This window comes from Cnephaeus nilssonii (genome assembly GCF_951640355.1).
Source record: "Cnephaeus nilssonii genome assembly, chromosome: 12".
Lineage (NCBI taxonomy): Eukaryota > Metazoa > Chordata > Mammalia > Chiroptera > Vespertilionidae > Cnephaeus > Cnephaeus nilssonii.
This window is the reverse complement of record NC_137083.1, coordinates 20,422,173-20,544,068: the sequence shown is the minus strand read 5'-3', so window position 1 is coordinate 20,544,068 and position 121,896 is coordinate 20,422,173. Positions and strand designations below refer to the sequence as shown.

The following is a 121,896-nucleotide window of genomic DNA, read 5'->3' as shown; positions in this document are numbered from 1 at the left end:
CTCCTTGTGCATCTGTGAAGAGCATTTCTGGAGTGGAACTTTAGGGCACAAAGTATGTGGCTGCAGTTTTCACTTACTGCTGCCTGATTGCTCTCCAAATGGCCACATCATGTTAGAGCTGCCCCTCTTGCATTATTACATGAGATTTCTCATGTACTCACCTCCTTACCAGCCTTTGATGTTATCTTTATAATTTATAACAATATGATGGCTATAGAATAGTGTAACAAAACCAATGGAGTCATAGCAGGTAGTGGTTAGGTGCACGGACTCAAAGCCATTCCACCTGGGTTCAGATTCCAGTTCTATCACTTAATACTTGTATAACTTTTTGCTGCCTAACTTGTAAAATGAGATAATAATACTACATAGTTTATAGACTTTCTAAGAAGATCAGAACAATTATATTTTAAAAGTACTTGCTGCCCAGTTGGTGTGGCTCAGTGGTTGAGCATCGACCTATGAACCAAGACGTCGCAGTTCGATTCCTGGTCAGGGCACATGCCCAAATTGCTGGCTCGATCCTCAGTAGCGGGTGTGCAGGAGGCAGCCAATCAATGATTTTTTCTTATCATTGCTGTTATCCCTTTCTCCCTCTCCCTTCCTTTCTGAAACAAATAAAAATACTTTTTAAAAAAAGTGCTATAGTGCCGAACCATAGAAAGCACTCAAATACTGTTTATGTAGCTCATCCAATTAAGAGTGAGGCCTAAATCAATGAGCACTCTTCATATATTTTAGTGGCCAGATTACTCCATATGTTTACATTACTTTTCCATAAAGTTCCTTGACTTTATTTTGGCTGCATCCTTTTTGTTTCTATATATTCCTAATATTCTTAGTTATTTACAGAAAGTGAAAAGATTTTCACAGTCTACCATCATCATATAATTTTGTCTTTTTTGTCCTGTTTTGAGGCCACATCTTTAGTTGAATGTAGTCAAAGTGATAAAATTTTCCTTTATATTTCATGATATTTTGGGTATTGTTTAAGAAATCATTTTTTTACTCAGAAATCAAATACACATACAATTTTTAGTATTTACATTTTTTTGAATTTGCATCTCATTTTATAATACATTCTAACCATTTAATAATCTTGTTTGACTTTCTTATCCTATTAGTTTGTTAGGAGATTTCTTAGCCTTTTTATTCTCTGACTAGAGGCCCGGTGCACGAAATGCATGCACTGGGGGTGGGGGGTGTCCCTCAGCCCAGCCTGCACCCTCTCCAATATGGGACCCCTCGGGGGATGTCCAGCTGCCGGTTTAGGACCAATCCCTGGGCAGTCAGATATCCCTCTCACAATCTGGAACTGCTGGTTCCCAACCACACGCCTGCCTGCCTGCCTGCCTGCCTGATTGCCCCTAACTGCTTCTGCCTGCCAGCCTGATCACCCCCTAACCACTCCCCTGCCAGCCTGATCAATGCCTAACTGCTCCCCTCCTGGCTCAATCACCCCCAACTGCCCTCCCCTGCCGGCCATCTTGTGACCAGATGGGGGCGGCCATCTTGTGCGAGGGCATGACAGTCAATTTGCATATTACCTATTTATTGCATAAGATTACTATCTGCAGTTAATGAGTTTTTATTTTTTCCTAGTAATTACTAATATCTTTTATTATTTTTTCTGACCTTATTGTATTATCCAAGACTTTCAGTACCCTGTTGAACAGTAATGAGATATTGGGCCTCCTATTATTTTTTCCTATATTTTTCCAATCAGATAAAATTCTTCTAAATCAAGCATGTCAAACTCAAAGGCTAACATGGGCCAAATAAACAAGGCATGCGGCCCACAGGCCTCAAGTTTGACATGCTTGTTCTAAATGTTTTTTATTTGATATGTTATTGCTATCATTTATTATTGTGCCATTAGATAAAGAAGTGTTCTTTTTTTCTTAGTGTTGTCAGATGCAGAATATAGATTTCTCTGAAATAAATAAAATAAAATATTTTCAACAATCCTTTTGATAAATTTGAATAGTCCATAGAAACCTATTATTTCAGGGAAGTCTCAAAATATCAAGATAAGGGGAAGCTAAGAGTGAAAGGAATGCCAGTCAAGTTGCTTAATTTAAACTCATATTAAGAGATGTTAAATCAAGAAGAGAATTAGTTGAAGGAAGTGATTTCTGGTCAGTGGGAAGGAAATCTTGACTTTTTAAAACAATCTGCTATTTTTGGTTTAGGTGAACTAATGAACTTTATTTTTTTAAGTACCTGCACAACAAAATGATGATTTGATCATGTCTATGCTAAGTAATTGTTGAAATATTTCCTGAAAATATGAAGTTATTTCTCACAAGCTGGTAAACTCAGGGCTACAAACAAAATTGAATAACATGTTAACTGTAATTATTAATAAATAGACACATTTATAAAAATCAGAGCAACAAAAGCTGTTATAATCTCAAGCAGCTTTAGCTCAATTTTATATTTTAAAACCACAATTATCTTCAGATCTCTACTGACATAAATATAAGCTTAAAGCAAAAATTATCATTTGAAAATCATAAATCTTCACGAGACCTTGGATTCTCAACCTTTCTTTTAGTCTTAAGCATTCTGTAATATGTAATCTCCTAAATTGATGATGATGTCCTCTCTCAATAATCTTACAGGGGTTAGCTATTTCCTATATAATAATAATAATAACAATAATAATAACAAATGGTTTTATATATAATAAAAACATAAGAAGAAAGTGCTGAATTTACCTACTATAGTAAGCAGGCTTACAAAATATAGATTATTAATCAAAACGGCAGACATTGAAGGCTAATAAAACTTTCACCTTAGTACTTACTGAGGCATGACTGTGCCTGTATAGTTATAGCATGTGTAATTTTTAAATAACTAATTATTGAAAGGGCAAGTCCTAGATCCTGATTAATGCTTTTTTTTTTTTTTTTAGAAAAAAGGTGAATTAAAAAATAAGTTTTAGTTTGTCTAGTATTGAGAGGAGGGATGAAATACCCTTCCTTAGAGTATATTTTCACTTTAATCATAACATATCTTTGATAAGTACTGGGGCTAAGATCCCTGCTGATTATCAATTAACCTTATGTGTATTGACTGTGTTCTCAGGGCTTTGCCATACATGATCTCTTTAAATCCTCAAAGCACTCAAGTTTTCTAACTCTAGTTTCTATGCTTAAACTCTCAAATAATTTGGTAAATCAAACATAAGTTACTAACAGCAGAATGTAGGAGCTAAAAAAATAATAATACTTTTCCTTCTACTTTCTAAGCTCTTTAGCTGGGCTAATAATCAAACTAATAGAGACAGACTAACAGGAGAAAATCCAATTTGTAATATGTATGCACAGAATATTCATAAAAGCATGAAAATTCCAAAGACAGTGAGGCAAAATTGGGTATATATGACATTTTGGACATAGGAGAGAAGGGAGGGATGTAGTCTTAGATTTTAGAAGTGAAAATGAGCAATTTGCAGGTAATTGAGGGAGAGCCTGTAAGTAAATTTTTGCTAGGCAACCCCAAAACAATGAGATGTGTGTTGGGGGTAGATGAGGGGGGGTAACTTAGTAAACATGCCCTTGCTAGATGTCCCCCCACCCACCACACTCAATTCAAATTAGACTAAGGTGAATATGCTAAGATTTCTTTCCCGGTTTTTCTAACAAGTCTCTTGGGCAGAAAAGGGGGGAGGGTCAAACATTCTTTCTGAGACTTATGTTTCTTAATAACCAGCTTAAAATCAATATCCCAAAAGGCACAGATTTGGGGGTGGCAAAACTTTGGTTCCCTTTCAGGACTACCAGTAAAAGAAATCTATTATCAATTATATTATTTTGTTATTTGTAATAAAAGGAAAGCAAATAAATAGCACTCTGGAAGCATTTTTTTCTCCTTGGACAAAAGTCCACTTCCTGTCTTTGGCATATATTTAATTTCAACAACTCTGTGGTCACAATGCAGTGATGGAAATAAAATAAGAGCTTTTCAACTTGGGGAATGAAGATTATTTGAAGCCAACTAGTTTTGTGTGTGTGTGTGTGTGTGTGTGTGTGTGTGTGTGTGTGTTTAACAACTCATCTCAATGAATTGCATGCACAATGAATCAATTATACTATTTAACTTAGTTATTTATTTCCAGGATTAAACTATGCAACATTTCTCCTTAGTCATTAACATTCTAGAAGATCACCTACCATGAATTCAACCACAAGCTGACACTTCAAACCTCCTGACTCACAGTAAAACACTTACTCACCTTGGCTGTTTCTAAGTAGACTGAGAGAAGATTGATAACTTGATTTTTTAATGTAATTTAATCCAAAATCAACTATTCAATGACATCTTTTCAGCAGGTATTACTGTTACTGTCATAACTAGCTAGGTTATTAATATTAGTAATAGGAAGAGAGCAAAGGGGAGGCTAGACATTATAAGCATAGTCATCTGGGCAGCTTCACCTGGAGGCTACAACTTCACTCCCCAGGGAACCACACTGGTCCATCCTCTGCAGATCACTGGGGGAAGGGATTGAACGAAGGGGGAGGTGGGCACACTGGCAGTGAAGAAGGGAATCAGAAGACGGAAGTCAGAGAAATAACAAGAGAGTGGGCAGCTGGGAAAAGTTCTGGACACCCTACATGGAGATAAAATGAGGGTGCTGAGTCAAAATGAAATCATGTTGTTAATGAAATTAGGAAGAATAGGAGAAGCATGTTTGGATGGAATGATAAGATTGAAGCATGCTGAACTTGACCTTGAAGGATCAATTAGGTAGCTGTTGCAAGTTTGAATCCAGAGATTGCCTAGCCAGGTCGGAGCTAGCGTGATGGGAGTGAGCACTTGCCTCAGGTACAAAATTTAAGGGAGGTGACAAAAAAAAATCAGTAATTAAGATCAATAATATTTTAATGCAATACTAGTATGTTTTAAAATATCAAAATGAATGCCAAAATGATGAACCAAATATCAAAAGTTTAAGTAAAGGGAGATCAGTATTTTCTTTAAGGCCTCAGCTTTCAACATGGTCTCATGAAGCACTATTCACAATACTGCCTTTATTTGAAAATTTGGTATTTTTATCATGATTTTTCACATTAATTTAAAATTTTTAAAATACTACCTCAAAATAGTATTGATCTTGATTACTAAACTTTTTTGGTGCATTCTAGGCATTTGCCTCAGACCTGGTCTAAGTGAAAGGGAATTTCACTTATCTATACCAAAGTTTTCTTTTTATTCACTAAAAGGAAAGGAATTATCACTAAAACTGAAATTGAACTAAATTAATAACTCTATCTTAAATCCAGACCTCCAGTTCTCATAATTTTTTTTTTTCCCCTGGAGAAAGCAAGGAAAAAAAAAAAGATTTCTACTTTACAGGTAAGGAACTCAAGTCATACAATGAATGACTCAGAACAAAGTTTGAACTTCTTGGTGTTGCATTAGACACTCTAGATCAGAAGCCTCTCTAGGAACAAGCTGGAAGAAAATAAAAATATCACGTATACTTACGTGAACAAACCTTGGCCAAATAATTTGGATTGAAAGAGTAAGTTTTTGCAAGCAGTATGTGCTTTTGCATTAGACACAGAGAGCTTGAATTCTTCTTTGGCTACCCACCAGCTGAGTGACCTCCAACAAGTTCCTAAGCCTCAGTTTCCTCATCTGTAAAATGAACCTGACACACCTGCCTTTCATTGTCCGGATTAGGAGGGGAAAAGAGAATGTAGCTAGTGATATTTATCAACCGGGATCTCAACCTATAACAGATAACACACACAAAACAGGAAAATTCCAGATTTTTTTAAAGTGGCAGGTGAAATAGAGGTAAACATTATTATACATCGTGCACTTTTGATTTTTTTTTTTACTGTGGTCATAATAGCTATTAAAAACTACTAAGGAAATAAGTGAATTATACATTGTTAGTGACTTTCAGAGACTTGCAATTTGGGAAATAATGACAGGAAATGTGCATGCATAAAAATCATCTTTCTTACTCTTTACATGGCGAGCGATTTGCTTTTTTAATAACAGTAAGTAAACTCCCTTGCCATTTCAGCTTCAGTGAAATGATTGCAAAATACATAGTAAACTTCCATCTATATTTTACAGTGCTTCGCCTGTGCTGGAGAAGCAAAAACTGTAGGGGGGAAAATGAGAACATTTTTGAAGACAGATAACATAACTGGCAAGTCAGGCCAAGCACAATGTCACAGCCACACACAGCTCGCCTGAGAGCGCCCCAGGGGCACGGCACCTCTTATTTTCAGCAACTTTCTTGACCAAAGGAGTCAGCTCCTGAACCCCCGGGGATTACAGAGCTCTTACCCTGGGGTAAGACCTCCAGCCTCCCAGGTTTTCATCCGGCCTAAACCTGTCGTGCTGGTTTTCAAGGCATATTCCAACTGGAAAGATCAGGACGGAGCAACTTCAGCCATCAAGCATGGAGCGAGTGACCAAGGAAAAGAGGGCGTTGATTGTTAGGATGATTGTTACCTGGACAGCCACTCTTTCCAAAACGATGCGCCATCTAGTTTTTATTGTTAATCTCCTCCATCCGTTGCCTGGCTCAGAGGAGGCATTTCTATAACTTCCCTTTGGATTTCAAAATTCCTGAGACTCCCCATTTCCCTCCTGCCCCAGGAAGGGGCCTTGGGGTTCTGGAGAAGGCGCTGCGCTCCTTCTGGGAAGAGATCCTCTGCTTTGGACACTGAGCCCCTCCCGTTTCGGGCCCCGCCTCCCCGCAGGGCGAACCCTATAAAGTCGTGGTGAACTGGGTCCCTCCAGCCGCTCTCTCGGTTCAGTCCAACGTCAAGGTCAACAGGTCCCCGGGGGGGGCCCCTCTCCGGAGAGGAGCACGCCGGTCATGGCCCAGGAGCTGTACCACCCGGAGTTCGCCCGGGCGGGCAAGAAGGCGGGGCTGCAGGTCTGGAGGATCGAGAAGCTGGAGCTGGTGCCGGTGCCCCGGAGCGCTTACGGCGACTTCTACGTCGGGGATGCGTACCTGGTGCTGCACACGAGCAAGGCGTGCCGCGGCTTCACCTACCGCCTGCACTTCTGGCTGGGTAAGGGTCGCGGGCGCCCGACCCGGACGCCCCAGGTTCGGGAGGGGCGAGGCCGCGGGGAGCTGAGATTCCCCTGCTGCGGGGAAGGAGGGTGCCAACGGCACGACCTGGGGACCTGGCTTCAGTTGCGCCCCCGCGGGGCCGCGCCTTTGGGGCTGGCCGCCTTCTCCCAGCTGCGGACCCTGGGCTCAGCCAAGTCGGGAGCACCCTGATCCCACTGACTTTGACCTTGGCCGGGTCCATCTCCCGGGTTTGAGGCCGGTGGCTCTGGTTCCGCCCTCTTTCACCTTCCAGCTCCTAACGCCACTCCCTGGCGGAGCCGCTGCTGGGCACACCCACCTGGGCGCTAGCCAAGTCCTGCTCACCTGCGGACAAGTTCAGTCCTGGTTCCCCTTCTCGGGGAGGAGATGAAGTCAAACAACTCTGTGGGCATCCCCCGCAGCTGGCGAGAGGTCTTATTTTGTTTGTTTGTTAATTAATTATCTCCCCCCCCCCCCCCCGCCCACCCTCACCCCCCTTGCGTACCAGCTTGTATTTCTCTATTAATTGCGGTGATGAATGTCTGGCTGCTTTAAGTCAGGATCCTCACCTCCACCACGCGGCTGGCAAAGTGTGGCTAACATTCCTGTTTATGATGCTGGCCAACTTGGATAGAAGCAGGAAACAAATAATGAAACAAGGAAAGCAGATATTGTCCTACACATAAATCGCTTCATATGGCCTATTTATGTATCTACAGGAGCTTCTTTATTATAATTATTTTAAAATTTATTATTTATCTACGTGAACAAGGACACTCTGGCACAAATCGGCTCCTTCGGCCGTAATTATTTTGGGCTGCGCTCACGCCAGACGCTCCGGACACTGGGCCTTGTGTGTTCTACTTTTTCCACCTTCTACTTTTACTCGTAAACATCCTGAATGTCCTGCCTCTCCCCGTGAGCGCTGCGCCAGTGGGCACACCCCATCTACTAGTAACAACGTGCCGATTATCTGAGCCTCACTGGCTTCTTGTAAAACTAGCTTGCCCCCCGGGGACTTGTGTTTCTTATTTTTAGTTTTATTCCTGAGCTCCTGGGAAAACCACACACACATACACGTTCTGAAGCTCTGAGAGCCATTACTTTTACTTCTAACATTTGAAAGTTTTAAGGAAGAAAATGGTAGAAAACATTAAGAAGTGATGTTCTCAATGTTAGTCAACACGTGGAGCGGATACACAAACGTCTATGGGAGAAAGGACTGTTTTCATTATAGCATTTGATATTAAAAGGTGGTGCTTGCTTGAGGATGCTGAAGCTGGGTCCCAAACTCATTTTGATTTCCCATGGTAATGTTACTATTCCTCATAGACAGTGGTCTATTTTATGTTTTGTACAAAAACAAAAACAAAAAAACAACAGCACTGAAACCCTAATATATAACCATGTTCATGAGTGAATAATGCCCATAGAATAATAATGTCCTCACCTTGGTCTTTCTATCCAGAACTTGTATTTGGAATGAAGAAAAGTGTCTGAAATGCTACATTTGACACATTGGTGAATTGAAATGTGAAATAACTTCATTTCTTGCTATAAATAACAGTTAACTTTAACTTTGTTAGAGGGTTGCAAGAGCTCTTTGAATACAGGGTTTTTTTTAATTCTATAGGTTCCTTCTTATCCATATAAGGTTTTCAAGTACTATATCTTCTAAGGTTTACACAGAATGACTATTAATTATTAACCGTTAATTACCCACTTAGTGCTCACCAAGTTTAAAAAATGTAATAGAAAATGCTTTGGGCAGAAACATTTTTATGATCTTAAAGATCTGCTGAAACTGAAGTTAATAGTGTGTTAATTAATAAGTTAATTTCTTCAGTAATTATTTATTTATGGTGCCCCGCATTACATAAGACTTTTTGCATATGAATTATTTTTGAAACTTCCCTGAAAATGTAAAATCTCAAAGGTGCAATAAGACAAAACATGATATAAGACAGGAAACGTGTGATAAGCACTGTGAAAGACACACTCAGTGTCTGTGGTGAGGGGGAAGCAGAAAAGCCTTTGCAGAAAATGAGGGTAACTAGGAGGGATCTTGTGTCAAGAGAAGATCATGGGGAACATGGAAAAGTTTAGAGTAAAAGAGCCGACAGGCCTTTAAATGGATTTGTTCATCAGCTCTTCCTACTTCTGTTCTCTAAAGCAAGCTGGATTTCATCCGGAATATTTCCCTCTAAGACCTAAATTCGGATGAATTCACGAGGATTAATAAAACAGATTGAGAGTAAGTTCTGAAAGGAAGCACTGAAAGCTCAAGGAAAAAGAAAGTTTGACTAAAGGAAATCAGTTGCAAGGCAGGTGAAAGAGAGTGAGATTAAAATCAGACCGGGGCGGGAAAAGGTGCACAGGGTAGAAATGAAGAAACAGGCCAAGTGAGAGGGGAAAGGGGGAGAAGGGAGAAGTGGGACCTCAAATAGGAGAATGGAGTCATCTTGCCTGGTCTCTCCCTCAGTGTCTTCCTGTAACACCCTTGCCTGTCTCAGATGATTTCATTTTATTGTTTTTGTTTACAAAGTGTAAGAATCTGTGCGTGTGACTGAAAGTGTTGCATTGGTCCTTCCTACGCATTTCAGCTTTGTACCCAGTGGTTTACATGCACCACCTTCTGCTTCTGGTCACTTACAGCATCAGGTCTATGAACAGGGCTAGATGATCAAGCTACTGTCTGTCACATCCAGCTCTATGCTACCAACACCCACCCTCGCCATTTCTCCTTGCCAGTTTTAAACTTTACATACATATAGTTGGGAGCAATAAACATTTGTGGTGTACTTAGTCTGTGCTGTGCTCTATGCAAAACACTGGGGAGCCAAAGAAGTGGATTACAATATACAACTACAAGTAATTTACTTACACAAGAGCCAGCAAGGATGTGAGAAACTGGTTTTTTCTCTATTGCTTGGGGGAGGGTGGCCCGCTGTGGGAGATTGGCTGTGGGAGTGCACTGACCACCAGGGGGCAGATCCTGCGTTGCGTGTCTATCCCCTGGTGATCAGTGCGTGTCATAGAGACTGGTCGACTGATTGTTTGGTCGACCGGTCGTAACAGTCACTTAGGCTTTTGTATATATAGATTATTCATGAAGGAAAATGATATATCCCTATTACCATAAAATTGTACTGCTAATGAGAGTCTAAGTATTAAAAAAATCTAGTAGTGTAGTTTCTAAGAGTCTGTGCTTCAGAATCACAGAAAATGGGCTCTGGGTGCTATTCTACCAAAGGTCAACTTTATGACCTCAGGGAAGGCACTTGGTGTTTCTAGGCAGGTCATAGTTTCTGCTGCATGGGGTTGCTTAGAGAGTAAATGAGATCATCCATGTAAAACACTCACATGGTGTCCGGCCCATAGCCACCATATTATAAATGTATAGAAGTTAGTTATTACTATATCTACAATCACTTATGACTTTCACACAGCTCAGATGTAGTTAAGGCTTTTAGGAAACTTGAGTTCCCCTCAGGACTGCCCTGGCTCTGATTTTCATGTACATGAGGACGCTGCTTCTTAAGAATTGGTATTTCTACCTCAGTGAAGTTGCCTGGATGGGATCTGTATTACAGTTGTAAAAATTAAATGTGTTGCCCTAACCGGTTTGGCTCAGCGGATAGAGCATTGGCCGCGGACTGAAGGGTCCCAGGTTCAATTCTGGTCAAGGGCATGTACCTTGGTTGCAGGCACATCCCCAGTTGCAGGCAGCTGATCGATGTTTCTAACTCTCTATCCCTCTCCCTTCCTCTCTGTAAAAAATCAATAAAATATATTTTTAAAAAATTAAATGTGTTGTGTGTTAAATTCCTGGGATGGTAATATAGACATTGGCATTCAATAGGTGTTAGCATGCTAGCTCCTTTACTCTCCCTTCTTCAGAGGATATTATACCATTAAGATAGTGAAGTGGGGACAATGGGACTAAAAAACAAGGATAAGGCCAAGCTATGCTCATTTCCCATTCTAACCACTTTCTTTTCTGACGCTGTTTAGCTCTGGCCTGTGATGTGCACATTCCTTACAAATACAATTACATTGACATGTTAGATGCCTAAAGGATGGATGCTAATAAAGGCTAAAATAATTGCAAAATATTTTCGAAGCCTGATTTTATTGATCAAATGAATCTGAATCCTACTAGAATATATGGATATGCCTTCCTGAGCATATTCAGACAGTGGTGTTTTGTTTTTTAATTTTAAAAAGAATTGGAAAGCAGAAACAAAGCATTCTTTTATTAACAACATAATATTTTTAAATATTGTTCTGTTGAAGATGATTTGTTGTATTGATATTCAAAGAAAATTTCTGAGAGTTGTTTTTTTTTTTTAATATCAGAAACTCTGCCATAATCCTTTCCCTTGCTTGGTAAGTGAGGCCCTATCATTTGCCATTTCAGGAAGGGAGTGTTCTCAGGATGAAAGCACCGCAGCTGCCATCTTTACTGTGCAGATGGATGACTATTTGGGTGGCAAACCAGTGCAGAATAGAGAACTTCAAGGCTATGAGTCTACTGATTTTGTTGGCTATTTCAAAGGCGGTCTGAAATATAAGGTAAGCTGCTCTCTCAAACAGTTTCTGTAAATGACCTCCTTTCTCTTCCTATTCATGCACACCTCTTGTCTTCATAGAATGAAAGCACACTGAGGGCAGACTTTCATGTTTCGTTTTTGTTTTAATCTGTTTTGTTCACTGATAGATCACCCGTACCTGATGGACACATAGTAAGTGCTCAATAAATGCTTGTGGAATGTCTAGGGCAGTATGTTAACTACTCTGATTTGATTTGATTTTTCATAAAGTTAAGAGCTTTCAGTTACGTTGTCACAAGGAATTATTGAAATGAAAATTACTTCAATAAATAAATATTGGTAAATTGGGTATTAACAGTTTTTGTTTTAGATATTCTGAAGCATCTCTGAATTTGCTGCAAATAACCTATGATCTGGGAATTTCAGTTGTTCTAGAATATCTTAATATAGTATAACAATTATAACTTAATACAAAAAAGTATACATACATTTTCTACATAGTGTGGTTTGACCTTGGAAATGAAATAAATGAAACCACTGAGTTGAACATGTGTGGTTCCAGTCCACAAATTCAAATGCATACACTGACACATACACACATGTACACACAGTTTATGTGTGTGGGCCTGAAAATCATCAAATGGCTTTATTTTTTAGAACAAACAAACAATAAAACCTGTTAAGTACGTCTGTCTCTATAAGGCCATTCTCAGTAAAAGATAGCTTTTGGGGGGAAATCTCCCAGTGACCTTTCTTTGTAGACTGGCCATCCTTCACCATCCCCCCAGCCCTAGGAGTGTTCAGACAAAGTGTGAGGTATACCCTCCCTAGACAAACATTATAGAAAGAGTCCTTTTCAAAATCAAACATGCTCCAATAGGTGTTCTGCAGACCCCTCAACTGCTCTCAAGCATATTAGCCTCGTGAAGACCTAGACCTCAGAGATAAACTAGGATCCTGAATATATACTAAACTTGCCTACTGCGATGCCAGGGTTTCTTTTTGCTCTTACCTAATCAGACACTTAGTTAAATATTTTGTGATGTCATTTAGATCAGGACAAAACACAAGTTCCCATATCTCTCTTGAAATCATTTTTTCTACCCTAAGATATCAGCCACCCTAAACATGGAACTATTACCTCTTATTTTATTTAGTTCACATGAATTCCTAGTTTATGTCAAATGATCCTGAAACCTTTCCTTATGTGAGTGAACCCAACATTTTGAAAAAGCTGTTTCTTATAGTTACTAAAAGCATGCTGTGCCATTAAACTGGTCATGAACACATTTCTGCCATATATTACTGGTCTGTCTCAGGGCAAGTATGTAAGCTTTCTGGGCTCAGTTTTCTCATATGTGCAATGGGTATCACAACAGCTTTCACTGTAAGTGTTGTGAGGATTAAGGATTTAATTCATAATACAATACCTATATGGTACATACACAATCAGTAGGAACTTAACTTATTAGTAATTTTTCTGGCTATTTGCAGGACTTCTGAAATCAAACTTCTGGATACATATTTAAAAGTGGACATGATAAAAGTAACTTTACAGTTATTGGATAATTATATTCTAATTGTCAGCATTAAAATCACTACAAATCAGCATTTTCTTAGAAAAAGGGTATTTGCAAATGGAGGTCAAATTTATCAGCAAAAAGAAATTAGTTCACTGTCTTATCAGAAGTGACACTGAGCAGATGATGTGTTGCAGTTGTAACAATACTTGATAGGAAATGTAGAAGCAGAGATAATTTACTACCCAGAATAGCAAAGACTATTACGCTATACTTAATTTTCATGGATATTATCTCATTTAATTTAAATAACAGCCCTGTGGTGCAGTTCTATCATTATCACACTATTACAATAAGTAAACGGAAGCTTAGAGAGACTATGTAACTTGCCGAGGCCTAATAGCTAGTATGTGAGTGGGTGACCATTTGACTCCATTGCCCAAGCTGGTAATCATTCTGGGATGCTCTCAACATTCAGCTAGAAAATATGAAGACCATCTTCTCTTGTTATTTCATTGACTTGAGGTTTTTCCTCTGTGAGGCGTTTTATGGGGTTGGAAGGGGTTATAGAAGACTATTACCACCACTCCCTCATATTAAATCTCCCATAAATCACACCTTTCCCAAGAAGACCCAGCCCTTAGCCATAATTGTGAATAGCAACCATCTGACATCTGTCAGCCAGGAAAAGTGTATTTATGGCACCACATATATAGAGGACTTTGTTGAATGAAAACATCCACTTTGTTTTCATTCTGTGGAATAAGTAGAAAGAGGCAGGGAGTTTATAGGGTTGATTTAAACAATATTCACAGAACTACTTGCTGTCTGATACAGACATATGTAAAACTTAGTTTTTCTTTTGTGCATTTTTGACATTAAATAGTAGAGATAAAATTAGTTTTAAAATACTGTTAAATGTTCATAGACTATATATCATTCTGATGATTCATCATATGACATTAGCCTAAATGTTGTTATATGTATCCTCAGTCTAATCTATATATTTTTTAAGTTTATCTTTATTGTTGAAAGTATTATAGATGTCTCCTTTCCCCCCCCCCAGTGACCCGCTCCACACCCGCTCCCAGGCCTTCATCACACTATTGTCTGTATCCATGGGTTATGCATATAAGTTCTTTGGTTAATCTCTTCCCTTCCCCCCTGTCCCTCTGAGATCCATCAGTCTGTTCCATGCTTCTATGTCTCTGAATCTATTTTGTTCATCAGTTTATTTTGTTCATTAGATTCCACATGTGAGTGAGATCATGTGATACTTGTCTTTCGCTGACTGGCTTATTTTCTTTAGCATAATGCTCTCCAGGTCCCTCCATGCTGTCTCAAAGGGCAAGCGATTTTTCTTCTTTATAGCTGCATAATATTCCATTGTGTAAATGTACCACAGCTTTTTTATCCACTCATCTACTCAAGGACACTTGGACTGTTTTCAGATCTTAGCTATTGTAAATAGCAGTTCTCTGAACATCAGGGTGCATATATCCTTTCTGACTGGTGTTTCTGGCGTCTTAGGATACATTCCTAGAAATGGGATCACTGGATCAAGTGGCAGTTTCATTTTTAATTTTTTGAGAAAACTGCATACTGTTTTCCATTTTATAACTTTTTTTCAGATCACTGTGTTTTTATACTATTTTTTAGTGGATCATAACATACTTATTGAAAAAAATAGGAGCAGCCCATAGCTGGCCAGCACTTAACTCCCCTTCTCTCTCCTAACACTGTGACAGTCAGCACTTCGGGGGTGCCACACTCTCTGGGTGCTCCTCATCTGTACTTGCGACCTCTGACTCTCCTCCACCCTCCTGTTGCTTTTTTCCTTGAAATCCTTATCTACCTTCTCACTCCATGACTTGGGAATAATTAGTTTCCAAAGGACAAGAGCTACAGCTTCTTCTTCTTTTTTTTTTTTTTTTCCTTTAGCAGGTTTTACACTCTGAAGTTCCTCAGAAAATATCTGCAATGTTGATATAGGAAGGACAGAGCCTAACTTTTAAAAAAAAATTGTTGATTTGCTAAGGAATTCTCTTCTTCCTATTTAATTGTTCACAGGCTCCGAGGTGGCTATTTTCTCTTGGCGTGGTAGGCTGTTTTGGCACAAGCTCCTGTGGTTTCATACATGACTGTGTCTAGTTCGAAGCCTCACCTGTTTTGTTTTGTTTTCTGCCCCCTCCCACTGATCAGGCTGGCGGTGTGGCATCTGGACTAAATCACGTTCTCACCAACGACCTGACCGCCCAGCGGCTCCTGCACGTGAAGGGTCGGAGAGTGGTCAGGGCCACGGAAGTTCCCCTGAGCTGGCACAGTTTCAACCAGGGTGACTGCTTCATCATTGACCTTGGCACTGTAAGTTTCATGTGCACCTGTTGACATCAAAAGTAAAGTAAATTGCCTTCAGATCAAAGCCGATGTGCGTGTCACGAAACAGAATCACTTTTTCTATCCCCTGAAAAGAGGTCATGTTTATGTGAGATGCAATGGTATCCTATGAGTAACTGGCTAGTATTTAAATGACACAGAGTGGGACTTCACAGTTTTCATTTTCTTTGATAGGTTTAGAATGGCATAGTGATTTAGTTCTTCCTACCATAGAACAGAAATTGAATAATTTTTTAATACATTTTCCCTTCTCTCTGAACAGAACTTCCTCTAATTATTTTTGTCCTTAATTGTTTATAGGAAAACATTGCTTGAGGGGAAGAGTGATTCCCCCAGAGAGCAAAGGTTCTAGAGTTTTAAATAGACACAGTCTGAGTCTAAGCAGTGTGCCTGAAGAGTTTTGGGCAATGTCCCTTAAACACACACACATGCACACATGCACCATACTACTTCACACTTTAAAAAATATATATATATATTTTAAGTTATTTCAGAGAGGAAGGGAGAGGGATGAAAGAGAATCATTGATTGATTGCCTCCTGCATGTCCCACACTGGGGAATTTAGCCCAGGGCTTGTGCTCTGACTGGGAATCCAACCATGACCTCTTGGTTCATAGGTCGACCCTCAACCATTGAACCAACCTGGCTGGGCTACTTCACGCTTTTTAATTATCTTAGGATTATTAGAAGAACAGGCATAGGTACAAATATCAAGTGTCATCTTATTTACTCTTTGACCTTGAGCAAGTCATTAACCTCTCTGAGCCTTAACTTCCTTATTTATATTTTCATCTTGACTCTGGTTTCCAATGTCATTTTTAACCTTAGTTGGCTATGATTCAGTCTCATCTGACACACAGTCACATCTGGAAATGGTAGTTATTATCCCAGTTTCACAAGAAGAAAATCAGCCTTGGAGGGTGTGAGAAAGTCACTTGGATTGATACAGGATTGAGTGGTGACCTGGAATAGTATCTGTTTTTTGTTTGTTTGTTTGTTTTTTAATCCTAGTGCACATCCTTTCCACTATGCTAAGTGAACTTGGTAGTCTATAAAATGGTATGGCTCTATAAAGTATTATCTTGTGCCTTGGCCGGTTTGAATCAGTGAATAGAACATTGGTCCATGGACCGAAGGGTCCCAAGTTTGATTCTGGACAAGGGCATATACCTCAGTTGCAGGCTTGATCCCCAGGGTGCATGTGGGAGGTAACCAATTGCTGTGTCTCTCCCACATCAATGTTTCTCTCTCCCTTCGTCTCCCCCTCCCTTTCACTCTCTTAAAAAAAAAAAATCTTGTAACAGTTTCAGAATCTACTGAATTCAGAATTGAATTTGTCTAATCTGGCTTAGGATTCACTGAAAGTAGTACTATTGGTGAAATCATTCATTTTGTTGAACGAGTATGAATTGAGTTTCCACAATGGGCTAATAGTTGGGTGTGGTGGTAGACTGGCATTCTAATAACATATACTCTCTTCCCCTAGGTCAGGCCTTCCCTTGGGAGTCTGACCCACAAATCCAGGCTCATAAAAAAGGGACAAAGTCTCTAGTATAAAGTTCAAGGCACTTCATCTGTTTAATAGTAAACCATCTTTATTTTATATAGTTAATTATCCTTAATAACTGGAGTTGCCACCTACGCTCATTCCTGGTTAGAGGCATTTGGAATTAATGTGTTGCAGAGATACTTGAGTTTGATTATCCCTTCTGTGTGGAAGTTTCCTACACCCTAAAGGGATACCCCAGTAGGAATCGAGCTCTGGATCCCTAAGTACATTGGAACAAATACCTACATGATCTATGTTTATGTTAACTAACCTTTAATCAGTTGGTATGTGGCCAAAAATTATTAAATGGTGATAAGATCTTGGAGTTGCCTTAGTGACTTTATTTTTGGGTGTGTCAGAGTAAACCAAGAAGGTATGGAGTCACATCTTTCTCTACCATAATGTTATAATTTGAGTTAATTATTTTGTGACCACTTTCGGCATTGACAACACAAAAGGAAGCCAGTATAGTTTCTTCACATTTGTTCGATTACCCAGGTGTGAAAGGGTAGGCTAGACATCTAAAGCTGTCTCCCAACAAAAGCCAGCTGGCCAACACTAAGGTTATGATATAACCTAAATCCTGTATCTTGACTGAGTTTGAGGGAATTCGTTTTTTTTTAATAAATAATCACTATTATTAATATGATATGCCATATGCCTTAAAGACATTTACTATGTTAGGATTTTAGACTATAGAAAATACCCTCTAGACATGACAATGTAACCTCCTCAACCTAAAGCATGAGATTTTAAAATTATCCATTTAATCACTTTGAAAATTAATGCTGTGGCCCGTTTGGTTCAGTGGATAGAGTGTCGGCCTGCAGACTGAAGGGTGCCAGGTTTGATTCTGGTCAAGGGCACATATCTGTGTTGCGGGCTTGATCCACAGTAGGGGGCGTGCAGGAGGCAGCCAATTAATTCTCTCCATCATTGATGTTTCTATTTCTCTCTCCATCTCCCTTTCTCTCTGAAATCAATAAAAATATATTAAAGTAAAATAAAATGCATTATTTTTTTAAAAGGAAATGGTCAACATTTTAGAGGATGATTTTGATAAATTGTTTTATATTTAGTGTGTTTTCAGAAAACAATATGGGACATGGTTAGATCTCAGCAATTTGGAATTTACTGAATCTTTGGAAAATGCTTTTGAACCATATATTTTTATGTTGGTGAATGCATATATCATTATTTTCCCACTATTGTTAAAGATATGGGGTATTTGTAGACATTAAATAATAAAATCGCATGTAAGTATATTGCAACAAAACATCCATAACTATAGCATGTGAATGAATAATAATGAAAAAGCCCATATTCTCAAAGTTTGGCATCTGGAGTTAACTCCTAGCCATGAATGGAGAATTAGATTTCACAGAGCGGTGAGTTCTGTTTCCTTGTTAACTTGTTTGGTCAGGTGTGCAGCTTTGCCCTACTCCCCATGCTATTTATACTCTATCACCCCTCATTGTTCAGTCATGCTGCTCTGGAAAAGCAGTCTACACTTCCTCATTCACCAGCCGGTCTTCAACCCACGTTTCCTGACTTTCCCTCCCACTCTTTCTTTGAAACTGTTCTTCCTGCAGGGATAATGCCTTCTGGTAAATCCCGTGGACATTTTGATCATTATCCACTTGCAGCAACTAACACACTTGATTACTCCCTTCTGCACCAGCCTCACTCTTCCCACCTTCCCCGTCCTTTCAAGCCACTCTTTCTCATTCTTCTGGATGTGGTCTGCCTACCCGCTCAAGTTGTTTTGCTTGTTTACGTGTTTTTTTTAAGGCCTCCACTTTAAATCCTTGCCTATTTATACATGCTTCCTGAGCAAACTTATCTTCACCCAAAGCTTCAGCTACTCACCCACAGGTAAATCTCAAATGTATAGTCTGTGAAGACCTCTGGCCTGAGCTCTATGTCAGTATTGCTAACTGCCTCCCAGATGTGTTAGCTTGTGTGCATCATGAGAACCTCAATCACGGCTTGTCTAAGGTGACCAGACAACATTGGTAAAGCGGGACACCATTGACCGGGGTGGGGTGGGGGTTGGGGTTCTTGATTAAAAATTTGGTCTATATGGAGCAACAATAATTTTCATAGAATGCAAAAATAGTATTGTAATATATTTTTTTAAATTTCAACATAAGTACAATTTACAAATATAATAAATCAAAAATTATGTATAGTATTATTTTATTCTTTGGCATATTTCTCATTTGAGTGAATTTTTTTTAGTAGATTGCTGTCGTTGTTTAAAAGGTCATGAATTTGCTGTAACGTAAGTCGTAAGTGTCACTTTCAAGGCCAGCACTAGACGTTTTGCCACCACTATAAAATATAAATAATACGAGTACTGTCTGCTAAATTCAAGAAAATTTATGTATTTATGAAATAAATAAATAAATTACTTACCTAAATTATCTGAATAGCTGGTTTGTAATGACATCACTTGTTTAAGTACTAGCACGCAGTACGATGTGTATCGTCTGAGAGACAGTTACAAAATGTTTTCGTCGTTGCCAATCCCAAAAAATGCCATTGTTCATTAAGTCCAAACAATGGTGGTCGAATTCTAACAACTGATCAACAATGCGAACTTTGATAAGCAGTTCTCGATAATCAGTTCTCAACAATTATTTGTTATTATTAAAGTTTAACATTATAAAATTAACAAAAATAATATAAAACTCATATCCTGGCTAAATAGCCACATGGCCGCCGAAAACCGTATATTCCCTTCCCGTTCTCCCACCATTCCCTAGCTTGTTCTGCATTCTTTCCAAAAATCGGGACTTTTTTAAAACGCCGTGGGAGACGGGACAAATTGTTAAAAATCGGGACTGTCCTGCCAAAAGCGGGACGTCTGGTCACCTTAGACTTGTCTAAACATGAAACTCATCAACTTCACTCTCATTCCCAAACCACTTCTCCTTCTTGTCCTTGTCTTGTGAGTAGTGCCACCACTCAGTCACACCCTCAACCCCCAAATCCAGGAGTTATCCTGACAACTTCTCCCAAATGCTGCGCGTGCAGTCAATCACTATGCCTGGTCTGTGCCACCTCCTAACCGTTTCCTCAGTCCCTCCTGTCCACTTCCTCACCATGATACCCTGCGCATGGCACTCTCCCTCACATTGTCATGCTTCTGCTTTTGTGCACATTGTTCCTTTGCCTGGAATACTCTCCTCGTCAGCATCACCTTTCTCCAGCAAGCATCAAATGTCATCTCATCCTTAACTTTTCAATTCAGATATTGCCTTCTTTATAATGTGTTCCCTGACCTCTGCCTCTTCTCCTTCCACTGTCCCATGTCACACCCCTGGAGAGTTCTTCGGCACACCTTATCTTAACTTTCCTATCACTCGGCGACTTGCCGATAGTACTTTCCACATTGCCTGTCCCTTCACTTATTAACCTCACTTACTCACTTTGTTTCTAGTATATGGCCCAGAACTTAAAACCACTCAACAAGAGTTTCAACAGATGGATAGCTGTCCGATATAAAGCACACAGTCTCATGCAGTCCTGTGTACAAGGGTGTCATTTTTTTCATCTATAACTCAACCTAACTATATTGTCAAGCTTCAAATTCCAAGGATTACAGTAAAACAATCTTGCCTTATTAAGGTGAAGTTTGTTTACTATTAAAGCAATGCAAACTTATCCCACCCATTTCCTTTCTACCCCTAAGGGTGGAATGCATGTGCAGTATTATGATTTGGGCATAGGGGTTGGGTTGAGAATGGAAATGTGAGTCTGGTTTGCAGTCTTCAGGCCTCATTCCTCTCTAACTTTCATTATGGCCTAGCCATTTCATTCATTCCCGAGCTTTGGGCTTTGGCCTCTGTCCAAAGACATTTGTTGGAAAATACCCAGGGCCTCACTTTGGTCTTCTGATCTGCCCACATATCCACCACAAGATCCCTTCTGATTCTGTCAGCAACCTCCCTCCTGCCGCCCACTCCCAGCTCAGAAACTCTACCTTGCTTTTCCCATGCCACACTGGACTTGTGGGGACACTGTAGCCACATCGCTTTTCCCATGGCACACTGGACTTGTGGGGACACTGTACCACATTACCTTTCCCATGCCACGCAGGAATTGTGGTGACACTGTAGCCACATCGCTTTTCCCATGGCTCACTGGGCTTTTGTGGGGACACTTGTAGCCACATTGCTCCAACTGCCTAGACACTGCCCACAGTCATTTCTGTTCTTATGCTCAGGATCATGGATGAATATAAGACAAATATGTAGAAGGGAAAGTGTACCAAGCTCTTTTCAAAGATTCACTGCACCTTATCAAATTCTCTAGTTATCTTGTAATCTCCTACTGTTCTATTCTTGGGCCTGACAAACTAGTCTTACACCATTTTTCAGTCACCTACTTCATGGTTTCTACAATACACTCTAGGCCCTAAGGCTAAGACTAGTTCTTAATATGCAAAACTAGACTGAAAACGCTCTCTTCCCCAAAAATCTTTAACAAAATCAAGGTTCTTTTCAATTAAAACAATGTTGGCTTTCAGGCCTTAATCTCTGCTATGACTTAAAAATTCTAATTTTAAAACTAAAAAACTGAGCAAAATCTTCTTTGTTATGGATAAATTCATCCTTACCTCAAAGTAATGCATTCCACTAGATTTGTGAGGGGAGAGCCTTTAGGCAACAAGAAAAGATAAAGAGAAAGATAAACCTAATATTAAATCTGTAAAATTTATGGTCAATGAGAGTAGGGGCCAATGGCATTTGCTGTGTGCTTAGGGTATGAGTATAAGGTTGAACCCCAGGTAGCCTTTGACAGCCATAGGTGCTGTCAAATGATGAGAGGCCACACAGACACAAGACAGAGTATTTCACATTAGCATCATTTGGAAGAGGTTTTAAAAAAATCTATACCTGTGATTTGATCTTTAGAATTCTGATTTTAAAGTTTTGGGGTGGGACTTTGGTATAAGTACTTATTAAGCCCCACTTCAATATGGGAAATGTCTGAAGTTGCTGGAACATTAAGGAATTATATGTTTGGTGAACCAATGAGTCAATTAAACATAGTTATGTCAACTTATGTGGCTGGCAGAATTGGTTTTTGATAAGCTGATGATAAAACTTCTTTGGTGTGTCAAATACTTTGACTTGTAGAGAGAACATGATTTCATCTACTCTCACTGTCACTATAAAAAGAACCCTCCAAAGTTGTCCCCCGTCCCAATAGGTGGCATCACTACCAGCAACTAAACTAGAATTGTCCAAATCATCTCCCCCTTTCCCTGTCCTCCAGTACATGTCCAAAGGGCATGGTTGACCAGTTCTCCAAGGTTTAGCCTACTAAATATCTCTGGATTCTTCTCTTCTCTCCATCACCACTGCTCTGCCCTAGTTCACATACAGTTGATTCCCTTCTGGTCGTCAAGCCATCTGTGGTCCTGCATACTCACTCCATTCATCTTCTATCCTTTAGTCAGAGGCATTTATAAAACACACATATATGCCATTGATGGGGACTGAGTTGGCTTAGCTTTGAACAACAATAGAGTAGAATATATATTGTCTATCCAAAAACAAAAACCAGGTTTTAAAGTTTTTAAATTAAAAAAAAAAAGGTAGATTGGAAGCATAGCACAAGTCATCATTATATTTTAAGCTATGTTTAGAGAACTTCCAGCCTAGCAGGCTATCTAAATGCATTTCTGTATTTGTTTAACTAGGTCTAAGGGAAAACAACACAGTAAAAAATAAAGCCAATAGAAACAAGGAAGAGGGCAAGGTATGGTCCCCTTTTATAAAATTTTAGATGTCTTTAGATTAAGTAACTTCGAAAGAATGAAAGGGTAGCTAGTCTGTGCTGAATTCTTTGCACATGTTATGAGTCAACATCACATTGGCTGTCTGGGGTGTTCCTTAAAGTCAGCTTCTGAAATCTTGCTTCCCTTCAAGGGTATCGCTGAGCATTGTTTTTTTTTTTTCTGCTCTTATTTCCTGTCCCCCAAATGAGGTTTGTCTGCACTTTGGTGTTTTACTAGTTAACCCTGACTACGTAGTTTACAGGAAATTTTAGAAACTTCTAATTTACCCCCAATATGGTTGTTTCTATAAATATCACTCACTTGCTTCTTTTTTTTGCTTACTAGTGGGCCAAATTAATTGCCAGTAACAGATATTGTCTTTACTCTCTATTTCTTCCTTTTCTAGTAATCCAGAGTAATTTTGTTTCCATTAAGAGTTTGTATATTAAGAGTTAACTATATAGTTCAATAAACTTCTACTAGATAGTGTTCATGAGCTAAATGTACATCAACAAATTTTGGCCAGAATTTAAGTGAACTTCATTCTGAATTGAGTGGATATTTCATGTTTACAGGAAGTTTATATGTCACTTACCCAAAGAAATATAACATTTAATGTTGAGTTGTTGAAGTCTTTAGGATCTTAGAAGGTAAATAGTTGCCTCTAAAACCATGTTTGCATTACATTTTCTCAGGTCTAGTACACTTAAATCAGGTTTATGAAAAAGGCATTTCTTCTAAATCCCAGCCAAATACTATAAATAAAACAATTTAAGTTATAATGAAAACATTTTTGTAATAATACAGATCCACCTATCTCATCAGTTTAGACAGTTCTTAGCTCTATGCAGAATTTTTTTTTTCTTTTTGCAGCCCACTCCTGGAATTATAAAAAGAAAATTCTTCAAGCACGGTGCCAGTTGAGTACAAAGCTTCCTTGTACACAGTGGTGAAGTAGTCTTAACCAACTACCTCTAAATAGAGTAGTGTTGAGCGGTACGGTTTATTAATAGTACTACACATGTATTTCAGCACAGTAGAGCTCTGTTAAAATGAAATGTACTAAACACATTATCCACACATAGTGGAATATAAATTACTGAGTTGCTAAAATTCTGTTTAAGATTTTAAAGCACATTTATAGGTGCTGCTGCCATAATCGAATGAACTATATTTGCATAAAAATTAATTAGCATTGAATGAAAAGGGTGTTTTAATTAATATGACTGTTTAACCAGTTCCAGCTTTTAGCAGTATATAATTAGAATCCATTGAAAATTAAGTCTAGTAAATAAGATGTCACATTTATAAAAATAGAAGCACAGAGTAAGGTGTAAGCATAATAGAACACATTCATTTTTGTGCTCAATAGGAAATGTTCTATAACACTTTTTTTAATGATTCAGTCATCTTTGAGCTAAAGAGAAAATGTCACTCTTAAAGTTTTATTATTTTTATGGGTATTTCATAGGTCTGTTTTTACTTTTTTAAAGGTCAAAACTGTAGTCTCGCCCTAACTGGTTTGGCTCAGTGGATAGAGCGTCAGCTGCGCCACGTGAGCCGCAAGTGGCTCGCGGGCCAGGGGAGGGACCGGGAGGTGCTCCATGCACCTCCTGGTGACCAGTCATTTAGTCGTTACGGCGTTACGGCCACTGGCTTTTTATATATATATAGATTTGCCCTTTTAAAAATTGCAAACATAAAGTCACATAGCCCATAAGTGGCCACCAAGGTCTGTCTCCTTCACACTTATGGCTATGCTAACCCCCTCTCCAAGACTGACTAGATGAAATATGTGTGGAAACTTTTGAAAACCAAAAGTCGGTCCCAGGTTCAATTCCAGTCAAGGGCATGTACCTTGTTTGCTGGCACATCCCCAGTAGGGGGTGTGCAGGAGGCGGCGGATCAATGGTTCTCTCTCATCGATGTTTCTAACTCTCTATTTCTCTCACTTCCTCTCTGTAAAAAATCAAAATATATTTTAAAACAACAACAACAACAACAAAACTGTAGTCTCTAAGAAATGATGAGGAATATTTACTACAACTAAATTTATCTGTGAATCAATACTGCACATAAAAACTCCCAACCCAAAGTAATACAATACAAAATATTTTGCGATCCATAGGATGTTGTAAAATTCAACATTAAATGGTAATTATGTTTGTAAAATTATCATTATTTACAATTCACTTTTAAACACATTTACCAAGCTTCCATAATGCTTTGCAGTTGCTCATAAAATTTTGTATGATTTTATATAATCTCTTTGAAGTAGGGGAGAGGTCATGATACAACGAAGGTAGGGAGCACAAACATCTGTTAAATGATTGTATAAACACAAAGCAACTCAGTAATGAAAGTTGCTAGTAAGTCTGAGAAATTCAAAAGCTAACTTCTGACCTACCTGCTGAATTTCACTGTAGTGTGAATATTAGAAGTTTGCTTTCCCAGGCCTACTGAGAAGAGAATCATTTGCAGAATCACATGGAATGAGGCAGCCAAGGAATCAGAGCTAAGAGCCTGTACTCAGAAGAGGAGCTGGCGTGGCTGCATTAGATAATTAGATGTTACAGGTTCCCTGTAATTTGTGCTCGGTGCAAGGTGCTCAGGGTGACCAGTAGGAGCTCTCAGCCCTGGGTGAATGCTAGAATCACTTGGGGAGGGTTCAATAAACACACTTGAGATTACCTAAGGGTAGGGCTCGGGTATCTGTATTTTCAAAAATCATCTTCCTTCCTAGCCACAGCAATCAGACCAATAAATAAATAAAAGGCACAAATAGAAAAGGAAGACGCAAAACTGGCATTATTTGCAAATGAAATGATACTATATAGAGACAATTCCAAAGATTCCATCAAGAAAACTATTAGAACTGATAAATAAATTCAGTAAAGTAGCAGGATACAAAATAAATATTCAGGAATTGGACCCACTTTTATACACGAATAAAAAACTAACAGAGGCTGTCGCAGCCAGGTGTCTCAATCGGAGCATCATCCTATACATCAAAAGGTTGAGGGTTTAATTCCTAGTCAGGGCACATACCTGGGTTGAGGGTTCAATCCTCGTTGGGGGCACATAGTTTCTCTCTCTCTCATTTCAGGCAGGCAGTAAACTATTTTTGAATAAAGAAATGACTCTGGACTAGAAATGTCTTGTAGCCAGAGAAAAGAGCCAATGCCTTTGAATCTTGGGCACTATGTTATTTTGTTGTTATTAATTTATTAGAGGCCCAGTGCGCATGAAAGCTCGCCATGTGAGTTCCGCCTTGCCACGCAAGCTGCGAGCCGCGCCCTGCCTCCCTGAGCGGCTCGCGGGCTGGGCGGAGGGACCTAGAGGTGCTCCATGCACCTCCTGGTGACCGGTCATTTGTTCGTTACGGCGGTACGGCCACTGGCCTTTTATATATATATAGATTTGCTCTTTTAAAAATTGCAAACATAAAGTCACATAGCCAATAAGTGGCCACCAAGGTCTGTCTCCTTCACACTTATTGATATGCTAACCCCCTCTCCAAGACTGACTAGATGAAATATGTGTGGAAACTTTTGAAAACCAAATGTAGTACAAATATATTATTAGCACTGATTGTCTACATGTCAATTTCTCCTGCTCATTTTCCCACATTCATCTCTCTGTCCCCAACGTCTAGCTCATATTAGGCACCTAATAAATGTGGCATTTTTTTAAAAAGGAAAAACACTGACTTAGCTACTGTAAAAATTGAAGGCTTTCTTTCTGCATATATATGATTCTCCCTTTGTATTAAAACTGTGTCTTTTGTTTAAAAATATTTTTCTGCAAACACAGAATCAGAGATGATGTTTTTGTTTCTACTTGATTGGAACTATATTATTCTAGGACTTTATTTTATCCTTGATGATATACCTTGGATAATTTTCTACGTCACTACTGAAACATTTTCCTCAATGTTTAACCACTGAAGTCTAGTCTCCAGTATCCATGTAATACATTTATATAGCCATCTTTCCATGGATGGGAAGTTTTGTTTTGTGTGTTTCTTTGTTTTTGTATCCCATGTTTGACTACTATAGAATAGCTTCTTAGGAGTGAAATGTTCTGATCTAAAAGCACATATTTTTTGATATGATGCCAAACTGCTCTCATAAAAAGCCTGTGTCAGTTACTATCACCCACATAGTCTGTGATAATGCCCATTCCCACACCCCACCAGGCTGAGAGGTACTATTAAACTTCTCTTTGGTATTTTTGTTAGAACACATTCAATGGAGAAAATGATACTTTATTTTTATTTCACACTTGTGTCTGTATAGCTTTTGAACACTGTATCCAAGTCTAAAATATATATTTTAATATAAATGTCAGCTAATATTATATACTTAATTTATAGTATATCAAGCTGTTTCTAAATAGATATTAAGTATTTTTTCTGTGTCATAATTTATGTAACTATGCTCCTATTATTGAACATGCAATGTCTTTCTAATGCCTCACTAATACAATCACATACAATGAAAACCTTTGTATATGTGGGTTTTTTATCTCTTTATGAATAATTTATTAACATAAATTTTAGATAGTGATATTACTGGGCCAAAGTTTTAACGTTTTCATGGCTCTTGATAAGAACTGTTCAATTGCTTTACAAAAGTGTTATATCAGTTTTTATAACCATCAAGAGCATATTACTATAACAGATTCTTGACAACCATTCTGAAATATAGTACATTTATTATTTTAAATTTATGAAATCTATATAAGTTTACTTTCATAGATTGTAATTATGCCAAGAATGGTGAGATATATGTTTATATTTTCCATGTTTAAAAAAATGCTTAATTTGCCATAGCCAGTTTGCTCAGTGGATAGAGCGTCAGCCTGCAGACTGAAGTGTCCCAGGTTCAATTCCGGTCAAGGGCACATGACTGGGTTGTGGGCTCAATCCCCAGTGGGAGGCATGCAGGAGGCAGCCAATAAGTGATTCCATCTCATCATTTGTGTTTCTATTTCTCTCTCTCTCTCTCTTCCTTCCTCTCTGAAATCAATAAAAAATATATTTAAAAAATAAAATAAATAAAAAATGCTTAATTTATAATTCTGAGAGCAACAGAATACAGAATAAGGTATAAATTAAATATATGAAATGATGTATACCTCAACAACAGATCATTTAAAAATATTTTTATTATCAAATTACTGGAATAACATTGGTTAATAACATTATATAAATTTCAGATGCACAACTTTATAATAAAACACCTGTATGTGCTCATTACCTGAGGTCTAGTCTCCTTCTGTGACCTAATATTTTTTAATTTTATTTTTTATACCTTTTTGTAATTAATCACTATGTGTATTACAATAGGTCTGAATGTTCTCCACATATTACTGAGGTGAAAAGATCTATCTCTTTCTTTTAGGAAATTTACCAGTGGTGTGGTTCCTCATGCAACAAATATGAGCGCCTGAAGGCCAGCCAGGTGGCCATTGGCATTCGGGACAATGAAAGGAACGGAAGATCTCAACTAATTGTGGTGGACGAAGGGAATGAGCCACCAGAGCTTATAAAGGTATTGTGACTTAGGTTGTGTTTGCAAGGTTACTACTTTTAAGTCAAGCATGTGGGGCAAGGTGTGTGTGTATGTGTATTGGTTTCAACAAATTCTCTACTACTTAGGCTCAGATTAGGTAAGAAGAGATAGAGTTAGCCATGTCATGGCACTAGGAAAGCGGAACATCAAGACTTTGCTCTCACCATTGATGTGACTATCAAAGGAAGCCTTGCCTAGCTGTTTCTGTCTACCATTTATTGATAGCTTACTATGTGCCAGGCACGGTTCAAGGCAGCATTCATTTGTTGTTTATTTTAATGAATCTTTTGTTTGGATTTCTAGTATTTAATTCAGATACCCATTTTGTTCCTCATCAATTCATCCAGTGGGGGAAGTTGAAATATTACGAAGAACCCTAAGAAATATACTAACTGTGTAGTTAACCATATGCTGTAATAAAATAATATTTGAAATAGTCTTTCACTTTGTCAGACCCAAGTTCAACATGAAGACTGTGACCTTACTGATAAGATGTCACTTTTATATGATCAGTCCAAATTAACACCACTTGGCAATCATTTCTGAATGAGGTACATTTTCCCTTGGTTTGCAGCTGGAGTGAGATAATAGTGATAGGACCTATAAATAGAATAGTCCATTTATAAGACAGATGGACTGTATGGAAGGGTGGATCTTTGCCCCCACACAGTCTATATCTGACTTCATAAACTAACATAAATATTAAACCAGAATGCAGGTTTCTAACCTTTCCACTTATATTGCCCCTCATGCTTGTTATAATATTAGTGATAATATATAATTTTTTAAAAATCTAACATTAAGACTATATTTTCTTTCAGCAATTGAGGTCACTTTCTCATCCCTTGTGCTAAGAATTAGCCAAACTCAGATATCAAAGGGCCAAATCTCTACAATTCAGCGATTCACAATTCTTTGACATTCACTATGTAAGTTAGTTTTTACAACACGTAATAATCGTTAACAGTAATATTAATTTTATATCACTTTACGTGTACATCTTGTGCTAAGAAGGAGCCCAGCCCCGATACTAAAAGTTGACTCTTCAGGAGTCAACAACTCACAATTCCTTAGTATTGGTTTTGTAATTAATATTTGTTTACTATCAGGAGGAAATGTGTTCACATGTAGTAAAGAACTCTCTAAATCAAGGTCATCTGGATGGTGCTTCTAAGTCTTGTTTTGTGGTGTGTGTTGTTGTTTTTTTTGTGTTTTTTTTTCAGAGCAAAGAATCACACTGTTGTGAAACTGGGTTATATTGATAGTACTTGGGCAAATGAAAAAGTGGTATTATGTTTGTAAGGGTATTGGGTACATCATAATTTTACAATTACATTGTTTTGGAGATATAGATATAGATAGGTATATAGATAATTTTGAGTGAAATTCATTGTTATACCATTTTAAATGTGGGAACAAGGTCAGAGAGTCTCTTAGTGGTGGGTCCACCCAGCTCAGATTGTCTGAGCCTACCAAATGAAGGGATGGTCAGAAAGAGGAGGGGGGATGCTCATTGTAAAGCACAGAAATTAGGAATCCCAAAGGCAAATGGTGGAAGTGTCCATTCCAACACTGACCAGGTAGAAATGTTCAAATAGGTATGAGGTCTTACAGAAAAAGGTCTAATGAGCCCCAGAAAAGGCAAATGGCCTAAAATCGTTACCTGAGATTTGCTGTGAGGCAGCTTCCAGACCACCAGAGCCCATGGAAATCGTCCAGGTGAGACGTTCCCTGAGAAGCTACGTGGACATCAGAAATGCTTGGCAGACCTGTCCTGTTGGTTAAGATGAACCAGGTTAAAACAAAGCTGATACCACCAAACACTTGAATTTATCACTGAACCAGGGCCAGAGGGCTTTTTAAAAACACAATGCTGAGTTTCTATCTGAATCTCGGGCTCAGGTCCAGACTTTTGTAGTCTTTACTCCCAAGATGGCTCCAATGGGCAGCCAGTGAGAACAACTGTTCTGGCTAAATTCATTGGCATTCTGGCTTATGTATTTTAATAACTTGTGAGATAGCTATCGATGTTATAATAACTTGTAAGTTATCTTTCCATGTGAGAGTAACTTGTGAATTAGCTTCCCCTCCTATCTAATAAAAGAGTAATATGCAAATTAACCACCACTCCACTAAACCCACAAGCCACACCCACCAGCCAATCAGGAGCGAGTATGCAAATTAACCCAACCAAGATGGCTGTGGCCACGGAGAGAGCAGGAGGCTTGGGTTTCCCCGGCAATGGAGGAAGCCAAGCTTTCTGCACACCCTGGCAGGCCCAGGCCTCCACTCAAGGCTACGAAGTTTCAATTATAGAAGATAAATAGATACCAACAAAAATGACGGCAGCCATGGAGCTGGAGAGAGCAGGAGGCTTGAGTTTCCCCCAACGATGGAGGAAGCCAAGCTTCTGCAGCCCTGGCCTGCCTTGGCCTCCACTCAAGGCTACAAAGTTTCAATTATAGAAGATAAATAAATCCCAACAAAAATGGCTCCAGCCACAGAGCGAGCAGGAGGCTTGGCTCCGCTCAAGGCTACAAAGTTTCAATTATAGAAGATAAATAAATCCCAACAAAAATGGCTCCAGCCACAGAGCGAGCAGGAGGCTTGGCTCTGCTCAAGGCTACAAAGTTTCAATTATAGAAGATAAATAAATCCCAACAAAAATGGCTCCAGCCACAGAGCGAGCAGGAGGCTTGGCTCCGCTCAAGGCTACAAAGTTTCAATTATAGAAGATAAATAAATCCCAGATCCCAGGGCCTCCGCTTGGGTCGCTGGGGGGTGTGGCCAGCCTGCAAACCACCACAGGCCCTACGCCCAGGCCACCCCATGCCCCAAAGGAACCCCCACCCTGATCCAGGACACCCTTCAGGGCAAACCAGCTGGCCCCCACTTGTGCACCAGGCCTATCCTATCTAATAAAAGAGTAATATGCAGATTGACCATCACTTCAAAACACAAGATTGCTGCCCCCATTTGGACACAAGATGGCCACCACAAGATGGCCAGCAGGGGAGGGCAGTTGGGAGGGATCAGGCCTGCAGGGGAGGGCAGTTGTGGGCGATCAGGCCAGCAGGGGAGGGCAGTTGGGAGGGACCAGGCCTGCAAGGGAGGGCAGTTGGGGGCGATCAAGCCTGCAGGGGAGGGCAGTTAGGGGTAACCAGGCTGGCAGAGGAGGGAAGTTGGGGGCGACCAGGCCTGCAAGGAAGGGCAGTTGGGGGGGACCCAGGCCTGCAGGGGAGAGCAATTGGGGGGGACCAGGCCTGCAGGGGAGGGCACTTAGGGGTGACCAGGCCTGCAGGGGAGGGCAGTCAGGGGCAAACAGGCTGGCAGGGGAGCAGTTAGGCATCAATCAGGCTGGCAGGGGAGTGGTTAGGGGGTGATCAGGCTGGCAGGCAGAAGCGATTAGGGGCAATCAGGAAGGCAGGCAGGCAAGCAGTTGGGAGCCAGCAGTCCTGGATTGTGAGACGATGTCTGACTGCCCTTTTAGGCCCGATCCTAACGGGATTGGGCCTAAACGGGCAGTCAGACATCCCTCGAGGGGTCCCAGATTAGAGAGGGTGCAGGCTGGGCTGAGGGATGGGCCTCTAGTATAATAATAATTTATGAATTAACTTTCTTGTGAGTTGTACCCTCTAAATATAATCTCAAATATGTTGATGTTACTCTAACACTGAGCTGGCTAATGAGGTCACAGCTCTCCTAAGAATCACCTGTGCTTTTATTTCCTTGTTAGTTTAGCAAACATTTTTATCTTCCCTATTAGCAAATATTTACTTGTCTTAAAGCAAGTAAAAACACAAAACTATTCTTCCCGTTTACAATTTATTTCTATTTGCCATATGCTTGCAAACTACTGATTTTTTTTTTTTTCCATTTAGGGAAAGGAAATAAGACATAAGAATTACTGAGTAATTAAAATGTTAGTTCACAGAACCTGAGAACTTACTTTGTTTTTAGTGAAAAACAGAAGCAGAAGGCACACTGAAATGATAAAGATGAGAAGAAGGTGATGTCTCATTTTTCATAGAGAGCAGTGGAGGCTGGGGGCTCTTACAGGGATGAAATGACATGTGACTGAAGCTCTTGCTACCATGTGTGACTCAGTAAACATCCAGTAAGTGGTAACTATGAACTGTGTGGCTTGTAATTAGCTGAACCAACCAAAGAATTTATTGCTCAGTCATGCTTCGGCCACACCCAGTCAGCCCAGGCAGAAGTTACACGCGGTGTTAGGTAAGGCCCTGGGGAAGGAAAGTTCAAAACTCCCTTACGGAACACCGAGAACATCAGCCTGGTTGGAGACGGTGCTTGGTAGAGACGCTGAGAAGCAATGCAGGGTGGGTAACCTCCAGCTCTGGGAGGACTTAGGAAGCCAGACGTAGGAGTTAGGCTCTGTCAGGAAGCATTCGATTCAGAATGATCCAGAGTGCAGATTCCTCGGCTTCAGCCCTGCCTGTTACTTAGTTGCTGGCTGTTGGCAGTCTGTATTTTATCAAGTTACCCAGATGTTGCTTGAACACTGAACGTGAAGACCACTGTTCCAGATATAAATCTTTAGAAGTCGTAGTCTTGAAATATAGGAGTAAAGTGAAATAAAGGGCTAGGGTCCAGAATAGATGAAAAGATGAGGGGAGACCGAGGCAGGAGGGAGTTGACAGCAGTAGGTATAACCCATGACACGGGCGATGAGGGACTTCACTAGGCTGGGAATTAAGGAATCAGTATCATAAAAAAGTGGAATTTAATGACAAGTGGGTAGGAGATTCAAAGTGGAGGCAGCAAGTAGTCATAACTGGCCACGTGATTTTCAGTTCGGGTGGATGGGAGACTGGAGAGTCACTGGCACCAATGGTGAGCTGAGAATGGTGTCTTGTGGAAGGATAGGTCCGTTCATGTTAGAAGGTGGTGATACTTTTAAGTGGAAACTTACAGAATATCATTAACGGAAAGGAGGGCTCCGCACTTGAGTGACAGGTCTTGGCTAGAACAATAGATGAAATTTTTATGGAACATCCTCCGATAAGGCTTCTCTGTTTCCTTTCCTCTTTACATTGTCAAAATATGTTATTTCCCTCACAAAGGATTGCATGAGTCAAATACTGGTCACTTGAGAAACCTTAAATGAGTGTTTTAAACTTGGGCTTTACCCAATCTGTGGAGAAAAAAAGGAAAGCTGTATTTGCAACTTACTTCAAAGATCACAGTGTATGGGGTAGTTGATGAAATGGGCACATTTAAGTTTCCTCTTTCTAGGCAGGACCCTTAAGGGCTGGGCAATGTGGTGGAAACTCCTTTGTGTTCCCCATTGAGGTGTTTGGTTGAACAGGATCTTCCTTAGGGATACCTAACAATATTCCCCTACCCATGGAGTTAAACCTGTATCTGGTAAATCCATTGGGTTCAATTCCCAACTAAGCTAGAGTCCTTTGAGAGGCTAATTAAGATCCCTGGCTAATATGGGAATTGCTGCCTGAAAATGAAAAGCTAGAGAATGCCCCAAGTCTCAGACTCACTTGGCCCCCTGAGAGACTTACTGGTATTAGCTATGTCCTTAACATGGACTATTGATTCCAAATTCTCCTGTCTTGGTTAGAGCAGTTACAAAAGGGTGCATGAGGAGACCTGTCACTGCTCTTCAAAGATATACATATTTCTACCAAAGTAAAACTTTCAATTGCAAGTGCTTTAATTTTTGTCTTAATCTTACTTTTAGCAAAAAAAAAACAAAAAAAAAAACCTATATTATAAAATTTAGTATGTATAATAAAGTATTTTATTTATTTATAAATATGTATATTTTTATTGATTTCAGAGAGGAAGGGAGAGGGAGAGAGAGAATCATTGATTGGCTGTCTCCTGCACACCCCATACTGGGGATCAAGCGCGCAACCCAGGCATGTACCCTGACCAGGAATTGAACTGTGACCTCCTGGTTCCTGGGTTGATGCTCAACTATTGAGCTGCACCAGTTGGGCTAAAGTATTTTATTGATCAACTATGATAATGAAAGTGTAATATGCTAATTAGACCTTCAGGACGAAGCCGGGGCTTTGAGGGAAGCCCGGGTCCCGAGTGCCAAAGGGAAGCCGATGCCTGCAGCTGGGGGAAGGAAGGCCTACTCTTGCATGGATTTTGTGCATCAGGCCTCTAGTTGTATAAATAAAAAGATGAGCTTGTTCCCAGAGGAAGTAAGTTCTTTAATGCATTTCTAAACTCGAGGTTGTACCTGTACTCTTGCAAGGATTAGGATTTGTATACATTTGTATTGTCGTCTGCCACTCAGCAGTTTGAATTTCACACAATATATTGTAAGGAATATTGAATATAAAATACAATGGATTTCATTGTATATTAAGTATTTGTTAAATCTAAATGAATACCTTTTGTGCATGTTCTAAACTTAAATCAATGTTGTTATAAAAAATCACATTGTTTAGAATAAATTTACATTTTATTCTTGTCCTTAACATTCTATATTTGTATAAATAAATTAATGAGGATTTCTTATAGAGATATTTTTTGTGTGTGATTTGAGTGTACAGAAATTCAAAGCACATTCAAGGATACTTTCTATGAAATGGGTTGCTTGAACTTTTGGATTGCATCATATATGCAACAATAAATAAAATTATTCATTTGACAACTAAATTATTGAGCATCTACTATGCCCTAGGCACTATTTTAAGTGCCAAGGATAGATTAGAAAATGAAGCATGATATGGTCATCAAGAACTTGCACTTTATGTAGTCAATAATATGTCAATAATGGTAATAGTACCTTACCCTCAAATAGTAATTTTGAACCAAGTCTTTGTAATAATAAAATAATTAAACCTGTAGATTGCTTTTTCAAGAAGCAGAGGTCACATAAGTAATTCTGTTGCAGAACTAAACTTAGAATTCATATTTTAATTAATTTTTAAAAAATTTTTATTGTTGAAAGTATTACAGATGTTTTTTTTCCCATTGACCCCTTCTAACCTACACCTACCTCCCACCCCAGGCCTTTGCCATACTACTGTCTGTGTCCATTGGTTATGCACATATGCATACATGTTCTTTGGTTAATCTCTTCCCACCTGTCCACCCACCCCTGCCTTCCCTCTGAGATTCAACAGTCTGTTCCATGCTTCTATTCCTGCTAATTTTTAATAATATGGACACCCCAGCTTATAAACTTGGGATTTTATTTTCTTGGAAGTTCCCATCACTAGCAAACTCAGTGTTTGTTTACTTAATGCAATTGATTGGTTTGATCCATGGGAAAAGGCCAGTGTAGTATGATTGCTGAGAAATGTTTGAGCCTGGTCATTTTAATTGCACATATTTTATAATCTATGTCTTTAGAAATGCTACATGATTTTCTTCTCTTTTTAAAATCCTGCATTCCTTAATGAGAGGTCTTGATCTTTTATCTGTTTGCTTTTTTCCAGGTTTTAGGAGAAAAGCCGGCGCTTAGCCATGGAGATGATGACGATGACACCATAGCAGACATAACTAACAGGAAAATGGCTAAACTCTATATGGTGGGTTCACTGTTAGAGTTCTGGGTTTTTTGTTTTTTGTTAATCTTCACCCAAGGATATTGATTTTCTAGAGAGAGTGGAAGGGAAGGGAAAGACAAAGAGAGAATCATCAACATGAGAAGGGCGGGGATTGAGGCTACAATTAAGGTTCCTGCCCTTGACTGAAATTGAACCCAAGACCCTTCAGTTCTCAGGCCTATGCTCTAAACACTGAGCAGTTGGCCAGGGCGAGTTCTATTATTTTTACTGGACTGGATGTAGAGGGGAGGGACACTTTGCCAAATTGATATTCAAAGAGAAATGTGTAGATAAAATCCATTGTTTGTGCTAGTTAGTATAAATTTCTCTTTTCATTACTTATTTTATTAAAAACAAATAAGGGAACTCATTGCTCTAAAAATAAAAACTTACAGTTACTGTTCTAGTTTGCAGCAATGTGTTTCGATATATTACATTTAATAAAATGTATCCTTCACGGAATAAAAATATTTTGTAAGCTTTTTCTTATAAACTCTTGATGAGCTATAAAATCTTCACTTTATTTCAAATATCCTGTTTAGCCATAGTGAAGGCTTTCCTTGTTACAGGAGAGCAAAGCTATCAAATCAAGCAGCTGGAAGGAAGCAGGGCAGAAACCAGCCCTGTCCTGGGGACTGGCAGAGCCAGTTCCATGTCACGTCTGTGGAGAGTGATGGGCTGAGTGACCTTGGGCAAGACATGACCATTCTGGGTCTTCGTTTTCTTATCTGGAAAAAGGAGAGAGAGCGAATAGATTAGAAGATTATCCAGTTCCTTCGAACTCTATAATTTTATGATTTTATTGCTGATGAAGTAACAAAAGCCACAGGATATACCAGTTGAGGAGACTGCTCAAATGGGATCGCTCACGTGTTCCCTCCCCTTACAGCTCCCTAAGCACATGATTGGGAGCAGACTGCCATCTCCTCACAGAACTGAATAGTTTTCTCATCTGTTATAGGAAGGAGTTACATTTGTTGCTCTTTAAGTGACTTTCCAGCCCAGAACCACTGATTTTAAGTGAAGATCAAATTACTAACTTGTGCAGCACAACTTCCTTTTTGTAAAGGGGAAGTGGATGGCTTTCTCCCTTGATGGCAAAGGAAAATGTGGTTACCTCTTCTAAGTACACTGATAATTTTAATATAAGTCATACTGAAACATCTAAAGACTTCGTGGCTGCTTTTTTTCCATTACTATTTCTAAAACTTATTCTCAACAGCTGAACAAATATCTTTTATGTCACTTCATCAAATAAAATGATTCTCCCTCTTGGACAGCATTAGGGACTAAAGAAATATTTTGCAATGTGAACATGTTCGTCCTGCATCATGGCTCCCTCTAGTGGGCCTGTCATGTATTGCATAACACCTAAACTATAAAGTCCACTTGAAAATGCAGTACTTTCATTTGGGATTGCTGAGTAAAGCGGGGAAGTAGAGTCAGCCAAGGGCGGTTTTTAAACATGCAGAATTTAAACCCCATCATGGTGCTGCAAAACTCTGCCTCTGAGCTAGGGGGGTCGCTGGAATCTGCATGTTTATCAAGTACCAAGGTGATTACATTGTAGCCTACAAGCTGACCTTTGAAAACCAGGGACTTCTAACCTGAGCAAGAATATCACTTTCAATTTTGTAAGTCCACCTTCAACCTAAAAAAAAAATGATCTGTAGTCATTTCCAAACTTCAGAAATCTAGATTTATCATTAGTTTGTGGCAGAGGAAAACTACTTTGGTAATTTATACAAAGTATACTTAAATTATAGTGCCAATATTGGGGGGAAAATCTATAAGGATAAACAGTAATGTAGCAATGTCTTCCTTAAAACAATGCCTGGCATTTGGTAGGCACTCAGAAAATGTTAGCTGGTTAAATATTTAAGCTTCAGCTTTTTGTGTGTGCACATTGACTGTAAGATTATTATCTATCTGAAAAGATTGCTGTAAAAATTAAGAAATAATCATGTAAAGTTCATAGCATGGTGCCTAGTATATGAAAATCTCAACAAGCCATAGCCATTATTATTATCACCATTATTTTTTGATGTTTCAGATACAGTGTCGAAACTTCACTTTTTATGAATAGTTCTTTTATTCCAAAGAACTTTTAAAAAGCCTTTGAGGGTATAATTGGCCTCACAGATCTTATTTGTTTGTTTTCTTTAAAACAAATTTCTTTCATCAAAGTCTTGTGGTTTTCATTGCATAATTTCCTCATTTCCTTGGTTGAATCTATTCCTAGCTACTTTATTGTTTTTAATGCTATAGTGAACAGAATGATTTTTCTTTAGATAAAAAAACAAACAAAAACCCCCAGCTTGGTTGAGGTATAATTTACATACGGTAAAAGCTCGCCCATTTAAAGTGTACCATTCGGTGATTTTGTTACATTTGCAGAGTCGTGCAATTATCGCCATAATCTAACGTTAGAACATTTTTATCATCCCCAAATGAGATCGTGGTTTTTCTCTTAGGTTTCAGATGCCAGTGGGTCCATGAGGGTGACGCTGGTGGCAGAGGAAAACCCCTTCTCCGTGGCCATGCTGCTTTCTGAGGAGTGCTTCATTTTGGACCACGGCGCTGCCAAGCAGATTTTCGTGTGGAAAGGTGAGAGAGGCCGCTGACTTTGTTGCTGCACTTCCGATGTATAGGTATTTCTTCAGTAGTGTAAAGAAAACGTCTTTTCTGATTTTAAAAACAACAACAACAACCTACCTTTCTGATCTCTAAATAGCTCATGTAAATTGCAGACATCAGAGCCACATTTTCTTCTACTATCATCATTTGTCAGGGATGATGGTGGCAAAAAGGCACTTGGACAATATAAACAGAAACTTTTTTTTTTAAATATATTTTATTGATTTTTTACAGAAAGGAAGAGTGAGGGATAGAGAGTTAGAAACATCGATGAGAGAGAAACATTGATCAGCTGCCTCCTGCACACCCCCTACTGGGGATGTGCCCGCAACCAAGGTACATGCCCTTGACCGGAATCGAACCTGGGACCCTTGAGTCCGCAGGCTGACGCTCTATACACTGAGCCAAACCGGTTTCGGCCAGAAACTTTTTTTTATGTGCAGTGTTCATGACTACATTGTTAAATATATTTAATGTACTAAAAATTCTTTCCATTTTCTCAGTGTCATATTTAAATTAAATAATCATGTTTACTTTTGTGTACACAAGCATTACTTGATCATATAATATCTTCCCTCACTAAAATCCTGTCTTTTTTTTTTTTTTTTTTTTTTCATTTATCTTGTACTTTAGGTAAAGATGCTAATCCCCGGGAGAGAAAGGCCGCAATGAAGACAGCTGAACTATTCCTAGATCAAATGAACTATTCCACCAAAACCCAAGTATGTATGGGAATGAACTGGCTAGAAAAAAATGAAAACATGGGAGCTCATGACTTCACAAAACTCGTGAAAGAATTAGATTTACAGTAATATGTGGGGGTGAAGCCATTCTTCCCTTGAGTGTGTGCAGTGGTGTGTCATATACCCTAGAACCCTATCTGTGTGGAGGATGGGATTTTGCAGAAACTGGAGAAAACACTCCCATGGGGCTGTGTAGTGAAAATAATAGTTCATCTATTTCCTCCACAGTCTTCAAGTCAAAACAGTCAGCCACAGTTGAATTAATGAAGAGTGCTTATCAGTTTTCCCTGGAACAAGCTGTGCAGATGTAGACTAATATGTGGTTTCATCAAGATCAGTTTAGATACTGGCTACTTATTCTTCCTTTCTGAATCTCTCAGACTCGTCTTTTCTTCTTTTTTTAAAATCTTTGTCTGAGGACATGTTTATTTGTTTTTTTTAGAGAGAGAGAAAGGAACATCGATGTGAGAGAGAAACATCGATGGGTTGCCTCCTATACACACTCCGACTGGGGATCGAACCCACAACCTAGGCATGTGCCCTGACCAGGAATCAAACCCACAACCTTTTGGTGTAGGGGACAATGCTCTAACTAACTGAGTCCTGGCACTAGTATCATCATGAGATCATTTCTTCTGGGTCACAGACCTCTTATGAACCTAATGTAGGAAAAAAAAAAACTTATTTGACTGCCATGATAACATAGGAAAGAACTTTATTCTTACTGTAGACATCCAGACTCAGTGGCAATAACTTCAATATGAGAAAAAAAGGATGGATTGTTTTAGCTTTATATTTAACTAGAGGCCCAGTGCATGGATTCGTGCACTGGTGGGGTCCCTTGGCCTGGCCTGCAGACATCCCCCAAGGGGTCCCGGATTGTGAGAGGGTGCAGGCCAGGCCAAGAGACCCCACTGGTTCACTATTTGGGCCAGGGAGGGACTGTGGGAGGGCTCCAGGGTGTGTCCAGCCCGTCTCACCCAGTCCCAATCAGCTGGACCCCAGCAGCAAGCAACCTAACCCTGGTGGTCAGTCACGTCATAGCGACTGGTTGAATGGTTGAATGAACGGTTAAGACACTTAGCATATTAGGCTTTTTTATATAGGACTAGAGGCCCGATGCACGAAGATTCGTGCAAGAATGGGCCTTCCTTCCCGATGCCAGCACTGCCTTCGCTCCGGCCCAGAGCTGCCTTTCTGCCTTCCCATGCTGCCCAGAGGCCCGGAGCGGGTGGGGCTGTGCGGAATGCCTGCATCGTCGCCAGGTAACGACGCAAGCATCCCGCCCCGCCCCCAGCCGCTTTGCGTCTGCATATGCAAAGTAACCCGCCATCTTTGTTGGGTTAATTTGCACACTCACTCCTGATTGGCTGGTGGGCATCATGAGGTACGGTCAATTTGCATCTTATTCTTTTATTAGTGTAGATTATATAGGATAACCTCCCCTTTTGCAGTCATTTAAGGATCCCAGCTCCTACGTTTGCTTCTGTCATCACCAAAACCAGGACAATCTTTTCATTTCCTTACTTTCTTCTTCACTACTAGATTAATGTTTTCTTTCAGTCTCTTATTTTTTGTTATTATTATTATTATTTTAAATTTCAGATTCAAGTTCTTCCAGAAGGAGGTGAAACACCAATCTTCAAACAGTTCTTTAAGGACTGGAGAGATAAAGATCAGAGTGACGGCTTCGGGAAAGTGTATGTCACAGAGAAAGTGGCCCAAGTAAAACAAATTCCATTTGATGCCTCAAAGTTACACAGTTCTCCACAAATGGCAGCCCAGCACAATATGGTGGATGATGGCTCTGGCAAAGTGCAGGTACTTACCTTCTGTTTGTGGGCTTGTTTATATCATCAAGCCCATTTATGCCAGTATATGTGGAAATATAACTTCAGGGAAATACAAACTTGGTAAAATGTGAATTTTACTTATGAATAAAGATGGTTCAAGACTGGAAATTAAGCTGGGAACTGGAAGCTAGAAGAGATGTTATCTGACCTTCAGGTCCATTTTATAAAGCAGATGTTGGTATTCCAAGAAGTCAGGTGGTTTGTGCAAGATCACATAATTGTCATCTTAGATCCGACATGGAACCCCATCTTGTTTCTTGAGTCAGAACTGCTCTGGCTCTCAGAACTGGGGTTGTCTGCAGAGGGGTGTTGCCCCGAATGTACCAACGACTATCAGTTTGTCCTTCCCTCACATGTTAGAGGCATTCACAAAAACAAATTAGACATGGGTTATGTGATGAAATCAGATATTTTTAGAGCATTCAAATTAGTTCATTAATTATTCCTTAATTTTTTTACAAAAATGCTAAAAAAAATTCCTAATAATTTTCCTAACTGAAATCTCTTCACACTCAGTCTACTATTGAGTCATCTAACTTCATGACAACTGGGTGATGACTTACCTCCTTGAGGGCATGAATTGAATGTTTTCTCTCTATATCCCCAGGGCTTACCACAGTGCTTGAACCCAAGTAGATAGTAAAGAGATTTAAGTTGTTTTTCTTCCTTTCAAAGACGTGAAGTCGGAATCTAAGCCGCCGTACAGCGTTGAGGGAACTGCAAACGAAGCAGTGCCCCTCGTGGCTGTTGTCAGGGGGCTCACAGCTCCTGGGTCTGGCTCTGTCTCCTGCTCAGATGCCCTTTTCTGGAGCTGAGCACAGCCATGCTGTCCTGTGGCAGATGTGTCCTGGCTACCGCCCCATGTCAGGACACAGCATCTCTGAGATGTCCTGCCCTGCCACCCAGGGCTACTGAAGCCCAGCTCCCTCTAGGCCCTTGGGTTAGCCAGGCCTTGCTGCCATTTCTCGGCTCACCGGATGGTGTGGGAAGGCTTCTATTTGAAAGCACATCTCTCCACCTGCTCGTCTCCAAATTCCTATCCTGCCCCTTTATAATACAATAACTTTTAAAATAAAAAATACTAACTTTTATTGTTAAAAGTTATTTAGTAATAGATCTAGACCAACTTTTAAAAAAAACTTCTGAGAAGTATTATTAGATCAAGAAAATGCTAATTTGGGCACGCATATTCCATCCCTTTCAGATTTGGCGTGTGGAAAGCAATGGTAGGATAGAAATTAACCAAAATTCATATGGTGAATTCTATGGCGGTGACTGCTACATTATACTCTACACGTATCCCAGAGGACAGATTATCTACACATGGTAAGTTTCCATCTGGCATAAAATCTCAAGTTTCATAGAAGCCAGATATTGCTCCCAAGTTAAATTTCATGAAATTCTATGCAACATAGGATAGAATTGTCCTATAGTTATCCTAGTGGGATTTGTATAGCTTGTAGTGTTTCCTTTCAATATGATTTTGACTATATTTTGTAGCTTCTGCCTACAAGTAGGAAGCATTAGAAAAGAACCATTCTCTCTAGTCCAGGAAAAAGGTTTTGATATGCAAGGGGGAGTGTTCTCCTAGTGGATATGTAGCTCATCTCCTGTGCTCAGACATTCGGTGCTACGCTCATGGAATATTCATGGAACAATGAAGTGCCTCTGATATCCAGCCTCGTAGGATTGGCTCATGTTCTCCTACGCAGATGGAGAATTTTCATTATGGATATGGTTTCCCAAAATAGGCAGCTCCAACATAAAGCCAGACAAACCTGATTACTCACCTAAGTTATAAGGAGCTAAGCCCCCATTTCTTTATCTACACAATGGAGATAAGGATACCTACCACATGCAGTTCTAGACAGTACACAGGACAAGTCACGGCTCCACGTTAGTACTTGCAGAAAAACGGTGGCTTCTACAGCCACATCATGTGAAACCACAACAACTCAAGTCTCTACTCGAAATGGCTGTGTTAGAAGGTTTTAAAACTTAAATATAAGCTGATTTGTTTTGCTTGGGTACCCTCCAGGCAAGGAGCCAATGCCACGAGAGATGAGCTGACGACCTCTGCCTTCCTGACTGTTCAGTTGGACAGATCCCTGGGAGGACGTGCTGTGCAGGTTGGGATCTTTTTACGAAGTTCAAGTTCTACTACCCAATGTCGAGTTTAAGCCCCCAGCCCAACTTGGGATGGGAACTTGACCTTTTCTATCTATTACTTTTTTTTCATTTTGGAATTCAAATACCTCTACTCTTGTGCCATAGCAATTCTCTCAGACTCGAGAAGAGAGAAAGGAAACAAAATAAAAAACAACAAAACCCAAACATACGATTAATAGACTGAAGAGCCTGAAAGGATCTTTCCTTTAGAATCTCATCATATGTCAATGTCCGTCCCTGGACATTAAAACTGTGCTGAGTTACCAGGTCCAGCTGTTGTTAAACAGATGTGATAAGGTAGATTATCCCCCCACCCCCATCCCTGCAAAGATGTCAGCATCTTAATCTTCTGGACCTGTGAACATGCTATGTTATAAGGCAAAGGGGAATTAAGAATGGAGATAGAATTAAGGTGGCAAAGCAGCATTTCTTAAAATAGGAAGATTATCCAGGATGACGGGGTAGATCCAGTGTAATCACAGGACCCTTACAAGTGAAACAAGAAGGCAGGCGGAGTTAGAAGGAGGCAACATGAGAGAGACTCAACCAGCAATTGCTAACTTTAAAGATGCAAGGGGCCCCCACCCAAGGAATACAGGCAGCCTCTAAAAGCTGAAAAAGACAAAGAAATGGATTCACTCCTAGAGCCTCCAAAGGCACGTAGCCCGGGGACACCTGGATGTCAGGCCAGGGAGACTCGTTTAGGACTTCCGACCTCCAGAACTCTAAGATAAATTTGTGCTGATTTAAGTCACTAGAATTATAATAATCCTATCTAATAAAGAGGGAATATGCTAATTGACCCTCACACCGTCACAAAGATGGCGGTGCCCACAGCCAATAAGGAGGGAATATGCTAATTGACTGCCCCGCCCTTAAAGATGGCAGTGCCCACAGCCAATAAGGAGGGAATATGCTAATTGACTGTCACGCCCTCAAAGATGGCAGCGCCCACAGCCACAAGATGGCAGCACCCAGTCCCCTCAGCCCCGCTGGGGCAGCAGGCACGCGTCAAGGCTGCACCTACCTTCGGAGTCCCCCAGTCCCCTCAGCCCCCCAGCTGCCCAGGGCTGGCTGAGGCTTGCGCTGCTGGCAGTGGCAGCAGCAGAGGTGTGATGGGGCATCGCCTTCCCCTGATTGCCGGGTTGCCTCCCGCCCCTGAGGGCTCCTGGACTGTGAGAGGGGGCAGGCTGGGCTTAGGGACCCCCCTCCAGTGCATGAATTTTCATGCACCGAGCCTCTAGTTTGTTATAAAAGCAATAGGAATTAAATACAGCAGTATAAAACAAGCACAGATGAAGATTTTAATTAATAGAACAATGTTTTACACTCTCCCAAATCACAAAAGTATGTAAGGAATGTCTGATGAGAGTATAGACCCTTACTTTTCCCTCTGGGTTCCAGAATTTTGACTGACACAAAGTCTAGCAAACTGAGAGGGGTGGGGAGTGGAGGAGAGGGAGAAAGAAAAATAGGAAAGAAAGAGGAGAGGAGGGGAGAGAGAACAGGAGGGAATAGGAAAAGAAAGGGGAGGAGAGAGGGAAAAGAAGGGAGAGAAGGGAAAGGAAAGGGATAGGAGGGAAGAAAAGGAAGGAAATCACGGAGGAGGAAAGAGGAGAGAAGAAAAAGGAGAAAGGAGAGAATAGTGTGTGGGAAGAAAGATGGATTCTTTATTTGGATGTTTAACCAAAATAAATTTTTGGTTAAGAGTGACTGAACCCAAATTCTAAACGATGTCCATATGAATGAGTCAACTGATATATCTGTATTTCTATGTATCTCTATATAGTGCATGTATGTACCTATATCTAGATATCTAGATATATCTACCTACCTATTTATCTAGAGAGAAGTAGACTGAGACAGAGAAAGAGGGAGAGAAATATTGTACTGACTAATCATAAAAGTTTGTGTCAAAGGGACCATTTCCATCCTGGTTTGGCCTTCTTTCCTCTTCTCTCAAGTTCTTCTTCTCATGTTTATGGCAGAATATTTGCTACTTGTTTCAGGACCCTTAGTAGTAATCACAGGAAATTCTTGGTCTCGGCTTATTTAATTCCTCAGTGTGTAACTCAAATACAGACTTCAAGGAGGTTTGTTACTCTTCAGTGTGCTCCAATCTGTCTGTCTACTCTTCTTACCCCAGGAGTGGCACTGGCTTGTTCCTTGCCTATCCAGCTCTCTTCAGTGTGTGTGTTTCTCTCTCCCTCCCTCACTTTCTAGCTGAATCAGCTCACACTGCCTGGGTATTTTCTCTGGCAGGCTTTGGGAAAGGAGTCTGCTCCCATTGGTGGGGAAAAGCATCTTCCAGATTGGGGTTTAGACTGAGAGCAGGCACTGGTTTGGCCAGCATAGTAACATTCCTGATACAGTAGCACGAGGCATTCCCTTCCCAGGAATGTGTCTTACTAACTTCCTCATGCCTAATGTCAAGTGAGCAAGATTCTATGTGGTATACGAGTTTTTTTATTTTGTTTGCAAAGCTTTATAAATGTGTAACTGCTTCTTAATAATTAAATAGGTAAGTCAGGTACTTGAGTACATACAGTCTAAGATGTGGAGGCACAATTTGATCTTCCAGCTAGTTTCCTTTTTGCCTTGGTAGTTGTAGATAGATATACTATAAAACAAGTTAGTCTATATGTAAAGGTGCATATTAACTTTTTAAACAATGAAATTTGTTAATTTTTAATTAAATTAATAAGGTGATTGAATTTTTAAATATACTGGACTCTATTTCACCATGAAGTATATTCTTTCCTTGAATTAAATATTTCTAGCTAAAAACTGGCATCATCTATGCCATTTATCTTTAACATATTCCTTACCAAATTATGTAAAAATTTTGAAGATGTTTATTATGCATTATAAATTCCACATTTCATGGTCAAATATTTGAGATACCCAGTACATTTATTTCTCTTGTTAGCCAGTTGAATCCTAAATTGACAAAGTGGTAATGTGTAGTTTAGTCACTAGATGGCAGTAATTTACAAAATGCATAAAGTCAAGTTCTTAATTGCTGTTTTAAACATTCTGTAGAGTACATTAACAGTATTGAAAATTCTTCAACTTACTTTTTCTTTCTCATTTCACAGGTAGAATGAGTCTTAATCAGTGGTCTTCTTCTTTTAGGTTGGCAATTAAGGTTTTCTCTATGTTGTGGGAAGTGCTAAGCCAGCAACAGGGTTAGGTACTCCTAGCTAAGCGCACCCCAAGCTTTGAGACTCAACAGACATTTTCATAATTTGCTACTCACTTATTTGAATACCTACTCATTGAAGGATATCCGTGAAATTAATTATTGTCAATGCTCCCTAGGCCTCCCTACAATGGTTTATGCATCAGCATTCCTACTACCTTGGCTTCTAGAAAAGGATGCAACAGAGGAGGTGGGAGAGCATTTAATTTTAGCACAGGGCAGAATAATTGACAAAAATGGGGGACCAGCACAAAATTTGAACAGTTTATATAAAAAATGCATCCATGATTTATGCAAGAAATAGAACGTGCATTTCTAATGCAATATCTAGTATTAAGCTAATAGGTGAAATTAAATAATTTTCCATTTATTTTCTTAAATTTTCTTATCCTGAAAAGTCTTTATAATGTATTTTCAAAGTGTTTGTGTTAAACAAATTTTTACCATTTCTGAAGTTAAGTTTAAAAATAGAAAGCATATTCTGTTTATTTTTATCTGTTTTTGATGTTTGGATAGAAATCATTTACCTGTCCCCAGATGGCTTTACAATTATTTTTTCATCTGCATTGTAGGGATGTGGAAACTATTAGTATGTTTTAGTGTTGTCTTACTTGTAGAGGCATTTGAATGCACATCTCTTAACCTGAACAAGATCCAAATGATGTGAGAAACAACAAGTATATCCCTAAACATCTGCAAAGTGTTGGTACTATTGAAAAAAGAGTCGTTTTCATGAAAGATGGCATAATGCGTCAGCACTTGGTTTTTTCTCTCCTGGAGGTAGATGGACATCTTTGACATCGTTATGCTTTCTGGAAGCAGAAAGTGGGTGCCGTATGGCGATGTTTCCCCTGAGAAGTGCTGGCCAGGAGTGTGGGGTCTGGAGTAACAAATGTTTCTTAAGTTAGTGAGGAAACTGGGCTTCATGATCATGAATCCACATCTTCTGTCAATCACTGTTCCTTCTGTTCTTGACTTCTGGTTTATTTTTGTTTGTTTGTTTATTTGTTTTATTTTAAAAAGAATAGTAGGAGCACACTTGGAAATACAACCTTCTCTCATGGCACCCTTCATTTTATTTTTTTATCTCCCCTCCCCCAGATTCGAGTCTCCCAGGGCAAAGAACCTGCTCACCTGCTGAGTTTGTTCAAAGACAAACCACTCATTATTTACAAGAATGGAACATCAAAGAACGGAGGGCAGGCACCTGCTGCCCCCACGCGTCTCTTTCAAGTCCGGAGAAACCTGGCATCGATCACCAGGATTGTGGAGGTAATGTCACGCATTCAGTAAAACCACCTGAGCCCCCAGCAGCTATGAGCCTTTAAAAGTTGGCAAGAACACCCCCTTCACTTTTATAACGAAGCTGGTATTCACAGTAAAAATACTAAAGGCAGGAGAATTGAATCACTAGTTAACTCCAGACACGAGGCTGCTCACATTTGTTAACTGCATTATACCAAAGCAAATGGATTTTAAGAATAACGTAACAAATCAAGCTGTCAAAGGCATGAGGCAGCTCACGCTCCACCTTGGAAGGCCTGGGGGAAGATGGATGGCGGGTGGTGATCAGATGACCACACGGGGGAATTCGGGAGGGAAGCCCCTTGTCCGTATGCCTGTAACGAATGTGGGAAACAGGCTTTGCCACATTGGGCCAGACCATTACTCAGTCTGACAGCAGCTGTGAAAGAAATCAAACCCCATATCACAGTGTCATCAGACAAGAAGGCCTCCAGAGATGGGCAGGGCCAGCAGGTGCAGGCTTTTAGATGGCCGAGTGCTTTGACCTCTAGGATGATCTCTCATATCTGGCTCTCAGTCACTCTTGAAATCCAAGTCTCCCACATCATCCTAAACTGCCCTTCACACCCTCCTCCTCAAACATGGACCCTCTGCCAACCCTTCCTCTCTGCACAAGCCATTCAGCTGAGCCCTTAAAACCGGGTGGGTCATAGCATCTCTCCCCCTGCAACCTCTTTCTAAGCCGCCCTCTCCCTTCATGCTCTACTGTCCTCGGAGGAGACAGACTCCCAGGCAGCCCACTCAAGTAGAAATGGTGTTTTTTCTCCCATGGCAGGTGCAGTGACGGCGTGGAGGAGGTACCCTCCCCGCTTATCCTATGACTTCTCTTTGTATCGGACTCTCCCTCCCCCAGCCCCTTATGCTGCCATCGACTGAGCAGCCAGTCCTTCCTCTCTTAGTCTTTGATGGCGTCAGCCCGGCCTCACTGTCCCCATCACTCTGGCTTCTCTCATCCATGCTTGTCCTTGAGCCCATTTCATCTCACACTCACCTTGCCATTGGTGGTAAGGGTAGCATCTCGGGTGTTGTTTCAGACTAATCTCTGGCAAGCAGGCCCTGTCCTTCAGCTCCTTTACTCCAGAATGCGCTTTCAGCAATTCTTCAGTCTCATGCCTGAATCCTCAAACCTTTTCTGTCCACCACGCCCTTCAGGCCCTCCTCTCTCTCCAAATCTCCAACATCCTGCTCTCTACAGATAACAGAATCAGAGTTCACAGAGAATGTAAATGTGATCACACAAAAATCACCTCTGCACCCTCCAAATTCACCAACTTGTCTGCATCTGGATATTCTTCCCAGCTGTTTTATGAAATAAATTTGAATAGTTAATTTATTTACATTTAATAATATTTTATAATAGTTATTTACATATAAATACAAAATCATTTTATACATTCATACCAATCTATTCTTACCCATAAATTAAAAATAAATAGTAATGTTTGTGTAAAGGATATATTGGCAAATAATTTAATGCATATTTATTACATAAAGTAATAAAACATGTCCTAGCTGGTTTGGCTCAGTGGATAGAGCATTGGCATGCAGACTGAAGGGTCCCAAGTTCGATTCCGGTCAAGGGCAAATGCCTCTGTTGCAGGCTAGATCCCCGGTAGGGGTGTGCTGGAGGCAGCCAATCAATGATTCTCTCTCATCATTGATGTTTCTATCTCTCCCTCTCCCTTCCTCTCTGAAATCAATAAAAATACGTTTTTTTAAAAAAAAGAAATAAAACATGACTCCTATTAAAATGTGACATCTGGGCTTCCTAGGGACTTCTCTCGATTTTTCTCTGACCCGTGTTATTGTCCCTCCTCCAGTTCACCGTTATGGCAGTCAGCACACTTCTCTCTCTTCTGTATTATCAATTTATTCTTCTGTCCTGGCTCAGTTATTTCAGAATACAAACATGCCTCTAAGAGACTCATCCTCTCTTTAAAGACTGTCTCTTGACCTGGACCATCTCAGTGGCATCCTTTCTCTGCCCTCCTTAAAAGCACAAATCCTCAAAACCCATGTCTTCACTTATTCACCTTCTCTACTCTATTATTCTCTCTAAGCCACTCCCCTCAGGCATCCATTCCCGCCGTCCCACCTGCCTTCGGCCTTCTCTGATCTCACTTGTCTTAACCTCCCACGAGCATTTCCAGTCTCTCTTTCCTGTGTTTTGTTTTGGTTCCCGCCCCCCACGAGGCCTCTGAAACTCCACACTCACCAGGATTTCTTCCAAACCCCAGGGCCGCTCTTCGCAGGGCAGCCCTGCTGGATTCTCGGCCTCCACTTGTCCCATGAGCACTTGCGTGCTCCCAGGCCCAGCCTTGGCTCTCTTCAGAGTGGTCTCATTCAGTTATGCAGTTTAAAGGCCATCATATGTATTGAGCTCTTCCAAAATAGTCTGTGCATGCCTTCTCCTATTCAATTATGACTAATTTTTAAAGAATCTATCGAACTAAAAGATGCGTAGTCTCTCATCTCTGGGCACCCTCAGTTGATTTCTGATGGAAGAGTCGGTGAGAATCGTTGCCTTCCTGGTTTCTTCCCAGTGAACACTTCTCTCTGAGACATGGTGGGCTGCTTGGGATACAGCTCTTGCTTCCCCTGGGCCTCCCAAACTGGCCACCACATTCCTAGCCTCTCTGAAATGCGCTAATGGAAATCATTGTTTCGTCTCCTGGGAGACTAACACTTTGTAACATTCTATTTTGGAATGGCTTCCCTGACCCCTCACCGTTCTGGGCCTGGGTCTCTTGCCACCTGTCTCTCCATCAGCCAAGTTCTTCCTTCTGTCCCGATGAGGAGACATTTGGAGTAGAAATCAGAAGTCATGATTTCTATAATTCTGTCATCATATCGGACAGATTCCTTTGAGCTTGGTCCATGAGGTCTCGTTCCTACTGAAAGAGGACAGTAAACGCATCCCCGAATGTTCCCCACCCCGGGACACGTCTTTAATATTCCCAGCAGCCATTCCTTCCTCCTTAACTGCTCTCTGGGGACAGGGTCCTGACAAACCCGGTGAAATCCTACTCTGCACATAGTCCATGCCTTGGTCTGGTACCTCAACGTGGTTGGCCAAACAGCACCATTTGGCACAGCTTGATAACCAGCTCCCTCCTGAAACGCTTCCTTCACTCGGCCTCAAGAACAACACACTCCTATGTTCTTCCTCCCTCGTCGCTCCATCTCAGTCTTGCTCACTCATTCTTCATCTCCCCGTTGCCGCACGTCACATAGAGTCCCACAGTCATGCAGAAAATGATGCACACACTCGCAGTCCCACCGTCACAGCCAGGGGTCCTCACAGTCACTCACACCGAGTCCCAACATCACCAGGTCCTGGACACAGAGACACAAGCCCACCTGGACACTCAGGCTCCCTACCTGAGACTCTGCACGTGCCAGTTCCTGCCCAGAGGCTCCCCTGTTAGCCCCAGTCTCCAGCCAGAGTCTGGGCCCACCGGGGTCCCTTCACTCCCCTGTGGCCACATGGAGCGAAGTGTGTTCACGGGGCTGATCCAACACAGTGGCCACAGCGTCTTGGTTGAAAGGAAGGGGCATGTCAGTGTTGTGTTTTTAATCCCCTATAAATAGTCGTTTATAATTTGAGCAATAATTTATCTGAGCCTGGAGCACTTTTTAGTGAACCTATGGTCTTCTCTCTCTGCCTAATTTGGACTCCAGTCCCTGTTTTGTGATTTTAAGGTGTCCCTTTGGTTATCTGATAACCCTCCTGTTTAGCAGGGGAGAGAAAACTGAATGGCTTTGCTTTATCTGTGTCGTTTGTAAAGATTATGGATTATGCCCTCCTTCCCCGCCCCCCCCCCCCCCCATTATAGCCTATCCTTGTTCTTACGGTCCCTTTGAATATTATCTTGGTTATTTATCACTGAAGGTTGGCTAATTTTGTTCTCAGAGCCCTGTGCTCCTGTCTGTGGGCAGTTGAGTTAAACGCACACAGACCACAGTGCTCCTGCCCTGATGTGTGTAAGCCGTAGTGGTGTCCCCGTGCTGCCTGAACGAGCTTTCGGGAGTCAGGACAGAAGGCTGGGATGGTTGTGCCTGTCACAACTCCTCTGACATGTTTATTGAGGGGGCAGCACCGCGTTTGACCCATTGTATTGTTTTTCTTCACACTGTAGGTAGATGTGGATGCAAACTCGTTGAATTCCAATGATGTTTTTGTCCTGAAACTGCCACACAATAATGGCTACATGTGGCTAGGAAAAGGTGCCAGCCCCGCGGAGGAGAGGGGAGCGGAGCACGTGGCCGGTGTGCTCAGATGCAGAACCACGAGGATCCGGGAGGGAGAGGAGCCAGGTGTGTGCTGGGGGGCCTGGGCCACTCACCCGAACTTACACTTGGTAGGATTGCTAATCATGGAATTTATTTTTTTCCATGACTAGTTACTTGGTAAAGGTTATTGGTGGAGGAGGGGGCGTAAGAATCCATTAGTTGCCAAAGTGGGTGATGACACCTGCTGTATTTAAATAACTTCTCAACATGAAAGTGGAGGTGAGATAGTATGTGTTAACGTAACGCAGTGGCAGCCAGAGGCTCCTGGCCATGCGTCGGTAACTCCGTGTGTCTTCCACAGAGGAGTTCTGGAATTCCCTCGGAGGAAGGAAGCACTACCAGACCTCTGCCCTGCTGGAGACCCAGGCCGAAGACCACCCGCCGCGGCTGTACGCCTGCTCCAACAAAACCGGACGGTTCATCGTAAGTGTTTTGGGAGAGGCTTTCCGGCGTTGGCTTTGACCCTCTCCGATGCTCTGGTTCTCAGTTTTCACGTACCTGCAAACCACAGGTGATCCTCTTCCCTGGACACAAGGTGGCTCTCAGAGTCAGTGACGTAATGGACGTGAAAGCACAGGGATATTGGAATGTACTCTATAAACCAAGCTGCTCTGGAAAATACCAGCTACCACACACCGGTGTCAGCACGCATGTGGATGGATTTGCTAATGGAATAATTTGACACTTCTTGTAGGCAAAAAGAGTCGTTTCTGATCCAACTACGTAAATGTTACCTTTCAATTTCCTAGGGAAATATAAAGTTTCACCAGGTTGACCAAATAATATATATTACGGAAATATAATCATTGGGCAAAAATCACAAAACGCTTTATACCCACTTGCAAAGTAACAGAAATCAGGAGGAATGTTTTATTTCAATCATTCACAGGCTTTGAATGCCAGGAATTTGGAAGTAAAAGTATTGATGTACTAGTACAAGAGTGGTTTTGTACTGGGCTCTGGAATATTCTGTGCTGGTAGCCCATTATCTCAATTTAACTATAGAAATTCCGTAATTAAAAAAGTTGCATCCAAACAACTTTTCAGCACATGCTTCTATAATTTGCATTAGTATTATTTGCTAATATTGCTAATAACATGTTTGTTTTAAATGAAGATATATTTTACAAAAATAATATCTAGGCTTTGTTCTTAGTCAAGTGTAAAAAATCTATTAGTCTTTGTGTTTATTTTATTTTTCCTTCGTGCACATATTTAAAAGAAAAAAAAACTTTTCCTCTACACTTACTCATTTTCTTGTTTGATATTTGGAACTCTCACTTCCTTCACAATTTAAAGAAAGGGAGTGTTACTAAAAAGTGTTTCATCTTGTCACCATCAGAAAGCAGGCTTTGGACATGTAGATTCATATCTAAAGGCACCAGAGCCCACTGGTTAAAAGCACAGCTTTTAGAGCAAATCTGCCTGTGTGATATTACTTACTTGGTGATATTATTTACTGGCTGTGTGACCTTAGGCTGCTTACTTACCCTCTCTGTGCTGTAGTTTTCACATCTGTTAAATGGGTCTAATCCTAGTATCTTCTTCATAGGGTTGTTGTGAATATTAAATTAGTTGTTGCATATAAAGGATTAGAACAGTGCATAGCACAAAGTAAGTAATATTTAAGGTTTTTGTTTTTTTTTTAACCTTTATGTGATTAGCAAATATTCTGTTAAAAGATAATGTAAACAAATTCCTTGCCCTTTGTAAATGGTTAGCTTTTCATTTGCTCATTTGTTTTGTTTTTTTGTATAACAACCTCAGTATCTCATACAGCATACAGTATATGTACTGTCTCGCTCAGAGGGCTACAGATCACCTAGGATCAGGTTGATGTGGGCTGGGCACAGCTGGGAGGTTCTCCGTTGGCTACAGGTTAGGTTCATGCCTGTGTTTCCCATGACAGACTCCAGGGCCACAAGAGGGCCCCTGCTGAGTCACATTGGCTAATATGACATAGCCAAGGCCACAGTCCACTCTGCCTACTCGACTGTACTGCAAAGTCACATGGCAGATGGAAGGAGTGAAGAGTTGGGAACCATAACCCAATCTACCACACTTTCCTAAGGATCAGGGGGGTTTTATCCAGAATTCTTTAAGCATATTGAACTTTTCACTAACAAGTGTGGCTCAGTTTGTTGGAGCATCATCCCATATAGCAAGAGGTCATGGGTTTGATTCCCAGTCAGGGCACATACCCAGGTTGTAGGTTCCATGCCAGTCAGGGTGCAGTCCCCATGCATAAAGAGGCAACTGATCAATGTTTCTCTCTCATATCAATGTTTCTCTCAACCTCTCCCTTCCTCCTCTCTCTAAAAACAGTAAAAACGTATTTGCTGGTACTGGATGTGTTAAACTAACCTTCGCAAACTCTTTAATGTTAACTATAGAGAATACAGTTTAACCCAAAACTTTGCATATGGAATATTATGTTATAATTTCATCTTATTGAGAATTGTTGATTTATAAAAATGACCAAACCTATTAATTTTATTAAAACAACCTTGACCTACAAAGTGAAAGAAGTTTAATACCCAGACCATAAACTCAAATGTGTCGACATGAGAAATGTCCAAATCTGTAGAGAATTTTTACAAGAGTTTGAGCCAAAACTGACAGCATGTGCCAGGAGCAGATCTCAAATGCTCCTGAGAATAGCAGTTGTGCAGCAGCTTTTATGCATTGGAAGTTAAGGAGGGAACGCCAGGAAGGTTACATGGAGGTGAGAAAAAGCAAGGTGGCGACTACATTACAGGATCGGTAACAAGGTTATGTTACCTACAGTCAAGACCTCCTTTCAGGAGTATTGCTTCTGGCATTTCCAAGCTGTGTTAACCCAGATGCACAAGAATAATGGACAGCGCTGGCTTAAAATTTTCCCTAAAGAAGTTACAGGTCTGGAGTGTGGCTGTCCACTTGCCCAGTTAGAAATTCATGATCCGATCACCCTGTGTGGTTACTACCCACAGAACCTTTTTCTTTTGTCCACAAATGCAAAAAAACACACAAATGTCTTTAGAGACTTTAGGAAAGCAGCATGAATCTGTGAAGCAACTTGTCTATATATTAGAAAAATTACTTCTTGATGGTTTGGTCATAAAAGTGTTTTTGTACATTTCAGATTGAAGAGGTCCCAGGAGAGTTCACCCAGGATGATTTAGCAGAAGACGATGTCATGTTGTTAGATGCTTGGGAACAGGTAATACTATTTTTTATTCACAACAAGAGAGCGTACATGTAGCTGGGAGCCGCCAAAACCTGCTTTGAGAAGTGGCAAGTCTAATAATACATCGGCCTATGGATTTAGGCTGTATTGAAAGGAGACAACACATTTTGGGAAGTTGATATCTTAATGTAGAAATAATTCCACGGTTGTCAACTTTGGCTGTATGATTTTAGGCAAAAAAACTTTATTTTTCATTTATTTGTTGAAAAATAAAGTTTTTTTGCCTAACTTGTTCATATATTTATTTAGCCAACTAATAAATGCATTAGTTGGTATCATAAGTGGGTACAACAGGAGTACAATGCTGTAGGGGAGACTGAAATATTCACAATTTCTCTTGAAATTTGACAACTCACAGGAGACTCTTTCCCTGGGAAAGAAACAGACACAGAATAGTTTTGAATTTACAGAGTAAAGACTGCCACTGTTATGTTTATTTTGGAGAAAATTAATAGTGATTTAACATGGCACACCGATAGTTTTTTTTTAACCTCCATTTACTATTGTAAGTTAACAATAATAATAAAATAAATATATTAGGAACTAAATGACATGAACAGTTATGAAATAGTTGTCTGAATTTGGCCTACTCTTAGAGTCACCCAAACAATATCATAGGTCTGCTCTTAATTGCTAAGTCATTCAGTTATGTTACCCCTTAGATTCTTGTTAACTAGACTTACTGTTGTGGTGATCATTTCACAATAGATACAAATACCGAATCATTCTGTTACACACCTGAAACTAATATAATGTTATATGTCAGTTATACCTCGGACTTTTCATGTACACTAACCCAGGCTGTCGTGGCTTGTTCTCCACCCTGCAAGCAAATATTCCAGCCCTTTCAGTATGAACTAGAACACAATCAAAACTAATTTGACCAAAACTTTCCTGCCAACAAGTGGCTTTAAAATGATTTCCATATAAGGTAATTCAGGAGAATTTTTCAGCATTGAAGTGCGCAACCTACATATTTAAGAAGGAGAAGGATACATACAGAATATATTATTATACCAGTTTAAATAAAACATCAGTATTTAATTATTCAAGCACTTTTACTAAATTGTTAGAGAATACAATGCTATAGGAGAACACAAAGCTTCGATCAGAAGTTCCTCCAGGGAGTCTGCAGTGCCCATAGACAAGCCCAGGATAACATGGGGGTAATGATTGTCTTACACACCCCGGGGGAGAGGGCAAAAGAAAATTAATCAATCCCTAAGTTGTTTTTGAGAGTGTTCATTTTATTAACTGGAAAACACTATATAAACACAAAATATCAGAATGTGAAATCTGGACTGAAACTTCTCGGGATAGAAGTTGTAGGCGTCTCCTAAGAAGTGTAGACCCGGGAAAGTGGTTGAACGTCTGCACAATTGTGTCCACATTTCTCACTTGTGAAGATTTAAAGAGCAATGTGTGAGGAGAACTTCGCATGGGGTCCACCACTGAGTCAACACTCCTCCAACAGCATATATTGTTTCATTTTTCAGATTTTTATTTGGATTGGCAAAGATGCCAATGAAGTTGAGAAATCAGAATCTCTGAAGTCTGGTAAGCTAGATATCAATTATCCTGAAATTTTTAATTCACTTACATTTTTTTATTATAGATATAGTAAAATCTATATAATTGTTATAACCTAGGTTTTTTAAAAAAAATTCCTTTTGAACGATCCTGGGGTTCTTTCCTGGCACAATTTTTGTTATTGAAAACATACGACTATGCCATAAGTATAATTCCATAAAGTTTGGATTTTTTTTCAGGCAATAATGAAACTCTCATGGTACATTCTATAGTAGATGAGAGAAATGTATAAATAATTGTTCATATGGAACAATATTTGACTACTCGGGGACAAGGAAGATTTAATTTGTTACATTTATTGAAAAACATTTCACTCTGTAGCTACTTTAATGGAGACTAATTAAATTTTATTTGTCTTTGTACTTCTTTTTAGCCAAAATGTACCTTGAGACAGACCCTTCTGGAAGAGACCGGAGGACGCCAATTATCATAATAAAACAGGGCTATGAGCCACCCACATTCACAGGCTGGTTTCTGGGCTGGGATTCCAGCAGGTGGTAAACTGGTTTTTGGAGGAATAAACAAACATTATGGCTGTCCCATTCCAGTTTGGGGTGGCTGGGGGTGGGGGTAGGGTTGTTTATTTGACTTTAGAAAATTAACCTCAGCTCTATGGCTATTTTTTAATGCCTAGGATTGGTTTGAAATTCTTTTTAAACTGGAATTTTCTGATGTCAATAGATAACCAAAACTAAAAACTTTTGTTATGAACCATTATTGGTTCTGCTTGAAACTGATTTATGTCTTTTTATATGATCTATAAAGGTGAAAAGCTAGGCACAAGCTAGGCGAGTTTGTGGGAAAATGTTAGTATTCAGGAGCCATTAGCCAAACTTGTTCTTTAACGTGCCAGAGAAGACAGCCATGATGTTTCTTAGGTTCTTCTTTCTGTGTTCAAACAAGGAGTGTATTTGCAGTAAAGTTTATGTTATTAATGGCTTTAAAAGTTTTCATTTTTTAGCCAATGTGATTTTGATGCCATTAACTCCTAAGTGTCACTTTCCGGGAGAAACTTCACCTTTTTTGCCTTTTTAAAAGCCTTTGAAAGCACAGCTCTTGCATGACAAAACAATTTGTATTCTGTTCCACATATATATATATTTGAAAGTACATGTTTATCATTCCCAAAAAATATGTACAAAAGCACTTCACTGATACAGTCTTCCATCATTAAAATACATCTTTTTGAAAAAGTATATTTGTTGTGACGTTTTATTCAAATGTGATATGTGAGTTAATTAGATTATTAATTTTAATGTTAAATCCTTTTATGCATAAATAAATATGAATTTAGCATTTCTTTTTTTTTAATTTTAATTGATTTCAGAGAGGAAGGGACAGGGAGAGAGAGATAGAAACATCAATGATGAGAGAGAATCATTGATTGGCTGCCTCCTCTATGCCCCAGTGTAGGTGGGGATCGAATCCGCAACCAGCGTGTGCCCTGACCGGGAACTGAACCATGACCTCCTGGTTCATAGGTTGACGCTCAACCACTGAGCCACTCTAGCTGGGCAATTTAGCATTTCTTAATTCATCCTCATTCAGTAAATAGTCAAAATTAGACAACCTTTCCATGCTTACATAATTATGAAAGATTTTTTTTATTTTTTAAATCGAGCCATTTTATTATTATTGTTATTGTTAAAAAATAAAACATATATATTGCATCCTCAGCTATGAGTGCTTTATAGACCTTGCCTTGCTTCAAATAATATAGTTCACTCATTTTTGAGTGAAATTTTGCGAGACCATTAAAAAATTGACTTCAAAATAGCATATACTGGAAAGGGTATTCAGAGGGATAAAATAAACATATATATTTGTTTTTTAAAGGCACTTAAAATATGCATGAAGAGAAAAATTTTTGGGCCAAAAAACAAATTTCAGCACATTTAAAGTATTGAAGTTATACAAACTATGTTCTCCAACCACAATGTATTAAACTAGAAATCAATAACAGAGATATCTGGCTAATCCTCAAATATTTAGATGAAAAGAGAAATCACAAGGGAAATTAAAAAATATTTTCATCTCAATGAAAATTAAAAGCAGCCCACCAAAATATGTGGGAAACAGCAAGCACAGTGCTTAACAGGAAATTTATAGCATTAAATCCTAACACAGATAAATAGAAAGACCTCACGTCAATGATCTAAATTTCCACCTCAAGAAACTGTAAGAAGAGCAAATTAAACACAAATAAAATAGAGACAAGGGAATGGCTAATACACAAAAGAGGGGAAAAAACAAATGGCTAATATCAGAAATAAAATCAGGGTATCACCACAGAACCTATGGACCCTAAAAAGAAAATATGAAACAGAATCTTATGCCTATAGATTTGGCATTGATGAAATGGGCAAGTTTCTTGGGAGATAAACTACTGAACATATTCAGGAGGAAACAGATAAACCTAAATAGCAATGTACACTCGTATTAGAGAAATTGAGTTCACAGTAAAACACCTTCTGAAAGAAAAGTCTAGGCCTAATCGAGCTTTACGGGTGACTTCTAGCAAGCATTTAAGCAGTGAAACTAACTCTAGACTAACTCTTCCTGACAATACAAGATGATGATAGACGATAAGAGAACATTTCCCGACTCATGTGTGAGGACAGTATTACCCTGACCAAATGAAACAAAAACATTGTAAGAACAGAAAATTACATACCAGTACTCCTGAAAACATTGATGTAAAAATCTTGAAATTTTATCAAATTGAATCCAACAATACAAAAATTAAAGGGGTTCTATCCCAGGCCCTGGCCAGGTAACTCAGTTGGTTAGAGCAGTGGTCGGCAAACTGCGGCTCGCGAGCCACATGCGGCTCTTTGGCCCCTTGAGTGTGGCTCTTCCACAAAATGTCACGGCCTGGGCAAGTCTATTTTGAAGAAGTGGTGTTAGAAGAAGTTTAACTTTTAAAAATGTGGCTCTCAAAAGAAATTTCAATCGTTGTACTGTTGCTATTTGGCTCTGTTGACTAATGAGTTTGCCGACCACTGGGTTAGAGCATCATCCCAATATGCCAAGGTTTTAGATTTGATCTGAGGTCAGGGCATATACATGAAGCAACCAATGAATGTATAAATAAGTGGAACAACAAATCTCTCTCTCTCTCTCTCTCTCTCTCTCTCTCTGTCTCTCTTTCTCTCTCTCTCTCTCTCTCTCTCTCTCTCTCTCTTTCTCTCTCCCCCCACCAAAAAAAATTAATAAATTAAAAAAATTTAAAAAGTGTTTTATCCCAGGAATTCATTTTAACATTTAAAAATTGATTAAGAATTCTCCATACTAACAGCCTAAAAGAGAAAACCAGGTGACCATCTGTATAGATGCAGAAAAGTGCTTGATAAAATTCAGCAACATCCATAAAAAACAAACAAAAAAACAACAACAAACAAACAAAAAAAACAGAGAAAACTGGGAATAGAATGGAATTTTCTTGATCTTAAAAGGGTATCTACAAAAAATGTATAGCTGACATCATATTTAAGAGTGGAAGAACAATTTTTTTTTCCACTAAAATCTGAAACAAGATAAGATGTTTGTTCTCATCTCTTCCCTATTCTCTTGGAGGTCCTAGCCAGTCTATCGAGGCAGGGTTTCTTGACACCATTGGTCTTTGGACAGTTCTTTGCCCTGTGCAATACGAGATGGTTAGTAATATTTCTGGCCTCTGCTCACAAGATACCAGTACCATCCTTCTCTCACTACCCCCACCAGTAGCATCCTTCTCTCCTTACCCCCCACATCCAGTTGTAACAATCAAACATTCAGACATTTCTGAATGTCCCTGAGGCAGAGGGAAGCAAAATTGCCCCCGATGGAGAACCACTTCAGTATAAAGTAAGAGACAGAACTGAAAGCCCTGGGAGTTGGAAAGGAAGAAATAAGTACTTTTGGTGAAAGTGATTTATCTGGTCGCTAATGGTCTTCAAATGCTCCCGGGTGATTATAATATGCAGCAGGCTAGAGGCCTGCCTACTCCGGCCTGTTGAGAAACAAATACAGCTCTCTCCAGCTCTAGATCCTCCCCGCTAGATCCCGTTGTTGGTTGTTGTTTTTGACCAAATGATTTATTGCTATTGCATTACAGTGAGTGACAAAATAGTGTTATCTGTATTTTTAGACTTTATGGCCACCCTATAGAATCTTTGGACTAGAAGGAAAATGAAGATTTTGTTTTCTCATCATCATAAAGCTGTCATCCTTAGTCTAGGCACAGCTAGTACAACGTGTTTCTGCAACCCCACAGGCCCCATTCCCTTTTCCAACTATTTACTCCCAGGAGAAAAACAGCATCAACATTTAGCAGCATTTTCAAAATACTTTTTTTTTTTTTAAATTGGACAATTCTGCCCTAGCCGGTTTGGCTCAGTGGATAGAGCATGGGCCTGTGGACTGAAAGGTCCCAGGTTCAATTCCAGCCAAGGGCACATGCCCGGGTTGCAGGCTCGATCCCCAGTAGGGGGCGTGCAGGAGGCAGCCGATCAGTGATTTTCTCTCATCATTGATGTTTCTATCTCTCTCTCCCTCTCCCTTCCTCTCTGAAATCAATAAAGAAATATATTTTTTTAAAAAATAAAATAAATTGGACAATTATTTTAGTCCAATAACTCCCTATGGTCTTATTACATCTAATACATAAGATAGGATCTTTTAACATTTATGTAGGTGAATATTTCTTATTTTGAGGATTTACAAAAGACAATGAGGATTTTATTTTTTCCACAAAAAAAAAAAAAAAAAAAAAAAAGGAGCAGTAACTACCCATGAATGAGAGTGAGACCAGCAGTTTAAGCAGCTCAGTTCCTGGTGCATGAAGTGATCTGACATCCCCTCGCTCTCAGCTCTTAGGAAGGAAGTTCAGAGGGAGAAAGGCAGGAGGGAGCGGGGGGAGAGGAGGAAACAGATGTGGTAAAAAAAAAACACCGTCTAGTAAAAACAGCAGAAGCCAAATCCTTTCATTCCAGGATGTCTGAAGAAGAGAGCTTCTATGGAGCATGGTTGCAGAAAGGGAGATGTCTCTCTTAACAACAAATAAATTGTGGACAGAGTCACTCCAAGTCAGAGAAGTGACCACTGCGAGCAATTGGCTTCAACCTCATTGTCTCCAGGGGAGAACATACCAGAGAACGTGGGACCAAGCCCGGCTACCGCCCTGGGCCTTCGCAGGCCTACTGGTGCTGTGGCTCAACAGCCTTCAGGGGGTGGGGAGAGCCAGTGAGCACCACCGTCCTGGGTACAAAGGCTACCACCACGGCAACAACATGACAGTCAAGCATCAGCTATGCACCACTGAAATCCAGCCTGTCCTCGCTTTCCTGTGAAGGGCTTGAGGCCTGAGCAGAGCATCTCCAGCACGTGAAGGTGCCCCTTCTTTCCAAGGGCAGAGAACAGCCTCTTCGTGAACTCCCTTTGCTCATTAGTTTCCATCTCAGTCCGTCCTTTAAGCTAGAAAAGACGCTGCAAGCTGTCTCCGCTGGCTTCTGATTGGCACCACGCTACCCACACAACTCAGAGGAGGACCATGTCGTCTTGGTTCCTCCACGGGGCGCGCTCACCTTGCTTCCCTGCACCGGACAGGCGTGACCTTGTTTGAGAAAACCCTGTAAACGCAGGGGCAGACTTGGTCGGTCTCCGTCCCAGAAAGCTCCGGACTGCGTGGGTCTTGCATTGGGTCTTGCAGAGTTTAACCACCGGGTTGGCCACCTTCTCGCGCTGGCTTAGCCTGACCTTGACCGCTTCCGGTGTGGCATCCTCCCGCGGGACCCACCGCTCGCCGGTGACGTCATCACCCCGTAGGAGAGGTGGAGTGACGTCCATGTTATTCACCCTTCCGCTAGGAGGGGCCTCCGACCTCGGCGGGACCATCTCCGGTGTTTCAAATGCAGCTTTCAGAGGGATCACGGAGCCAGGGCTCACATCCTGTCCGGGCTCCAGCCTGCACCGAGCGAGGTCCCGGGAAACCGGCTGGTGCCCAGACCTGATCCCGCCGCCGGTGCTCCAGCTCCCGCCGCACCAGGCGAGTGATCACCGGTCCGGGACCCCGCGGCCGTCCTCTGCGCACCGCTCTGCGGTGTCCCCAACTTCAGTGTCGGCTCTGATGCTTTCCCGCAGGAAGAGGCCGCTGGAGAGGTGCTGGAGGCCCAAGTCCTGGGCGCCCCTCTGGCCCCCGGCGCCCTTGACGGAGCCGGGCCCAGGAGACCCGCGCAGGAGTTGGGCAGCCCTGGCCTTGGCCACGCGAGCTGGCCGGACCGCGGCCTCGAGAGGCACCTGCAACGTGGACCCCTCTGCTCCTGACACCTCCGCGCAGGTGGGGACTTGGTGGCCGCCCCTGCTCCGCTGGGACTGGGCGCTCTGACAGCTGGGGGGGCGGGGGGGGGGGGGGGGGGTCTTGTCCAGAGGGCCCTTGTTTATTGCACTTGGCTTTATTGAACTCCACAGGTGTTTCCTTTTCTGCAAATAAATAAAAGCAAGACCTTCACCAGCAAAATGGTTACAGCTGGCCTTGCTCGCTTTACTGCGCTGCGCTGAACCCAAGCTGCAACGGCTCCGAGGTATGTCTGCGTTAGAGGTGACCCCTGAGTAGAGCGAGGATTAGGGGCCGAAGCCACCACTGCGCACATGCACATCCTTTACTCCCCTATCCCCCTCTGCCACCCTCCCCCCCCCCCCCCCCCCCCACACACACACACACGTATTTTTGATACAAGGTTGGGAATCCGCGGTTGGGAATGTGAAAATACTGTTTTCGGTTTGCAGTTGGTTGAATCTGCAGATGCGAAACCCATGGATACTAAGGCCTGAATGTATTTATGGGGGGAAATCATGCATAGTAACTCCACGCTGTTCGAGCCCGTGTTGTTCAAGGGTCAAGTGTATTTTCACGTTCAGGAGTAGCAAAAACTCTCTTTCAGACACAGTAGTTGATAACTGGCCAAACATCCCTTTGACTTAAAAGCCCTGATATGTCTTACCCTGGCCTCAACATTGGAGGCAGTGAATACTCTGTTAAAAAAATAAAAATCTACAAGTCAACAGCGTAAGATTTACTTCCTGTTTATTCTAGAAATAGATTTTTATTTTAAAGCATTAAGGATGGAAGTTTCCTGTTGTACATCTCTTTAAGTTCTTCAAAACAGTGTTCTGCCTGATTAAAATAAAAATTGAAACAAGCAAAATAGAGACAGACTCAGTGCTAACCGCTGTGGGGTGGGGGCGGGAAGAATGGGAGATGGAGGAATTGAGCAAAAAAGAAAAAAACTCATGGACAGGGACAACAGTGTGGTGATTGTGGGGCTGGGGGAGGTGGAGGAGGGTATGGGGGGATAAATGGTGATGGATGGACACGTGACTTGGGGGGGTGTATAAACACACAATACAGTGTACAGAATTGTGCACCTGAAACCTGTATAATTTTGTTAACCAGTGTCACCCCAGTAAATTCAACAAAAGGAAAAAAAAAGTAGTTTATGATATTCTATGCTGGTCAAATAAACCACAAAATGCTTTTGGATTTGGGTAATGTATCCATGTATTTAGCCATTAAAAAAGAGAGAGAGAAAATACCTTTAGAGATGTGCACATCCAAACAGTAGAGGGCACTCTGTGTCCATGTTAATGAAGCATGGCTTTGCTAGTTCCTGAAAACACAGAAATAGCCATTTTTACGTTTACTTTAGACTGGAAAAGTGTTGTGTTTCTAGGGAGGTTAATGTGGCTGTGATCCTCGCCTACAAGCATTTTATACGGTGTTCCATTCTGTGAGTATTTTACACTGTTTTCCAATTCTGAGGTTCAATAGCATGCAATCGTCTTCATTTTATAATGGACTTGCTACATGACAGGCTACCCTGACATCCTGGTATCCTGATACACATGTTTGTATATTTATATCCTGGTGTATATCCAAGTGCTGGTGAAACAGCAGAGAGCAGATAGTTAAGGGGACCCTACCTTCATGGAGCTGTAGTCTAGTGGGTGGAGACAGAAAGGAAGCAAATATTCATATACAAATTCTGCCATATGAAGAAAAATAAAGCCAGAGAGGGATAGGAATTATGAGATGAGGGATTATATTTTAGATAGAGAAGGCCCCTCCAACGTGACATTTGGACAGAGACCTGAAATAAATGAGGGAGTGAGTCTGTGATGGTTAACTTTGTGTGTAACCTTGACCAGGCCAAAGGATGCCCAGATATCTGGTTAAACATCATTTCTCCATAATCATGTGAGCCAACTTCTTGTAAGAAATGTCATTTTATAGATACCATAGCCTATTAGCGTCTTTCTCTGGAGAACCATGACTAATGACTAATCCAGAGCTCCAGGCGTATCTCTGGGCGGGGACCTGCAGAGCCTTTCATGCAGAGGGGTAAGCAGCTGCTTGGCTTGTTCAAGGAATTGTGAGGAAGGGGTGTGGATGGCGAAGGGTGAGAGATGAGGTCAGAAAGGCAGCAGAAGCATAGATCAGCGGGATTTCCATTTTCCCTCTGGGTGTGATACCATGGAGTGACATGACTTGTCTCACATTTTGAAAGGCTCCGTCTCACTGCAGCGTAGAGGAGAGCCTGCAGGCTGGCCAGCCTGGAAGGAGAGGCCAATGGAGAGGCTGTGGTTATAATCCAGGCAGAGCCGGTGGTGATGGTGGTGAAGAGGGACTGCAGATGAAGCCAATGGGAGGAGGATGGATTTGATATAGGATGTGAGAAAATGAAATAAATTGAGTATCACAGGACTTGCCATTTACTGATCTTGGAAACATTGTGTGAGGAAAAGGTGTAACTGGGGAAACAGGAATTGATGATGTCCATTCATTTTTCGACATGCTTATCCTATTGGACCGTCAATTGAAGTTATTGAGTAGGCTGTTCAAGTTCAATAGAGAATTCATGGCCAGGAACATGTATTTGCTGTGAATCAGTGTAACGGTAGATATATGTAAAGACATAGAATGGATGTGATGACCTAGAGTGTGAGTATAGATAAAGAAGACATCTGAGAGGACAACCGCGTCCTGGGATGTTCCGTCATCTAGAGGTGCAAGAGGAGAGGAGGAGCTGGAGAAGATGATGAGGAAAAGATCCCAGTGAGGCAAGAAGAAAATGGAGGGGGGGTCCATGAGCGAATGCTTTGCTGAGGTGAATTATAAGGAAGCAACTACCCATGCCTTTCTGATAATTTCCTAATAATATCCTATCTAATAAAGGCGTAAGTGACCGTACCTCCGCTACAAAGATGGCGGCCCACATAGCACCAGGGTGGGACGCTAGCGTCGTCACCATGGTGACGACGCTAGCGTCCCATTCACAGGCCGCAGAGGGAGGAAGAGCTGCAGACAGAACACTGGGCTGCTGGGCAGGGGGCATGCTCAGAGCCGCGGCCCGCGCAGCTTGGAACAAACAGAAGCCCAGCTGACAGAAAGCAGGCAGTGGGCCGGCGGTGAGCTCTGAGCTGCCTCTGCGCGACATAGGACACGCCAAAGAGACAGACGCTGGGCCAGGGGCTGCTCAGAGCCAGGGCTGCTCAGAGCCGCCATTGCGCAGCTTGGGACACGCCCCCGGCCCACCAGAAGGAAGCCCAGATGACAGAAAGTGGCGGTGGGCCGGGGGTGAGCTCTGAGCTGCTGCAGTGTGACTTGGGACACGCCAAACGGACAGACGCTGGGGCCGGAGGGGGGGGGGGGGGGGGGGCTGCTCAGAGCCGGCGCTGTGCAGCTTGGGACAGGCCCCCGACCCAGCAGATAGAAGCCCAGCTGACAGAAAGCGGTGGGCTGGAGGTGAGCTCTGAGCTGCTGCAGCGCAACTTGGGACACGCCAAGCGGACAGACACTGGGCCAGGGAGCGATGCTGTGCAGCTTGGGACACACCTCCAGCCCAGCAGACAGAAGCGCAGCTGACAGAAAGCAGGGAAGCTGGGCTGAGGGCATGCCCCTGGCATCCCCCGCAGTGCAGCTTGGGGCATGCCCCCAGCCCAGTGGACAGAAGCCCTGGGGACACAATGCAGGAGGTCCTCTGTGCATGAACTGCAGAAGAAACACCTTTTCTGAAGCCTCATTGGCTAAGCTCCCTGTAAGCTGCCTCTCACAGTGTTCTGGTAACTTGAGTAATAAGAACCTAAGAAAGTGTTCTAAGGTTTTTCCACACTCCTGGAGGAAAAACAAAGGTCTGCTGCTGGAGGGCTAAGATATGTCATATCCTGCCCTAGCCAGTTTGACTCAGTGGATAGAGCCTCGGCCTGCCCACCGCAGGGTCTGGGTTCGATTCTGATCAAGGGCATGTACCTAGGTTGCAGGCTCCTCCCTAGCCAGGGCCCAGGTCAGGGCTCATGCAGGAGGCAACCAATCGAAGTGTTCCTCTCACATTGATGTTTCTCTCTGTCTTTCCCTCTCTCTTCCAAGCTCTGTAAAAATCAATGGAAACATATCCTCAGGTGAGGATAAAAAAGAAAGAAAGAAAAGAAATGTCATATCCTATGAAAGACACATCTTGAAAGTGCCTAAAGAAAGCTGTCATTTTTTCATGGAGAAGGGACTGGAGTCCGTGTTGGTGAAAACACCTTGGCGGCTGTGACAGTGGCAGCAGGAGTGGGGTGATGGGGCTGGTGCCTTCCCCTGATCAGCCCAGTCACCTCCCGCAGGGGAAGGCCAGACTGCAGCTTAGGCCCGCTCCCCATCAGTAGGACATCTCCTGAGGGCTCCCAGTCTGTCAGAGGGGGCAGGCTTGGCTGAAGGACCCCCCACCCCCCCCCAAGTGCACGAATTTCGTGCACTGGGCCTCTAGTAACTAAATATTCTTGTGAATGTTCTAATGGACGCTTAGGGGATATTTGCCACCACATTGTGCATTGCCTAAAGCAGTGATTTCAACCAGGGCTGATTTTGCTCCCCAGGGACATTCGGCAACAATGTCTGGTTACATGTTTGGTTGTCAGAAGTGGGGGACATCTAGTGTTACTAGTGTCTATTGGGATGATGCTAAGTACCCTACAGTGCACAGGAGAGCCCCTCACAGCAGGGATCATCTTATCCAAAGTGTCAATAGGACCAAGGCTGAGAATCACTAACCTAGAATAGCTACCTTTCAACATGGAAATAAAGCAGTGTATTACTACAGAGAAATTTTTAAAAAACACACAAAACAACAAACAAAAATAATAAAATACCACATGATAGGGCAGCTGCTTCATTGTTCATATAATGTTTTACAAAAAGAACCAAATAAGATACCTGGGATAATAAACTAAATTTGCCATATTCTTATCATCAGGAAATAGGAACTCTATACATAAGACCTAATTATTTAACAGTACTAAAATATATAGACACAGGTATGTGTGTAAGGTAATAATTCTTTGAAAATTTTAAACACTATAATTTGGATATTCTATATTTAAAATTGATGTTGTTGAATCTTAATGTATTCATTTCCTATTGCTACTATAACAAATTATCCTAAATGTAGTAGCTTAAAACAAGACAAATAGATGGCCTTTTAGTTCTGGAGCTCAGAATTCTAAAGTGGTCCAACAGAGTTGCTTGAATTTCTTCAGGAGGCTCTAGGGCCAGAATCTCTTGCCTTGCATTTTCCAGCTTCTAGTGGCCTCCAGCATTCCTTGGCTTGTGGCCACTTCTCCCATCTTCAAAGCTAGCAGTGTAGCAGCTTCAAAGATCTCTTTTTCTATCTAAACTGCAGTGTGACCATCAGTAATATCTCCTTCTCTGACTCTGACTTCCTTCCTTCCTTCCTTCCTTCCTTCCTTCCTTCCTTCCTCCCTTCCCTCCTTCCCTTATAAGGAATCTTGTTGTTATATTGGGCCCAGCTGGGTTATCTCCGCTTCTCAATATCCTTAATTTAATCACATCTGCAAAGTCCCGTTGCCCTGTAAGGTAATATACTCCCAGGGTCCAGACAGGATATGGTCAAGGAGACTATTATCCTATCTACCACTCTGTGTGAAAAGGTATACAATAAAACCAGCATTCTAGTGGGTTGGCATATTGGGTAAAAGCTGATAACCTGAGAAACAAGTAGATATTCCCACTCCTTTTCATTAATTCCATCCTTCAGCCTACTCCCTCATTTCTAAAATAAAACATAAATGTAATTGTAGTGGGGGAAAGTCCAGTCAGCACTTCATCTCTTTCCTAATCTTTGCAAAGTTGCTGGTCTTGTTCCAACCTGACACTTATATACAGAGGCAGAAAGAACGTCCTCATACTGAGCTCACATATGGCAGCCACCTCTGCACAATCGCAATGACACTACTTGGAAGACAAAAGTATAGGTGGGACAGTTAAGGAGACAAGGAAGCAGGTAGGCTATCTCATTTGAGTTTAACAGAAACCAAAATATTTTGAGCTAGAGTTCTAATTTAATAAGATAATTTGGAGCTTTGGTGTTTGAGAGTGGCATTTTTTCTGTTCTTGGTCACAGGATATCTGTGAATTTATGTATCTGAAGATCCAGTAGGGACATTGCTAGAATGATAATATTCTCAGCGGGTCCTCAGTGAGGTTAGGCAATAGGCCTCTAATGGTGCATAATATCCAACCCAGGTTTGAATGAAAAGAAGCATTATTTGAGATTTTGACTTCTGAATATAAAAGTGCTTCTAAAAAAGGTCATATTTTTTTATAAGATCAAGTATTATTTGACTTGAACTTCCATTGAGGGCACCAGAGATAATGTCTTTTTTGGAATCCTTGAATCTTCTGCTCATTCGAGTCTGCATTTTATTCTTTTTTATAATGTTTCTGGCCCCAAGAGGTCATCAGAGCCGGAAAGCAGAGTTTTTATACTGCCTAACTGTCTCTGGGGAATCTGCACAGCCCCTTCGTTATGATTCCATGAGGATATTCCTTAAGAGGAGAGGTCACTGCTAAACATGGTATATTTCTCAAGAAATTTTATAGACGACCCATAAGAGCAAATTATTTCATATCCCAGCACCCAAACTGCCACAAAGCTCAGAAGAACGTGTAGGCAAAAATAGTCACAGAATAATGAATACCCAATTTTCAATTTTAAAAAAGAGCTAACAAAAAGTATGGAAATTATGTTCTATTTTCTTATAAGGATTGCAGGTGCCCTGTAGTGCATGAAAATATTCTATGATTCTAAAATTTCCGGCTCTATGGGTTTTTAAAAATGTACTTTGTACTGGCTGTCTTTTAAGATGATTATTACGTGAGAACAAAAAGAAAAGGGTGTAATTTTCTTCAGTTTTCGAGGCATGTGTCCCCCCCCCCCCCCCCCCCTAGAAAGTAATCTACTCGGTCTAGGCAGAATCAGATCCCCTCCTGGGCATCTCCCTGATGAAACCTAATGACCAAATATAAGGGACACATTTCTGATGCCGTTGGCCTTCCTCGGCTTTGTCTGAAAGCAGTGCGGTTGATTACAATGACAGTACAATACAAAAGAACACTGTGTGGTGTCTAGGTAGGTCCTTAAATTAAAAGACCTGAAGAATCCTGGCTCCACCATTACTAGTTGGGCCAGGTATGTTAGTTACATCACTTAATTACTTTTCAACTTCAGTTTCTCTGTTGGTTAAGAATGCATTTGCCTACCTACTCACCTTACAGTCCAGGTGCTAGATGGTCTTCATTGGTTAGTGTGGGTGCTGGTAAAAAACCAACATCACTGCTGGCGTCGGGAGGAGATCATTGAGCTTCTACCTCAGGTTAAGGCAAATGAGAAGAGAAGGAGACTGAGGAGAGCTTGGCACAGTCTCTGGATGTACAGAATATGAAGACAGAAGACAAAACCAAAATAAACAGATATAGCAGAAGTAGATCTGCCGAGAAGGAAGTTATAAGCCTTTGAAACCTGGGTCGGGGGGGGGGGGGGGGGGGGGGATGGGTGAGGGGGTATTGAGAGAATTTCAAGGATTGAGTAGAATAAATAAAACAATAACGGTGGTGAGGTTGGGGTGATAATGAAGAAAACTGAATGCCAGAAACTCTCACTAGCTTGAAGTACTTTGTGCTCGATGGGATTTGTCATATATGCACAGGTGAGATGTAAAAAGTGAAATGAACTCCTATGCAGAATATAGGGAAAAGTCCTCCTTTTGGGAAGGAAGAATAAAACCCACCTCTTATAAGAATATTAATCATTTTATGTATTCACTCACCTTTTGCATTTACCACATACAGTCTGCCACCATCAAACACATCAGTAAGAAATTTTGATTTTATTGAACATTTCAGAAAGTAGAACGTAGACGTTTAGAGAGTTATTCTCTTTAGCTCTGATAAAAACTGAGTGTAACTTAGACTAAGAACAATAACAAAATTAGAATGTATTACGAATAAAAATATTTTTATTGGTTAGTGACTTGGTGTTGATATAAACAGCCTGAATATTCCAAAGATAGGAAATCTGGCTTGAAAATGTGTAATTTTTGTATGTAATTTGGGAGCTAAAAATATTGTTTCTAAATATGCATGCTATTTCATCCAAAGTGCTGTCAAAAAAAAAAAAAGCAAGGGAGGAACAAATTATATTAATGCAATATCTATATCTGCTAATTGGTCTCCATTATCCAGTCTTTCCTTTTTCCTTTTAGTACTGTAATAGAAACCCTAGTAGGTCACATTCTCTGTGTCCCTGGCAGCAAGGTGTGGTCATCTGACTGTATTCTGGCCATTGACATGGGAGCAAAAGGTCTTCGCTTCATAAGGGCAGGGATCCAGGCATCTAGTCTCTTATAAAAGGAAACTCTTTGTCCTTCCCTTTCCTAGTCCCTTTCCTACTGGCTGGGAAATGATGAGAACTCGAGTAGGCACCGTGGGCCCAGAGACGGAAGCCTCACGTAGCAGTTGGCAGAGCTTCCCTACCACGACTGGATCTGTTTATTTAAAGACCGATAGATAAAAAGAAAGAACTCTTTTCTTTTGTGAACCTCTGTATTTTGGAGTCTGTTTTTAGAGCAGTTACGCCTGTATCTTAATTTATAGAAAAGCTGGTTGTCAGAAGTGGAGTTTTACACAAAAATGTTCTAACACTTGTGGTCCTGCCTTAATGGTAGATATGTGAAGAGTGAATAGATATGGCTGGCTGGGGAGCCAGTAATCCTTTTTATGGCAAAACATTCAAATGAAACTGTTACCAGTGGTAATTAAGAAGGCAGGATAGACCAAGCCTGTCCCTCCTAGAAGGGAGCTGGGAAAATGCGGAATATTAATGTGTACTGGCTGTTCCTGGCAGCTTTTAGCATTGTACTTACTGTAAGAGAGATGAAGCCAGGCAAGAATTAATCAGTTTAAAGGAGAGATGAAAGGAGATATAATTCTGCTCTATTCTCAGCAGGTGGCCTTTAATCTAAGTTGACTCAGGGATTAGTAACTTGGAAAAGCCAACTGTTTTCTGTAAACAGAATAACAGTAGATAAAGTTGTCACTCAGGACATTGCCCAAGAGCCTTCCCTTAAGTGTCCTCAAACAGACATGTGAGGCAATCTAAAATCAGATTAAGGGTGTTGTTTTCCCACCCAATGTGGCTGCTCTTAATTCAAGGGAGAGGGGCGTGATAGCTCTGTCAGATTTATATCCAGACAAAGCCTTTGGTTGTGGTTTCTTTCATATACAACTACCTGGAACCACATAGACAAAAATAATCAACATGTTTTTGAGCAAATTATATTGCTAAAGAACTTGGAAGTCTAGTCTACACAAGTTTGTGGTTGTTTAACCATGAAGCACCTCCTGAGAGCCTAACCCAGCAGTATCTGAGAGCTGAGAAACGCGTGCTGTATTCGGCTTAAAAATAGAACTCCATGTCCATCACCCCATCTTAAGCAGAAAAGAAGGGATGTTCTCCAACGTGCACAGTAATGTGTCTCATGGGATCATGGACTGAGAAGAATTTTCCAAAGGACAAAATCAGAAGACCAAAATGACAGTGGGACAAGGAAGTTCCCCAGAAAGCAGAGACAGAATTTTATCAAGAAACTTAGCCCATCGGCAGATGAGTGGATTAAAAAACTGTGGTACATCTACACAATGGAATACTACCCTGCTATAAAAAAGAAGGAACTTTTCCATTTGCAACAGCATGGATGGACCTGGAGAGCATTATGCTAAGCGAAATAAGCCAGTCAGAGAAAGATAGATATCACAAGACCTCACTCATATGTGGGATATAATGATCAATATAAACTGATGAACAAAAACAGATCCAGGGGCAAATGGCACGGGAGGTGGAGGGGTTAGAGAGCAACCAAAGGACTTGTATGCATGCATATTAGCATAACCAATGGACACAGACACTGGGGCAGTGGGGGCTTGCCCGGGGTGGGAATGGCTGGCGGGGGGTGGGGTGGGGGGGTGAGTCAATCGGGGGAAAAGGAGGCATATGTAAAACTTTAGACAATAAAAAAGAGTTGATACTGAAATATATAAGAGGAACTAATGAATATCTTAAGAGAACAAGATGTATATGTATTATGACAATTCATAGATCAAACACCTTTAAACAAATCTCAAAAGAAAAAAGAAAAAAAGTAACTTACTCCATTGCTAGTGAGGACAATCTTTGTAATTTCTGCCCAGCAAGATTTCAGCATTCCTATCAACAAGTGGTTCTGTGTTTCCATTCTTCTCTTTCTAAAGTATGATTTTATTGCAGGTATCCTGCTTCTATTCCACCACTGAATGTTGGTGTTTTGTGTGTTTGTGTGTGTGGAACTTGGGGGCTGGGGGGAGGGACAGTGAAGTCATCTACGAGTTTATTGGTCACAGAACCAGAAAAGCCACATCAGGACTCATGGAAAGAACTTCGCATCATGTAGAGATTCTGGGTTTTGAGCTAGACTGGATTAGACTCTACATTGTTCACCTTTGATAAGGAGATGTGCTCTTTATGGGAGAAACAAGAGATAATTGAGTATCATACAAATGGGTTATGGTAGAAACTGCTTAATGTCTTCTAGTAATCAATATCCCTTGATTCCTTCCAATCATAGAAACTATCACCATTTTAGCCAATTTGTGGTTGTCCTGGTAGAAATGAAATGTCCCAGCCTTACTTGGAGCTGATTATGACCACATGACTCAGTACTGATTATTACCCAATAGGATATTTCCCTAAAAAGGAATCTTTTTTGCTACAGCAGCTTAATTGTACACTAAGAAAGTGTACACAGGAGAAAGCATTTCTCTTACATTTAACAAGAACAATATAGAAAAGCATTTAACTATTTCTTGGAATAATGGGACAAAATGAAAAAAAATGTAAGTATCTTATGAGGCAAGTTTAATATTATACTTGTTTAAGGCTAGAGAGAAGGACATGTTTAAAGAGTAGTTTTTCACAAAATTAGTGGGTTAATTTAAATTGTATTTGACTATGGCTCCATAGTTTACCTTCTGACTTTTTTTATCTCCAATTGCTAGGCATATAGTAAGAACTCAGTTAATTGAATGGCAATAGTTATTGAATGGCAATCTCAAAAATGGGATAGGTGGCAAGATAATAAGGAAGAATATAGTGAGAGACTAAAATACTTATTCAGTTGTGTTGCAAAATATTTTAACCTGCTCCCCAAAGGAGAATACACAGTTACATCCTTTCTGAGTGCATCACAGCAAAAACATAAGCACTCATGAAAGAAAAACATGATACAATTAACTACATGAAAAGATAAGATCCAAAAAAACCAATGAGAAACTTAGAAATTAATGTGTAATACACATAGCCAACATTATAGTTATGCAAATACTATTTTTTTTTTATTGAAAAGGAACGCTTACAAATCAACAGTCAACAACCCAATTGAAAAATTGTTAAAAGACATGACAAGACAGTTCACAGAAAAGAATAAAAATGGCCTTGGCTGGTGTGGCTCAGTAGGTTGGAGCATCATTCCATACACAAATGTGTGGGTACAACCCCCAGTCTAGGTTGATCTGTGGTAGGGTGTGTGAAGGAGGCAACCACTTGGTGTTTCTCTCTCTCTCTCCCTTTTTCTCTAAAATCAATAAGCATGTCCTCAGCTGAGGATTAAAAAAAAAAATTACCAACAAATATTAAAAAGATATTCTAAGACAGTGGTCAGCAAACTGCGGCTCGCGAGCCACATATGGCTCGCGAGCCGCGGTTTGCCACTCTGTTGACTAATGAGTTTGCCGAACTACTGGGATAGGGGCTTAATCACAAGGAACAACAACAGCCTGTAATTATTGGAATTGAGAGTCTAGGTCAGTGGTCGGCAAACCCATTAGTCAACAGAGCCGCAGTTTGCCGACCACTGTTCTAAGACACTCATAATTTAACTAGAGGCCCAGTGCACGAAATTCGTGCATGGGTGGGGGTGTCCCTCAGTCCAGCCTGCACCCTCTCCAATCTGGGACCCCTCTCACAGTCCAGGACTGCTGGCTCCCAACTGCTCGCCTGCCTGCCTTCCTGATTGCCCCTAACTGCTTCTGCCTGCCAGCTTGATCACCCCCTAACCACTCCCCTGCCAGCCTGTTTGCCCCTAACTGCCCTCCCCTGCAGGCCTGGTCACCCCTAACTGCCCTCCCCTGCAGGCCTGGGTCCCCTCCAACTGCCCTTCCCTGCAGGCCCGGTTGCCCCCAACTTCCCTCTTCTGCCAGCCTGGTCACCCCTAACTGCCCTCCCCTGCAGGCTTGATCGCCCACAACTGCCCTCCCTTGCAGGTCTGGTCCCTCCCAACTGCCCTCCCCTGCTGGCCTGATCTCCCACAACTGCCCTCCCTTGCAGGCCTGGTCCCTCCCAACTGCCTTCCCCTGCTGGCCATCTTGTGGTGCCCATCTTGTGTCCACATGGTGGCAGCCATTGTGTGTGTTGGAGAGATGGTCAATTTGCATATTACTCTTTTATTAGATAGGATAGAGGCCTGGTGCATGGGTGGGGGCCGGCTGGTTTGCCCTGAAGGGTGTCTCGGATCAGGGTGGGGGTTCCCTTGGGGCATGGGGCAGCCTGGGCAAGGGGCCTGTGGTGGTTTGCAGGCCATCCATGCCCCCCGGCGACCCAAGTGGAGGCCCTGGTATCTGGGATTTATTTATCTTCTATAATTGAAACTTTGTAGCCTTGAGTGGAGGCCTGGGCCTGCCAGGGTGTGCAGAAAGCTTGGCTTCCTCCATTTCCGGGGAAACCCAAGCATCCTGCTCGCTCCGTGGCCGCAGCCATCTTGGTTGGGTTAATTTGCATACTCACTCCTGATTGGCTGGTGGGTGTGGCTTGTGGGTGTAGCGGAGTGATGGCTAATTTGCATATTACTCTTTTATTAGATAGGATACATTTAAAATATAATAGAAGAAGCATATTTTTGTCTATCTACTAAATTGGCAAATGTTAAAATATCAAAGTGTTACTGGCCATCAGAATATGGAAAACAGGTTCACAGATACACTGCAAATGGGTGTATAAATTGGGCAAAACTTTTTTATCTATAACAAAGTATTATTTTAGTAAAGAAAAAATACACCTGAAACATGATCGGTTTACCAAATGTGCACTAATCTAAAATGAAAGACATTAGATGAGTACTTATGGAGGAGAGAAAGATATGTGTGTTCTCAAGCAAGCTAATCCCTTCAAACTGATATTTTGGCATATGTTTGCAACATTTATTCAAAGGCAAGAGAAAGCGGAGAATCTAGATCAATTAGCAGAGGCCAGTCTCATTTCTCCTCTCTGATCCTGCCTTGGAGAGACAATTAGAGATAATCTGTAAGATCATCTATTTAAGCGTAACACTCGGTATTCTCATCTCTTGTCTCAGGCGGGTTATCACATAATTCTTTACACCACCTGTTTCTAACAGTCCTGGCAAGAAGAATTGCCTTCACATTGTATTTTTGTAATGTTTGGTCTCCAGCAATCTCAAAAATGGGATAGGTGGCAAAATAAGGAAGAATATAGATTTAAACATTAGCCCTAGCTGGTTTGGCTCAGAGAATAGAGTGTCGGCCTGCGGACTGAAGGGTCCTGGATTCAATTCCAGTCAAGGGCATGTACCTCAGTTGCAGGCTCCTTCCTGGTTGGGGCTCGTGCATGAGGCAACCAATCAATGTGTTTCTCTCACGTCAATATTGCTCTCTGTTTTTCCCTCTCTTTTCCACTCTCTCTAAAAATCAATGGAAAATTAACCTCGGGTGAGGATTAAAACAATTTTTTAAAAAATAAACATTAAGCATCTGTCCACCTGGCTTACTATTCAGTCATGCCTATCGGTCATTTTCCAAAACTAAACATTGTAAATGTATACTGTTGTATAGAGAAACCAGCCTTTCTACCAAAATAAATAAGTTGAGATTTACTTTGAATTAAAATTTAAAAAACTAATATTTACTTTAAGCCTAATGCATTTGAACTGGGTCTGAATTTCAAAGCCTGCATATGCCCAGCATATGTAGAATGACCATTCATTCCAGTTTGCTATTGTCCCTGGGTAAGACAAACAACTAGAGAGAGAGAGGGGGCGGGGGGGGGGGGGAGGGAGAGAAAAGAAGTCTTGTAAATGCACTTCACAAAGAATAATATAAAAAAGCCATTAAACCTCTAAAACATGATTCAACCTAGGTATTCATTAGGGAATGGCTAATATAAAATATTTTACTTGGCAATACCAAGTAAAAATACTAGTGAGGATGTGGTGCAATTGGAACTTTCATCCACTGCTGGCGAAAGTATGAATTGATACGGTGGTTTGAAAAACTTTCACTTTCTATTAAAATGAATATATACATGCCCTATTACCCAGAAATCCCACTTTATGGTACATACCCAACAGAAATGCATGCAAAAGATTACCAGGGGATATGCTGAATTCTTAAGTGATAAATTTCTTCTTTACATTGGCAAAGAAATGAAGATACTGATTAGCAATTTCCTTGTATAATGCAATCAGCAGAGGACAAATCAGAGGTATTGTTATCCCTTGTGTTTTGCAACTTGTGTTTCTCTTTTTCATTTCTCCTGATCTGAAAAGCAGCCTGTTATTGGACAACATCAGTCCCCTACCATGACAGCATTTTCAGTATGCAGTTGACTATGATATTTGTATGTATTTTATCAAGTCTCCATCTCTTCAGAATAAAGATTTCTAATGTATTTGTTTCCTAATTCAAGAATAAGAATTCAATAGTCATAATGTGTTCTTTTCCCAGTGGAAAAAATTTTTAAATTTAGTTAACATAAAAAGTCCATCTTATTTAGAGGGATTATTTTTAATGTTATAATAAAAATGGCACCTTTATTAAAAATGCTTGATCATAAAATGCTTTCCCATTATTTCTGCACTGATTGCAAACAGTAGTGAATTAAAATTGTATTTCTGATTTAGTCTAAGGCTTTAATAATTCATTAATTAAGATTGATGTTGCTGTTATCCAAATCATTCTGGCTAATGCCAACTCCTGGGTAAACAAGAACAAGCTCATTTCTGCTTTCCTAATCATCTGACATTGGCATTAGCTTGTGGTAGGTCTAGAGTTGGAATATATTTTGTCGAATCTTTCCTCCCACGGGACTAGCTGGAATGGAGTGAGAATGACAGGGGATGGCCCTGAACTCCTTAGACTGGTCAGAGGAAGAAATGGATGTGGACACGTTTTCATGGAGCACTAGCCCACCAAAGACACTACGGAGGTGGAAATCTCTCCTAACCTGTTTCCTTTCACAGTCACATGCATAAATTAGCACGCAAATTTCCCTGTAGAACTATGTACAAAGTAAAAGCCTCAATGGATATAGACTGAGTGGCCAGATTATTATGATCTCTGAACACATAATAATCTGGCCACTCAGTGTGTGTGTGTGTGTGTGTGTGTGTGTGTGTGTGTGTGTGTGTGTATTAGAGGACCGGTGCATGAATTTGTGCATGGGTGGGTCCGGCCAGCCTGGCCAGGGGGAGGGGACATGGGCAGTTGGCCAGCCTGCCTGCTGGTCAAACTCCTGGTCGAGGGGACAATTTGCATATTAGCCTTTTATTATATAGGATATACACTGAGTGGCCAGATTATTATGCGTTCAGAGATCATAACAATCTGGCCACTCAGTGTATATCTTCCCCTGTTATGTTCCGTGATATAATCCAGACTGCAGACTAGTGAAATGGGCTGAGCTGTGTGTGAACAGCCTACACTCCTAACCTCTATGCCCCATCAATAGTCAGTGCTTCCACCTAGTAATAAGAACCCCTGCTAACCAGACCTGCACTAGAACTTGGAGCAGCTTTTCCATGGAAGGAATTCAGAACGTGCATTAGAGGAGTTGAAAAATGGAAGGGTCTTCCTATGTCCAGAAAGTTTCCATCTGTCAGACCTCAGTTTGTACCATCACCCCTCCTTGTCTTTGTCAGGAGAGGAGAGGAATTGCTCGGGCACCTTGAAAACTGCTGAGCATGTCAACAATGGACCATCTATGTGTTTATTTCTCAGACAGTAGGAAGATTGTGACCTTGTAACAGTTTAACGTGGAAAATGTCCTTGACGCCGTTTAAAGAAGGAGACTGGACAAAGGGAGCAATGAGAATGGCTCAGAATCTTCCGAGTTTGTGAGTCCACGTCTCCCTGAACATAGGGCGTCATGCTTCTGGGAGGCTGAGGTGGTGTTGACCAGCATTCAGCCTGGCTGAAAGGGGCTGCTGCTCATCTCTCCACCTCCTCCTCCAGAGGTCTCCCTCCCTCCCTCCCTCACTCCCTCCCTCCCTCTCTTCTTCCTTCCTCCCTTCCTTCCTCCCTCCTTCCCTCCCTTCCTCCCTCCCTCCCTCTCTCCCTCCCTCCCTCCTTCCCTTTCTTCCTCCCTTCCTTCCTCTTCTTCCCTCCTTCCCTCCCTCCCTCCCTCCCTCCCTTCATTCCCCTTCCTTTCTCCCTTCCTTCCTCTTCCTTCTTTCCTTCCTTCCTTCCTTCCTTCCTCCCTCCTTCCCTCCCTCCCTCCCTTCATTCCCCTTCCTTTCTCCCTTCCTTCCTCTTCCTTCTTCCCTCCCTCCCTCCCTCCCTCCCTCCCTCCCTCCCTCCCTCCCTCCCTCCCTCACTCCCTCCCTTCCATCTCTTTATCTCTTTATTTCTTTGGACTGCTAAATGCAGACTAAAATGTTAGAGTCGACATTTCCTTGAAAGAAAATATGAGATGTAGTCACTTCTCATTCTGACCTCAGTGAGTTCAGAACATCAGTGGCTAATGCAGAAAGCTCCATGATCTCAGAAGAGTTTTCAAAGTTGCTTTAGCAACTTTTATCTCAAAAATCTAAAAATGAACCAACAGTTTCTCCCTTCCATGTGTGAAATGACTTGTTGTCTGGGCTCCTGAGGATGGAAAAAAAATCTGGCATCCAGATCTCTGTTAAGCCACTTAAAGTTATGTTCCTAGAAGAGGCACAAGGGAGACACAAAGCATATTTAAATTTTAGTATTCTGTGTATTTTATTAAATTTGTTTAGGGTGTTTTTTAAGGGTTTTTGTTTAGGGCTAACATCATGAAGGGAAATTATATGTGGTGAGACCTATTATAATAATGGTTAAAGAACATACTGTATTTCTTTTGCATGATTTTATAAATAGGTAGCATCATGCGTTTTATTTCCCCAGAGCCTAGAACAGTGCTGGCAGGAAGGCAGTCTATAAATATGATGCCTTTGTACTGACATAGTCTATCTTTGCATATATGCATGTTTAATTTCCAAAACATAAATATCAGGCTGCCAAAGAAATTCATATACACAGCACTGTCTGTGTTTACGCCCAAGTTTTACTAGTCTCATGGGTGTTTGGCTTGCTGAGGGGTCCGAACCTTCAGCCTGGATTAGAATGTATGCAACACGCCTGCCAAAACTGAGATCTGTGACTCTGTCCACTGGCACAGTAGATTGCCAAATACCTGTGGTTAATCTCTGTTTAGTTCTCTTCTTTGATGTTGCAGCAGTGCCGTTTTTATACTTTATTTGGAGTGGATTATCGGTGAGATGAAAACACATAATGGACACAGTTCTAAACTGACCCCCTCAAAGGTATTCTGTTTTAGGGAGTCTCGCATGTGTAACTGGACATAGTCAGCTCGTATGTGCTAATTATTTGCCTGTCAAACAGTCACTCTTCGGATGACCAGATATTTTGGTACAAAAACTCAAGGAGATCTATCCACGCCTGATGATAGTTTCCCTTTGAAGTAAAAGAGCTATAATGAATTCAGTCAAAATGTTAGTTCTTCTGAACACCACATGAATAAGAGCCTACAGCTCTACCCTGACGAGCAGGACTGTTGCAAATGATTTCTTTCTACCTCTCTAAGTGTGCTAGACTTAAATATCCTTGTGCATGGGCAAGTGTGTAAATCTTTTCAAAAGAAATCTGATTTACTTGTATAAACTGATTAGTTTTGGAGTTATTGCTGTTGTCCTCCCCTCTTTTTAAACCAATTTAATGATTTTTTTGTATAGTCAGTGTTGTATAATCATCATCAAAATCCATTTTGGCCCACCTGGTATTGCTCAGTGGTTGAGTGTCCACCCATGAACCAAGAGGTAAGTAACTGTTTGATTCCTAGTCAGGACACATGCCTGGGTTTCAGACTCAATCCCTGGTAGGGTGTGTGCAGGAGGCAGCCCACCAATGATTCTCTCTCATCATTAATGTTTCTATCTCTCCCCTCCCTTCCTCTCTCTAAAATCAATAAAAACATTTTTTTTTTAAAGAGGCTGTTTCCAGGGGAAAATATCCCCTGGAATTAAAAAATAACAAAAACATTTTAGTCTGTTTTTGTAACCCTAAAAAAAAACAAAGCCCCATACCCATTAGCAGACACTTCTCATTTTTCCCCAACTTTCCCCTTCCCAGCTTTAGGCAACCACCGATATACTTTCGGTCTCTATAGATGTCCTGAATTGGACATTTTATGTACATAGACTCATACAATATTTGGTCCTTTGAGGCTCAGTTCTTTCACTTAGCTTAATGATTTCAAGGTTCATGCATGCTATAGCATTCATCAGTATTTCACTTATTCTTATTGCCAAATAACATTTGTTTGTATGGCTACACCTCATTTTGTTTATCCATTTATCATTTGATGGACATTTGGGTTGTTTCCACTTCTTGGCTATTATGAATAATGCTGCTATGAAAATTCACATAAAAATTTTATATGAACATGTTTTCATTTCTCTTGGGTATGTACCACGGAATGGGATTGCTGGGTTATACGGTGATTCTATGTTTAACCTTTTGAGGAACTGCCAGAGAGTTTTCCAAAGCAGCTGCACCATTTTGTATTCCCATCCGTGGTTGCATATAATTTTCAGTATCAACATCTTTCTATATTCTTAGAATTTATTAACACGTCTAACTATATTCACTAATATACTCCTTAATTTTTGAATAAAATTTAAACAAATGAAAATTTTTAAGTTTTTGAAAATTATAGTTTCAATCCAAAATATTAAAAGGTGTTTGCTTTTTAGCAGGCTGATTTTAATATCCATTTCTCCAAAGAAGGGAAAATATATTTTTGGCTTTATTATACATAATTATATTTCATAAGTTTAATATGAGCTTCAAGTTATATATGAACTTCAGAAAATCCTATTACAGTCAGCCTTTCATTCCTGCATTACAAGCTAATCCAATGTCCACCTCTAACCTCCAGCTAAAGAATTCGAAAGTCCATTTAGTGTCAGAAAGTAGAAAATGTTAACCATACCCATCATTTAAAATTTCCCTTTTTTAAAAAAAAATATATTTTTTTTATTGATTTCAGAGGAAGAGAGAGGGAGAGATAGATAGAAATATCATTGATGAGAGAGAATCATTGTTTGGCTGCCTGCTACACACTCCACACTGGAGATCAAGCCCTCAACCCAGGCATATGCCCTTGACCAGAATTGAATTTGGGACGCTTCAATCTGCAGGCCAACTCTATCCACTGAGCCAACCCAGTTAGGGCTAAAAATTTCCCTTTTTAATAGAGGATACAAAACTCTTAATATTTTCCATATTTGGTTATCTTTTTTTTTTTTTTTTTTTTACCTTATGATCCCCTTCACCCATTTATCTCACCCTCACTCCCCACCTCTGGCAACCACCAGTCAGTTTTCTGTATTTATGACCTTGAGTTTTTTGCAGGGGTCAGTGAGAAGGATGAGTGGTTGTTGTTTTTTTTAGATTTTACATATAAGTGAAATCATAAAATATTTGTCTTTCTCTGTCTGACTCATTTTACTTAGCATAATGCCCTTGAGACCCATCCATGTTGTTGCAAATGGCAAGATTTTCACTCTTCTTTATGGCTGAGTAATATGCATTGTATATGCACATCACAATCTCTTTATTCATCTACTAGAGTCCTGATGTACAAAATTAGTGCATAGGTAGGGTCCCTAGGCCTGGCCGGTGATCAGGGGCAATCTGTGGGGCGACCGGTGGGGCAATTGGGGGGCCCCCACTGGCACCCGCCTTGGCTGGCCTGGGGCCTGCGGGCTGGGGCAGCTCCTGCGTTGAATGTCTGCTCCCTGGTGGTCAGTGTGCATCATAGTGACCGGTAGATCCACCATTTGGTTGGTTTGCATATTAGGCTTTTATTATATAGGATCAGTAGACACTTAGGATGTTTCCCTACCTTAGCGATCCTGTATAATAAAGAGGTAATATGCAAATTGACCATCACTCCAACACACAAGATGGCTGCCCCCATGTGGACACAAGCTGGCCAGCAGGGGAGGGCAGTTGGGAGGGACAATGCCTGCAAGGAAGGGCAGTTGAGGGGGCCCAGGCCTGTAGGCGAGGACAGTTGGGGGGGACCAGGCATGCAGGGGAGGGCAGTTAGGGGTGACCAGGCTGGCAGGGGAGGGGAGTTAGGGGCAATCGGGCTGGCAGGGGAGCAGTTAGGCGTCAATCAGGCTGGCAGGGGAGTGGTTAGGGGGTGATCAGGCTGGCAGGCAGAAATGGTTAGTGGCAATCAGGCAGGCAGGCAGGCGAGCAGTTGGGAGCCAGCAGTTCTGGATAGTGAGAGGGATGTCCGACTGCCGGAATTGGGCCTAAACAGGCAGTCGGACATCCCTTGAGGGGTTCCACATTGGAGAGGATGCAGGCTGGGCTGAGGGACACACTCCCCATGCATGAATTTCATGCACCGGGCCTCTAGTTGTAAATAATACTGCAATAAACATGGGAGTACATATAACTTTTAAAGTTAGTGGGTTTTTTTTTTTTTTCTTCAGATAAATACCCTGAAGTGGAAATTCTGGATAATATGGCAGTTCTATTTTTTATTTTTGTGGAACCTCCATACTGTTTCCCACAGTAGCTGTACCACTTTAAGTTCCTACCAGCAGTGCAGAAGGATCCCCTTCTCTCTGCATTCTTGCCAAGACTTGTTATGTTTACCAATTATAGCTATAAATAGATAGAACTAAGAAATAATTACAATTTTACTCTTAGATACAAAACATTACATTTCTCTCAGATACAAATATTACATTCTTAAGTTGATCTTTTGATACTAATAGGTTAGCAACTATTGTTCTTTTGGTCAGATTTTAACACACACACACACACACACACACACACACACACACACATCTATAGTTATCCCAAGATATTCTGGTAGATCATTTATACTTTCTTTATACATCTGTTTTAGAATGAAATAAAGTTTTGTTACAGTATAAGACTAAAATGGTGGGATTGAGTTACATTTTGTGTACTATATCACAAGCTATCCTATCTAATAAAGACAGGATATGCAAATTGACCATCACTCTGCAACAAATTTGGCGGCACCCACAGCCAATAAGGAGGGAATATGCAAATTGATGCAACAAAGATGGCTGCAGCCAGAGTGGGGCAGACGCCTGCTATGGGGGGGGGGCGGGGTAGTGGGTGGAGGGAGCTACTGGAAGGTGGCAGGGCCGGAGCAAAGGCAGAAGGCGGTGGCCAGAGTGAAGGCCTGGGTCCTGGGTGCCAGAGGGAAGCCTGTGCCGGCAGCCAGGAGAAGGAAGGCCTATTCTTGTACTAATCTTCATGCATTGGGCCTCTAGTTTTATATAGAACAGGATTTCAAAATGAATGCTACTTGTTTTTGTAGTTATTCAACACACAGCTTTCTAATATTTCAGGTTTTTCCTGAAACACTGTTGTCTTATAATATTTAGTGTTTAGGATACATTGGAGACAAGTTTAATTTCAGAATTATAGAACCTCTTGAGACCCTGTCTTTAGTACAACATTTCTATCTAATATCTTAAGCTATGATGTAAAACAGGGTGACTTCCCAGTCTGAATATCTGGTCAATTTAATTTTAGGTTCCTAAAGAAGCGTATTGCCTCTAAGTTTGATAAGCAATCCAGCATACCTTCAATTTATATCACAGCAAATTACTATTCTAAATAAAATAGAAAGACCTGTTGCTTTAACGTATGATGGTCATTGGGGCACTAAGAAAACCCCCAATTTTCTATTAAAAGGCAGTTTTATCTTTAAATAGAAGATAGCAGGGCAACTCCCCAATACTAGTTATTTTTGTGTGAGGGTTAAACTTTAAACTCATTTCATTCCCTGATTTTGAAACTACATCTGGATATGTCTTAGGACCATAAAATCCTTTTGGATTGAGAACATAAATTTGTTGCCAGCTCTCAATACATTCCAGACTGATTGTTATTAATCCTTAAATATTCTCATGATAAATGAAGCATACTGAGGGATTGTTGTGCTAAAATCAGGAAATGTACTTTTAAACAAGGACATAGTGCTCTCCCATATTTTTTTTTACTGCCTTAATCTGTTATAGTGGAAACTTTATGAAAGAACCTCTTTCCTCCTCCACACCACACATCCCAGAGTGAGTCAGCATGCGGCCACAGGCGGAGCTCTGACTTGGAGTCAGCCAAGTTATAGCTCCAAAACACTTGCCTGGTGACCCTCAGCAAACAAGTCATTTAACCTCATGTAGCCTCGGTTTCTCCATTTATAAAATCAGACTAAATCACACAGATCTTGCTTTCCTTATAAGGCCGTTGGAAGATAATTGATAAATAAGGAAAGCTCCTTTTTAAGTAACTTTATAAAATGTAAGTGCTCTTTATTCATTTGTTTAGCAAATACTTACATTTATAAAAATGCAAATGAATTATCAAATGTCAACTTTCTCATTAAATTAGTTGAACGTAGACAGCAATTTTATTCTTTTCTTCAATGGAAGGTCAGAAATGATGAAGTCTCTTTGCTCAATTTACCTGGTTCACACCCAAAGTATTCAGTACCTTAAGATAATTTTAAATCCTCATTTCTTATGACTAAAATGCTGTTGATTTAATAAATTCCGTAACCTTTAGGAAGCTAAAAAATAAAAATAATATGTCGTTACTGTGTTGTGTTATCTAACAAATACTGAAGTTGTGCATAAAGTAACTTTACTCAATGCCCCCCCCCCCCCAAGAAAACCCAAGGAGGAAATGATGCACAAAGATTCTAAGCACACTTAATTTATTTATTCTACAGCTATGTTCTAACTTCCTGTCAGTTGCCAGGTGCTGGGTTAGTAGAAGCAAACAGGAGAATTGAGGTTCTGTTTGAGTCTTCCTTTGACACTGTACCGCCTACAGAGGGCGCCCTTCCCACTCCTGTCTCTGATGGGCCTTGACAGCTTGCTCTGCTTTCACTGCACACCCTTCTGGTGAAAGAAGACCGTGTATCAGCCACCCAGCAATGCTGATTCCATTCAGCTGACCAGCAGCAATTCCTTCCTCAGCCTCTGCCCAGCCCTCTTTGAGTTCTGAACACGGAGATCACGATATTGATACACACTGAGCTGCATTGTATACGAAATGGAGAAGCCGTCTCCCCTGCCAGAGCAAATACACCTCTTCTGACCCCCTCCTGGCAGTTGGGCAATTGTATGAAGTACTATAATTTTTAAATTGCTATGTATGCGAAAATACAGGCTTTCCTCCAACTTTCTGTCCTCCCCTCTTCTCTAGTAATCACACCAACCCTGTGTCTATGCCAGAAACCCTGGTAATTTATCCTGCACCTACTTTTATCCTCAGCTTCAATCAAGGATTTCCAGCTACTTCTCATTCCAGAAAGTTCTAAAGACCTCATCCCTAGGTAGCCTGCTTCAGTAAATCTGGATCTGAAAACTCTAAAATCATTTGAGCATACATAGAGTTATATTCCTAAAAGACCATACTGGTACATTATCACCAAATATGCTATTATCAATGACAAATGAAAGAGAGTTAGAAACTAAAAAATTTTAGTCACATAGAGAAATAATTTTTTCCTGTACCATTTAAAAGTGATAATAACAGTATGGCTATAAAATAGCCCTAGCCAGTTTGGCTCAGTGAATAGCGCATCGGCCTGGTGACTGAAGGGTTCTGGTTCGATTCTGGTCAAGGGCACCTGCCCGGATTGCTGGCTTGATCCCCCAGTAGGGGACATGCAGGAGGCAGCTGATCAATGATGCTCTCTCATTATTGATGTTTCTGTCCCTCTCCCCTCTCCCTTCCTCTCTGAAATCAATAAAAATATATAATATAAAATAAAATAAAATAGATACAAATTCATAGATGATTTCATATAAGTTTGCCTACGATTGATCTCTCCCCACCAGAGCTCTTATTAGCACTAGGATTCTTATATACAACTTACCACTTTTATTTTTCATTTTATTTTTTTATTGATTTCAGAGAGGAAGGGAGAGGGAGACAGAGATAGAAACATCAATGATGAGAGAGCATCACTGATCGGCTGCCTCCTGCACATCCCACAGTGGGGATCAAGCCGGCAACCCTGGCATGTGCCCCGACAGGGAGTCGAACCACGACCTCCTGGTTCATAAGTTGATACTCAACCACTGAGCCACACCAGCCGGGCCTGCAACTTAGACTACTTTTGAAAACTGTTGACATAGGAGGCACAAAGCCACATAAAGCAGCTGTTACCCATGAAAACAGCGTTTACTTTAATGCCTGCTGCTGGATTTCCAATCATTATTTCCCTGCTACTTTCTGCTCATGACAGCATTATAATCAGTGGCAGTTTGTAGCAGTGTGAGCACATCAAAATGTGCTCCCTGCTTAATAATCAGTCACGATATATCAGCCTAGAATCTAAAATCCAAGTCTAACAGACATCTCTGCATTAAACCAACAGACCTTAGTGGTGATTCTAATCGCAGGTTTGAAAACCACTGCGCTAGACTGTTCTCTGTGTGTACCCTAAATCACCACCGCTTCAGACCTACACGCTTCTCTCAGACTTGCTATCTTGTCTCCCACATTGATTTCAAGTCAACATTGTTGGTTAATAATCCCACTGTTTTTCTAGTTACTCTGACTAAATACATAAGAGCCAGATGACATCCTCCTTGCTAGGAAGTGCTAGGAAGAAGATGTAAGGAAGGGTGAGGGATGGAGAGGGATGGCAGGGGAGGGAGGGCAGGATAGATACTGTAGATAAGATGTTCAGAGAAGGCCTCCCTCAGGAAAGAGCCCCCAGAAGCAGAGACTGCATGAGAGGACCAGGGACACAATGGACATGAACTGGAATGACAGCTGTGGGTGGTGAGAAGTGGTCAGGGTTGGATGTGTGTTCACGGGACTTGCTGATGGTTAGTGTGATGTATGAGGACAATTCCCAGGTTTTGCTCCGAGTATGTGGTAAACCGGGTTGCCAATGCATAGGATGAGAAATGCTGAGTCTGAGGGGTCAGGTTAGAGATTCTTATATTCAGTTGTGGAGTTCAGGGAAGAGGTCCAGGTTTAGAGACAAATTTGGGAGAGTAAAGGATTTTTCAAACCTTGGTACTGGAGGCAATTACGTAGGGACAAAATAAAGACCTAAATGCTGAGTCTTGGAGAACTCCAACCACAGGACATGACACCCTTGTCAGAGGTGATTAAAATGTTCACGATGGAAGACAGGAATGCAAAAAGGATCGGACAGAAATGGGTTGTGAAATAAAATATAACACAGAATGCCAGTTAAACTGAGAAGAATCAGGACTCAACTGTTCTGATGTAATAGCCTTACCGGGGCCCTGTAGGACTGGACCTTCTCACTGTCAATCATTCCCGAAGAGGCAGGTCCCAGACAGGAACGGGGACATAGGAAGTAGGCCTTGAATGGAGGGGGGTGTCACCCCTCTCTACCACTGGGCCTGTTGGCAGTGGTGCCCAGATGCCCGTGAAGGCCCCCTGCCTCCCAGAGGAAGGGACAAACTGCCTGTGACTTGAACCTGAGTGCCTCTCCCGGGGAGGGTTTTGGACACGTGTTTCCAGTGGACTCTTGCCTAGGAGTCATTCCAAATGAAGTTTAGATTGCACTTCCCTTCTGACATCCCCTTTTCACAGGCTTGTCAAAAACTGTGCCCTGGCTTTGTGCTGCAGTGAGTCAAAGCGAATTAACCCTGAATGTGGACTCCCAAGAGCGTAATGACTAAGAGAACAGACTCTGGTGCCAGACACACGGGACAAATCCAAGCGCCACTGCCTATGAAGTAAGAAATCTGTCAGGAGGTGAATTAACTAGTTTAGAGGAGACATCATGAGAGCCAGATGTAAGAGGTGGAAATGGAATGTGAAGGAAGAAATGGATTAAAGAGATGGGGTGAGGGAGGCCATCGTAAGTGGGGCATAGGATGATTTTTTAAATGACTCCGAGGTTTCTACTTGAGGCTATTAAATGAATTACCATCCACCAAAGCAGGGACTAAAGAGGAGGCCATGCGTTAGCAGGAGGGAAAATGAAGTGCTAATTAAGTTTTGAACATGCTGGGTATTTGGCAGATGAGTTCAAGAGGCAATCAGAAATGGAGTCCAGCCCAAAAACACTTTCTGATTATAAGGTAACGAAGCATGAATAAATTACCATGCGTATTTTGGTGAACGGTATTGATACACTTCGGAAACATAAACTGCATCCATTTTTCTCCTATCATTCTATCAAAAGGTTCAGGAAAATGTCTTGTTCTAGCACATTTTCCCCCAGCTTTACTGACATATACTTGACATACAACATTGTGTAAGTTTAAAGTATACAACATGATGATTTGATAGACATGTATATTGTGAAGTGACTACCACAATAAGGTTAGTTCAAATATCCATTATCTCAAATAGTTTCCATTTGTGTGTGTGTGTGTGTATGTGTGTGGTGATAACATTTAATATCTACTCTCTTTGCTTCTTTCAAATAACAATGCAGTATGGTTACACTATAGTCACCATGCTGTACATTAGATCTTCATATCTTACCTTATAATAGACAAATATGCAAATTGACCGCACCTTCGCTACGCCCAAGCCACGCCCACCAACCAAGCCACGCCCACCAGGAAACCGTTGCAGGGACATTGGGGTGTGGCCGAGCCCAAGGCCAGGAAAGCCTGGGGCGGAGGCTTTCCTGGCCTTGGGCACCAGTGGGGAGCCTGCATGGATCGCAGGAAACCACTGGGGGTCGGCTCCTGCGTTCCGTAGCAGGGACGCTGGGTGCGGCCGAGCCCAAGGCCACCGCCCGGGGCCAAGCCCCGACCCTGAAAGAAGGCAGAAGGCGGTGGCCACAGCCAAGGCCTGGGTCCCCGGTGCCGGCAGAAAACTGGTGCAGGCAGCCAGGTGAATGAAGGTCTATTGCACGAATCTTCGTGCAAACGGGCTACTAGTTTACCTTATAACTGGAAGTTTATACCCATATATGACTTGACCAATATCTCCCTATTCCCCCTTCCCCGCAATCTTTGACAACCGCCATTCTACTCTCCAATTCTATGAGTTCAACTTTTTTAGATTCAAATATAGGTGATCTATGGTATTTGGCATTTGTCTTTATCTGACTTACTTAGCATAATGACCTCCAGGTTTATCCATGTTTTTTGGAAATAGCAGAGTTTTCTTCTTGTTTAAGGCTAAAAATTACATATATCACAACTTTTTTTATCCAAACATCCATTGACACTGAGGTTGTTTCCATGTCTTACATGTTGTGAATAATGCTGCAGTAAACATGGTGGTGCATATATCCCTTAAGATAGTGATTTCCTTAAAAGATATACTACCCAGAAGTGGGATTGCTGGTCATATAGTGTATCTATTCTAATTTTTTTGAAGACCCTCCATACTGTATTCCATAGTGGAAAACCAACAGTACATAAGGGTTCCCCTTTTCCATGCATCCTTGACAACATATTATCTCTTGTCTTTTTTATAACAAGCATTTTAACACGTGAGAGGTGATATCTCATTGTGGTTTTGATTTGCATTTCCCTGATGATTAGTGATGTTGAGCACCTTTCATGTAACTGTTGGCTATTTTTACGTCTTCCTTGGAATAATATCTGTTCAGGCCCTTTGCCCATTTTTAAGTTGGATTATGTTTTTCTGAAGGGAGAAAACTTACCCATTTCCTCAGAATGTTGCATCATTAATTACCTGGGATATTTGTTGAAAATACAGATCACTAGTACCTCCCCTGATTATTCTGATTTGGCATAATCTATAATTTTACAGACACTACCAGGTGATTCTCATTAGTAGCCAATTTTGGAAAATCAGAAGTAAAGACAGAGTTTCACAGCGTCCCTAGCATCTCAGTAATTTTTTCATGGTGGCTCAGGCCAAAAGAAATAATCCAAGCTTCCATTTATATAGACAGATCTAGACGCCTTAATAGTTGTAGTTTTTAAAATGTCCAACAGCCCTAGCTGGTTTGGCTCAGTGGATAGAGCGTTGGACAGCGGACTGGAAGGTCCTGGAATTCAATTCTGGTCAAGGGCACATGGCTCCATCCCCAGTAGGGGGCGTGCAGGAGGCAGCCAATCAATGATACTCTCTCATCACTGGTGTTTCTCCCTCTCCCTTCCTCTCTGAAATCAATATTATATATATAATTTTTTAAAATGTCCAACAGATGGCACTGTGTTTCCCTCAAAAAGTTAAATATCCTATAGAATCCCCATGAGTTCCCTGAGCTCCTTAGCACAGTTGAAATATAGCCTAAAGGGAGCATTTTCCTGGCATAGCATCTAAATATAATATCTGAATGGGCCTTCTACAGGAACATTGTGCTACAATGTGGACAGTGTATTTCATAAATTTCATCACTTTTTATATCATTTGTTGCAGTTTTATATGATTGTTATTGTTCAGAAAGCAGGAGTATCACTTCCCTATGCAGAGCCAGAGAGCAAATATTTTTAGGTTTTGTGGGCCACAGATGGTCTCTAATGCACATTCTTATCTTTTCTGCTGCAGCCCTTTCAACATATAAAAACCATTCTTATCTCTTGAATTTGGCCCGCAGGCTGTAATTTGCCACCCCCTGTTCTAGTTATAAGCTTGCTTCTAACGTTAACGTGCAGTTCAGTGAAGGTGATTCTGCAAGGCTGGAAGCTCTCAGTATTCTCCTATCTCATCCTCCGGGGCGTCTCTGCAGAAACGCACCCCTGCAACTACTATGGGAAAGACCTACTTGATTTCAAAGCTTTTGTAACAGAAAGCTGACCTTGCATCATGCTCTTAAGTCTTGATTTAATGAGAATTTGCAAATTTTTCCAGTTTAATAATGAATCCTATTAAATTTCCAAGAAAAAGACTAGTCATTGAATTAAGCCCTTTATCACTTGCTTACTGGTTATTGTATATGGCTAATGGGAGTCCACAATTATAACTAATAAAGCAAGTCTTACCTTATACTGGATTCAGTAAATAACTTGGTAAAATATGCAATTTGAGGCTTTTAGCTTTATTTTCAAAATTAGTGTGACTGTCTTGGAAATAGCATTGTGCTTAGTTCTCAGGCTTTATGTCAGTTATTATTTAAAATCAAGTAGGACAAGTACTGTTCCTATGCTAGTCATAAAGGAGATAAATATCACTAGCAGTAATGGTCTTGAGAAAAATCAGGACCTTTGAGGACATTCCAATCCATATTTAAAAAGTGCAAACTTTTAAAATAAACTGCACCATGTAGATTCTTCCAAGTTCCAAACTTGCAACCTCACCAAAAGATGTTTGTTCATGAATGCCTTCCCAGAACTTTAAGGACCAGTCCTCCTCTATTGTCACAAAGACCCTGACATTATCAACGATCACATTTTGTTAAATTTATTCATATGGAAATCTGGTCACTTTCTTTTTCTCCCACAAGACTTCAGTATTCCACGAGGGCAGAGACAATGTCCGCACTTGCTCACCATTCTATACCCAAGCACATAGAATGGTTCCCACTGCCCATTAGGTGTTCAAAACATATTTGCAAATTTATGGGTCAAATACATAATTGCATTTAGTCAGAGTTATCCAATAGAAGGCATTATGCAATTAATGACTAGCAGACTTTATTTTAAAAAAAATATTTATTGTTGAGAGTATTGTCCCCGGAGATTTACCCCCTTCCCCCTCCCCCTTGTCCCAGGCCTTCACCACCCTATTGTCTGTGTCCGTGGGCTATGCATATATGCATACAAGTTCTTTGGCTGATCACCTTCCATCCACCCACCCTCCCCTGCCTTCTTAGTAAACTTTAAAGTCAAGTTCCAGGACCACCACTAGTTTTCCTTGGGTCGTTAGAAGCAGCCATTTAATTTCTCCGTGTATGTCCTCATCTATAAAATCGGGCTATTGCTATCCGTCGCCCCCTCACAGAGGTGCTGCTAGGATCCAGTGGAAGAGGGAGTATTTTATTTGCTTTGCAAAAGGAAGGTGCGTTTCAGACACCAGTCCGGTGCAGGCCTCTCAGGGCAACTACTGAGAGGCACGTCCAAGTCACCCTTATATAAGGTCCCGCCCGCCGGGTGTCCCCTGGAACCCCTGGCCTGCGTCACGGACAGACGGCGCGGCTGGGACAAGGGTGGGTGTGGGTGTGGGGTGGGGTGGGGCCGTCGGCTGCAGAAAGCAGCGGCTCGCGGGGCTGAATCCTGAAGCCCCGCCCGAGCTGGTGCGCCCGCCACCCGCCGGCTCCGGGAGGGTCCGAACGTGACCTTGTTTTGCGGTTGCTAGGCGACCAGGCGCCCGCCCGCCCCCTACTGGCCCGCGGCGGCGAAGGGGCGGGGCCGCGGCGGCTCGGGAGCGGTCGGCGGAGCTCCGTTAGGGCAGCCTGGCCCCGGCGCCCGCCCGGCCCCTCTCGCAGCGGCGTCTGGGCCCCTGCCACCGCCCGGGCCTCGCCGGTGCCCTCCGGCCGGTCCCCGCGCGCTCCCGAGCGGCTGCGAGCGATGTGGGACGCGGACGGTTCATCAGGTGAGCGCGGCGGGGCGGGCGGCTGCGGTGGCCACGCCCGGTCGAGGCGGACTCGCTGGCGGGGCGCCGGGGGGGGGGGGGGGGAGCCGAGGTGAAGGCTTCTCGCCGAGGGAACGGTGGGTGTCGCGGGCCGGGTCCTCTCGCCGGAGAGCCGGCGCGGCCGCTGGGCGTTCCCTCCCGCCAGCCAAGGGTTAAGGCGCCGGCGGCGACGCGGGCCCCGGATGTGCGAGCCGTGGAGTGGCGTCCGTGGGCCGCGCGCTGCAGGTGCGCCCGGGCTGGCGGGGAGCGGCGGGCTGGCGACCCGACGGAGCAGCCGGGCCGCCGCTGCCCTGCAGGGGCCGCTCGGCTCCCTCGGCGAGCGCCTTGTTTTCTAACTTGAGGGCAACAGGTGGTGCCCGCGGACCTCCGGGGAGCCCGGCCCCGCCGCGCTGGGAGCGGCAGTGACTGCCCCGCGGAGGGCGCGGGGGCGGGCCCAGCACGGACGAGCGGACGCGGCGGCCAATGGGATTGGGGCTCCTGGGTGGGCCGCGAGGGGTGGGCGTGGCCGGAGCCTGAACCCACGGTTTCAGTGCAGCCGGCGCCAGAGCTGCGTGGACAGCCGGGCTGAGCGGCCGGCCGTGCGGGGCTTCTCCCCACCGCGCAGAAACGCCCACCAATGCTTTCTCATTTGGAGATTCCAGTTCGGGAGGTGAGCCTGGTGGGGGTTTTTTTTGGGGGGGGGGCGTGAGGTGGGAGGGTACCAGTGACCTTGGGCATGCTTTTAAATACATGGAATTAGCTCCTCAAGATAGGATGTGTGTTTTCAGCCAAAAAAAAAAACAACAAAAAAAAACCACCCTGCACTTGTATGGTTGCTGCAACCTGGACGGGTGGTGGCTAGGTTGTCTCCGGGATGAAGTCTTGGAGGTTTGGGGACTCCAGAGGGTAGAGGAAAAAGTACGCATTACTGCAACTTCACTGAATGTTAAAGAATTTCAATCAGTGATTGTTCTCTCTCATTTGCCTCGGGTTGCGTACGTTTCATATCTCATTGGGTTCGTTGCTGAAGCATGTTTTATTTATCAAGTACCTCCTGTTGCTTATTTTAGCACAAAAGAGAAATAAAACGTACATTCCCCCCCACACACAAGAATAACTTATTCATTTACCCCCCCTCAGCAGTCTTGTAGCTGGATCCCCTGGGAAGAAAAGTTGTAAAGCATCGAGAAGAAAGCCTTTCAACTGGGAACACTGATTTGCAACTGGAAATGGGGAATGGACTGTCAGACCAAACTTCCATCCTGTCCAGCCTGCCTTCGTTCCAGTCCTATCACATCGTTATCCTGGGTTTGGACTGTGCCGGGAAAACAACGGTGTTATACAGGCTGCAGTTCAACGAATTCGTCAATACTGTGCCCACCAAAGGATTCAACACCGAGAAAATTAAGGTAACCTTGGGAAATTCTAAGACAGTCACGTTTCACTTCTGGGATGTAGGTGGCCAGGAGAAATTGAGACCACTGTGGAAGTCGTACACCAGATGCACAGATGGCATTGTGTTTGTCGTGGACTCTGTTGACGTTGAAAGGATGGAAGAGGCGAAAACCGAACTTCATAAAATCACTAGGATATCAGAAAATCAAGGCGTCCCCGTACTCATAGTTGCTAACAAACAAGACCTGAGGAACTCGTTGTCTCTCTCAGAAATTGAGAAATTGTTAGCCATGGGGGAACTGAGCTCGGCGACGCCCTGGCATTTGCAGCCCACCTGTGCAATCATAGGAGACGGACTGAAGGAAGGACTGGAGAAACTCCACGAGATGATCATTAAGAGAAGAAAGATGTTGCGGCAACAGAAAAAGAAAAGATGAGGGGTGATACCTTTCCTGTCCGTGTGGAGTAGATTTCCTCTGGTCTGATTTTGACAAATGGAAGCCTGGTTTGCCTGCCTGCCCTTCTGGATGCTGTTAAAGCTTTGTTTTGTTGAACAGTCCGATGCCCAACTCGGTTGCCTTGTGGAAGATGAGCAAATGCCGTGCTTCTTAAAATGGTCTCTTCTCCCTCCCCCACAAATCTTTTGGTACTGCCATTTGGGAAGCCAAGCAAGGATAGTAGATTGACCAGAAAACAGTTGTGGAAATTTGACCTGAAGTTAGAGAAATAAAACTTTGAAGAATGTCTGCCCGGTGTTTTGTGCTTATGTTTTCTTGGGGGGATGCCTTTGCAAGGAAATTGCTTACAAGGCTTTTTATGTGAAGATAAAATGCTAATGGATGGAAATGTTAAGGTAGATTAATATATATACCGTAATATTGATTACATTGGTCTACCTAGTAAGGGACAAGAGGAAGTGTTTGTTTTTTTAAGTTTGGGCCAAATGAATTTTGATATTTCCTGCAGTCAAATAACGTAATGCTGTATCTTATTTCTAGACAATGTTTAAGTTGGTCTAACTTAAATTAATAAAGATGAGATATTTGAGGCATATTCAAATCAAGTGCATGGATTAGTTTTCCCAACACAGCATGTTTTGGTGTGCAGTCTTCTACTTTTTAGAAATAGCTATACATCTTTCTACACAGTCAGGTTTAAAACACCTTTTGGTGGGGGTGGGGGGGGGTTAGAAATAGTTTGTTATCAGAAGCACTTTCACTTGGAAAACCTAATTTACTTAACTCTTTCATATACTAAGTTGGGGCATGTAGACTTGTTATAAATGCATATGTTTGGATGTATGTCTGGATTTATGAAAAAAGCAATTATGAATTCAGACAAGAGGATGTAATTGCAATACATGGTTTCTAAAGTATTCCCGTTGTAAAATGCTTTATTAATATTTGCTGGCTAAACACAGATGTGATTTTTCATATATTTTTGTAATGTTTTGAAAGGAGCAATAGCTTTAAAAACAGCACCTGATGCACTGTGGAGTGAAAATGTAAGAGAGAATCTTATATTATACTCTGAGCTTTAATTTTTTGTTTACAAAAATTACTGAACAGTGTTACACAGGCAGTCCAGTCCTGATTATAAGGTAGGAAGAAATGATACAGTACTGCAGAAAAGAATTACGATTATAGAAAATGAAGGGGAAAGTAGCAAAGCTATGTTTTGTGAAATTCACTGGTGCTGTTTACATTGGAATGCACAAACCCTATAAATTAAAAGGAGGAAAAACCTTTATCTAATTCTTATCTACAGGCAAAGAATTAACTTCCAGTGATCATATATGAACAAATCAACATCATTTCTACATGTAAAGCCAACACTTATTTGTAATGAAGATAACCAAAAATAATTCACTTTGTTAGCAAGGTTTTCTTTGTTTTTTTTTGTGGCACAGTTGAGTTTTGGAGCCTTGATTCTTGTTACACACAAAATGAAGTAGCTTCCAGTGGAGCTACTTTCATGTTAAATATACCTGCACTAGTGACAGTCACTTAGAATGTTTATATTTATAGAAATGTGGATAATGGCTACCAATAAACTACTTGAGGCACTAGGGGAACAGTGTTTGAGTTTTAATATATTTCCACTTTCGCTGCAGCCTTTAATAGGCATGAGAAGTCTTTGACCAGCTGGGATGCCTAGTCCTATAGTAGTTTGCTTCTGCTCAAGTGTGAGAGAGGCACTGAAAGTATTTTCAGGGAGGACCTTTATTTTCCCTTCACTGGTATGGAATCATGGTATCCCACTGCAAACATCATTAGGTCCATGGTGGATGAACAAAGCTTGCTGAGAAGAAAAGTGAAAGGTGTCCAGCCTTCCTGTACTTTTTATATACTTGCTGTATAAAATAGTACTGTTTGAACTGTCTCTTAAAAGTTTACTCTGTGTTGTTGTTTTTTTTGCATTAGCATTTATTTTGTAGCCTAAGAATTTGATAAACAGTTCATTATCTAAGTTTTTTAAATTTAGTGAATAATGAAAAAAAAAGTAATGTGAACACCATACCAGCTTTTATTTATAAAGTACATTTTCAATTACAAAACTCATTGTAAGATCTTCCCAGGTTTCTAAATTCAACTTCCTCAACACCTATTTGTTAACACCATAGCTGTTAATACTATTAGGATAGTAGGATAATGAGTCAAACCCTGAAGAATTTAGACAAAGTTTTTATATCTAGGTTTTTGTGGGGTTTTTTTGCGTTTTTTTTTTTTTTTTTAAATATATTTTATTGATTTTTCACAGAGAGGAAGAGAGAGGGATAGAGAGCCAGAAACATCGATGAGAGAGAAACATCGACCAGCTGCCTCCTGCACACCCCCCACTGGGGATGTGCCCGCAACCAAGGCACATGCCCTTGACTGGAATCGAACCTGGGACCCTTGAGTCCGCAGGCCGACGCTCTATCCACTGAGCCAAACCGGTTTCGGCAAGGTTTTTGTTTTGTTTTGTTTTGTTTTTAATTAAGGTATACCTTTTCTAAAGTGTATTTCTAAAATATTTTCTTATAGGCCTTGGCGGGGTAGCACAATTGGTTAGAGAGTCGTCCATCCCCATAGGCCAAGGTTGTAGGTTTAATATCCGGTCAAGAAGCAACCAGCATGTAAATAAATGGAACAATAAATCGGTAAATTGATCTCTCTTCCTCTATCTCTCTTTAAAAAACCAATAAATAAAAATATTTTCTTATATTTAAGGTTATTCAATTTAATACCAAATAAAAATCAAGGACTGGACAAATCTAATTTCAAGTTGCTATCAAAGGCAACATTAAATAATAATTTTTTAAAGAACCCTTTGCCCAGCCCGTATGGCTCAGTGGTTGAGCGGCGACCTATGAATCAGGAGATCACAATTCTATTCCCCGATAAAGCACATGCCTAACTTGTGGGCTCCATCCCCAGTAGGGGGCATGCAGGAGGCCAATCAATGATTCTCTCATTTCATTGAGGTTTCTATTTCTCCCTTTTCTTCTCTGAAATCAATAAAAATATATTTTAAAAAAAACACAGCCTTTTGATACTTCTTTTAGGGGAAAATAAGGTATCCTTTAGCCCGCATAGGTTCACTAAGAATCATAAAAATATGAATAAATCATGGAAGCCAAAAAATGAAGTCACTAAGTATAAATATATGTATCTAGAGAGGATTACTAGTCTATAGAAGAAGGATGGCTATGAACAGAGGGAAAGGCATAGACTTAGAATTTCTGTTTTTGTTTGTACAAGGCATTTGACACTTAAAGAATGTTTCATTAATTATACATGTTGACCTGGAAGGAGGTCTTTGGTAGAGTGTTTCAAGGTACTATTTAATACAATTTCATCAGTAATGCACACAGATGGTTTCATCAGCGATAACACACAAAGAATGTTTAAACTTCTCAGTGATATAGCACTTAACATTTAGCTAATACAAGGAATCTTAATTTAAAGTTTAAATTTAGCAGAACATTCTACAAATGAATAGTGATGATGCTTATGCAACATTGTGAATGTACTTAATGCCACTGCATTATACATCTAAAATAGTTAAAATTGTAAATTTTATGTATGTGTTAGCACAATAAAAAAAATGTAGCAGAACGTTAAATGTACACTTAGTTTCAAAATCAGCTAAGAGTAGAGTGAGGGCAACCTGATGTAGAGACCAGATTTAATTACTAATTAAATGGAAGACTGAAGTATTGAACTGAATTAAAGCTGCATACCGAACTGATAGAGCATGCTAAACTAATACAGTTACTAATAAAATGTTTGACAATCAGTCTCAACTAACCACAGCTGCAGTATTGTTCTGTGTATGAGAGTTAGAAATATACCTCTATGGGAGGCTACGTTAGGGGAATAAGTGAACCAGCTTACAATAGGATGAGCTTTGGAGTCATATCAGGGTTCAGATCCTGGCTCTCTCGCTACTATACATGTGATCTTTTGGTAAGATCCCTGCAACTTGTCATCATATGAATGCCCTCCTGGTAAAAGGAAGACTCACATAGAATTTTGAGGAGTTTGAGTGAAATACTGTAAACTATTTAGAAAACTAATTAGTTTGGTTCGTTCCCAAACATTTGATAACTCAATAAATGGTAGATATTATAGATTCAATATATGTTGAGAGGCAGTGTAATATAGCTTATAATAACGATTCAAGCCCAGGTTTGAATCCTAGATCACCACTCACTAGTTTTATCTTGGACACTATTTATTCTCAGCCTTTCTTCACTGATAAACTGAGGCATACATATAACTACCATTTAGGTTTGATTGGTTGAAAGGACGAAATGAAACATTGTATGATATTTAGCAGAGTCCCTGACACATAGTAGACATTTAATTGATAGTTATTATTAATAGAAAGAATATTTTCTGACATGTATTTAATACTTTTAAGGGGACTATTTCAGAAAAATCTCTTTTTTATATCTTTTTTAAATTTTTCAATTACAGTTGATATACGTTATATTATTTTGAGGTGTACATCTCAGTGACTAGACATTACATAGCTAAGCAATCAACCTGAAAAACCTTGCACCTATCTGACACCCTATATAGTTACTAGACTATTATTGACTAAATTCCCTATGCTGTACTTTACTTCCCCATGACTGTTCTGTAACAACCAATTTGTACTTCTTAATCTCTTCACCTTTTTCACCCAACCTGCCAACCCCCCTCCCATCAGGCAATTGTCAAAATGTTCTTTGTATCTATGAATCTATTTCTGTTCTACTTGTTCATTTATTTTCTTTTAGATTCAATTGTTGATAGATATGTACTTATTGCCATTTTAGTGTTCATATGTTTTATCTCCTTTTCTTCTTAAAAAAGATTCTTTAACATTTTATATAATACTGGGTTGCTGGTGATGAAGTCCTTTAGTTTTTTCTTGTCTGGGAAGCTCTTTATCTGCCCTTTGATTCTACTGGTAAATCATAGCTTTGCTGGGTGGAGTAATCTTTGTTGCAGGTCCTTGCTTTTCATCACTTTGAATATTTCTTGCCATTCCCTTCTGGCCTGCAAAGTTTCTGTTGAGAAATCAGCTGACAGTCTTATAGGAGCTCCCTTGTAGGTAACGCTTTTCTCTTGCTGCTTTTAAGATGCTCTCTATGTTTCTAATCTTTGGCATTTTAATTATGATGTGTCTTGGTGTGGGACTCTTTGGGTTCATCTTATTTGGGACTCTGCACTTTCTGGACTTTTGCATCTATTTCCTTCACCAGGTTAGGGAAGTTTGTCATTATTTTTCAAATAGGTTTCCAATTTCTTGCTCTCTGTCTTCTTCCGACACCCCCATGATGCAAATGTTGGAATGTTTGAAGTTGTTCCAGAGGCTTCTTACACTATCCTCATTTTTTTTTTTTGATTCTTTTTTCTTTTTGCTATTCTGATTGGGTGTTTGTTTGTTTTCTTCCATGTATTACAAATCACTGATTTGATTCTTGGCTTCATCTACTTTACTGTTGATTTCCTATAAATTATTCATTTCAGTTAAAGTGTACTTCATTTCTGACTGTTCCTTTTTCATGCAGTTGAGATTCTCACTAAGTTCACTGAGCATCCTTATAACCAGTTTTTTTTGTTGTTGTTGTTGTTTTTATTTTTTTAACGTTGCATCTAGTAGATTGCTTGTCTCCATTTTGTTTAGTTCTTTTTCTGAAGTTTTTTTCTGTCCTTTCATTTGGGACATATTTCTTTGTCTCCTCATTTTGGCAGCCTCCCTGTGTTTGCTTCTGTGTATTATGTAGACCTGCTATGTCTTTGAGGCTTGGTAGAGTGGCCCAATGTATTAGGTGTCCTATAGGGTCCAGTGGCACAGACTTCCCAATCACCCAAACTGGGTGCTCGAGGTGTGTCCCACTTGTGGGCTGTGTAACCCACCTGTTGTAGTTGAGCCTTGATTGCTGTTGGCATGGCAATGGGAGAGATTTACCCACAGGCCGATCAGCTGCAAGGACTGACTGGACCACCAACCTCAAACCACAGTGGAGGATCAGCTGTGCAGGGGCCCACTTGTGGAGATGACTGGGTGGTGGCGCTTTGATGTGGTTTTTATAGTCAGAAATTATGGGGACGTCTCTTCCTGGCACTGGACCCGTAGGCTGGGGGGCCTGGTGTGGGGCTGGGACCCCTTGCTCCTCAGGGGGTATCTCCACAGCTGGGATAACCTGTCCTGATTTATGTAGGTGCGGGACCAGCCCATGCAGCATCTCCACTTCTCCTCCCAGTCTTGATGTGGCTTCTTTATTTTCATAGTTGTAGGATGTCCATTCAGCTAGGTTTCAGACAGTTCTGAATGATGCTTGTTCTGTAGTTTAGTTGTAATTTTGATGTTGTTGTGAGAGGAGGCAAGCACTGCATTTACCTACATTGCCGTCTTGACTGAAAGTCTCCAAAGAAAGCTCTTAGTATGTTTTTCTTAGCACTCGTGTACGTGGCACAAAATGGGAGCTTAGTAGAACTTGGGAAATACTAATCATACTAAATTTTCTTGAAATATGGGGTCAGTTTCTTCAATTTCTAAAGCACCAATCTATTTTAGCAAAAATAATCTCACCTTCCTCTGTAAGAAACAAAATTTAAAATCATGGTTCTTTTCTGGTATAGACATAATTTACTTTGCAGAAATTAAAAATCTGGAACTGTCTATATATTGTGGTTCTTCAAACTGTTTCAAGATTGATATCGGTCAATTCACAAATTTTATCTAATGATAAGCAGGGATCTGTATTCTGACCCTTCTATGGAAACTTGTGGGTACATCTGATAGATGATGGTGGTGGCTTGTGTTTGTAGGGCAGGTATGTGTGCCATGTTATTTTTCAATTACTTTCAAATTTCAGTCTTCTTTTTAATATCTTCTACTTATGTTTTATTGGAGTTGAGATTACTCATAATAAGCACTGGGTCATAAATTAAGTAGAAAACCCTGAGTTATTAGTAAAAAATAAACCCACACTTTCTTGGGCCCTGTCTTCTCCACCTCTGTAATAAGGAAGAAATTAATGGTGCCCCAACAGAATTACCTGGAGTGTTGTCGCTGACCCCCACTCCTCCTGTTTGAAGACTAACTCAAGTAATGCAGCTTCGACATATACTGTATTACCTGTTTTCAGTGACCAGAATTGGTATGGGTCAACACAGTGGTTTTCAAAGCGTGGTCCCTGGACCAGAAGCGTCATCATTACCAAAGAACTTGGCTAGAAATGCAAATTCTCATGCTCTACCCCAGACCTACAAATACAAATTTGAGGTTGGGCTCAGCAATCTGTTCTCATAAGCCCTCCAAGTGATGGATATTTACTAAACTTAACCATTAAGTTAACAGAACATCCATTTTTAAGTCATTTCTCATGCTTCAAAAAAATTAATATTTTTAAATGTGTGGTTATGTCACCAACTGCTACATGTTTAGATACATGTGTTTCACATTTTTTAAAATTTGCTTTATAGAAATGTTAACTCTGGCTTGTTTAATATATATAATTCCTCCAACATATTTAAAGTCTTCAATTTAGAATAAAAAATTTTCACAATACATTTTAGGAGCCTCTCTTTTATAAATTGAGCTACATGAATATTTTCTACAATCAAGAAGAATTTTTCTCTAAGTATTCCCATCCCCCCCCCCCCATTTTTAGTTTGAGACCCATACTTTGCAGTATAATTGTTTCATGAAAATTTAAGTTCATGTAGTTTGTGTTGGAAGACATCTGATAAAGAATAGTCTCTGGTTGAAAATGGACTCTTGCCATCATTCTATTGCAGCTGTAAGTAATATCAATAAGAATATGAATAGTCATTTTAAAAATTTTAAATGCAGAAACTGAATAACTAAGCAGCAAGTAATTAGAAATCATGGCATCCAGTAGGCCAACATATTTTTAAAATATTAAAACAAGATGTACTTGTTTCTCCTAATCTTTCATCTCTGCAGATCCTCTGAAATGGGTCAATGACAAAATGGAGTTCCTTAGAACAACATTTTTCAAACTGGCTATACTTCAAAATGGCTTAAGGCACTTTTTAAAATCCCTGGACTCTACCTCGGACATTTTGAATCAAATCTCTAAGAGATGGAGCCAGTGCTTTAAAATTCGAACTCTTCTTAGGTTTCCAGCACACTTAGATCAGCCAGAATTAGAAACCGTTGCTTTGTTGGAAATGACGGAGGGATATACTTTTAGTGGCAGGAAAAAAGGCATCATAAATAGGACAGTCCTAGTGAAGATTTACCTGGCTCTCTTTGATTCCTTTTCTTCTGGATGGTGGGACTCTTTTCATCAGCTTGACATTGATGTCAAAGTATCTAAGCTGAGAACATTGATCCAGGGATGCCTCAGAACAGATGGCTTAGGGTAAATTTGAGAGCATCCAGGGGAAAGACAATGTGGAATAAACACTTTTCCTTCTGTAGGCCTTGAAGATACTTGGTGCTAAGAAGAGTCAAGTGTCCTAGAAATTAACAAGCAACCCTGCTCATCTCACAAAAGATAGAGACGAGTTAGAGATTTAGAAATAAGGTGCTAATTGGTGCCTACAATGCTGCTTTTTCATAATACCCTTGGAAACTTGGAGTGTCATAGATTTCAGGATCATGCCAATTATTTTGGGACCAACAGGTATGAGAAAGAAAAACCAAAGGTATATGATAGTAGCAACATCTTAAGAAAATGGGCATTGTCAAATGGCCTAGACTAAACGCTGACACATTTGATTAACCAAATAAATAAAACACTTTCAGTCTCTCAGTTTGGCAGAGAAAGATGGTCCTTTTTTAAAAAATTTTATTTCAGAGAGGAAGGGAGAGAGATAGACAGAAACATCAATGATGAGAGAGAAACACCGATTGGCTGACTCCTGCACAGCGGGATCAAGCCCACAACACGGGCATGTGCGCTGGGCTGGACTCGAACCTGGGACCCTTTAGTCCACAGGCCAACGCTCTATCCACTGAGCCAAACCAGCTAGAGCAAAGATGGTCCTTCTTGCTCAGTCTTTCAACAACTCCACATGCTAAAAACTGGGTGTTTGCTTTAACCTTTTGCACTCAGATGTCGAGTGTGACTTGACACGGTTAGCATCGGTAGCAGCTCGTATGTCGAATTGTATTGAATGTATCAATAATTTGAAATATAAAAAAATCCAAATAAATAAGTTTGTATGAAAAGAAACTCCAGTTTTTTATTCTACTGCCGCGCTTTGTAAAATCTGGGGTATTTAAAAAATTAAATCCCAAGTAGAATAAAGGAATCGAGAAAAAAGCAAGCTAGTGCAAAGGGTTAAATTTTACAGAGAGTTTAAATCATGATCTTGACATACATTAGCTGTGTGACTAAATGTAAATTACTTAGTGTCTCTGAGCTTCACCCTTCTCGCTTTAAAATGATGATGCTACCTCTCTTAAAGGGTTAGGTAATGAAAGGTTTGTAAGTCATTTGGCATGGTTTCTGGCACATAGATCATTCAATCAAGAAGTATTTGAATGACTGGCTCATGCTGCCAGGTATTTGGGATACAGCAGTAAGCAAAACAGAGATGGGTCCTGTGTCCATCTCCTACACTGAAAAGTCAGCTCCAACAGGGCAGGGAATTTATCCATTGTTGTATCTTTAGCTCTTAAAACACTATATGGCACATGCATGCACATACTACACACCCACATATGTACATAAGGAACAAATGAAGCTTAATTTTCATTGGGAAGCCAGTGGTGGTGATGACTTGTAAAGCTTGCTATGAGAGAGGTTGATATTATTAAGAGCTTGGGTTCTGGAAACTGCTTGGATTCAAATGCTGACTTACCCATTTATCAACTGTGTAACTTTGGATAGGTTGCTTAAACTCTCTGGGCCACAACATTAAAGTGGGACAGCAATAATAGTACCTTTTAGAGTTGTTAGGAGGTTTACAAGAATCATTACATGTTAAGTATTTGGAATCTTACCCACTCTTAGTGAGCATTCAATTTGTTTTTATTATTATCATCATCATTATTATTTGTTCATCTTCACCTGAGGATATTTTTTCCATTTATTTTTAGGGAGAGTGGAAGAGAGAGGGGGAAAGACAGAGAAACATGGATGTGAGAGAAACACATCGATTGGTTGCCTCCTCCATGCACCCCAACCAGGGCCCAGGCCAGGGAGGAGCCTGCAACCAAGGTATGTGCCCTTGTCTGGAATTGAACCTGGGACCCTTTGGTCTGCAGGCTGACCTCTATCCACTGAGCCAAACTGGCTAGGGCATTATTATTATTATTATTATTATTATTATTATTATTATTTTACCAATAACGTTTTCTCTGACCTTTCCCAGATAGAATAAGTTTGGTGTGGATCTCTGCAATCCCTGACATTCTGTCAATCAACGTAATTTTTAGAGATTCTTTGGCAGTTTAAATGAGCGATGACTCTCCTTTGTATGACCATCTGTGGCCTGTAGAATAATAAGCCAAGGTTTATTTAAAACTCAGTGTTGGAAAAGGGAAGGAAGACTTTGACATAAATAAACATGCAAGAAATAAAGACGTTTTTCAGGAGTCAGCACTAACATTTTGCCTCCTGGCTCCAAAAGGGAATGTTTAGGGAGCTCGGATTCAAAGGGAGGAGCAGCAGCCAGCCACAGGCTTGTCTAGGCCTTGCCTTTCCTGCGTTCCTCTGACCCCATTTGTAAATGAAAGTCAGGTAGACAGAGGGCTGCTGCATCCTGGAAGTCAACAATCATGTGCGTAGTAAGTGTTACCTCTTTAATTACACAGCCCTGCCAAAATGTTGATGGCTCGGTTTCACAGGTGTACTGTAATACTAAATTGCCTATGACCACAACAGGATGTCATTGTCATTCCTTTCAAATTACAGAGCAGCAATTTGGTAATGTGCGAACACCTGGATTTGTACCTCCTTTAACCTGAAATAAAAGGGAGAAGAATAGCTGAGTCTAGTTTTGTCTTTGTTAGAGCTGACCCATGGCTCTCTGTCCCTTTATAAACATTGTATTTGGATTTGTGCCCCTGTATATATGTTTTTATATTTTTAGAAGTGCTCCTTGAGGGAACTATTGCTTTTGTCATATTATATATAACAATGCGGGTGCTAGATAAATGTTAAGTATTAATAATAACAATAATAGTAATGCATACATGAGGCATTTGGTGAGTCACCACCTACTGGGTGTTTAGTGTTTAAACTTGATTTTGCAAATGTATTAGATTATTTCTTATATGAACTTTACTATTGGGAAATTCAACCATAGGAGTCATGGTAGAAAAAAGAGCACATAAAATTTTTGTTTTCACTTTTAATTTGGAACAATTTCAAGCTTGTAAAAAAGTTACAAGAAGAATAAAAATTTTTATATAATCTTTCCCCAGAGACTTTATCCACGGTTGACCAGTTGTCTAAGTAATGTTCTGTATATATGAAATGCAATCCTAGATCTATTGTGGTACCTGGCGGTCTCATTTGTTCTGGAACAGTTCTTCCTTCTTTCCTTGACTTTCTCAGCCATGCCATTTTGGGAGATTATAGGTCAGTTATTTTGGAAACTGTGCCTCAATTTGGGTTTATTTAATGTCATCTCATAATTATATACAGGTCATACAATTTTTTGAACAAAATTTTACAGAAATTATCTTTTATTTTTTCATTGCATCTAGTCAGATGGCAGGCACAAGGTGTCAATTTTTTTCATTACTTGTGATGTTAACTTTAATCAGTTAAATAAGATGGTGTCTGTCTCTGAGGTTTCTCTACTGTAAATGTATAATTTTTTTTGAACTTTTGAAGTTAATAATTATTTTGTGGGGATAAATTTTGAGACTATAAAATCCTCTTCCTCAGCCCTCATTCACTAATTAGTTTTAGCACCCATTGCTATTTCTTGCCTGATTAATTATTATTATATTAGAGGCCCAGTGCACGGATTTGTGCACCGGTGGGGTCCCTTGGCCTGGCCTGCAGGGATCAGTGGACCTCCGTGCCCCCACAACCCAGCCTTACCCAGCAGCTCATCGGGCTCTAGCCCACTGTCCGTGTCGATCCTGCACAGCACAGAGTAGTGCACCAAGCGACAGGCAGCTGGGGAGGAGCCCGAGCCTGGGCTGGGCACCTCGCCGCTCCCGCTGATCCCAGCCCCGCTGCACCTGCCACAGGGGCGTGTCCGTGGGAGTGTCTGGCGCCCATCTGTCAGCTGAGCGGGGCTCCCACTGTAGCAACGCACTGATCACCAGGGGGCAGCTCCTGCATTGAGCATCTTCCCCCTGGTGGTCAGTGCACATCATAGCTACTGTCCAGTCATCAGGTCATCTGGTCGACAGGTTGCTTAGACTTTTATATATATAGGCTGGTTGAAAAATGTTGATTTTATAATCCTTTCATTCCTTCTACATTATGAGGTATTAATCTGTAAGGAAGAGCTTTTTGTTCTCATTTATTTATTTATCTATAATATTGAGGATTCATGAATTCCTATTTTATACAATGAGTTGTATAATTCAGTGGAGTCATGCCCTGCACAATGACATTTCTGTCAACGATGAACTGCATATATGACAGTGGCCCCATAAGATTGTAATAAAGATGAGAAATTCCTAATGCCTAGTGCAATGCATTGTTCATGTATTTGGTGATGCTGGTGTAAACCTACTATGCTCCCAGTCCTATGAAAGTGTAGCACATACCATCTAGGTTGTTAACTCACTCTATGCTGTTTGCACAAGGGCAAAGTCACCAAGTAAGGCATTTCTCAGAACATACACCTGTCATTAAACAGTGCATGGCTTACTGTTATTATTTATTTTGATGCTCAAATTGTCTCAGATTTTTCCAGTAAGAGCCCCTTCATTGTATAAAGTGTCTTTGAAACATGCTTATTGGTTAAGCCTCTCAACAATGTGCAAATGTGGGTTGATTTTATTGCTCTCCAAATAAAAGTTATAGCTCCATGGCTTCCAAGAAAGGAAGTTAAGGTGCTTGGAGAAATTGGTTCAATTTTCCATGCTGCAAATAGAATGAATCAATCCAGATGAATGAACCTTGACCTGTTTTCTCCCTCAAGTCATCTGAGAGATAAATAGATGAAATTGAGTGTTAGATTCTACCACAGAAAACCATGTGCCTTGTCAGTGCTGGCCTTCAAAAATTTGAGATGCTCAATTTTTAATTAAAATCAATTCACATTAAAAACTATTCTTTGAGCTTACCAAACAAGGGCAATTGTACTGTAATTAAAAATCCATTGAAACTCTTTTCTCTCCGCATTACAGAAATTGACAGCTCTTTAATATTATATTAACCCTATTACGCCACCATTATATATTTTACAATATAAAGATATTTCTTAAATGAAGGACTGGTATTACTTAGAACTGCATTCGCCTCTCTATATTTGATATGGGGCATGGATACTGATCACATCCTGACAAGGATCTCGGGCCTGTTGAAAGGTGATTGAAACTCAGGGTGGAGTCTGCAGGAGAGGCCCAGTGTAATTACACCTTGGCCACAGCACAGGGACACTTTCCTTACAGCTTACAAGTTCACGGAGTTCGTAGGAATTCATATAAACAAAATGCCTGAGCAGCCACATAAAAGGCAATTTGTGTTTTGGGGACACCTAGGTTCCCATTTTTATTCATTTCTATGTATCTAGAAATTGCTACGGTTATCACCTTGGAATCCTGTCTTGGTGTAGGCACAATGAACTCTCCTTACTTTGGATTTGGATGATTTTAAAGCCAGAAAATCACTAAGTCCAGCACAATCACCTTGTTTATTCTTTTAGAACTTTCTCCCTATTTCCTTTGGTTTCACGGATATCTCTGTTTAAAAAAAAAAATCGTCATGTAAGTAGAAAAGAATTTTTGAAAATCTTCTTTCAAAGCTGATAAAGGAAGATACTTTTCTGAGATTTCCCTCCTGGATCGATTTAGTTGGTAGAAGACTATGATACAATACTTTCACAATTATTTCATCAAACCTAATATTCAGCAAATTATAATGCTAACCTTATCATACAGAGCCTCAGGAAATAGGTAATAAGTATTATTATTTTGTGCTTAGTGATAGAAACATTAAGGCTGACAGTAATGAGTGATTTTAAAATAATGATTAGGTTCTAGCTAAACTAGTCTTTTGACAAGCATTTACTGAAAATCCGCATTTGAGAAAACAGCAGTGGTAATGATAGCGATAATAAAACATAGCAGGATAGACTTGCCTCTTTCATGCCTACGACTCTTGCAATGTGTGTAATTAACAGCCATCGAAACCACTGAAGGCACATCCTGTAACATGGTTCAGAGAGACCTTTGTCCTCAGATTTATTAGCTAATGATATTCTCTAATGACTTGGTAAATCATTGAATCCTATTGATTCTTAAATATGTGAGAATATAAAGTTTGACAGAGAACTTGGCACCTTTTCTTTTAAATTCTTCACAGTAACCTCCCAACATGTTCTCAGCTTTTATGGAATGCCTACAATGTTTGTCTCTCAATAAACGAAATGAAGTGTCAACAAGAGACTTTCATTTTGAAATCCAGCAATTTCATCAGCCCACTGAAATTATGTTCATTATTACAAAACTCCACTGGTATAAGTATTACATAACAAAATCATGATTTATTGGTAAGTCAATTCCTTTGAACTTTTGTAACACAAAGATCAGGAAACAGCACATTCTGCATTTTTTTCTGCCAACAATATCTAATGTATTTTTAAATTATAATATCTAAAATTATAAAAATGCCACAGGTCTTTGCAAATATACCGGGTGGAGGGAGGCAAAGAGGGGGAAAATGGGGGAACATCTGTAATACTGTCAACAACAAATTTAAGAAACACACAAAAATAGATATAATTTTAAGGAATAAAAGTTGTATGAGGTGTACCAGCTCACAGTGGCAGTGAGTATTACTGTTAAACTGAAATATAAAAGTCTGGCTGAGGATTTGTTGAAAATAAGTTTGTAAAATATGTTTTCAAAGAAAAAAGGCCATAAAGATAGACTGAAAGTATTTTGTTTTAATGTGATTTCAATTCAATTAAAAACAATAATAAACCACTTCTTAGTACCTTCTCCTGAGATAGTATACACACAGCCATGTTTAAGGATGCTCCTAGCACAGTGATTCCCAAACTTTTCTGGTTTATGGCACTCTTAGTGTCTCAATAATTTTTTCGTGGTGACCCTAGGACATAAGAAATACCTAATATTACACTTATTAAGTAGTTAGGCCAAGACTTAATAGTAGTATTATAGTAGTAGTTTGTATAGTATCTGATAGATACTTCTGTGCTTCCCTCAAAATTTAAAAATATTCATAACACTCGTGTGATTTTTCAGCAGCCAGCACAGTTTGTGAAATGTGATCCTAGCATCATTAATGGCAAATCACTGGTAATGACCTATATGCTCATTAACTGAATGATGTTTAAATGATAGTGTATCTATATGATGTAAAACTATGTAGGAGTTAAAAAGAATGAAATAGATCAGTACATACTAATTTAGAAAGGTGAAACTTGAAAATTTGCAAAGTTGTAGCTATAATATAATACCATTTAAAACACATACCCATATATGGAAAACAAAACTATATGTGTATGTATGTATATACACAATTGTATATATGTATATACACATATGTATGTATATATACTATACATATGTAAACACACACATGTGGATGTATAGGAAAAGGCCTGGAAAATTTATCCCTGGCTGATAAAAAAAATACTCCTAAATGGGATATAAGGTTGAAGGTAATTGTCAAAGTGCCTTTTAGCTTTATTTGTAATGTTTGCAAGTTTATTTACATATATAATTTATAATTTAATATATAAATTTATTTAGATTAATAATATAATTACGATATAATTTAGTCATGGTCCAACATTTTTTTAAACGACTAACAATGTAAGATAATGATATTACTTGAAGACCTGGATCTACCTAAAATATAAACAGAAATCAATAGAAATAAACATTGAAAAAAACTCATCCTAAAATTAAAGCTATACAAGCATAAAAGCATTCATTTTTCCTTTACACAAGGTATGTTCTTTAAAAGAATAATAGTAATGACCCTAGTCAGTTTGGCTCAGTGGATAGACCATAGGCCTGTGACTGAAGAGTACCATGTTTGATTCCGGTCAAGGGCATGTACCTTGGTTGCAGGCTCGATCCTGGGCCTTGTTCGGGGCTTGTGTGGGAGGCAACCAATTGATGTGTCTCTTTCACATCAGTGTTTCTCTCTCTCTGTCTCCCCCCCTCCCTTCCACTTTCCCTAAAAATCAATGGAAAAATATCCTCGAGTGAGGATTAACCAATAAATAAATAAATAAGTGAGTAAACAAACAAACAAACAAACAAATAAAATAATAATGTAACACAAGTAAAAATGGTGGCAGTCTCAACTTCCTCTCTAATCCTAGTCTTTGAATACGTATACCTTTGCATCTAAATGTAGAAACTTCTTGTTCTGTTTTCTAGCTGTTCACATATGCCAACTTGCTGTTGTCACAGTGTTTTTGGAGATCTTTCTAGGTTGATCAACTGGTCCAGGTTTGTAGGGACTGACCTTATTTTAACACTGAAAATCCTGAGTGCTGCCCCGACCCGCAATCCCAGACAAAGCAAGAGGCTGGTTACTGCAGATCTCTGTCAGCATATGTACGGGCATCTCCAATAATGGATACACATACTTTGAATAATCATAAAGTCAGTGTTTATTAAAACACATTTCATTTTCAAAACTGAGCTATCAGTTGTTAAAGTGTGTATACATTTTTTTTTCGGGACACCCTGTAAATCTATCTATTTACCTATCTCAGTTTTAATAACTGCATAATAGTCCATAAAAAAGGAATACTCGACTAGTCACTGAAGTAGTTTTTCAATTATTTTTGCTATTATAAACAATTAGATTTTAATTTCTTTTATAAATTGTATTTGCTATACATTAAGTATATGAATCATTCTTGCTGTAAGAGAGAGTACAGCAATGACGTATTCAAGCCTCTTAATGGTTTTTAAAATACCTAGCTTTCTGATTCGGTGGATAATTTTAGGAAATTGGTCAAGTAGGTAAAGTATGCAGGCCATCCCTAGATTACCCTCCAGTCACATCGTGAGGTGTGTGTGTTGCGGGTGGCACGCATATTTTGTGCTGGTCCCTGAAGAGTGTTCCCACCCCTACATGTTTTCTTCTTTGAAGTATGGAGTGGAAAACCCAGGCTTCCCTAACATTAATTGTTTTCTCCCTTTTTCCAAAATTGCTGTGTTCGGCTCGGCATATTCCATTTCCCTCCCCCCTCCCCCTTCTTTTTTTTTTTTTTTTTTTTAAAGAATTAGGACAATTTTCAAAAGGAATTACATTGTGAATGGGGTAAGTTTAAAGTTATGCCCTGTATGACTTTCCTGATGTTAGAAGAAAATCAATTAAAATCTTAAAACTTTCCTAAGGAGCTCTCATTGACAGAGCCTCTCTTCCTAACTAGGTTCTTCTGACCTCGGGTTCACACATTTCTCTCAAAGTGCCTCCTCCTCCTAATATGTTACACAGAAACTCCAAACCCTGCCCACTCTGCAGCTGCATTCACTACAGCATCTTGCCTCTCTCAGTCCATCTCCATCCTACCTTATATGTTCCCCCTACAGGACGTCTCTGGGACATAGTGAGAAAGGGTTCTCTTGCTCAATTCTGACCCTCACAGTTTCTCAACACTGCAGTGTGCACACACACTGTTTCTGCTCTAGGGCTTTTGCTATAGCTCACTTCTGGCATGTTGTCAGTATCCCATTCTCCTGGAGGCCTTTCTCAACCTCCCAGTTTCAGAAGTCTCCCAGGCAGGTATTCAGATAAAGCACAGGAGTTTCAGATAAGCAATAGGTTTTTATTTTTTTATTTTTTAATAAAAGTATGTCCCAGATATTGTATGGGACATAGTCACACTAAAAATTATTTATTATTTAATTCAAATTGACCTCAGCTTCCTGTATTTTTATCTGCTAAGCCTGGCAACCCTACCTCTATTTATTTTCTAGTACAACCCTCTGTTGTAATTTTCTTTTTTGCAATCCCTACTCTTGTTGATTTAGTTGCTTGTGTGTTTAATGCCTGTCTTCCTCCACAGGAATATAGGGTCCATGAGACCAGCAGTCTGTCTGTCTTATTTCCTGCTGTAGTCCCAGGATCTAGGACACTACCTAGTGTACACTTAGGTGTGCAGTACACTCTCTTCAGGGGATAAACAGACATCTTCCAAAGACAAATGTCATTTTAAAGGGTAGTACATTAATTTTTTTTTAAATTTCAATTACAGTGAACTTTCAATATTAGTGGTTAGATATTTATATAACTTACGAGGTGATTTCGATGATATTTCCAATATCATTAACTGTATTCCCTATGGTGTACTTTATAGCCACAGGACTATTTTGTAACTACCAATTTGTACTTCTTAATCCCTTTGCCTTTCTCACCCAGTCCTCCAAGTCCCCTCCCACCTGGCAACTATCAGTTTGTTCTCTGTATCTATGACTTTGTTTTATTCATTTATTTTGTTTTTAGATCCCACATATAAATGAAATCATCTGGTATTTGTCTTTCTCTGTGTGACTTATTTCACTTAGCATAGTACTTCTCCAGGTCCATCCATGTTGTTGTGAATGTTGATTTCTTTTTTATGGCCAAGTAATATTCCATTGTATATGTGTACCATTTCTTTATCCAATCACCTATTGATGGATGATTAGGTTGCTTCCAAAAATATTCTCTACCTGCCTTGCATTTTGTAAGGAACCTTCCTTTCATGGATTCCTATTGTCACATCATTATAGACAGTGTAGTTTATCTTTTACTGCTCCCAGTTTTGCACTTCAGAACTTCTAGAATAAGAAAAAGAGTCATGTAATCCAGTCAGAGTAAGAAAAGCTTTAAAAAGATCAATTTAAAAACACCTACCCATACCCTATTACATTATTATATTTACTAATCTAGACCATATTTTACCAATTTTATTTATATATATATATGTAAACTATTTTTTAAAACTTTAATGAAAAGACTCATAAATATATAAAATTTTAACCCATAGGATATTGTCAGCAGATTAGGTTGTTCTGGGGTTAACTTCAAATGGTTTTTTTTTTTTTTTTTTTTTTGGCCAAAAAACTCACACTAAAGCTTCTTTTAACTATCTATTTATATTTTGGAACTTTTTCGGGGGTAAATGTACCATTATGTTTAGTTCATGAATTTTTAAACAAAAATTAATTTGGCCCTGGCAGGTGGCTCAGTTGGTAGGAGTGTCATCCCTTGCACCAGAAGGTTGCATGCAGGTTTGATTCCCCGTGGGGGCACATACCTAGGTTGCAGTTTTGATCCCGGTCAGGGTTTGTGAAAACAAACAAACAAACAAACAAACAAACAAAACCACACACACACAAAATAAAACAACAACAAAAAACAACCCATGGAGGTTTCTCTCTCACATCCATGTTTCTCTCTCTCAAATCAATAAACATATTGATAAAACATCAATTTGTTCTTAATCAGTTTTCTGGTAGTTTAAGAAAAGGTAAAACAATAGTGTTGTTCATCCTAGTACTTTGTTTTTTCTGAATATATGTTTATTTGGACATAAGCTCCACAGAACATTAATAATCTTTAAAATTTTTATTTATTGACTTTAGAGAGAGAGAGGGAGACACATTGATTTGTTGTTCCACTTATTTATGCATTCACTGGTTGTTTCCTGTAAATGCCCTGACCTGGGAAAGACCGAAACCTTAGCATATTGGGAGGAGCTCTGACCAACTGAGCTACCGGGCCAGGGCAGAACATTAATCTTATTAATACAATATAAAGTTCCATATGGTCTTTTTCATGAAAAGTTTCCACATCTTTAGGTGAAGCTAAGTGATATTTAGACAAAATGATCTGAGTCAAATTATATTTGAGCAATTATAAGGGAAATCTAATCACTATAGACTGATTTTGCATACTTTAGACCTCCTTTTTTAAAATTTCAGATACATGATCAGTCCTAGGTAATTACCTAGGTAATTTAAATCCTCTGATCATGTATCTGAAATTTTAAAAAAGGCGGTCCTAACACTTTCTAAAAATGTGCCCTGCTTATTTATATAAAGCCTAAATTGGTGGTGGTAATAGTGAGCGCGTGTGTAGAACCTTAAAAAGTACATGAGCAAAACCTTGATAGATTTTAACTCTCCAGTTCATTTGTACGCAATGAATGTGTAACTATCAGTATTTTGCTTTCAAAACACAGGTCTCTTTTGGACACTGATAATCAAAGCATCTATTTATAATGATAGTCATTGTAAGAAACATGCTTCCGATTCATCTTCATAGAAAAGAAACAGCATGTGGCCAGGCCCTTACAGAATTTCCCCCGAGCAGACAGGATGTGGGGGGTGGGGAGAGGGTAGGAGGGCTGGGGAGGTGGAGGCAGCTAGAAAGGTCTCAGCCGATATTTTAATGGCCCAATGGGAGACAGCAAGGCCTAGGCGAGGTATGGGGGGGAAAGGTGACCTCATGGGGCTCAGCCAATGAGGAACCGGAGGAGGGACTAAATCCACCGCCCGTGTTCCCTGCCCCACCTGTGTCCCTCCACAATGGGCACCGCTCTGCAGAATGTTATTAAAAGTCTCATTGTCGCCTTGCTTCTGTTCCCCAGTCCGTCGTTTGAAATTCGGACAGGTGAGCCATTTCTCACATTCCTCAGTCCCCCCAATATTAACTGGGGAATGTTTGATGTGGGGGCCTCTTGCACCCCAGCTGTGAATGGTGATGGAGCGCAGTTAAAGGGCCTCCTCCCTTCCTCAGTCCCTGAAAGCACCTAGGTTTTCACTTGGAACGAAAACAAGGAAGAAGCAGGAGACTGGAGAGAGGTCGTCCAGAGCGGGTGGTGGGCTCTCCCCGAGTTCACCCTGGGCATGGCTCATCCTCTCCTGCTGAGCGCGGGCCCGTGGCTGAGGAGCCCCTTCCCGGGGGCAGGGACGGGGCCGAGCGGGGCGGGCTCTGCAATCTAAGAACGAGCTTCCGTTCCCACCGCTTTCCGCTGAGTCAGTCGGTGCCGAGCTCGGCGGGATCTCCAGGCCTTTGTGTGCAGACGGCTTCTCCGGCGGCGGGAGCCACACCCCGGTGCTGCACAAACAGAACACTTTGTCCTTCCTGGAGGCCGGTGCTCTGAGCACAGCCCGGGGACTTCGGAACGGCCTCTCCGCGGCCTGCCTGTTGTGCTGTCCGGTGTCCGGCCGGGCAGATCCTCCCGGTCTGAGTGCGGAGTCCTGCCAGTGGGGACTCGGGGACTCACCGGCTGGTGGAGGCTTGGAAGGAAGGTGGGCTCCATCACTTAAAACGGGCTCGGACATCCATTTATTGTACACACAGAAGAAGTGCAGTGACAGTGAGGAAGGCATGGATTGGTTTGTGTTTTGATTTAGAACAATTCATACTTCTGTGTGTAAGAGCACATTCCTGTCTAGCAGATACCCGTTCCCATAGGTCAGGGTGGTAAATGACCCACTGGTCTACACAGGCAGCTGGAGGAAGTGGTGTTAGCCCCGGAGGGCTGACCTTGGAACCTGACCCGAAACTGGCAAACGGAATCTCCTGCTTCCCACTCACCTTCAGGAGATTTTAATCATCTTCCTTTTCTCCTGACACCCTGATGCAGGTTCAAATGCATCTCCTGTGACATTCCATTCTGAACTCTCTTGTATACGATAATACCAAACTATCTTTTGTTAAATGCTGCTAACGACAACAGTCAACTAAGTAAATGTGGAGGATTTTATTGGCTTCATTAAATGATTCATGCGTGAGGCAGCATCCCAGGTAGCAACCTTCGGGGCACTCAGGCGTTGTACAAAATGAAAGGCTTTTATAGAAAGAAGGGTGGGGCAAGGGAGCTATTAACAAAAGAAAAAAAAAAAAAGGTTATTTTTAGACCAGGATATCTTCCTTTGAAGGAAAGGAAGTGGCAAGGATTTTTACCAGGCAGATTGCTTCTTCTTTCTATGGGGGGCGTGGAGGGCCCATGTGACAGCTTACGTCACTGGTCCTTGACCAGAAAGTTCCAGACTGGTTGATGGAAATTACATTTCTAGGAGAGGTTGAAACTGCAATTAAATCAGGTATTAAATCTAGGTTTGATATCGTGGGCTTTTAGCACAGGCGACACCATTTTGGGTCTGCGGTTTTTGCAATGCTATATTCATTTTCTCATTTAATTTTCTGCATGACCTGGTGGGGTAACTTCCATAATCCTCTTTTTCACTAACGAGGAAAGAGAGGCTTAGAGGTGTTAAGTCTCTTGACATGGTCACTCAGTGAATAATGGGAAGAACTGGAGTTCTAATAAGGCCTGGTAGAATGCAGAGCTCAAGACCTTAACCAGTAAGAAATTCAGCCCATTAATTATACCAGCCTTGGCATTAAAAAGCGGGCTTGGGGTGTCAGTCTGGTCAAACTGGGGGCCAGTGGACTTCCCTTCAAGGTGGCATAAGAAGCATGTTGTTTTTATTTAGATTGGATGCTTACTGGAGGAGGGGATGGTGTTGACAGATATTATTACATAGTTAAGCACCTTCCCCCAGTGGCCTCTCCCCCCCCCCCCCCCCCAATCACCATTGTCTCTTCTATAGCTTTACAGACTTCATAAAACAATTTGGCATATCATCTTCACTCCAGCCAAGTACACCTTACTGAAGTTTTGCTTTTTATTATCAGACCCCCTTCTCTGGGATAGGTGTTCACAATTGGCCATCAAACTATATCCTAATCCTTCTGCAAAGTGAATCTCACAAAAACGTATTATCATTGACATTTTTCTAAGGTCTCACACTTAGACTAATCCTGCGACCAATTTCAATCATTGCAAGAAATATTGTAAGGCAACTTACTCCTGCCGTTTTTTTTTTTTGTTTCTTTTTCTTAACAAAACCCAATTGGGGTCTGGTCTGAGGCATTGTAAAATAGTTTTGGTTTCTGTATGCTTATGTTTTTTTTTAAATTTTTTTATTTTAGATATGTGGCTTTAATTTAGCCAATACCAATAGCACTCATTTGGTGAGCCCTAAAAATGAATGGTAGTAATTCTCAGAAGTGTCCTTTTTTTAGGAGAGATGACTTGCTCACCTTTTCTGGAAGCACTCTGTCCTCAGGGCTTCTGTGGCACCGCAGTTACCTTATTTTCTTTCTGCCTCATTTGCTATTTCTCCTTGCTTGTCTTTGCTAGTTTTTCCTTCTCTACTTAACTGCTAAATGCTGAAGGACCTTGGATTTGGCTGTGGTCTCCTTCTCTATTTCTTTCTGACCTCATCTGACCCCACAAATTTCAAAACCTTCTCTATGCCGATGAGTCTAACATTTCTCTCTTCAGAGAGATATCTTCCTTAGTGCCAGACGTCTAGGCCACATGCCCTTCATCTTTATAATGACAATGTTTTTCACGTGTACCAAGGAAGACTTTTAATTTTCACTAATTAATTAAAACACCACCTACCCTATTGTTCAGTCTATTTCATGGCCTCTTGTTTCTACACCTCTCCGCCATATCTCGTTCTTGTCTTTCTCTAAAGACCAGCTTTTCTGCTGTATATTACTTCCCAGTGCTAGCATCTAGGAGAGGGACTGAAGTTTCTGAATCCCAACTCTATTCCTGGCTTAGGAAAGAGAATCATTTGGATGAACTCTTGTTACCTTTCTGCCCTGATTCACAATAGCCAGAATGGGTCCAAGGTCTTGTTCTATAATCAGGCCTGGTTATGGGAAGGGCGTTTTTCAGAAAGGGAGAGTTGGTGGTGCATGGGTTAGACAGACATCCTAATAATATTTACTACACAATATTACCAAATTTTTAATAATTTTTATATTTATGACCCCCTTTACTTGAACATTCATGTAAAGAATCATAAAGGATAATGTTTGGCCCTGTCCAGGTAGTAAAATTGGTTAGAACATCGTCCTGATACGCCAACATTGCTGGTTCAATCCCCAGTCAGGGCACATAAAGCATCAACCAAAGAATGCATAAATAAGTGGAAACAACAAACATTGGTCTCCCCCTCTCTCTTTTTAAACAAAAATAATCAATTATGAGAAATAAAGGATAATGTTTTCGTTGTTGTTATTATTATTAATGGTTGTTAATCCTCACCTGAGGATATTTTTCCCACTGATTTTTAGAGTGGAAGGGAGGGGCAGAGGGAGAGAAAAAGAGAGAGCCAGGAAGAGAGAGAGAGAAAGAGGGAGAGACATCAATGTGAAAGAGACACATTGATTGGCTGCCTCCCACATTTACCCCAACCAGGGCCCGGGATCAAACCTGCAACCTAGGCAAGTGTCCTTGACTTGGAATCGAACCTGTGAGCCTTCAGACGCTCTAACCACTTAGCACACTGGCCCGAGATAGGATAATGTTTTTACCAATAATGATTGTAGACAAAAGACTTCTTTTTCTGCAGCATCATTTCTTCTTTTTCCTTATTGATTAAGAAAGAACTTAGACTACCTGATTGCCCAACCCTCCTTGACATCAGCTCTTTCTCTAACCTCAGCCCCGCAAATTTTATTTTTATTTCTTCCCTGAACATGTATGCCTACTTTAGACTACCAACTTTTGCCTAGTATGTCTTTTGGGAGGAATCAAATATAATAGGAGTGGTGGTGATTAAGTAACCTCTAATTCAGTGGATTTGGCTAAGGTTAATTTAATTATGAACTTTATAATATGATCCTGAGTAATTGACAAAAAGTATACAACTGTAGGAATTCCCCCAAAGAGAAGAAATCTAGTTAGAGAGAACAATAGAGCAAATACTCTTAATGTGGACAATTCAGTGAAAGTCTATGGATGGTATTCACCTTTCCTTTGGCGGGATTTTGATCCATATCAAGTCATTGTGCATCACAGGAGAAGCTGGATTGTACACTATGACTCATCTTTCTAAAAGAAAGTGCATTCATGCCAGCAAAGAAGGGGAAGGCCACTCTTTTCATGAACTGGAATTATTCTCTTATTTCTTACCTCACCAACCTCTCAAGAGTACTTTTTAACGGAAATCTACCAGTGTTTTTTTTTGTTTCTGGGATGGGCCTTCCTGTCTAGCAATGCAGCTATTTTCATTTAATTATTACATAATTATTATGGAAATTCCCCTTTAAAGGCATTACTTTAGAAAATTGTGCAATATTTCTGCCTAAAGTTCTCCTTTTTTAAAAATCAATGTTTTTCCATTGATTTTTAGAGAGAGTGGAAGAGAGAGGGAAAGACAGAGAGAAACATCGATGTGAGAGAAACACATTGATTGGTTTCCTCCTGCATGAGCCCTGACCAGGGCCCGGGCCCGGGAGGAGCCTGCAACCGAGGTATATGCCCTTGACTAGAATCAAACCCAGGACCTGCAGGCTGATGCTTTATCCACTGAACCAAACCTCCTAGGGCCTGCCTAAACTTCTTAAAGAATACATATGTCACACCAAGAATTTGAGAAGTGAAATTGCTTTTCTGTGACACTGTTGCCTTTAGAGAGAAATTAAAACAAGGTTTAGGAGCCTGTTACTTTACAGAATAAACATCATCCTTGTCATTCTTTATGAATTGATTTTTGTCTTTTTGACAACAGAGTTTTTCACGTGATAGTTAAATTGTTTTGATAACTTAAAATGTCACAGTACAAAAGATGGTACAACTTAACTTCCT

The 121,896-nt window shown here is 40.8% G+C and overlaps 2 protein-coding genes across 5 annotated transcripts; both read left to right on the top strand.

The window, feature by feature from the left end:
* The first annotated feature begins 6,359 nt into the window (after positions 1-6,359).
* On the top strand, positions 6,360-58,223 carry SCIN (scinderin). The gene is made up of 16 exons (XM_079785599.1): positions 6,360-7,052; positions 11,493-11,647; positions 15,348-15,509; positions 28,289-28,438; positions 35,896-35,988; positions 38,481-38,613; positions 39,277-39,365; positions 40,992-41,207; positions 42,444-42,565; positions 43,278-43,368; positions 47,712-47,882; positions 52,055-52,232; positions 52,510-52,631; positions 55,333-55,410; positions 56,934-56,994; positions 57,401-58,223. Exons 1-16 carry the CDS (start codon positions 6,854-6,856, stop codon positions 57,526-57,528), a joined length of 2,148 nt encoding a protein of 715 aa, XP_079641725.1. The 5' UTR covers positions 6,360-6,853; the 3' UTR covers positions 57,529-58,223.
* A 35,829-nt stretch (positions 58,224-94,052) lies between these two features.
* Positions 94,053-96,393, top strand: ARL4A (ARF like GTPase 4A). Of its 4 annotated transcripts, none has more exons than XM_079785494.1 (2): positions 94,053-94,231; positions 95,393-96,393. In XM_079785494.1, exon 2 carries the CDS (start codon positions 95,479-95,481, stop codon positions 96,079-96,081), a length of 603 nt encoding a protein of 200 aa, XP_079641620.1. In that variant the 5' UTR covers positions 94,053-94,231; positions 95,393-95,478; the 3' UTR covers positions 96,082-96,393. The 4 variants fall into 4 exon arrangements, with proteins under 4 accessions (XP_079641620.1, XP_079641618.1, XP_079641619.1 ...); XM_079785492.1 differs by having other exon boundaries at positions 95,390-96,393; XM_079785493.1 differs by lacking the exon at positions 94,053-94,231 and adding an exon at positions 94,337-94,919.
* Positions 96,394-121,896: the final 25,503 nt, after the last annotated feature.

What these genes read in the sequence shown, in the direction of transcription:
- SCIN (XM_079785599.1), top strand. Translation starts at nt 6,854, where the DNA reads ATGGCCCAGGAGCTGTACCACCCGGAGTTCGCCCGGGCGGGCAAGAAG. An exon ending in ACTATTCCACCAAAACCCAA is followed by an intron (nt 39,366 to 40,991) that starts GTATGTATGGGA and finishes TTTAAATTTCAG; the next exon opens with ATTCAAGTTCTTCCAGAAGG. An exon ending in ACAAAACCGGACGGTTCATC is followed by an intron (nt 52,632 to 55,332) that starts GTAAGTGTTTTG and finishes TGTACATTTCAG; the next exon opens with ATTGAAGAGGTCCCAGGAGA.
- ARL4A (XM_079785494.1), top strand. Translation starts at nt 95,479, where the DNA reads ATGGGGAATGGACTGTCAGACCAAACTTCCATCCTGTCCAGCCTGCCT.